This window comes from Dipodomys spectabilis, unplaced genomic scaffold (assembly GCF_019054845.1).
Source record: "Dipodomys spectabilis isolate Male_0828 unplaced genomic scaffold, ASM1905484v1 ptg000215l, whole genome shotgun sequence".
In the NCBI taxonomy this organism is placed as follows: Eukaryota; Metazoa; Chordata; class Mammalia; order Rodentia; family Heteromyidae; genus Dipodomys; species Dipodomys spectabilis.
The window spans coordinates 9309503-9449980 of record NW_024870892.1 but is presented as its reverse complement, the minus strand read 5'-3'; the positions used below and the strand labels follow the sequence as shown (position 1 = coordinate 9449980).

The following is a 140478-nucleotide window of genomic DNA, read 5'->3' as shown; positions in this document are numbered from 1 at the left end:
AGTGAGACACGGATTGGAGGATCACACCCAGGCTGACCCCAAGTATAAAGCTAAATCCTATGTGGAAAATGACAAATGCCAAAAGGGGCTGCAGGCTTGACTCAAGTGGTAGAACACCTGCCTAGCAAGGTCATGGCCCTGAGTTCAACCCTCAGTATGACCAAAAAGAAAAATAATCAAATGGTAACATAGTAACATACATCTTTCATCCAAGCACTGGGGAGGCAGAGGAAGGAGGCTCGCAGGTTCTAGCCCATCGTTGGCTGCCTAGTGAGGCCTCTGCTGATAATGTGGGATGGTGGGTCTCCTAGACTGAACCGAATAGGTGTAAAGCCATGAACACCATGAGGCCAAGAGGATCGAAGCAGAGACTCAGAGGCATGGGCTTCTGAACAAGTGCCTACTCTTGAGATGCTGGGACCATTGGTTCCTGGGAAGGGGACAAGATGAGGGTTTTGCTGACATGTTCCAACAGTGCTTGCCACATTACTCAGGAGACTGAGATCTAGGTGGAAAAGTTTGTGAATCTCTTATGTGCAATCAACCAGCAAAAAGCCAGAAGTAGAGCTAGATGGCTCAAGTAGCAGAGTGCCAGCCTTGTGCAAAAAAGTAAGACACAGCACATAGGATATGAGTTCAAGTCCTGATACTGCCACCAAAAAAATGTTTGAGACAGAGTCTTATGTAGCAGGATAACCTTGAATTCCAGTCCTCCTACCTCAGCCTCTCCAATACTGGAAACACAGGTGGGTGCTATTGTGCCCAGCTCTGAAAATTATCTACTCCATAGTAAATTGCTTGCCATTTATAAGCCATTTCTGGTCCATCTTCCCCAGACAGTGCAGCCCCCTCACAGCCCTGTGTTAGACCCTCTGTTCCAGCCGCCATTTCCCCTGCCACACTCCCACCCATCAGAACCATCACCTGCAGTCTCCGTCCTCCCCCTGGTAGTCTTTGACATTTGTCCTTCTATCTGACAGAGAGCTGAGGGTCTCTCCCCAGCCAGCACTCCTGTGTTTATGGGGTGCCCTGCAGATAGACATTGGAACAGGGATGCAGAGCAGGGAGCTAAGCCAACAGCGGACTGTTAGCTGTTGAGGTAGAGAAGCTGGATGGACAGTGTAGTGGATGATGAATAAATGAGTGAATGAATGAAGCTGTAATGAATAAACAAGCACACAGGCAGTCTAGAAACATAAATAAGTGTCGGTATCAACCAATAAATGGTTGGAAGGATAGGAGATAGGTGAAGAGATAGGTTGATGGACCAGAGGTTGTATTGTAAATGGATGGACAGATGGATGATAGGGAGTCTGATGAATGAATGGATGGATGGGCGGAGGATAATTGGATGGATGGACAGATGGATGATAGGGAGTCTGATGGATGAATGGATGAATGGGCGGAGGATAATTGGATGGATGGACGGATGGATGATAGGTGAGTGGATGGATAGGCGAGGCGATGGCCAGATGGATGATAGCTAGCTAGATAGGTGGATGGATGTATGGATGATGGATGGACATAAGATGGATGATAGGTTGATGAATGCGTGGATGGGTTGATGGATAGGTGGATGGGTTGATAGATAGGTGGATAGACAGACAGATGGATGATTGATGGGTGAATGGGCAGATAGATGGTCAGATAGATGATAGGTTGATGGATAGGAAGATTGGTGGATGGGTAACAGATGAATGATAGATGGGTGGTTTGTTGGATGGATGGCCAGAGAGGTGACCAGTCGATGGATGGGTAGATAGATGGGTCTTTGATTGGATGACAGATGTTTAGGCAAATGAGGACTGGAATGGTGCATTGTAGGTGATAGATATATGAATGGACGGATGGTCAATGGGTGGGTGGATGGATAATGGATGGATAGATGAATGATGTACAAATGGATGAGGGGATGAATTGATGTGTGGAGGCGAGGTATATGGTAGAGATATGGTTAGACACATCAAAGAAGAGGTGGATGGATGGTTGGATGGATGAAAGACATGTGGATGAGAGGATGATGGTCTTTTAATGGATGATAGACCTTGCTTATTTGCTTGTTGTATGTGTGTGTGGGGGGGGGGTACTGGGGCTTGAACTTAAGGCCTCACACTCTCACTTGACTTTTCTCACTCAAGGCTGGTGCTCTACCACTATACCTCTACTTCCTAAGATGGATGAATGAAAGGATGGAGAGCGTATTGTACATGATAGATATGTGAGTAAGCAAGTAGAAGAGAAGAGGGTGGATGGATCTATAGGTATATGACAGATCTATGGGTATATGACAAATGTATAGTGGTTGTAAAGCTGGACAGACTGATGGAGAGATAGATGGGTAGATGCACAGATGGATGGATGGGTGGATAGATAAACGGGTAGATGGATGGACAGATGGACAATGGATATAGGGATAGGTGTACTAAGGGCAATGGTGGATAATAGGTGGTGGATGGATGAATGGATGGACAGGTGGATGGATGACTATATACATGGATGAATGAAAATCAGAATATGTCCATAGGCAGACAGTTGTCCTTGTGAGTTCCCACATGGCAGGGCTGTGTAATCACCGCCCAGGTCCTATTGGCTAGCAGATGCATTTCTGAGATTGGATGAAGCCCTTGCCTCCTGTGGTCTCCATCTCCCTCCTGGCTCACCCTGGCACAAGGGGATCTGGAGCCCAAAGTCTACCAGGCTTCCTCTCCTTCCCCAGTAAGGGCAGGTGCAGGAGCAGAGGATGGGGTAAAAGGAGACATAAAAAAATTATCAAGCTACTCAGGAGGCTGAGATTTGAGGATAGTGGTTCAAAGCTAGTCTAGGCAGGAAAATCCGTGAGACTCTTATTTTCAATTAACCACCAGGAAACTGAAAGTGGCCCTGTGGCTCAAGTGGTAGAGCACTTGCCTTGAGCTTAAGAGCTGAGGGACAGCGCCCAGGCCCAGAGTTCAAGCCCCATGCCCAATAACAACAACAACAACAAAAATAAAAATTTATCAAGCATCCAGGCGCTGGTGGCTCATACCTGTAATCCTAGCTACTCAGGAGGCTAAGATCTGAGGATCAAGGTTCAAAGCCAGCCCATGTAGGAATGTCCTGTGACACTCCTATCTCCAATAAACCACTAGAAAAACCGGAAGTGGCACTGTGGCTCAAGTGGTAGAGTGCTCTCTTTGAACTGAAGAGCTGAGTGACAGTGCCCAGGCCCAGAGTTCAAGTCTCACAACAAAAAGAAAAAAAATCATCAAGGGAGGCACAGGAATAGAGGGGTAAAAGGTGAACAAATGCAACAGTGGTACTCATTGGACACTGTGCTGAAAATGAACTCTCCAACTTGTGGTTGGGGGCTGGAGGGAAAACCTGGGAGAGAGCAAGGGGAGGGGTGACATCATCAAAAAAAATAAGTGTTCTCTTTACCTGATTTATGTAACTGTAACTGCACCTTTATAATAACAATAATTTAAAAAAAAAAAAACGTTAGAGCTGTTGCTCAAGTAGTAGAGCATTATCCCTGAGTTCAAGTCGCAGCTTCTTCAGTTAAAGACAGATCCTCAGAGCATACCCTTTGTTATGTGGCCAACTCGATTGTTCTAATTAAATTTGCATCAGCTCACATGGGTCAGCCAGGACAGCTCTAGGCAGCCTGGGAAACAGATGCCACCAGCCCTCCACAGCCTGGCCCAGGCGAGCCATCCCTCTCTTTGCTGCCCACAAGATCAAACCATCCTTGCCTGGCCCTTGTGGCCCTAGGATGTAGGGTTATTCTGTGTATGCTTAATGTGGCCAGGAAGTCACCAGAATACACATCAAAACCTGTCCGCTCTCATCTTTGTAAAGTGGGGAGATGATATGCAGGATACCCTACATTCTCTCTAGCTTCAGTTTCCTTTTCCATTAGAGGCAGGGAAGGGCTGGGGGTAAAGTGACTTCCAGGGCTGATGATGACATCTGGGTAGATCTTACATTGTCACTTACAGCTGGGGCTGTGAGAAGATGGGCATAGAACCACAGTTCCTCCTCATCTTGGATATATTTCTTTCTCTTTTGATCCAGTACTGGGGCTTGAACTCAGGGATTCATACTCCCGTTTGGCTTTTTTTGCTCAAAAAACAAAAACAAAACCAAAAAAGCCAGAGGGCTGGGATGTAGTTCAGTGGCAAAATACTTGCCTAGCAGGTGTAACGCTCTGAGTTTGATCTCTAGACCATAGAGAAGAAAAAAAAAAAAAAAGGCTGGGAATGTGGTTTAGTGGTAAAATGCTTACCTAACATGCATGAAGCCCTGGGTTTGATTCCTCAGTACCACATAAACAGAAAAGGCTGGAAGTGGTGCTGTGTCTCAAGTGGTAGAATGTTAGCCTTGAGCAAAAGAAGCTCAGGGACAGTACCCAGGTCCTGAGTTCAACCCCAGGACAGACCAAAAAACAAAAAAACAAAAAAAAAAAACTGGCACTTTAACACTTGAGCCACTGTTCTACTTTTGGCTTTTTGGTGGTTAGAGATTTAAAAAAATCTCATGTACTTTGCTTCCTGTGCTGGTTTTGAACCTCAGTCCTCAGATCTCAGCCTCTTGAGTAGCAAGGATTATAAGCATGAGCCACTGGTGCCTGGTAGGGTATCACCAGGCCTAATTTGTTAGTTGGATAGGGTCTCCCAAACTTTTTTTCCTGGTCTGGCTTCAAATTATGATCCTCAGATCTCAGCCTCTTGAGTAACTCCGGCCACAGGTATCAGCCCTCAATGCCTGGCTTTGTACTTTATTATTATTTTATTGCTCTTTAGTATTCCTTACATGAATATGGCACCATTTAGTTATCTCTTACATGGACCTTGAGTTGTTTCTACTTTGGAACTGGCAAATCCTGTGTGTGTGCAGTACTGAGGATGAGCCAGGGCCTGTGCTTATCAACAGGCGCTCCCTGCTAGTCCCAGCCCTGCTCTGAGCCATCTGAATAAGTCTTCTTAGGGACCTAAACCATCATTTGTCCAGAGCAGGTCCCCAGGGGTAGAATAATTGGGTCATCGGGCTTGGATTTGGCTTTGCTTAATCCAGGTATGCTTTCTAACTCTATCACATCCTGGGGTTGAGAGGTCCCTGAGACCAGCATCCAGGAAACTCAACAAAGCCATCATTAGTAACACCTTCTAGAAAACCGTAGTCATCCTAGCTCTGTCTGCCCATATTGAAAAATAATTAAAATTAGTAAGAAAAGGTTAAGAATGTGGGAAATTATGACAGGATACCCTATGTGTTGTTTTTGTTGTTATTTGCTGCTAATCCTGGGGCTTGAACTCAGAGCCTGGGTGCTTGTCCCTGAGCCTTTTTATTCAAGGCTAGTATTCTTTCCCTTAGAGCCACAACTCCACTTCTAGCTTTTTGGTGGTTAATTGGAAATAAGAATCAAATAGAGGGGGCTGGGAAGGTGGCTCAGTGGTAGAGCGCTTGCCTTGCATGCCTGAGGCCCTGGGTTTGATTCCTCAGCACCACATAAGCAAAAAGAAAAAAAAAGCCAGAAGCGGCGTTGTGGCTTAAGAGGTAGAGTGCTAGCCTTGAGCTGAAGAGCTGAGGGACAGCGCCCAGGCCCAGAGTTCAGGCCCCATGACCGGACCCCCCAAAAAAAGAACCAAATGGACTTTCCTGTCGAGGCTAGCTTTGAATCGCGATCCTCAGATCTGTTTCCTGAGTAGCTAGGATTGCAGGAGTGAGCTACTGTTTCCTGAGTAGCTAGGATTGCAGGAGTGAGCTACTGTTTCCTGAGTAGCTAGGATTGCAGGAGTGAGCTACTGTTTCCTGAGTAGCTAGGATTGCAGGAGTGAGCTACTGTTTCCTGAGTAGCTAGGATTGCAGGAGTGAGCTACTGTTTCCTGAGTAGCTAGGATTGCAGGCGTGAGCTACTGGCACCTGGTCCACCCTATGTGTCTTTTCATTCCATCTATGCAGGAAGCTGAGCTTGGAAGGTTCAAACTTTAAGATCAGCTTGGGCAAAAAGTTCATGAGACTCCATCTCAACAGAAAAAGGTGAGCAGGGTGGTACCTGTGTATCACCTCTGTTATGTGGGAAGGGGATGGCCGTCTGTGCTGGTCTGGACATAAATGTGAAACCTTCTTAGACATATAACCAATGCAACCAAATGGTGAGAGGTGTGGTAGTAGAATGCCTACCTAGCAATTGTGAGGCTGTGAGTTCAAACCCCAGTACTGCCAGGGAGGGGAGGGACAGGGGAGGGATTCATGTAGGGTGCGTGCTGCAGAAATCCTCCAGAAATCAGGAGGAAAATGTCAAGTGAACTCTGGAAGCAATGAAAACAGACTCAGGTTTTCTAGAAATGCTAACATTAGAAACTAGGGTGCAAAGACACCCCAGGACTAAGGATAAACTGTAAAGAAGAGAGAGCAATTTTCAAGTATCCTGGGGATGCCATGTGGATCTGACTCAATGTTACAGAGAATCAAATCTATAATATGGAGCAATACCTTGATAGATTATTCCAGAAGGCAGAAGGGAAAAGGCAAAGCAGAGTATTGATGTCCGCAGACAGAACAGTGTTCCAGAAGAGAGCAGAGGACGCTTTACTGCAATCAAAGAAAGGTCTGAGTCTGCAGTGAAAAGACCTTCCATTTCTGAAGCAAAGCTGAAGTAAAATAATTCCTAGATTTTGGGGAAATTGGTACATTCCAAGATGAAGAGAAAAGGAATAAGAATGCAAACTAAAACAAAACAATAATCACAACTGAAACAAAACAATAATCACAACAAAAATAAGACCTCTTGGCTCATACCTGTAATCCTATCTACCCAGGAGGCCAAGAGCTGGTGATGGAGGTTTGAGGCCACCCTGGGAAGGAAAGTCTGGGAGACTCTTATCTCCAATGAATCAGCAGAAAGCCGGAAGTGGAGCTGGAAGGGGTAGAATGTCAGCCTTGAGCAAAAAAACTCCAGGACCAACATACATACATGCATACATACATACATACATACATACATACAGGCAGAAGTGTGGATTTTTTTAACATTTATTTATTATTATTAGAATAAATTTACTGAACAAAAGCATTTCATTTTGATACTTCCATACATCAAATTCCATCCTAGATGTAGCCTGCCTGCCTGCCTGCCTTCCTTCCTTCCTTCTTTCCTTCCTTCCTTCCTTCTTTCCTTCCTATTTATTTTTATGTAGCAAGGAATACTGGGGTTTGAACTCAGGGTCCAGCATTTGCTAAGCAGATGCTCTACCACCTAAGACATATCCCCATTTTCTTTTACTTCAGGTTGTTGTTGATGGTGGTGGTGGTTATAGGACTTGAACTCAGGGCCAGGGCACCTTCCCTGAGCTTTTTCGCTCAGGGCTAGCACTCTACTACTTTGAGCCACAGCGCCATTTCCAGTTTCCCAGTGGTTAATTGGAGATAAGTCTCACAGCCCTTCCTACCTGGGCTAGTTTTGAACTGCAATCCTCAGATCTCGGCCTCCAGAGTAGCTAGGATTATAGGTGTGAGCTACCAGCACCCAGAGTTACTTCATTTATTTTTCTTTTCTTCTTTTTTTTTTTTTGTTGTTGTTTTTGTTTTTGGGTCCAGTCGTGGGGCCTGAACTCTGGGCCTGGGCACTATCCCTCAGCTCTTCAGCTCAAGGCTAGCGCTTCTGGCTTTTTTTCTTTTTGCTTATGTGGTGCTGAGGAATCGAACCCAGGGCCTCAGGCATGCAAGGCAAGCGCTCTACCACTGAGCCACCTTCCCAGCCCTCATTTATTTTTCAGATAGGGTTTCACGTATTTTTGTTCGTAGCTAGCCTGAGCCTGCAATCCTCCTGTTTTGTTTTGTTTTTTAGGCCTGAAACCAGGACTAGCACTCAGTACCTGCTGTTTTCACTCATTGGCTAACACTATCAACTAAGCCATGTCTCCAACCACGGCGATCCTCCTCTCTCTGCCTCCTGTCTAGCTTGAATTACAGGTGTGAAGCACTATAGTTGGCTTGCTGTCTCAAGTGGGGTATCAATAACTTTTTGTGTCGGGTAACTCTGACCCTCAGTCCTCTCCATCTTCACCTGTGGGCTGTGATTACAGGTTTGAGCCACTATGCCAAGCCAAAACAAACTATTTTTGTAAAGTACCTGATGAAAATATAGATGCCCTTAACTTTGGTGTTGACTTCTTAGATACCAATTCAAAAGGTACCAGAAGAAAGCAATACCAGAAACTGTACTTCGTTGGAGCTCACAACATTTATTTGCGTTGTGAATCAAAGGGGCAGATGCATCATCACAGACTAGGAGGATACTTGAAAATGCACACGTGACTAATGACTAGAATCCAAAATACATAAAAAGCTCTTAAAATTCAACAATAGGGCTTGGATATAGCTCAGTGTTTAGCACTTGCCTAGCATGCACAAGGCCCTGTGTCCCATCCCTAGAAATCAGGAAAAAACAAAACAAAATACTCAACAATAAGAAAACAATTAGCCTGGAACCGTGGCTCATGGCACAGCTACTCAGGAGGCTGAAATCTGAGGATTGTAGTTGGCAGGAGAGTCCATGAGACTCTTATCTCCATTCAACCACCAGAAATCTGGAAGAGGCACCGTGGCTCAAAGTGGTAGAGCGTTAGACTTGAGCACAAAAGCTGAGAGACAGTGCCCAGGCCCCAAGTTCAAGCCCCATGGCTGACATAATAAGCTCCATAGGCCCCAAAGAAGATGGAGCAGGTGTGGTAGTTTTTAGCTATGGTCCAAGTGTATGTGGGAGGTTGAATCAGAGAGAGATTGCTTTAGATCAGACTGAGCAATATAGTGAGACTCCATCTCAAAAAAAAAATTCTAAACCAGGTACAATGGCTCACACCTACAATTCCAGCAAACTTGAAAGACAGAAATCAGAATAGAGGTTAGAGTCCAGCCTGGGCAAAAAAAGAGCTGACAAGACCTTCATCTCAACTGACAAGCTGGGTATAGTAGTATGTATCTGTAAGGCCAACTATATAAGAGGCATAAGTAAAAGAATTACAATCCCGGCTGACATAGCAAAAACATGAGAGTATATTTGAAATATAAAACAAAAGAGGGCTGGGCTCTGGTTCCAGTGGTAGAGCATTTGCTTAGCATGTGTAAGACTGAGTTCAAATCCCAATACCATGATTTTAAAAAAAAGGTTCCCTAATAAATTTATAAGATTGGAAAGCTTATTTGCCAATGCTTGTGGGCTACAATGAATAAAACTAGAGATAAGCAAGGACATATGGAAAGGAATTAATTGTTGGGTCAGAGCAATTCTAGGCTACTTTAAAAATAATGAGAAGTCACCTCATCAAAATACATGGGCTGGAGCCAGGCATAAATCCAAGGCCTTAAATGCTTATGTTGCAAAAGGGGGAAAAAAATCACAGCAAATGTAAATAAAGTCAGTTCCTCCAAAAGAGGGGGGAAAAAAAAACACCAAACAAAATGGATGAAAGTGGAGAACAAATTAATAAAGATAAGGGCTTCCAAAAGAAGAAAGCAGCCACTTTCACTTCTTTGAAAAACAACCACCAAACTCTAAAGTAGCTAAACCCATGGGGCATAGGTCATCCGAGCTCCTCGGGAGGCTGAGATCTGAGGGTCACTGTTCCAAGCCAGCCTGGGTGAGGAAACTCCATGAGACTCTGACCTCCAACAAGTCACCAAAAAGCTAGAAATGGAGCTAGGGTTCAAATGGTAGAGTGCTAGCCTTGAGCAAATCTGAGGGATAGCACCTAGGCCCTGAGTTCAAGTCCCAGAACTAGCTCACAGACCCACACAGACCCACACATATACAGACACACACAAACACACATGTAGATAAACCAGCTAAGAGGGGGTGGGGGGAGGGAGGGAGGGAGAAAGGGAGGGAGGGAGGGAGAGAGAGAGAGAGAGAGAGAGCCCAAGAATCAGTCTATGAAACTATGGATGTTGAGGGCATAGGAAAATAAAACATAATAGGATTCTATCTATGCTAATGAATTTGAAAACAGAATCCCAGAACTGGGGAGGCAGAGGCAGGGAGGATAGCAACTGGAGATCAGCCTTGTACAAAAGCATGAAACCCTATTTGGAGGTGTGTGTGTGGGGGGAGGGTGAAGAACCTAAGCTAAAAGCAAAAGGCCTGGAGTGTCGCTCAGTGGTAGGGTCTCTGCCTGACATGTGTGAGGCCCTGAGTTTAATCCTCAGTATCTCAAGGAAGAAAATAATGAGAAGAAGGGAGTGAAGGAAGGAAGGAGGGAGGAAGGGAGGGAGGTGGCAGACTCAGACAATTCCATGGATAACTCCATTCAATATTCAGGAGAGTAGAAAGGACTTGGATGCTATTAACCCATCCCAAGGCATGGAAATCGAGGTGATTAATGTCCCCCACCCCCAAATGTATGTCTACTTGCAGCCTCCAGATGCGCTCTTGTTGGGAAGTGAAGCCTTCACAGATGTGAGCAGCGACGGGAGCGGAAGTGGCCGGCTTAGTTCCCAACCACGACTGCTGGCTTGTGCAATGGCCATGTGAAGACACGGCTGCCCGACCAGGAAGTGGGGAATAGGGCAATGTTGCCATGGCTCCCGTGCCACCAAGACTCTCCAGGGCCCCCAGAAGCTCCAAGGTGGTGGGAAAAGGTAAGATCCCACTGCAGTGATGCCTTGCTTTAGGGTCTGAGCTTCAGAAGCCCAAGAGAATAATCCCACATATCTGTTGTTCTAAACCACTTGGCTGGAAAGACAGCCATGACAGAATCCAGCACCTCATGAAGAATCCCACAACAGCTGGGCCCCCAAAGGCACAGGTGGCGAGATCAAACAAGGAAATCCGGAGGCCACTCCAACCCTTCAAAGGACCCAGAAGTGCATCATTGTGGCGAATCTGGGAGGGGGAGGGTTCTTTGAAAAGAAGAAATGGCAGAGCCGGGGCCTATGGTTCACACCTGTAATCCTCTCCACTCAGGAATCTGAGAGCTGAGGATTGTGGCTTGAAGCTAGCTCGGGCAGGAAAGTCTGTGAGACTCTAATCTCCACTAAACTACAAGACAGGCCAGAAGTGGAGCTGTGGCTCACGTGGTAGAGTGCTAGCCCTAGGACAGGGCCCAGGCCCTGAGTTCAAGCAAAACAAATAAACAAACCAACTAAAATGGCAGAAATCAGATCGACTGCAGGATGGCAGGATTTCATGGGAGTTCCTGTTTCAGTGGATCCAGAAACAATGAGATACTGAACTAAATGTCTGGGGAAGACAGCAATAGACTGCCCGTGTCATAATCCTAGCTACTCAGGAGGCTGAGATCTGAGGATCACCATTCAAAGCCAGCCTGGGCAGGAAACTAAACCACTCAGAAAACTGGAAGTGGCACTGTGGCTCAAGTGGTAGAACGCTTGCCTTGAGCTGAAGAGCTGAGGGACAGAGCCCAGGGCCAGAGTTCAAGCCCCACAACCAACAATAACAACAACAATAACCACAAAGACAGCAATAGAGGCTCCATCTCTCTTGCAGACAGCACTCTGGTGAGCCCAATGCTACCAGGAGAACTTGGGCAAGGGGCACCCCATCATGGTTTTGCTTTTTTTGTTTTATGCCAGTACTGGAGCTTGAATTCAGAGCCTGGGTGCTGTCCCTTAGCTTTTCTGCTCAGGCTGGCACTGAACCACTCAAGCCACAGCTTCACTTCAGGCTTTCTGGTGTTAATTGGAGATAAGTCTCACAGATGCTGAGTGCAGGTGGCTCACGCCTGTAATCCTGCTACTCAGGAGGCTGAGATCTGAGGATCACAGTTATAACCAGCCCAGGCAATAAAGTTCATGAAACTCTTATCCCCAATTAACCATCAGAAAACCAGAAGAGGCACTGTGGCTCAAGTGGTGGAGTGCTCTCCTTGAGCTGAAGAGCTCAGGGACAGTGCCCAGGCCCAGAGTGCCCAGGCCCAGAGTTCAAGACCCAAGACCGGCCAAAAAAAAAAAAAAGTCTCCCCACGTTGGCTTTGAAACTTGATCCTCAGATCTCAGTCTCCTGAGTAGCTAGGGTGACAGGCATGAGCCACTAGCATCTGACTTTTAATCTATCTATCTATCTAGACTAAATTATCTACCTATGTAATCTATTAATGTACCTATTAATCTATTAATGTATCTCTCTATGTATGTATGTATGTATGTGTGTATGTATGTATGTACCTAGCTAGCTAGCTATATCTGGAACTTTGAAAAGGGACAAAGCATGGGCTGGGAAAGTGGCTCAGTGGTAGAGCACTTGCCTTGCATGCTTGAGGCCCTGGGTTCGATTCCTCAGCACCACATAAGCAAAAAGAAAGAAGCCGGAAGTGGTGCTGTGGCTCAAGTGGTAGAGCGCTAGCCTTGAGCTAAAGAGCTGAGGGACAGCGCCCAGGCCCAGAGTTCGGGCCCCATGACCGGACCCCCCAAAAAAAAAAAGAAAGAAAGAAAAGAAAAGGGGCAAAGCAGGAGCAGAGAGCTGGGGTGGTGAAGCCAGTGGGAATTTTTTACAGCTGCAAACAGAAGCTGATACAATTATCATTATTTGCAGAGGGTGTCTTTGTATCATGAAAAGCTCTAGAGAGATGAAGGAGAACTCTTCATGTGTTCAAGACCACTGCAGTGGAAATCTGAGTCAAAAAGAACTTTTCTTCTAAGGCACCAGTAGCTCATACCTGTAATCCCAGCTACTCGGGAGGCTGAGATCTAACAGCCTGGCCAGGAGAGTTCAGGAGACTCTCCAATTAACCATCATAAAGCTAGAAGTAGAGCTGTGGCTCAAGTGGTAGCAAGCACAAGACCTTGAGTTCAAAAATCAGTACTGCTAAAACAGAGAGAAACAGACAGACAGAGAGAGCCAGAGACAGAGAGAGAGACAGAGAGACAGAGAGGGAGGGAAAAGGAGGAAGGGAGGAACGGAGGGATGGAGGGAGAGTAAGAGCTAGAAAATAACTACTTGTTCTTTTGAACAATACGGGCATGTTACAGTTCATGCTGAGGCTGGTTTCATAATGCATGCAGCAGAACATGTGTATACTTTAAACACATATGGAATTCATATTGGTCTGTTATACTTCAATAAGGCTGGAGAAAATACCAAATCACCGAAGGACAAAAAAAAAACATGGAATAAATGGAGAGAAATCCCACAAGCCAGAGGGAAAGACCCAATAGTGTAAAAACATCAATTTCCTCTATATTAATCCATAAATTTTTACTTCAATACCAATCAAAATTCCAATGAGATCTTTTTCCTTGCATATGTCTTTTTGGCCATTTGAGTGTAGATTTTTTTTTGTTTTTAAAGTCAGAAGATACACACTGGATTTGCCAGCATTTCTTTCTTTTTTCTTGTTCTTTTTAAGGAAGCTGGCTGTCTTTGATTTTTTTTTTTTACTTTAGCATTTTGAAGTTTATTGTATCAAGGCATCATATAAACTTCGACACTGGAATTTCTGCACAAGAACATCTGTCTACACCTTTCCTATTGCTCCTCACTTATATATTAATTTTTTTTTTTTTGGGTCCAGTCGTGGGGCCTGAACTCTGGGCCCTCAGCTCTTCAGCTCAAGGCTAGCGCTCTACCACTTGAGCCACAGCGCCACTTCCGGCTTTTTTCTTTTTGCTTATGTGGTGCTGAGGAATCGAACCCAGGGCCCCAGGCATGCAAGGCAAGCGCTCTACCATTGAGCCACCTTCCCAGCCCACTTATATATTAATTTCTTAAAAAAAATATTCCTATGTTTTGAGATTGGTAATAACAAAGTAAAATAGTTAAGATGTCTTTGATTTTTGCAAGAAAATTGTCATGTATTATGGAATAACAGAAATTGCCAAGTTTTTATTTTGTTTTGGTTTATTGTGGTGTGGGTCCTAGGGCTTCAACTCAGGGCCTAGGCTCTGACCCTGAGCTTCTTGAGCCACAGCACCACTTCTGGCTCTTTTGAGTAGTTTATTGGAGATGAGTTTCATGGGACTTTTCTGCCTGTACTGGCTTTGAACCTCCATCCTCAGATCTCATCCTCCTGAGTAGCTAGGATTACAGGCGAGACCTACCAGTGCACAGTTTGTAAGATTATTATCTCCAATCACAGAAAAAGCCAGAAATGGTGATGTGGCTGAAGTGGTATAGCACCAACCTTGAGCAAAAAGGAGCTCAGAGACAGTGCCCAAACCCAAAGTTCAAGTCCCAGGAGTAACAAAACAAACAAACAAACAAAAAACCCAGAAAAAGTCTCATGAGCTTTTCTGCCTGTCTGGCTTTGAACTTTTGAACTTTGATCCTCAGATCTCAGCTTCCAGAGTAGCTAGGATTACAGGTGTAAGCCATGGACATCCAGCTTTTATAAAAGTTTATTTAGAATAAGAAGGCTAGGCTGGGCCTTGGTTGCTCATGCTTGTAATCCTGGCTGCTCAGGAGGCTGAAATCTGAGAATCATGGTTCAAAGCCAGCCTGAGCAGGAAAGTCTGTGAGGCTCATATCTCCAATTAACTACACACACACACACACACACACACACACACACACACACACACACACACACACACACACGAAGCCAGAAGTGGAGCTGTGGCTCAAGTGGTAGACTAGGCTTGAGCAAAAGAAGCTCAGAGCCCCCAAACCCTGAGTTCAAGCCCTAAGACCCACACAAAATAAATGCTTAAAACAAATAAAAACTGGGCATAAGTGTTTCAAGCCTCTTATCCTAACTATTGAGGAGGTTGAGATCTGAGGATGGAAGTTTGAAGCCAGTCCAGGCAGGAAAGTCTATGAGACGCTTATCGTCCATTAACTCCCCCAAAAAGTCGAGAAGTAAAGCTGTGGCTCAAGTGGTAGAGCTCCAGCCTCGAGAGAAAAAGTCAAGTAGGAGTGCAAGGCCTGAGTTCAAGCCCCAGGCTGGAAAGAAAGGAACAAAGAAAGAGAGAGAGAGAGAGAGAGGGGCAGGGAGGGAGGGAGGGAGGGAGGGAGGGAGGGAGGAAATGAAAATAAATACTTGTCCAGTGCTGATGTCTCAGAGCTATAATCCTGGCTACCTCAGGAGGCTGAAATACAGAAGATGATCATCTCTATCTCTAATTAACAAGCAAAAAGCAGAGCTGGAAGTATGGCTCAAGTGGTGGAACACCAGCCCAGTAAGCAGCCTAAGTTCCAACTCTGATACCAACAAAAATAAAATAAAGTAGTAAGCTAAGTTAAAGGAATAAAATTAATAAAATAAAATAATGTGATCTGCTGTTTTTTCCTTCTTTCTCCCCCCCCCCCCCCATCCTCTCCTTCCCTCCTCCTCCTTTATTCTTCCCTTCCTTCCTTCCATTAGATTTTTGGTCTCATGCTATGGATCCAAGCTGGCCTCAAACTCAACATCCTCTTGTCTCAGCCTCCCCAGTCTTGCAATGAAAGGTATGGCTTGTTTTTAAGAAATGAACTTTCTCAGTTGTGCACCAATGGCTCAAGCAGTTAATCCTAGCTACTTAGGAAGCTGAGATCTGAGGATCATACTTCAAAGCCAACCTGGGCAGGAAAGTCCCTGAGACTATTATCTCCAAAAAAGGAGAAATGGAGCTGTAGCTCAAGTGGTAGAGCACCAGCCTTGAGCAAAAAGGCTAAAGGAGGTACCCAGGCTGTGAGTTCAAGCCCCAGTATTGGCACCTTCCCCACCTCCCGCAAAAAGAAAGAAATGAAATTACCAATGATGGCTCTTTTCCTCCTTATATTTTTCAGTATTTTCTAGTTAGCTCTGACTAACTAGAGTTTTTGTTGCTGCTTTTGGGGTGTGTGTGTGTGTGTGTGTGTGTTGGTCCTAGAGCTTTCATTCAGGACCTGATTGCTGTCTCTGAGATTTTTGTTTTTGTTTTTGTTTTTTTGGTTGATGTTTTTGTTTGGGGGGTGGAGGGGCGCTTGAACTCAGGGCTTTGTTGCTGTCTCTGAGCTTTTTTTTTTTTGTCGGTCGTGGGGCTTGAACTCTGGGCCTGGGCGCTGTCCCTCAGCTCTTCAGCTCAAGACGAGCGCTCTACCACTTGAGCTACAGCGCCACTTCCGGTTTTCTGGTGGTTTATTGGAGATAGGAGTCTCACGGTCTCTCCTGCCCGGGCTGGCTTTGAACCGCGATCCTCAGATCTCAGCCTCCTGAGTAGCTAGGATTACAGGCGTGAGCCACCAGCGCCCGGCTTGAGCTCTTTCTTTCTTTTCCTTTCTTTTCTTTTTTTTTTGGGTCCGGTCTTGGTGCTTGAACTCTGGGCCTGGGCGCTGTCCCTCAGCTCTTCAGCTCAAGGTTAGCACTCTACCACTTGAGCCACAGCACCACTTCCGGCTTTTTCTGCTTATGTGGTACCAAGGAATCGAACCCAGGGCCTCATGCATGCAGGGCAAGTGCTCTACCACTGAGCCACCTTCCCAGCCCCTCTTTTCTTTTTTTTTTTTTTGTTGGTCATTAAGTTTGAGCTCACAGCCTAGCCACATCCCTGAGCTCTTTTGCTCAAGGCTAGTGCTCTACCACTCCGAGTCACAGCTCCACTTCCTGTTTTTTGAGTGGTTAATTGGAGATTAGAGTCTCCTAGGGACCTTTCTGCCCAAGCTGGCTTCCAACTGAGATCCTCAGATTTCAGCATTTTGAGTATCTAGGATTACAAGGATGAGCCAGTCTACCCCTGAACTCTTTTGCTCAAGGCTAGCACTCTACCACTTTAATTCACAGCTCCATTGCTGGTTTTAAGGTGGTTAATTGGAGATAAGAGTCTCACAGACTTTCCTGCCAGGTTGGCTTTGAAGTGTGATCCTTAGATCTCAGTCTCCTGAGTAGCTAGGATTGCAGGCATGAGCTACCTGTGCCCCTTTGGTTTAGCTGCTTTAGAGTTCTGTTGTTGTTGTTGTGTTCAAGGCCAGTGCTCTACTTCTTGGGTCACAGCTCCACTTCCAGGTTTTTTATATTTTTTTATTTTTATTATAAAGTATGATGTACAGGGAGCTTACAGTTATGTAAGTCAGGTAATGAGTACGTTTTTTCTGGGACAATGTCACCCCTCTCCCAGTTTTTCTCTCCCATCCCTACCCACAAATTGTATAGTTCATTTCCCCTCCAGCTTTTTTGATGGTTCGTTGGAGATAAGAGCCTCCCTCATTTGTCTACCCAGGCTGGCTTCGAATCTCAGTCCTCAGATCTCAGCCTCCTAAGTAGCTAGGATTACAGACATGAGCCACCGGCTTCCAGCATTTATGTTGTCATCTTTCTGTGATTTTTTTTTTTTTTTTTTTTGTCAGTTGTAGGGTTTGAACTCTGGGCCTGGGCGCTGTCCCTCAGCTCTTCAGCTCAAGGCGAGCGCTCTACCATTTGAGCCACAGCGCCACTTCTGGTTTTCTAGTGGTTTATTGGAGATAAGCCTCTCACAGACTTTCCTGCCCGGGCTGGCTTTGAACTGTGATCCTCAGATCTCAGCCTCCTGAGTAGCTAGGATGACAGGCGTGAGCCACCAACACTCAGCCCTTCCTGTGATTTTTGCAAACATCTTTGCTACTTGTGAACCCATGTGGACATATCTGTCTGCCGAGGGTTCTGTCTGTGGCACTTCAAGGCTCACTCGTTTGCAGTGCTCCATTCTTCCTTGAAACATGTACTGTTTATGGAATAAAAAATAATAACCCGATTTATTTTTCTACCCCCAAACTTCCTCATGGCCCTCATGTGCATTTGCCCAATGACCTTTCTCAACACTTGCAATAATTGATCCTTAATCAAATATTCAAATGAGTGCTCCAAGGAAAGCAGAAAGCACAGTTATTTGGCAACTTGGACAATGAATATTTCTACTTGCACCCCTTGCACACACCATGCTCCCTAGCTCCACCCTGGTCACCCACTCCTCACCCACTAGAGTCTTGTAAATGTCTTCTTGTTTTAAGGGTTCCCCGGGGAAGCCTTGTTCTAAATGAGGTGTAAAAATCTAAGCGGCACCAAAAAAAAAAAAAGAAAAAAAAAGGGAAAAAAATAGCGTGAGGTTAGAATCAATATTCTCTTCACAGCTCCATCGATTAACAACCATAGTCTTCATTTATTAATTATGAAGGGGATTTCAGAGCTGCGTCTCTTGCTTTCCCTGTGACATGGCGGCCCCCCCACCCCCTCCTGCCTCCCTCTCCAGCTGTGGTATCCTGCTCAGTACCCCCAGGCTCCCTGAGCAGAGCAGGGAGGGGTGCTGTGTTGCCTGCCCCCCACCCCCAGTGGCTCCTCCAGGATCTCAGACTTGTCTGGTTTTGGAAACTGCCTGGCAGCTAATGATTCTATTGCTTTGCCTCAGGGCTGTTTTTTTTTTTTTTCCCCCTGCCTCCTCCCCCTATACCCCCTAGAACAAAAGTTCCTTCTGGAGCCAGGAACCAATAGCTCATACCCATAATCCTAGCTATTCAGGAGGCTGAGATCTGAGGATCACGGTTGGAAGCCAGCCAGGGCAGGAAAGTCCATGAGACTCTTATCTCCAATTAGCCACCAAAAAGCCAGAAGCAGAGCTGTGGATCAAGTGGTAGAGTGCTAGCCTTGAATATTAAGCTCAGGAACAGTGTGTGTGTGTGTGTGTGTGTGTGTGTGTGTGTGTGTATGACAGAGGGAGAGAGAGAGAGAGTACACAGACCACTACACACACAAAAGCTCCTTTGGAGGGGAGGCCCACTTGTCTTTCCCAACTGTATTTGAAGCTTGGTGTGCATGTATACAATCCAGCTTTGGGGAGTGTGGGATAAATCTCCCCCAGATAGACATCACAGCCTTAGCCATGGTGGACTCCAGAGGGGCTAGGTTGGCTAGGTGGCTGAAGCCACTATGCAATGACAGCTCTCCAGGAAGGACATATTTCCCAGCCCCCATCTCTTCCTCCGCCAAGGAATATGTGTTCATTGGTTTAAGCATCTGTTCTATGGAGCCTCTTTCTGATTACATGATCTTTCTGGTCTGCCCTTGTCTGGCTCTAACATGCTATGATTATGGAAGGAGAATGTCTTTGATCTGGAAATTCACTAGATCAGAAGACAGGTCAGATTCAACTTTGTCACCAGAGTACAGCATTAGGCTATCCCAGGGGTGGACCAATGGATGGTTGGATGAAAGGAGGGAGAAATGAATGAGTGGATGGATGGATGGATGGAATGTGGGTGGTGGCAAATGGGTGGATGGATAGTGGATAAATGGTAGGTGAGGGGTGGATGGATAGATGTGTGGGTCGGTGGATGGTGCATAATAGATAAATGGATGGGTGGGTGGATGGATGGATGGATGAATGGGTAGATGGATGAGAGGGTGGGTGGGTAGATGAGAGGGTGGATGGATGGATGTGTGGGTAGGTGAATGAGTAGATGATGGATGAATGGATGGGTGGGTAGATGGATGGGTGGGTGGATGGATGGATGAACGGGTAGATGGATGAGAGGGTGGGTGGGTTGATGAGAGGGTGGATGGATGGATGTGTGGGTAGGTGAATGAGTGGATGGTGGATGAATGGATGGGTGGGTAGATGGATGGATGAATAGATGTGTGGGTGGATGGATGGGTGGATGGGTGTGTGAATGGATGGATGATGCATAGGTGGATAGATGAATGAGTTGATGGATGGTTGGTTAGATGAGTAAATAGAAGTGCAGATAGATAGGTGACTGGATGGAAACTTGCATCTCCTGTGCATGGGTTGATAATGGCTTCAAAGGATGAATGGAGAGATTGCTAAAAGGACAGATAAATATGGGCAAATGAATGGAAGCTAGAAAGATGAATGATGGATCAATGGTTGGCTGGGTGAATGGATGGGTAGATAAGCGGCTAGAGGTGTGGATTGGTGGTGGGATAGATGGATGCGTGGAGGGAATGGATATGTTGATAAATGTATGGCTTATTGATTGTGTGAGTGGGTGGAGGGGTGAGTGGTGGACAGACAGATGAATGGTGGGTGGATGGTGTATATATATGGGTGGATAGCTGGATGAGTGGGTGGGTGAGTGGATAGATGGGCAGATGGTAGGTGATGAGTGAGTCTTACTGAGTGGGTGGAGGACCCTGTGGATGGATGGGTGAGCGAGTGAGTGGAGAGATGGATGGGTGGATGGATGGACTAGTTGTGTGTGGGTGAATGAAGAGGTGGTTGACTAGATGGCCAGCTGGATGAATGAGTGGCTGAGTAGATAAACAAGCAGCTGGACTGGTTGTGTTTAGGTGAACGCATGTGACTAGATGGATGGGTGGATGGATGGGTGGATGGATGAATGGGTGGATGAATGGGTGGATGGATGGGTGGATGGATGGGTGGATGGATGGGTGGATGGATGGGTGGATGGATGAATGGGTGGATGGATGGGTGGATGGATGGGTGGATGGATGGGTGGATGGATGAATGGGTGGATGGATGGGTGGGTGAGTGGAAGAAAGGACAGATGGATGGACAGATAAACTGGAAGGTGAGTGGTGGATGAATGGACAACCAGAGGATGCGTGATGGGTGAGTCTCTTTGTGTGGGTCAAAGACCATGAGAGGTGATCAAAGACCATCAATGGCTGGCTGTGTGGATGAAGGACTGACAGAGTGTTTAGCGGGGTGGGTGGGTAGGTAGATGGGAGGATGGATGATAGGTTGGCAGATGCATGGTGGATGGATGGACAGATGGGCCGGTTGGTGGGTGAACTGGTGGGTGGTAGATGTCTGGAGGATGGATGAGCCAGCAGGGATGGGTGATTTCTTCCTGCGTAAAGGCAAGGGGCACGTGGTGGTGTGCTGTGGAGGGCAGATGGTGGACCCAGATGTGGATGAACCGGGGACTTCCTGAGCAGGAGCGTGGCACAGGTGACCTGTGCAGAGCTTCGTCTTTCTGGAACAATGTCCTAGTATTTCTTGGGTCCATGCCCATACTGCGGGAGGAAACCCTAGTCCTGGCTCAGGAGCAGGACACACACCAAGTTGGGGGGGGGGAGACCCCAAAAGTCCCACAGCTGCAGACGTGGACGTGGAGCTGGGGACAGGCACCGCCTGGAGGATGCCAGAAAGAATCCCGCGAGGGAAGAGGCTGAGTCCAAGGTCGGCCATGGGCCCATCCCTCCCGCCCTTCACTTGGCGAGGTCCCGGGAGGCGCGCGGGGCTGCGCGCTGGCTGGGGGTGTGCGGGGCGCAGAGCCCGCAGCGGGAGCTGTCGGAGCGGCGGAGGGGAGGGGGGCTCCCCCGCCCCGGGTCGATGCGAGTGGGGGCCCAGCCTACGGTTTACACTGAATCCACAAAAATCACCAGAGCTTGAAAAGTGCTCGATGCGCCATCGATCGCCGGCTGCTGATCGGCGGCGGGGGCCGCGGGCTGGGGAAGGCGGGGCCTGGGAGGGGCCGCGGCCTGCCCCCCCCCCATCCTCCGCACCGCCTTTGCCCACCACGAACCCCCGCTCCGACTGCAGCCCCACGGCCTGGGACGCATCCTCCCGTGCGCCCTAGCCTGGGAGTGTCTCTGGGGGTGGGGTAGGGTGGGGCTTTAAAATCCTTCTGCAGCTGTGGAATTAAGACAGAAAGCTGGTCTGTTCTTCCTCTAGTGTGCTGTGTGACCTTGAGTTCGTTTCTTGACATCTCTGTGCCTCAGCTGCCCCCATGGGGCACATAGGCATCACCGCACGGACCCTGTCAGAATTCTTTCTCTGACCTCACCGCATTTCCTGTGTCCCTGCCAGCTCCTCCTTTCTCCTCAGCTGAGGGAGAGGGTTCCAGGCAGAGGGGACCCCAAGATCTGCTGCTCCCCTAACTCTAAGCCCTTCCATATCTCACCATTGCTAGACCTGGTTCTGATCCTGCATTCCTGATGTGGTTGGTCTGTCCTGCTTGTGAGTGTGTTGCCCTCCCCCCAGCCCACCCCAGGATGCTGGCGCCCCCCCTCCCCCCCCCCCAGCCCAGCCCAGCCTCAGAAGAGTTCAGTTTTTACCTCACATCTCTGCTAGGCCTCCCTCATTTCCAACCCCCGCTTTGGCTCTCCCCCCTGCCACCCCTGCATGGGGTCTCTAGAGCTCCTTCTTCAGATTCCCAGGGGCCTGGCATTGCCACCCATGGGGTGGAATATGTAGAAGGGCCTCAACTTCTGTTTTTGTGTCAGAACTAAGCCTTGAACTCAGGAACTGAGCACTGTCCCTGAGCTTTTTCACTCAAGGCTGGAGCTCTACTACTTGAGCCACAGCTCCACTTCAACCTTTTTGGTGCTTAATCAAAGTCTCATTGGCTTTCCTGCCTAGACTGGCTCTGAATTACGATCTTCAGAGAGTTACAGGTGTGAGTCACGGTGTCCAGCTGGGCGTCAGCTTTCAGTCTGAAGGACAAACCAAGAGGCAGAAGGCAGAAAAGGGAAGAAGGGCTAGAACTTTCTCCAGAAGCTGGGGAAATTAAGGCAGAGTAGGAAGAGGGGGATTGTGCTCCTTTTAGCTTCTTGCTTTCATGTGTGTATGTATGTGTGTGTGTGTGTGTGTGTGTGTGTGTGTGTGTTTACCAGTCCTGGGACTTGAACTCAAAGCCTGGATACTGTTCCTGAACTGCTTTTCTCAAGGCGAGTGCTCTACCACTTGAGAGCCACAGCTTCACTTCCGGTTTTCTGGTGGTTAATTGGAGATAAGAGTCTCACAGACTGTCCTGTCTGGGCTGGCTTTGAACCTTAATCCTCAGATCTTAGCCTCCTGAATAGCTGGGATTACAGATGTGAGCTACGAGTGACCAGAAGCTTCTTCTTGCTTTTGATTGGAGCCCCTAACTCCACCCACAGTGACAGAGCAAAGGAAAGAGAGAAAGAGGGAAAGATCAGTCACTGTCTCCTTTTTCCTGGACCCCTCTCCTCGCTGCTTGGACTCCTATGTCACCCCAGTCCCAGCCTCCACCCAGGTTTTCATCTGACCCAAGCAGGAGCCAAGGGGTCACGCTATCCCTACCTGGCTCTCTCCACAAAGGTCACTGAGCCAATTTCATTCCCATGCATCTCTCACACCTCCGTGATTAATCATTGAAGAAAATGTATTTCCTCGGGGATCCAGATAAATCAGAAACGACCACGGCCAAGAAGCTGGAGACACCCAAGAGGAAGCACTGAATATGAACTTCCAAGGCCGTGGTACCCCATCCCCTCTCCCACCCACCCCACCCCCCAAACATGGGCAATGATGTTTGCAAACTGCCATGAGCACCAGCTGCTGACTGGCGCCAAGGGTCCCCTCCCCCCCCCCACCTCTGTTGTACAGATGGTGAAACCAAGGCACAATTCAGAGAAACTGAGGTTCAAACAACTTCTACTGTCAATATTTTGCTCTGTATTTGCCACTTGGCCTCCTTTCAATGTTTTCGATCCCAGTGGGGTCTGCAGAGACAGAGGCTCGGGATTCCCATCATGCTGCGCCCTACAACCTGCTCCCTACACATCACATGCTTCTCATTGAGTGCCACGGTCACCTCCAGTCACAAATGAGAAGACACCTATCCAGCGACCAATGAGGGAGAGGGAGACACTGGTCAAAAGGAAATGTACTCATTACCTGACTCATGTAATGGTAAACCTCTCTGTGCTTCAACTTTACAATAATTTTTTTTTGTCAGTCGTGGGTCTTGAATACAATAAACATTTCAAAAAAAAATCATACACTATGAAGAAACAGGATTCATTCCAGGAATGCAAAGATGGTTCAATATATGTAAGTCAGTAAATGTAATATAACACATCAACAGGGTGGTGATGATACAGGGTGTCCTAGCCACAGGTGAGCCAACCATCATAACCCTTTCTGGCCTCCTTGACTTCAACTGCAGTCTTGAGGCTCAGCCCATATGAGGTAGCTTGGGATACTTGAGGTGCTGTGGGACCCGTCACTGCCTCAGGGTCTACCGGCCAAAATGGATGAGCTCAAAAGACATTGAAGGCTGGGTACCAGTGGCTCATACCTGTAATCCTAGTTAAGAGGCTGAGGTGTAGAAAGGGTAGTTTGAAGTCAACCTGGACAGGAAAGTCCGTGAGACTCTTGTTTTCCATTAACCAGCTAAAGCCAGAAATGGAGGTGTGGCTCAAGTGGTAGAACACTAGCTTTGAGCAAAAAAGTTCAGGGACAATGCCCAGGCCCTGAGTTCAAGCCCCAGGACCAGGAAAGGAGAAGAGGCAGGGGAAAGTAAGGGAAGAGAGGGGAGAGGGAGAAGGGAGAAGAAAATTGGGTACCCAACTGGGTACCTGAGAATGTGGATTACCTGGAAATTTAGTCTTTGCAGATGTGACCAAGATAACATTATTATAGCCAGATGTGGTGAGGAACACGGGTAATCCTAGCTACTTAAGGGATAGAGGTCAGAGGATTATGGTCTGAGGCTGGCCTGAGCAAAAGCACAAGACCTATCTGAAAAACCAACTAAAAGCAGAGGGCGTATAGGACTTGGAGCTTGAACTCAGGGCCTGGGCACTGTCCCTGAGCTTTGGTGCTTCAGGGTAGTGTTCTACCACTTTGAGCCACAGTGCCACTTCTGGCTTTTAAATAGTTGATTGGAGATAAGAGTCACACAGACTTTCCTGCTGGGGCTGGCTTTGAGCCAAGAGCCTCAGATCTCAGCCATCTGAGTAGCTAGGATTACAGGCGTGAGCCCCTGGCACCCAGTCTCTCTCTCTCTCTAATTTTCAGACTGCAGCAAAGTGGGCTCTCCATCCAATATTTAATGATCTAATCAGTACTGACGCACAGAGGAGACAGTGAAGGAGGACATGTATGGCTGGAGCTGGTGACTGGAGCCATGCGCTCGCAAGCTCAGAATGATGAGGTAGGGAGGATGTTTTTCCCTGGAGCTCTAGCGGGAAGCATGACACCTTCACTTCATTTCAAATCTCTGGTTCCCTGTGCTGTTGAAGAATAGCTCTCTACTGTTATGAGTGACAGTAATGAAATGAACACACTGCCCAGCCTCAGAGACCGCCACACAGGGAAATGCAGGAGGATGGTAGATGCTTCCTAGCAAAGTCCTAGCAAAGAACCCCAAGGTTCTTCATTCCATAGGGATTCTTGCCCCTATTTTCTGGTGTGTTTGTGCCAGTACTGGGGTTTGAACTCCAGGCCTGGGCAAGGTCCCTTAGCTTTTCCACTTGGTGCTGACACTCTACCACGTGAGTCAAAGGTCCATTCTGGCATTTTGATAGTTAATTGGAGATAAGAATTTTACTGCCATTCTTCCCTGGGGTGACTTTGAACCATGATCCTCAGGTCTCAGACTCTTGAGTAGCTAGAATTACAACATGAATCACCAGCTCTGGCTCTACCCCTATTATTAGTATTATTTTGGTCAGTCATGGGACATGAACTCTGGGCCTGGATGCTGTCCTTGAGCTCTTCAGCTTAAGGTTAGCGCTCTACCACTTTGAGCCACAGTGCCACTTCTGGTTTTCTGGTGGTTAATTGGAGATAAGAGTCTCATGGAGGGGCTGGGAAGGTGGCTCAGTGGTAGAGTACTTGCCTTGTATGCCTGAGGCCCTGAGTTCGATTCCTCAACACCACATAAGCAAAAAGAAAAAAGCCGGAAGTGGCGCTGTGGCTCAAGTGGTAGAGCGCTAGCCTTGAGCTGAAGAGCTGAGGGACAGCGCCCAGGCCCAGAGTTCAGGCCCCATGACTGGACCCCCCCCCCAAAAGAAAAAGAGTCTCATGGATCCTCAGAGCTCAGCCACCTGAGTGGTTAGGATTACAGGCGAGAGCCACTAGCACCTGGTAATCTGCCCCTATTTTTTTTTTTTAAGATCAAGGGTCATGATGTCTCAGAAAGGCCCTGTTCACAGCCAAGGCCTCAGTCATCTGGACAGGGTGGGAAAACTGCCACAGAGGTGGTGAGAAAGAGGCGGGGGATCTCAGCAGGGCCCCAGTCTCCCTCCCCATGAGCTGCCACTGCCCCCTCTACTGTACTGAGCAGCTTCAGCCTGGGATTCAAGGAACTGCTCTTTTATTATATTCCTGGGGAAAATAATCTCCTTACTTTAACCTAAGCAACCGAAGAGAACAAAAAGGAGAAAGGGGAGGTGAATGGAGGAAAGAGGCAGAAAAGAGTATGAGGGAGAGGAAGGTGGAAAAGAAGAAAAGAGGGCTCAGAATGTGGCTTCGTGGTAGAGTGCTTACCTAGCATGCATGAAGCCCTGGGTTCGATTCCTCAGTACCACATACACAGAAAAAGCTGGAAGTGGCACTGTGGCTCAAGTGGTAGAGTGCTAGCCTTGAGCAAAAAGAAGCTCAAGGATAGTGCCTGGCCCTGAGTTCAAGCCCCAGGACAGGAGGAGAAGGAGGAGGAGGAAGAGGAGGAAGAAGAAGAGGAAGAGGGAGGAGGAGGAAGAGGAGGAAGAAGAAGAGGAAGAGGAGGAAGAAGAAGAGGAAGAGGAGGAGGAGGAAGAGGAGGAGGAAGAGAGTTGTGCCTATTGTGGGCGCATTGGCTTCATTTTTCCCTGTTCCTCATCTGTAAAGTAGGAATATAGCCCCCAGCTCCAAGTTTTGAAGAAACCATGAATGAACACATGTGAAGCATTTAACAAGGGCCCACCTCATGGCAATGGTCAATGAATATAATGGAGAAGATGAATCTAAGGCAGAAAAAAAGAGATGAGAGGAGAAAGAAGGGGAAGGGGAAGAGGAAACTGAAAATGATGAAGGACAAGATTGGGAGTTACTGGACACCAGTGACTAATATCTGCAGTCCTAGCTATTTAGGAAGCTGAAATCTGACGATCATGGCTTTAGAGCCAGCCCAGACAAATTGTGAGACTCTTATCTCCAACTGACTGGTAAAAAGCTGAACATGGAACTGTGGTGCAAATGGTAGAGCATCAGCCTTGAGTGAAAAAGCTAAAGAGCACCAGACCTTTAAAGAATAGCACCCAGACTTTGAGTTCAAGCCCTAGTACCAAAAGAAAAAAGAAAAACAAAAAGGAGATGAAAAACCATCAAAAAGAAGGTAGAGGTGTGGTTCAGCTCAGGAAAGCAGGGTGTCAGCGGCTCATGCCTGCAATCCTCGCTACTGTGGAAACTGAGATCTGAGGATTAGGATTCTAAAGCCAGCCTGGGCAGGAGAGTTCCTGAGAAACTCATCTCCAATTAGCTACTAAAAAGCCAGAAGTGGAGCTGTTACTTAAGTGGTAGAGTTCTAGCTGTGAACATCAACAACAATGCTCAGGAACAGCACCCAAGCCCTGAGTCTAAGCCCCAAGACAATTGGCCAGCGGGTACACCCACGGAGGAAGAGAAGGAAGGGAAGGGATAAAACTGGACTTCCCGCTGAGGAAGGAAGGGAGGCGGATCGCCCTGGTTGGCCCGCATGCTTTCTGTCCCATCTCTGCTCTCCAAGTCCTAATTTGAGAAAGAGCTGCCACTGTGCCAATGAGACACAAAGAGCTGATGGAATCTTTCCTGGGGTCCTTACAGCAGCCCTGGGGGGAAGGGAGCTAGCCCCTTACGGAGGGGCCCTGGAGTCTCAGCACGACCCACTTCTGGAGCTCACAAGCTGTTGGGGACAGAATTCAAATCCTCACAATGTAGCTGGGTAGGCCGACATTAAACTACCTCCTTTTCTGAGATGTGGGAAATTTTTCATACAATGATCCAGCAGACAGCCCTTGCTGTTGTTGTCATTATTATTATGGAAAGAGGGTAGGGATGGGGGGGGGCCTGAAGCCCCTCTTCGAGCTTATTAAGCGCCTCAGGCCGTGGCGATCGATGGCCACTGGGCGCCGGCTGCAGCATCCTTTCCCGGCCGGCAGCCGCGTGGCGCATGCGCGCTGGAGTCAGATTGATCTGCTGCACTCCTGTATCCTTCGCCGCCCGGCCCCGCCCCTCCTCCAGCCGCGTTGCCTGGCAACCGCAGCTCAGCCCGCTCCCATTGGTCGGCGGTGGACCGGTTCCCCCTGGCCGCGCGTGGTCAGTTGGTCAGCACCAGGCGCGGCGTGGCCGGGGGGCCTGGCTCCGGGGCGCGGGTCGATGCCGCCTCCCATCTGACCTTTCCGGGTGCGGGGAGGGGGCTGCGGGTGGGGGGAAGCAGCCAAGAGGATGCAGAGAGCTGGACCGTCTTGGAAAAAAAAGAAAAGGGAAAAAAAAAAAAAGTTTATTGACCGGTTTCTTATCTCGTGAAGGCACGGCTTCCTGCAGAGGGGGCGATTGAATGGCTTCGGTGGGATGGGGAGGTGGTGAAGACCCCCCTCCCGCGTCCTGACCTGCTTGGGGGGTCCCATCTGCCAGTTCACCTGGCTGGCTTCCTGAGTGTGCTGGCCCCCAGTGCATGAGTGGAAACCCAGGACCAGGAAGGGTTCAGAAGATACCCCACAGAGGGCTGTCACACAGGGCTGACAGGGCACGCTGAGTTGGGTACCCAGAAAGAGGCTGGTACTTCAGGCCATCTCTACTACACCTGGCTGACAACTTCACCCCCAGAGAGCAAAAGTACTCGCTTGGCCTTCCTGGAACCCACACAACTCACTGTCTGTAGCTCATAGCTCTACAAAGAAGGACGATTACTTCAATTAAAATGCAATATTAGGGGCTGGGAATATGACTTAGTGGTAGAGTGCTTGCCCAGCATGCAGGAAGCCCTGAGTTTGAGTCCTCAGTACCACACACCCAGAAAAAGCTGGAAGTGGTGTTGTGGCTCAAGTGGTAGAGTGCTAGCCTTGAGCAAAAGAAACTCAGATACAGTGCCTTGGCCCTGAGTTCAAGCCCCAGGACTGGAAAAAAAATTGCAATGTTAGATATGGATGCTGGTAGCTTATGCCTGTAATCCTAGCTATTTCGGAGACAGAGATAGGAGGATAACAGTTAGAAGCTAGTCCTGGAAGGAAAGTTTGTAAGACTCTCATCTCCAATGAACTACCAAAAAGCTAGAAGTGGATCTGTGGCTCAAGTGGTAGAGTGTTAGTGCTGAGGTCCTGAGTTCAAGCCCCAGGACTGGTTGAGATGAAAGGTCTAAAAGATGGCCCAGCCCCATTTCACAGAGGTCTGTTAATTAGACACCTCAACACAAGCCTACAGACTTCCAAAAAGTCACTGGCCACTTTATTGGCTACTGGTGGTGTTCTAAATCTCCCAGTTTAGGGGGAAAAAAGAAAATACCAAAGTCTACAGAAGTGCATTGGACTTACTAAAATTAACAACTGGATGTCTTTACTTTTTTGGTGTTGCTCCTGGAGCTTGACTTCCAAGGCCTGGGCTCTGTTCCTGAACTCTTTTACTTAAGGCTAGTGCTAGACTACTTTGAGCCACAGCTCCACTTCCAACTGTCTGTCTTAAGAAGGCTTACTGACGAAAGACACTGTTGTAAAATGCTGAGGCTCCCTGTAGGCCCCCAACATTTCTTCCTTCTCTGAGAGTGCAAAGTAAAATGGAATTATTTGATTCATGTGCATGATTGTTTTAATTTAAACTGTGCAAGGGTTATGCAAGCCATACTAAGATCTAAATTAACCCCCTACACCCTCCTCAATTTGATATGATTTTAATTTTAAGCTTATTTTATGTAATTATTGTAGTGTGTGTGTGTGTGTGTGTGTGTGTGTGTGTGTGTGTGTGTGTGTGGCCTGGGTGCTATTCTTTAGCTTTTTTACTCAAGTTTCTACCACTTGAGCCACAGCTCCACTTCCAGCATTTTGGTGGTTATTTGGAGATAAAAGGCTCTTGGACTTTCCTTCCTGGGCTGGCTTTGAACCTGGGATTCTCAGATTTCAACCTTTTGAGTAGCTGGTATTACAGGCATGATCCACCATCACCCAGTTCATTGGTGTGGTCTTTCCTTCCCATATTCAGAGCTTTGGTCTTGCTACTCCTGCCAATATTTGCATTTATTTTATGGTGTTTTTTTTTTGTTTTTGTATTGTGCTCCACCTGATGTCTCCAGTCTCCTTTCTTGGTCTTTGCGTTTCTAATTCCTAATGGCTGAGAACGGTTGCATTGACCGAATTGTGTGGGGGTTCTTTTTGAAAGCCGATGCTGGAATTCAATTTTTATTTTAACATGGTTATTGAGTGAGGAGGGGAGGAGGTGGGGGTTGGTGGGTTTGTGTGTGAGATGAAAAAGCCGGATTTTATCAGAGGACAAGCAGTTTTGAAAATAGCTGCTTGAGCTTCTCATGTATGAATGGTTGGTTAAGCAACAGCCTGGAAGACTGCTTATGTGGATTGTGCTGTGTGAGTGTGTAAATGAATGCAACAAGAGTGTGTCCAGAGAGGGTTGTGTGAATATGTTGTGTGTATACTTGACACAGAAGAGACACTAAGTGGTTGGACAAATTTTTTGCCGGTCCTGGGGCTTGAACTCAGGGCCTGGATGCTGGCTCTGAGCTTTTCTGCTCAAAGCTAGCACTCTGCCACTTGAGCCACAGCTCCACTTCCAGCTTTTTAGTAGCTAGTTGTAGATAAGAGTCACAAGGACTCTCCTGTCTAGATTGGCTTTGAATCTTGATCCTCAGATCTCAGTCTCCTGAGTGGCTGGGATTACAGGCATGAGTCACTGGCTCTCAGTCCATAGGAGTGCTTCTGTGCTCCAGAGAGTATGCATCTAGGGTGGGAACACATATGCGTTCATGCCTGTGGGATATTTGTGTTCTTGTATGTAAGCATGGGTATGAATGTGTTTGTGCAGTGTGAGCAGTTACATGTGATCCATGACATGTGTGCATGTGAGGGAGGGAGGGAGGGAAGTGGTAGACATACTCAGATCTGCGCATGAGTGAGAGCGTGTTGCATGTATGCCTTGTATGTCTGTGCCCAAGTTTCCTTCCTAGAAGCTCTTCCCTACCAAGGCAAGCTGGAATATTCCCTGATGCCTGACGCCTTTCAGATTCTGCTCTGCATGTGGTCCACAAGTGTTAGCCTTCCTTACAAGCTCTGGAGTGGGGGGGGGGGGCGCAGAGGCCTCTCCAGCTTGAGCATCACTTGGCCCCCAGAGCCCAGGACAGAACAGCAGACTAGAGGAGGCAGAAATCTGAATGTGCCCTGAGAACATCAGCCCAGCTGGACGCTGTGACTCATGTCTATAATCATAGCTACTCACGAGGCTGAGATCTGAGGATCACAAGTTTGAAGCCAACCCAGGCAGGAAAGTCCATGAGACTTTTATCTCCAATGAACCACCAAAGAGCTGGAAGTGAAGCTGTGGCTCAAGTGGTAGAGCATTGTGCAAAACAGTTCAGTGACAGTGCCCAGACTCAGTTAAGCCCCAGGACTGGCACCAAAACAAAACACAACAGAACACATTGGCCCAGTTCAGTGTGGAAGTCTATGGGCAGATAAGGAGGTGAGGTCCTGACACAGGTTCACCACATTCTTTCTTTCCCAGTCCCAGCATGGGCTCTGATGGCGTCAGCTGGGTGCTGGTACAATGTCCCGATTGGACATGGCCATATATAGATTTCCGAAGCTGTTTCTCCATCTGGCAGCTTTATTAACCCAGTTCGACAGATTGAGTGATTGACGTGTTTGCTTATCATTCTTCCCACCTCTCCAGATACCCCACCCCATCTCAGGAGGAGGGAACACCAGGTCCCCTCATAGCTGGAGATCAGCATGCACTCACAGCAGCTCACAATTTTATACTTTTGGTGCTTATACTGGTTCAAGCAGATCTTTCTTTGGATGTGTGCATGCTTTGGGGCTTGAACTCAGGGCTGGGCACTATCCCTTAGCTTTTTGGCTTATGGCTGGTGTCCTACCACTTGAAGCACAGCTCTACTTCTGGCCTTTTGGTAGATAAGAATCTCATAGACTTCCCTGCCCAGGTTGGTCCTCAGTCCTCAGACCCTCAGCCTCCTGAGTAGCTAGGATTACAAGCATGAGCCACTGGCAAAGGGCAAAGGAAAGAAATATCAACCCATAATAGTAACAGTATATTAACATTGACTCATTAATTGTTAAATGTACCCACTAATGATTTTTTTCAGTGCTAATGATGAACCTAGTACTTTGTGCATGTTAGGCAAAGTGTTCTACCATTGAATTATACCTTCAGCTCCTCAGAGTTGTGTGTGTGTGTGTGTGTGTGTGTGCGCGCACACACACACGCACACGCGCACGCGCTAGTTCTGGGGCTCAAACTCAGGGACTGGCCACTGTCTGTGTGCTTTTGTGCTCAAGGTTGGTTAGTGCTCTGTTACTTGAGCCACAGCTTTACTTCTAGCTTTTTTGGGGGGTAGGGGAGGGCTGGTTTTCAAGCTTGAACTGGGCCTTGAACTCAAGGCCTGGGTGCTGTCCCTGAGCTTCTTTGGCTCAAGACTAGCACTCTCCCACTTGAACCACAGCTCCACTTCCAGCTTCTCTGAGTAGTTTATTGGAGATCAGAATCTCACTGATTTTCCTGCCCCAGCTGGCTTCCAAATCTGACCATTAATTAGATCTCAGCCTCCTGAGTAGCTGAGACTACAGTAGTGAGCCAGAAGCACCTGGCCAGCTTTTTATTTTTTCAGGGTTAACTGGAGATGAGAATCTCACAGACTTTCCTACCTTGAGCTGGCTTCAAACCACAATCCTCATATCTCAGCCTCCTGAGTAGCTAGGCTTACAGAGGTGAGCCACTGGCACCTGTCCCATTAATGTTAACGATAGAGAATGTAGTAACCTCATACTAACTGCACTATCTGATTTCTCTGTAGCATTTAGGGCTTGGAGGCATGGCTCAATGATGAACACTTGCCTGGCATGAGGAGGCTATGGGCTTCATGCCCAATACCACATGCGTGCTTGCACACACGCACACACACACACACACACACACAATCAAAGCACATCCCGCTCACACCCTTGCCTGGAGGCCCCTTCTTCTATCTTGGGGTAGTGTGACACACCTCAATCCCAAGCCCTGCCTATTCCACCCCTGCCTAACCTCGGAACTCTGCTGACTGCTAGGCCTTTGCATATGCTGTTTCTGCTGCCTGGACGCTCTTCCTGTGTCTCTGCATTTAATAAACTCCTGGAGCACCTTGCAGCTTTCAGGACAAACGTATGTCCCCTAGCCCTGCTTTCCATCATGATTTAATGTCTGCCGTTCTGAGGCTGTGACTCCCAAACTCTACTCAAGCCCCCAGACTCAGCTCCACGCACCCCTACAAAGGGCTTTGACAAAGCCTTGTCTAGCAATTCCACATTTGGAAGGGAAATGGCAGCTTCACAGTTGCTTGAGTGTAGCAGGGACCCAACAGCGATGGGGGTGGCGGTCAGGAGAGTTATTAGTGGGTGCCTGTGCCCTCTTTAAGCCCTGAAAAGGGGAGGGGCGGCAGCGCCTCTATTCAAGGCTCCAGTACCACCTTCTCTCACAGAGGCCCCTGCACGTGCCTCGAGCAACCCATTAAGCGATTTTTTTCCTCCCACTTACAGCCGCCCGCATTGACAAGGAGATTCAATATGGGCCGAAGACGCTGGCCTTGGAAGAAAGATCTAGCCGCCTGGATAAAATATCCCCTCTTGTCAGGGCCTCCCAAGCCCAAAGCTCCTTATTTGATCTTGTCCCCTAATGAGCTCAGCTTACTCCCCTCCGGGCAGATGAGATGCTGTGCCCCCCCCCCTTTACTTCCTACTCCCTTCCTTCCACATGTTCATCTGGGCTGAGAATCAAAGGAGGGGGGAGATGGTTTTAAAGTTCTGATAATGAAGTCACCTCCCCCAGGAAGGCCACCCAGATTCACTTGCACAGGCTCAGTGTCCCAATCCTGAAGGGCATGTGCATGTGGAGATAGAGAAAGCCATGCTGTGTGTAAGGGGGCCCCCACATTGGTCTGAAAATATGGAGATTCTCCTCTGCCTGTTCTTTCAACAGAAGTGCTAAGACTGACCCCAAGCCAACAGTTGGCCAAGGAAGTTGGCTGCAGGAAGTACCAGGTAAGTATAGAAGGGAGAGGAGGTACAAGGCAGGGAGGTGGGGGGAAGGAGAGGAAAGGGGAGGAACAGGAATTACAGGGAGGACAAGGGAGGGACGGAGTTACCTGGGGTGCTGGGGCGGGGAGGGAAGGGAGAGGGGAAGGCTAGATAAATGTGTAGTAAAAGTCACGTGCCAGGGGGCTGGGAAGGTGGCTCAGTGGTAGAGTGCTTGTCTTGTATGCACAAGACCCTAGGTTCGATTCCTCAGCACCACATAAGCAGAAAAAGCTGGAAGTGGCGCCATGGCTCAAATGGTAGAGCACTAGCCTTGAGCTGAAGAGCTGAGGGACAGCACCCAGGCCCAGTGTTCAGGCCCCGTGTGCCAGTGGCTCATGCCTAGTTAATTAGGAGGCTGAGACCTGAGGATCGCAGTTCAAAGTCAGCTCAGATAGGAAAGTCCACGAGACTTTCTCCAATAAGCCACTCAGAAAAGGCCAGAAGTGGCATTATGAACCAATTGGTAGAGTGCTATTCTTGAGCAAAAGAAGCTCAGGAACAACGCCCAGGCTCTGAGTTCAAGCCTCAGGACCATAAAAAAAAGTGTAGTGAGGGCTAGAAAGGTGGCTCAGTGGTAGAATGCTTGCCTTGCATGCATGAGGCCCTGGGTTTGATTCCTCAGCACCACATAAGCAGAAAAAAGCTGGAGGTGGCGCTGTGGCTCAAGTGGTAGGGGGCTAACCTTGAGCTGAAGAGCTGAGGGACAGCACCTAGGCCCAGAGTTCAGGCCCTTCACCACCACCACCACCACCACCACCACCACCACCACCACCACCAACAACAACAACAACAACAAAAAGCGCAGTGAAAGCTGTGCGCCTGTGGCTCATGCCTGTAATCCTAGCTGCTCAAGAGGCTTAGATCTGAGGAACACGGTTCAAAGCAGATAGGGAAGGAAAGTCTGTGAGACTCTTCTCTCCAATCAGCCAGCAAAGAGTTGGAAGTGGAGCTGTGGCTTAAATGGTAGAGCCATTTAATGTAAATGTAAAAGCCTAGAATGTAAAAGTTCAGGGATAACGCCCAAGCCCTGAGTTCAAGTCCTAGTACTGGAACAATAACAAACAAAAAGTAGCAATGCAGAGGGCTTCAGAGGCACAAGTGGCTGGTGGCAGGCCTGTCCAGCCTCCTCAGGCAAGAGACACAGAAGATCTGAAGCCCAACAGAGTCAGGATTCATGAGTGGATGGTGGCAGGCAGAGGAAGCCCAACTTTTGCAATCCAGCTTCAGCACCACGGACAGCGCCTGGGTCCTTCGGAGTTCCGGCTGGTCTCATTGCTTCATTAATCCAGAACTGAGGATGCACGGCTAGGAGATATGTCTCCAGATGCAGCCAACCTCCCCCAGTGGGCTGTAAGGGGCTCCTAGCATGTCAGTGTCCTCTTGAGGTGGTGACGATGGGGGTGTCTGTGCTGTGTAGAAACCATGAGTCACAGGACATTTTTTTCCCCTCAGAATCTATCTCAGTTGGTAGAGCACGAGCCAATGAGCCAACGTTCAAGCCCTGAGCTCAGAACTTAAAAATAAAAATAAAGACCGGGTGCTGGTGGCTCACGCCTGTAATCCTAGCTACTCAGGAGGCTGAGACCTGAGGATCACAGTTCAAAGCCAGCCCAGGCAGGAAAGCCTGTGAAACTCTTATCTCCAATGAACCACCAGGAAACTGGAAGTGAGGCTGGGACTCAAGTGGAGAGTGCTCAGCTTGAGCTGAAGAGCTCAGGGGCAGCATCCAGGCCAGAGTTCAAGCCCCATGACTGACATACATACATACATACATACTAAAAAGAAAGAAAACACTCTATCAGTGTTCAGCCTGCTCAAAGGGGCTCAACTCATGTTGGGGTGGATAGAAAGTAAGTGGCCTCAAAATGGAAACTATGACCCAAGGCCCCCTACTTTTTGTGCCAGTCCTGTTATTTGAGCTCAGAGGTTCATGTTCTCTTTTTTTTTTTTTGCCAGTCCTGGGACTTGAACTCAGAACCCGGGCACTGACCCTGAGCTTCTTTTGCTCAAGGCTAGAACTCTACCACTTGAGCCACCGCACCATGTCTAGCTTTTTCTGTTTATATGGTACTGAGGGATTGAACCCAGGGCTCCATGCATGCTAGGCAAGCACTCTACCACCAATGGGTAAAGGGAAGGAAAGAGATCACAAGCCCTCAACAGTGAGCCCCATTCATTGTCCAAATATATAATGACCTCCTGCAAGAGATGCTAAGGTCCCAGAGAAGGGTTGAGCTCTAGGAAAAGTCTCCCAGGCAGAAATGGAACAGAGGGAGAGACCCAGAACTCAGAGAGTGCAAGGGCACTGTGGCAGGTGGCCTAGAGAAGGGAAATGAGGAGGGGACTCTGCATAAGCGAACAGAGTGCTAGGACTAGGGTTTGCAGGTCAAGTAGGAGTGTCCTAAGGGAAGGTAGACTTTGAGGGCTGGTACCTGGGCCTCGGCTGAGCAAATGCCCTCCACCATCAGAGAGGAAACTGAGGCTAGATAAGAAGGGTCCACAGGCCAGGATCACAGCTCCAGGTCTACTTTGGGCTTGTTTGGAAGAGGAGCAAATGGGGACAGGGTCAGAGGTGGGCCAAGCCTGATCAGAGAGATCAAGGTTAATCAGTCCAGAGAAAATAAAAGCCAGTCCCACCTGCTACTCACCAGACATCAAGCCCAGCCTCCTCTCGTTCCAGGTTATTAATTTTTCAGGGAAGAAAATGCTTTTTGTGTTTTTTTTTCAGGCAAAATATTGATAATGGGCTTAATGCGCCTTTTTGCTTTTGTGTGTAGAGAGCTTTTCTGTCCTGCTTGCCACGGACGCTGTCCTCCCCCCATGATCCCCCTGCAGTCCCCCCCCAGCCCTGAGTAGTGCTGCCAAGCTGGGTGTCTGCAGGGGCGGCCCTCATGGAGCCCCCACCTCCACCTGCACAAAGCCAGACAGCCACCTGCCCCTCAGCGGGTCGATCAGTGGTGCCAGGGGACAGATACGGAGTTTGCAGTGCTCCAGGTTGAGATTCATCACGACTTGCTAGAAAATTGTGTTCCATCTTCATGTAGCCTTCCAGATGCAGCAGGTAGGGACCTCTGTTCATTCATTCATCTATTTGCTCTCTCACATTAGGCATTCTTTCTTTCCCTCATGTTAGGTACCTACTATGCATAGCCACATAGCCCTCGAGATGCAGCAGGTGGGTGGGGCCTCTGCTCTTCATTCATTCATTCATTCATTCATCCATCCATTTACTCTCTTACTTTAGGCACCTGCAATGCACCAGAACCCACACTAGCCAAACAAGTAGAACAGATCCAACCCCTTCTCCCCCCAGTCTGTCCCCAGAGCTTGTAGACTGGTGGCAGGGTAGATACTAAGCAGAAAAAGAAAAAGAAAAAAAAGCACCACTGTAAATTAGGACAAGACCCCAGGAGATATTGCCAGGTGCTGGGTGCTCCTACCTGTAATCCTAGCTACTTGGGAGGCTGAGATACAGAGGATGGACATTCAAGACCAGCCCAGGCAGAAAAGTCCATGAGACTGTTATCTCCAAAATAACCAGCAAAAAGTCATGCTGGGGGTATGGCTCAAGTGGTAGAGGACAAGCCAAGAAAGCAATCTGAAGCTGGGCTTTGGTGGCTCATGCCTATAATCCTAGCTACTCAAAAGGCTGAGATTGAAGGATCACCGTTCAAAGCCAGCTCAGGCACAGTATTTCCAGTAAACTACTCAAAAAAGCCAGAAGTGGCACTGTGTCTCAAGTGGTAGAACACTTGTCTTGAGCAAAAGAAGCTCAGGGACAGTGTCCAGGCCCAGAATTCAAGCCCCAGGTCTGGCAAAAAAGAAAAGAAAAATGAATAGCCTTACTGACGAGAGGCTATAGGAACTGTCTCCTGCCTCCAGCCTATGCAAAGATCCAGAGGCATAAAAAAAGCAGCTAATATCACTGTGAGTACTTACACTTGTCCAGCCTTGGCAGAGCTCAAAAAACCAAACTTGCAGGACCCCTAGATCTCTATTACAGTCTACCACATGATAAACATCAATTCAGGGGAGGTGATGTCTGCCATTTGGATGAATCTCAGCCTGCACAAAAGTGGCTGGTTTGGGAATTACATTTTGCCCAATAGCAAAGCGAAAACACTGAGCTGGGCATCAGTGGCTTATGCCTATAATCCTAGCTACTCAGGAGACTGAGCTCTGGAAATTGTGGTTCAAAACCAGCCTGGGTAGAAAAGCCTGAGACTTTTTTTGGGGGGGAGGGGGGATCAGTTGTGGGGCTTGACCTTTGGGCCTGAGCCCTGCCCCTCAGCTCTTCAGCTCAAGGGGAATGCTCTACCACTTGAGCCACAGCGCCACTTCTGGTTTTTGGTGGTTAGTTGGAGGTAAGAGTCTCACAAACTTTCTTGCTTGGGCTCGCTTTGAACTGTGGTCCTCAGATCTCAGCCTCCTGAGTAGCTAGGAGTCACTAGTGCCCAGCAGTCTGAGACTTTTATCTCCAACTAACCACTAAAAAGCCAGAAGTGGCACTGTGGCTCAAGTGGCAGAGTGCTAGCCTTGAGTGAAAAAGCTAAGGACAGTGACCAGGCCCTCAATTCAAGCGTTAATATTGGCACACACAACACACACACACACACACACACACACACACACACACACACACACACACACACACACACACACACACACACACAGGTATTGGGCAGGCTCCATGTCCTTCTCTTCAGGGTTCTTATCCAAAGTCACATGGTGATTGGTAAGGCTAAAGTCCTCTTCATTGTTAGACTTGAATCCCTGTTTTCTTATTGGTCATTCAGCAGGATGGCTGCTTTATGTATTTATTTTTTGGTACCAGTCCTGGGATGTGAACTTGGGGCCCACGTGCTATCCCTAAGCTTTTGTGCCCAAGGCTAGCACTCTACTACTTGAGTTATGGCTTCACTTTTGGCTTTTTGCTGGTTAGTTGGAGATAGGAGTCCCAGTGAATTTCCTGACAGAACTGGCTTTGAACTACGATCCTCAGATCGTAGCTAGGATTGCAGGTGGTAAGAAGCTGCTTTTTGTAATGGGAGGTGGCCCCCTCCAAGGACCCTGTCCCAGAAGATGCTCTGCCTACAGCCAGCCAGAGTGGACAGCCAGCCCTGCAGCCCTGGGAAGTTATGTCTCAGAGATTGAGCTAACTAAGAGGCTCACCCAGAAGGAGAGACTGGAGCTGCCTCTTCTGTACCAAACCAAGCTTTGGCTGCCTGTGGCATAAATAATCATTTACAAACACCGCACATTGATTCGCGGGCAGGAGAGGATGCACCACTTCAGGGAATCTGGCTTCCCCTCTACCCCCCAAGCAGCTTCCAGCCCAGTCAGGCTGGCTCAGGACCCCACTCTCCAGCCCCAGGATGAAAGCTTAGCTCAGCCTTGTATCCCCTCCCAGACCCACCCTTCCCTCCCCTGCACCCCCACCACCAAAGGGAAAACCAGGACAAAAGCCTCATCACAAACCCCATAGGCTCCTGGGCCAATGCTTCAGACTATCTTCGTCTGAGCCAGGGGTGAAGACACCAGGCCACCAGCAAAGCAAAGCAGTCCAAGATGTAGGGACTGACCACAGATTAGGTATTCCAGAAAGGGGCAGGAGATGGGATCTCAGGTCAGAGGCAAGAACACAGGAGGGTGCTCATAGCCACATAGACCTCCTGTGAGCCCTGCCCTGCCATCATTGTGGCTAATGGATAATCTAGGCAAAAATACAGGCCTGGAAGCCTGGCCTGTTACTTGCATTTTTTTTTTGGTACCTTTAGTGCTGGTACTGGGACTTGAATTCAGGGCCTCGTGTTCTCACTTGACATTTCACTCAAGGGTAACTATCAATTGAGCCAAGCTCCACTACTGGCTTTGTAGTACTTACTTGGAGATCAGAGTCTTCTGGACTTTTCTGCTAGCACTGTCTTTGACCTGTGATCTTCAGATCTCAGCCTCCTAAGTAGCTAGGATTACAGGTGTGAGCCACTGGCACCCAGGTGTATTTTGGTTTTGAGACAGGCTATTGTTGACTTTACAGAGGCTGGACTTGAATTCATCATCCTCCTGCTTCTACTTCCCAAATATCTGGGACTTCAAGCATGGGCCACCATACCTGGCTTCTCTGGATTTATAATAATTCAATTTGAGCCCCCCTTTTACAGGCAGGTAAGCTGAGACCGGGATTTAAGCGAATTACTGGGACTCCATTAATCAAGATGTGGGGCCAGCTAGACTCAGGAGATCCAGCTTGTCCAGCTAAAAGTCTCACACCATAGCCCAAAGTTCACAGTCCAGTTTTGTAACTGTCAAGGTAGCCAAGAGGTTAGAGACTCAGTTTACCTGCCTATGAAATAGAGTTGATAACCTTGCTTTATCCACTAGCCAGCCAGGAATAGGAACACTGACCATCATTTTGGTTTGGTTTGTGGCACAGTCTCTTTACATAGTCCAGGACAACCTGAAACTCTTTGTCCTCCAACTTCAGCCTCTTAGTCCTGGGTTTCAGGGAGCTGCCAGCACACCTGGCTTTGATCAATCTTAAAGTCTTCAAGTAGGTATACTGACTCATGCTTATCATCCCAGCACTCAGAAGACAGAATCATCAGGCTTGTCCTGTTTGAGGAAAGCCTAGGCAAAAAGCTAGTGAGAGTCCATCTCAACAAATAAGTGGAACAGGGTGGCTGTTGCCTGTAATTCCAGCTCTGTGAGAGGCGAAGGTAAGGAAAAGCACTGTGCAGGCCAGCCCCAAGGAAAAACATAAGCCTCTACCTAAAAATAACCTAAAACAAAAGAGAGATGGAGTTATGGATCAAATGGTAGAGTGCCTGTCAAGCAAATGTGAAGCCCTGAATTCAAACCCCAATCCAAGTGCCACTGTACAGTCTCCTGGGAGAATCTGCCTCTGCCTTTCTGTTTCTGTCTTACAGCTTTGAAGCTTCTGTTACATTGAGAGGAATCAGCCTTGGGCTTACTGGCGGATCCATGCAGGAAGCACTGAGGTCCTTCTCTAGCACCAGGAAAAAAGAAAGCAAGCAAAAAAGCAAGCGGGTGTTGGTGGCTCACGCCTGTCATCCTAGCTACTAAGGAGGCTGAGATCTGAGAATTGCATTTCAAAGCCAGCCAGGGCAGGAAAGTCCATGAGACTCTTATCTCCAGTAAACCACCAGAAAACCAGAAGTGGCGCTGTGGCTCAAGTGGTAGAGCACTAGCCTTGAGCTGAAGAGCTGAGGGACCGCATCCAGGCCCAGAGTTCAAGCCCCCAAACCAACCAAAACAAGAAGAAAGAAAAGAAAGAAAGGGGGGTGAGGGAGGGAGGGAAGGAGGGAAGGAGGGAGGGAGGGAGGAAGGAAGGAAGGAAGGAAGGAAGGAAGGAAGGAAGGAAGGAAGGAAGGAAGGAAGGAAGGAAGGAAGGAAGGAAGGAAGGGTAATAAGCATGCCTAGAAAAGTCTAAGGAACAGAAAATGAGGAGGTTATAATCAGAGGTGTAGACACTCTTGGAAGGAACCCATAGGACCAAGGCTGGTAACTCCAGACTGCTTTTTTTTTTTTTGTCAGTTGTGGGGCTTGAACTCTGGGCCTGGGAGCTGTCCTTGAGCTCTACAGCTCAAGGCGAGCGCTCTACCACTTGAGCCAAAGGTTCACTTCCAGTTTTCTGGTGGTTAATTGGAGATAAGAGTCTCATGGACTTTCCTGCCTGGGCTGGCTTTGAACTGAGATCTTCAGATCACAGCCTCCTGAATAGTTAGGGGATTACAGGTGTGAGCCACCCACGCCCAGCTCCAGACTGCTTTTTTATTTTTGCTAGTCATGAGGTTTGAACTCAGGTCCTGGACACTGTCCCTAAGGTTTTTCTTTTTTTTTTTTTTTTTGGGTCCGGTCGTGGGGCCTGAACTCTGGGCCTGGGCACTGTCCCTCAGCTCTTCAGCTCAAGGCTAGCGCTCTACCACTTGAGCCACAGCGCCACTTCCGGCTTTTTTCTTTTTGCTTATGTGGTGCTGAGGAATCGAACCCAGGGCCTCAGTCATGCAAGGCAAGCGCTCTACCACTGAGCTATCTTCCCAGCCCATCCCTAAGGTTTTTCATGCAAGACTAGTGTTCTACCACTTTGAGACACAGCTCCACTTCTGGTTTTCTAATGGTTAATTGGAGATAAGAGTCTTGTGGACTTTCCTGCTCCGGCTAGCTTCCACAGATCTCAGCCTCCTGAACAGCTAGGGTTACAAGCATGAGCCACCAGCCCCTGGCTCCATACTGCTTTAATCTACCATCACTCAGCACCCTCCCCCACTGCCTCCTTCTACAATGCACATCTGGGCCTCAGTTTTCCCATCTGTAAAGTGGGAGCTGGGTGGATCTCAGGTTTCCTGATCAAAGGGGCTTTGGGGGTCTGCAGGGCCTAGAGAGGGAAGAAGGCATCTTCCTGTCTTTTGTTCATCACTTGCCCATTTCTCTCTAGCCTACTCCCAGCCTCCCAGTATGGAGCTGGTCTGCTGGATCCAGCCCCTCCCACTGGGATCATGAAAGGTTCAATCCTACTGCAGGCCTGGAGGAGCCCAGAGGAGCCCCCCCCCTCCTCCCCAACATCCGCCTTCCACCATCTGGTTTGATCTTGCTATTTGGAAGCTGGGCAAATTTTGGTGGCTCCTTTCTGAGCATAAAGCAGGTGTCTTGAGCATATTGTGTCTCCATTCCACATAGGGGGACACTGAGGCTCCAGTAGGGTCAGTGATTATGTGGATGAGGGAACCAGGATTTGAATTCAGAACTTATCCTTAACCTTGAGGGCTCAAAGCCCCTGGCACTAAGAAGGCCCTAGGGATGGAGCTGAGGCTCTTGTCGTAGAGGCCAGCTGTCCTGAAAATGGCCATTCAGAATACCTCTGAGCAGCCACCATGGATGTTGGAGTCCTCATCTGAGAAATGGGTGCATAAAAGAAACAACCCCCTTGCCAGGCACCTGTGGCTCACACTTGTAATCCTGGTGAATCCAGAGGTTGAGATCTGAGAATTGCCATTCAAAGTCAGTCTGGGCAGGAAGGTCCATGAGACTCTTATCTCTAATCAACCCTCAAAAAGGCGGAAGTGTTGTGTGCACCTGTGGCTCACGCTTGTAATCTTAGCTACTCAGGAGACTGAGATCTGATGACTGTGGTCAAAAACATCCCGGCAGAAAAGTCCCCTTGAGACTATTATCTCCACTCAAAAACCAGACGTGGCTCTGTGGCTCAAGTGGTGGAGTGCTAGCCTTAAGCACAAAGAGGCTCAGAGACAGCACCCAAGGCCCTGAGTTCAAGCCTCTGAGAGGCCTCAGAGGGTCTGAAAAAGGCTCCTTAGAAGCTGCTTTCTCTCTCCCTAAACATTCAGGGAGTAAATATCAAGAAAACACTGGGTGTCCTGTGGCTCAAGCCTAAAAATCTTAACTACTCAGGAGGCTGAGATCTGAGGATAGAGGTTCCAAGCCAGCCTGAGCAGGAAAGTCCATGAAACTCTTATCTCCAATTAAGGGGGGGGGCGGTAAGCAGGGAGGCCAGAAATGGAGCTGTGGGCACTGTCCTTGGAGCAAAAAAGCTCAGAGACAATACCCAAACCCTGAGTTCATGCCCCAAGACTGGCACACAGACGCAAAAAGAATGTGTTGTTTTGTTGAAGAGAGGTTAGGAAGCCCAGGGAGCCACCTGCCAGGCCAAGTGCTAGGATTTATCTCGAAAGCAATTATGAAGGCACTTGTTTAGGAGGTGGACTAAACCGCAATTACAGCTGTTAGCATGGAGGGGAGAGGGGGAGAGGGAGGAGGAGGGAAAAGGAGGGGGGGATAAGAGAAGGAGGAAAGGGAACTCAGGAAGCCAGAGAGGAGGAAGAGAGAGAAAGAGGAAGGAGTGAGGGAGAGCAGGAAGAGGGGAATGGGCGAGGCCTCCAAGGACTCCGCCCACCCACCCCACCCCCACCCCGTTGTTAGAAAACATCACACACTGCCAAGCACCACTGCTCACACCTGCCCATAATTCTAGCTACTCAGGAGGCTGAAATCTGAAGATGGGGATGGAAGCTAGCCCAGACAGGAAATTCCATGAGGATCTTTATCTCCAATTAATCACCAAAAAAGTCACAAGTGAGTCTGTGGTTCAAATGATAGAATGCTAACACAAAAGCTCAGACACAATGTCTAGGCTCTGAGTTCAAGTCCTATTACTGTTTCAAGCAACACACACACCCCCCCCACACACACACAGCATCACCCTCAAACTAAGACCAGAGAAGTTCCAGATTAAGCCTCTCAACCAACAACTCCCTGATTGCCCCAGCCCGGCTAACCCAACCCCTCTTCAACATCCTGGGCTCTGCTTCCTTTTCATCCTCAAGCTCTAGGGACCCAGCCACAACCCCTACACCCCTTCAGCAACCCAAACACCTTTAATGATAAACCATTATGGGTGGGAAGGGACTCTCGGCAACTGGTACCTCCAACTCTCCATTCCCTCCCACACTGTGAGCTCCCAGGACGGCAAACCCCTCCAATACAGATGGGTTAACCCCGCTTCTTGTCTCCTGCTTGTTTCCCCAACCTGGGCGGGTAAGCTGGAACCGAACTGAGAAACTTCCCTGGAGCCAGGTGCTTTGGGTGGCTCATGCCTGTAATCCCAGCTACTCAGGAAGCTGAGACAGACTCAGGTTAGAAGCCAGGAAACTCTATGAGACTCTTACCTACAATTAACCACCAAAAACCTGGAAGTGGAGCTGTGGCTCAAGAGGTAGAGCCCCAGCCTTGAGCACAAAAGCTCAGGGACAGTGCATGACCGGCACCCCCAAATCAAATGTGTGGCCCCGAGAGCCTCCCCAACCAGGTGAGGCTGCGCCTCCCTCCCTGGTCCCCACACTCCCTTGCTACCCAGAAGTGCTAGGGGGTCGCTGGCCGGGCCTGTGGGGGCCCTCCTTCCGTTCCCTCGCTTCTGGCCCAGCAGGAAGGGCACTGAAAGTGTTCAGACAAATGGGGTGTCAGCAGCCTGGACGCACAGCACTCCAGCCCAGAGAGATCAAGCTGCTCCAGCCCTTTGGGGGGCAGGGTCCCCCTTCCTGGTTAGGACCTGGGGGGGGCCTTGCACGGGTGGGTGCGCGCTGTGGCCTGTCCTGTCCGCTCCCCGCACTGCACCTCGATTCTGTGGACGGATCACGGAATGTGTCCACCGGCCTCCGCAGATTGTCGCGCAGCCCAGACCCCCAAGGAAGGTCCTGCAGGCGCCCCGAGACCCCTGGTCCACTGACCCCAGGCTGGGGGGGGGGGGGACATCTGCCTAAAGACACGCGGCGCCCGGGATCCGCGGGCGAGGGCACCAAGAATGAGCCATCCGTGCACACAGGTTTACATTTTTAATCCCCGAGGAGCCTGCCCGGGGTTGCCCCGGGCCGTGCCGGGGGTCTCGCTGGGTGGCCCGGGTGGGGGCCGTAAAGCCCGGGGCCGGGTCGGCCCTTTGGGCATCTCGGAGCGCGGCGGCTCCCGACGCGGGTTTCGTTGCGCCGAGGAAGTCGGTAATACCTGTAGTACCGGCCACCGCGCGGCCCTCCGAGTCCGGATTGGGGGGCGCCCTGGGCAGTTGCCCTTGTGGGTCCCGTTCTCCTTCCTCCAGCTTCCAGGGGGCCCCGAAGCAGGGCCTGGGTCCGGCCGGCCTCAGTTTCCCACGCGCCAACGTGGTTGGTTTTGTTGTTGCTGCTGTTACTGTTTTCTGGGGCGCCGCAGGCCGGGGGAAGCGGGGCGCAGCGGGGATCCGGCCGGGACCAGCGGGGCACCTGGGTCACCACCCGCCTCTGGCTCGGCCTGTCCAGCTCCCGGAGCTGATGGGGGGACCCCGCACTGCGCAGAGGGAGCGGAGGCCGGGGCGACCGAGGGGACCCCGCTAGACCTCCGCCATCCGCCGCCCAGGGATGCCACACGCCCAGCTCTCCAGACGGGGAAACTGAGGCTCGGACAGGAAACTGGGGGTGGGGTGGATCTCCCTCAGCTCGGGCAGGGGAGAAGTTGCGGGGGGGGGGGGAGGGAGGGAAGAGCACGTGGAGCCCCAGAGCCTCTCCCCCCGCACCCCGCCCTCCCCTCCTGCTCCCCGGCGGCCCAGCCCCGGGGCCCGGCGCAAACAAGCCGGTGTTTGCCGAGCCCGCGGCGGGCGGCGCGGCCGAGAGCGATGAGGATTCGATGGAGACGCGCGCCTTCCGCGGCGGGGGCGCCGGAGCCCGGGCGGGCGCGAGGATCGATCCGGCACAGCTGTCACGCAAGAGCCCGGGGAGCAGCCCCCCACCCCGCCGGGCTCACCAAAAGCCGGGCACCCCCGTCCCGACCCCCGGAACGGAGGGTTAGGGGATCCAGGGGCGTCACACCCGCCAGGGGCGAAGCGCCGGCCTCGCCGCACCCGGGCGCCGCACGCCACGGGGTCCCCTTCGCGCCCCGCGTCCAAAGACCGGGAGGCTCGAGGCGCCCCGCCGCGGGCCGGGGCGAGGGGGGCCCTCCCTCCTCCAGGGGGAAAACAAAACCAAACAACGACCACCGCAGGCCGAGTCCCCCGACCCTCCGGAGCGCAGTGGTTTGAGGCCGGGGGTGGCGGGGCGCGGGGTGTGCGGGGAGGGCGGCGCAGGAGGCCCCGCACGGATCTGGGGGCTCGAGTGGGGCCGGGACAGACTTCCTTCTCCATTATTTCTCAAAACCTCTCTCGAAGAAGAAAATAATAATCATGTGCGAGCGCCTGCAGCCAGGCGCAGCCGGAGCCTCCGCCGCGGCCGGTGGAGAGGCTCCAGGAAAGGGGAAACTTCGGGCGTAGCTTTTGAAGATGAAACGGCAGGACCGGGGAGCCAGGGTGCCCCCCTCCTCCCCACAAAGGACGTGGAGTAACGCCTGCACTGACTAAGCGGGAATCGGAGCTTGAGGGGTGTGGTTCTCAGAAGTGGAATTAACTGTGAGTGCGTTGAACCCCAAGACCACCGGCTCAGCCTGCCCTCTCCTCTTCTCCCCTGCTTTCAGAGCTCTCGCGTTGGCGGGTCCCTAGGCTTCTCCCCAGGCTACTGGGCTGGGCACAGAGAGGGTGAGTATTGGACTGAAACAGCCCAGCAGGTGTTGATGAGGCACCCCAAGTTCCATAAAGCGTCCATTTCTAATTTTCCTAAAGGGAATATTGAGGCTAGAGAGCTTCCCCCATAGTGGTGGGATTAGGAGCACCCACCACCACCCCCCGACAGCCCACCCCCCTCCCTTGCCCGTAATTTGCTTAATGACCCAAGATCGATCAAGGACCCAGCCACCCGCCTGCCCCTTGGACGGCTCAATTCTATTTTACTAATTACTAAAAGGCCACTGGGGGGGGGGGGGGGGGGAGACGCTAGCTTTGGAGTTCTAAGGAGGGCTCTGTGTTAGGGGTAGGGCACATCAAATTTTGGGTTCATCTCCCAGGGGAAGCACAGCCCCTGTGAAGAACAAATCTCCCTTTCCAGGGGGAGTCGAATTCCTTTCACTTCTGATCAAGGCTACACAAACCAGAACCAGGTCTGGACCCCGGGCTGGGGAGGCCGCTTCCAAGCCTAAGGAACTTGCAGGGAGGGAGTTAATTTGGCCAATTTAGGGTACCCCGTGCAGCTGAGAACAGGGGGCCCCTCGATCCAAAGCTGCAGCTCCATTGTATTCAAAATGGATGCTTCCACCAGAAAAGCCACAATGCATGTGGCTTAAAAATGAGAATAAAAAATGTTATCGAAGCTATGGCAAATACATAAAGAAGGAAACACACTCAATCCCAATCCCTCTTTCTTGTAGTCTCCTGAGATTGGCTTTGGGGACAATTTAAGACCCCACAGAGACACCCCCTCCTCCTCCAGGCCCTGGCTCCCACCTTCTCCACTTGGTCCTCCCTGTTTTCTTCTTTGAACCTGTGGTGCTGTCGTTTTATGGCTGCTGATTGATTTTTAGACCCCACGATTATTTTTAATTATCTGTGATTGTTAAATGGTGGAGTTGGGAAGCTCAGGCTAGGGGCTCGCCAGATCCAGTCAGTGCAGGGAGGGGAAGAACCTGCTCCAGATCCCCCTCTTCTGCCTCTGTCTTCCCACTTGGAAGATGGATGTGATTATGTTTGTAACCAGAAGCTGATCCTCAGCCAGGCCTCTGTGGCTCATGCCTATAATCCCAGCTACTCACGAGGCTGAGATATAAGGATCATGGTTAGACGGTCGCCCGGGCAAAACAGTGTATGAGACTTAGCTCCAATTAATCACCCCCCCAAAAAAATCACTCAAGTGGCTTAAGTGGTAGAGTGCTAGCTGTGAGCAAAAATGCTCAGGGACAGTGCCATGGAAGAAAAGAGAAAGAGGGAGGGAAAGTAGGAAGAAAAGAAAGGAAGGAAGGAAGGAAGGAAAGAAAAAGAAAGTGTGTGTGTGTGTGTGTGTGTGTGTGAGAGAGAGAGAGAGAGAGAGAGAGAGAGAGAGAGAGAGATTGGAAGAAAGAAAGGAGCCAGGTGCCTGTTGCTCCTAGCTATTCAGGAAGCTGAGATCTGAGGATCGTGGTTAGAAGGAGCCTGGGTAAGAAAGTCCATGAGACTCTTATCTCCAATTAATCACAGAACAACTTGGAAGCAGAGCTGTGGCTCAAGTGGTACAGCACTAACCTTGAGCAAAAAAAAGCTCAGGGACAGTGTCCAGGCCCCAAGATGGACAAAAAGAGAGAGGGAGAGAGAGGAGGAGGGAGGGAGGAAGGAAGGAAGGAAGGAAGGAAGGAAGGAAGGAAGGAAGGAAGGAAGGAAGGGAGGAAGGAAGGAAGGAAGGAAGGAAGGAAGGAAAAAAGAATGGAAAGAGAGAGAGCAACTGTGATCATCTTACTTATTTATACATAAGCCTAGAACTGAAAAGTCCAGGGACTTGTACTTTGGGGACCATGTTAGTGCTAGAGGACAACATAGGAAAAACACAAGGGGACAAAACTCTACCACCCTCAATCCTATCTGAGGTCTGAGGCACAGGAGAAAAGACGTGACTCCCTCCCTGGTCTGGGTAAGGACAATATGCCAGGTAAACCATAGGCACTTACTAAATACTGAATCCTAAGCCCCTAGTAGTAACAGAGATCTCCTTTAGGGAGGTGGGACAGGTCCCACCTCAGTACTTACAACCAGGCCACTCCACAGTGCCAAGCTCAATATCTGGATCAAAGCCCGGGCATGTGGCTCACTCTTGTAATCCTAGCTACTCAGAAGGCTGAGATCTGAGGATAAAGATTTGAAGCCAGCCTGGGCAGGAATGTCTGTGAGACTCTTGGCTCCAATTAGCCACTAAAAAGACAGGAGTGAAGGCATGGCTCACATGGTAGAGCTCCAGCCAAAAAAAAAAAAGCTAAAAGACAGTGCCCAAGCCTTGAGCTCAAGCCCTAGTACCAACCCATGTGCACCAAAACAAAACAATGTCAGGATCAACCCATGCACTCTACTCCCTTGGTCAAAGACACCCTTTCCCTCTCCAGTTATGAAGGACAGCCTAAACCTTCTTCTGGCCCCTGTCGGGGATCGGCTGGAAGACACTCCTTCCATATTTCAGAAGGGGAAACCAAGGCACAGAATAGTCACCAAGCCTGATCACTACAGACATCACACCTCCAATGTGTGTGTGTGTGTGTGGTGTGTGTGTGTTTCCACATCTGCGGGACTGGGAATCATGGCAGATCCAAGGCTTTAACAAGAAGGGGAGGGTCACACAAATGAGTGGCGGAGGGGAGTGGGGAAGGATTTCCTAATTGGATTCTCCTCCCCACCTAGCTTAGAACTCTAAATTCCCCCTTCCAGATGGGAAGGCTGTGCGTCCCCACCTGCTTCTCGTGGCACTGAAGGTATCTTGCGATTACAGAACCCCCTCCCCCAATTAGCTTAGTTCCCAGGAGGTCCTGAGCCTCACCTGTTTCCAGGGGTGGGGGCTCGGGAAGGCAAGCGCCTAGGCTCCCTGACCAATAGAGAAGCCCCGGGGCCGGGAAGCGCTCCCAGCAGTAGTACACTGGGCAGCACGGTTGAGTCCTCAGCCTTCCTGGGCTTCAGCCCCGCCCAGCCCCCCACCCACCCCCAGCCTCCACCCAGCTGCTCTTCCAGGGCTCTCCCCACTCAGTCCTGTCTCCGTGAGACTAGAAGGCAGCACAGGGAGGCTGCAAATGGGCAGTGGTTTGGACACTTCTGAAGCATTCCATTGTATAGTTGGGCAAACTGAGGCCCAGGGGCCCGCACGTGAGATCCCTTAACACCAGCCTGAGAACCTCGCTTTCTTCTCTCCCCACCCTCACCCCCCACCCCAGCTTTCTTCAAAGAGGTGTTTGGGGAAGCGGGTCTGGGGCCTCCTGCGTGTGCCCTGCGAGAGGCTGAGCCGGCCGAGGACCCCCCTCGGGGAGCGGCGTTCGGAGCTGAGCCACGCGGAGGATCCCGTCTGCCCGGCCCCAGCTCCCGAGTACTCACTCCCTGGAGATAGTCTGGGCGCCAGGCGGGAAAGTCACATTTGGGACACTGGAGAGAAACGCAGAAACACAAAATCAAAGCCGTGGAAAGTCGCCCCAGCTCCATCTAGGCTGAAGCTGTGCTCCGAGCGCGCGCGCGCGCACGCACACACACACACACACACACACACCCCTCCACCGCACCCCGCCCCGTCGGTTGTGTCCGGGACCCCGCGGACCCCCAGGGCCCGGGGGATCGCAGAAGCCCTCGCCGTGGCTCCCCGGGAGCAGCCGGGCGCTGGCGGGGGTGGGGGCGGAGTGAGGTGGCGGGAGCGGGTGGGCGGGGGCGCTGACGTCAGACCCGGGTCCGGGCGCCGCCGGCCGCTCCCCCGCCACAGCTTGGTGGCCGCGCTCGCAGCCGGGCCGGGGCTGGGCGCCGCGCAGCCAGGCAGCCTCGCGCGCAGCCACCGGGGAGCCGGGCGGGGGCCATGCGGCTGCCTTGAGCGCGCGGGGAGGCCGCCGCCAAGCAGCGCGCGTAGCGGGCCGGCGGCCGAAGCCGCGAGTGGGGGGAAGACACCCCCCCCCCCGCCTCGGCCGCGTGCGCGCAGCGACCCAGCATGGAGCTGAGCCTGGAGAGCCTGGGGGGGCTGCACGGCGTGGCCCACGCGCAAGCGGGCGAGCTGCTGAGCCCGGGCCACGCGCGCTCCGCGGCGGCACCGCACCGCAGCCTGGTGGCACCGGGTCGCCCGGGCCTGGTGGCGGGCATGGCGAGCTTACTGGACGGCGGGGGCGGGGGCGGCGGCGCGGGGAGCGCGGGCGGCGCGGGCGGCGCGGGCGGCGGGGCTGACTTCCGTGGGGAGCTGGCGGGCCCGCTGCACCCGGCCATGGGCATGGCCTGCGAAGCGCCGGGTCTGGGTGGCACCTACACGACGCTCACGCCCCTGCAGCACCTGCCGCCACTCGCGGCCGTGGCTGACAAGTTCCATCAGCACGCGGCAGCCGCAGCGGTGGCCGGGGCGCACGGTGGCCACCCGCACGCGCACCCGCACCCCGCGGCCGCGCCGCCCCCGCCGCCCCCGCCGCAGCGCCTGGCGGCCAGCGTGAGCGGCAGCTTCACCCTCATGCGCGACGAGCGCGCGGCGCTCGCCTCCGTGGGCCACCTTTACGGGCCCTACGGCAAGGATCTGCCCGCCATGGGGTCCCCGCTCTCGCCGCTGCCCAACGCGCTGCCACCCGCGTTGCACAGCGCCCCGCAGCCGCCGCCGCCGCCGCCGCCGCCGCTGGCCGCCTACGGGGCGCCGAGCCACCTGGCGGGGGACAAGCTGCTGCCGCCCGCCGCCTTCGAGCCGCACGCCGCGCTGCTGGGGCGAGCGGAGGACGCGCTGGCCCGAGGGCTGCCGGGAGGAGGCGGCGGTGCCGGGGCCAGCGGGGCGGGCGCCGGGGGCGCCGCGGGCTTGCTGGCGCCGCTGGGCGGGCTGGCGGCGGCCGGGGCGCACGGGCCGCACTCGGGTGGCGGCGGCCCGGGCAGTGGTGGCGGCGGCCCCGGCGGCCCGGGAGCCGGTGGGGCAGCGGAGGAGATCAACACCAAGGAGGTGGCGCAGCGCATCACCGCGGAGCTGAAGCGCTACAGCATCCCGCAGGCCATCTTCGCGCAACGCATCCTGTGCCGCTCGCAGGGCACGCTCTCCGACCTGCTGCGCAACCCCAAGCCGTGGAGCAAGCTCAAGTCCGGCCGAGAGACCTTCCGCAGAATGTGGAAGTGGCTGCAAGAACCCGAGTTCCAGCGCATGTCGGCGCTGCGCCTGGCAGGTAGGAGCGCGCCGCTCACTTCCCCCCCGGCCCTCGAGCGAGCGCCGGCGCGGGGCTCCCCAGCGCCGAGCAGGGCGGCGCCGGGCGCCCGACCGAACGGCCCTGCGCCCCGTTAGCCTAGGCCCCTTCGGAGAAGGCTAGATCAAGATCTGCGTCCCAGTCTGTGGGTATCGTCGCCAAAAGAGGAAAGGGGTGGGGGTGGGGGGGAGGAATGGGGCCTTCTTCCCCCTCCAGCAAGTCGCCGTCCCGGTCCCCCTTGGGAACCAGCCCCTACGGGTTCCTCGTCCCTTTTGTCCTGCGAGGACCGGGTTCAGGCCCTTTCTCTGACACCGAGCTCAGGATAGATCTTTGTGTATGTGTTGTGTGTATGGATGTGTGTGCGTGCGCGCGCGTTCGTGCGTGCGTGCGCCTTGGGCAAAGGGGTGCTGTCTGTCAGATTGGGGTACTCCTCCCCTCCATAGTTAAACCTGGGACCCCCCCCACTCCCCACCCCAGCCTCGGCCCACCCAGTTGGTGCGTGGGAGCTGCTGGCGCCTCCCCGGCAGAGCTCAGGCTGGGCCAGGCTCAGCCCTCCAGCCCTCGCCGTTCTTTGTAGCTGGGCCCCGGCGATCGATAGTCCCTACCTCCCCACCCCTCCGGCCGCTGGCAAAGGTCACCCGAGAATGGGCGGGGGGAGGGGCGACCCCGGGGACCCTCGGCTCGCGGCCCGCCGGAGGCCTTCACAGCCCGGCCTGTTGGCAGCTCGCCTCCGTGTGCTCCTGGGTTGGACGTCCGCACCCCTCTCCTCCTAGCTCTTAGGTTTTTCTCTCTGGCTTCTGATCTATTTTCCCGTTGCTCTCTGGTTTCCTTATTCTTCCTGGTCTTTTTGCTTCTGTCCCCTCCCCCCTCCCGGGACCTGCTCCCTCCCTCCCCAATGGACAGCAGCTGGGTCTACACACCCCCCTCTCCAGCGAGGAAGCCCCCTTCAGGACTCGACAGACTGTGTTTGGGGGGGGGGGCGCAAGAGAGCCTCTAGTCTGGATGAGGGTTTTTCCCTGGCAGTGTTGGGGAGGGGGCTGTGCACCCAGCCACAGGGACAATAGCAGCTTCCAAATCGATCGCTTTCTCTACACACAAGAGCCAGAAAAGGGGGGTGGGCGGCAGGCTGGGCCAGCAAGGAAGACAGGAGGGATTTGACTGTACCCCTGTTCCTGCCAACAGAGAGGCTGAGGAGAAGAGAGGAGTTGGGAGTTGGGAGGCCGAGATTGTCCTGAGTTGTGACACTCCCTCCCATTCAGCAAGCAGTTCCCTCTCCTTCCATATTCCAGGCTCTTGCTGGACAAAGCTCCTGGAGCCTGATGGGCCTCAGTTTCCCTCTTCTGCCAGGCCAGGGTCTATCTAACTGCAGCTCATATAGGGTTCTTAGAGTCTCCACTTTGGACCTCGGAGTAATTGTCTCTCAAATGTGGCAGGTAACTAAATCCCCAAGGATGTTGCTGGAACGCGTGTTAAAAAGAACTACTAGCACTCAGACAGCTTCTCATTAGGGCAGAATCTCTGGGTTCTGTTCCTCAGACACATTGCACATCGGGGACCTCATCGTCCTCACCGTGGCTGTCCAGCCGTGCCAAGGCAGGCTGCACTGTGCCGTGTGGGTGAACTCAGGTGACAGACATCATATCCCACAAGGGACCTGTCACCCCGCTGCCCTGTCCCCTGCCTAATGCCACCTCCAGACACATATAGATGGCATGTGTTGTATTCCCCCTCCCCATGGTGTACCCAGAACCCATGCCAGCCTCCACATCTGTTTACATATCTAAGATTGACCCGTTAGTGGCATTTGGAAGGCCTATTTGAGGGGCCAAGCCGCGGAAGATTGCCCAGAGAATCACAAAGACAAGCTACAGGCTGGGTGAGAAGTTGACAGTGGAGCAGGTGGACAGAGTGCCTGGTGTCCGGAGCCTGTGGGCGGCTCATTCGCGGCGGCCATCCGGTCTCAGGGCTCCCCTTTCTGCTCAGGTGTAGTTGCGGACGGGGCAGGGAGGCAGAGTTACTCTGGGCATCGCCTCCCTAACCTTTGCAGTGGTGAACAGCCTCCACGCTCAGCGTCTATTTTCCGTTTTGGAAACAGGAGCTGGAGTAGTGGGGAGCCGCCGGTCACCTGGGTGGCTGTAGGTGAGTGCAGGGGGGGGGGGGGTCAAGATTCTCCATCTCAAGCAAGGCTCTGGAAGAGTGAGGAGAGTGAACCAGGGCCCCCCCTTTGCCGTTCATGACCCTCCCTTTTGGCTCCCTCCGCGTGCCAGCTAATCCAGGACGCCGTGGACACCTGGACACTCCGCCTGGGATGTCAGAAGTCGTAGCGCCGCCAAAGCTGAGGGATAATTTAAGGCTTGGGCAGGCGGAGGCCTTTAGTTCCGGTCGCTGCGCAGATGAAAAGCGATTAAGTGGCGGCAAATCGAGGCGTTTAGGGGAGGCGGCGGCCGGTGCATCCCCACCGCACTCACCCGCAGCACGGCCACGACCTGCTGGCGCCCAGAGCTGCCTCCCCGGGAGAGGCTTCCTCCTCCTCAGCATCCTCTACCCGCGCACAGCGAAATCTGCACAGCCAGCCTGGCCGGCAGGGGAAGCGTGCCGCTGCCCGACCCCTTGCACACGGGCTGCCCGGGGTCTTCCGCCACTGTCCCCAGGCAGCCTCCAGTGTCCCGCCAGGAGAAGGACCTGTGAGAGAAAGGAGGAAGGGGACCACGGTGGGGAAATGGAGATGGACAGAGGGGGACGCAGAGGAAAAAAGAAAGAAGAAACCAAAACAGAAAGGACTCAGGGAAAGACAAAAAGAGACAGGGAGACAAAGACCAGGCAAAGGCGACACAGACAGCGGCAAGTGGACAGAGTTAGATCAGGGGCTAGAGGAGCCTTTGCCGGACTCTTCTCCCACCCATCTCCTGCACCCCCAGACCTGGAGAAACAGTGACCCTCTCTCTCTCTCTCTCTCTCTCTCTCTTTCTCTCTCTCTTCCTCACGATTGCAGCCCCAGTAGTAAGGGCTGCAAGAGATGACCAAGTGGTTTCTTTGTTCCAAGAAATCCTTCACGATTTCTAGTTTCAGTACGGAGTCTGTGTGCCTCAGTTTGCCCATCTGTAAAATGTGTGTCTGACGGTACCATTTGGTGATTCCAGGCCCAGTTAGTCTAGGGAAGGGCAGCCTTGAAGCTCGCATCCCGTTCCTACCAGGATGGGGCATCACACCCCTCCCGCGCCAGAATCCTCCTGCAGAAGCCCCCGCCCGCCCCAGCGGCTTCTCGAACTGTGATTAGAAGAGAAGGCTGGGGGAGGGGCGGTCGATGGATTCGAATTACCGTCTCTAATTCATCACCACCGTGGCTGGGTCGATAGCTCTGGCCGTCTTCAAATATTGTTTAAATTGCAACTGCGGAGGAAAAGTATTTTTTGTAGCCGATCAGAAAAATATACATAAAAATAATAAAATAATCAGAGGGAGGCCGTTGACACACTAAAGCACCTTCCTTCGTTTCCTCTTCCTGATCCTCACTGGGTGGGGAAGAGTAAAGAACCCAGAAATCCTGTGGGATCCAAGGTCGGGGAAACTGAGGCAGAGAGGAACCTGGCACCTATGGGATTCTTAACCCCAACATGGAACAAATCACATCATCCCTAGGACAAAAACCAGAGTGGTTTCTGGAAAGAAATGCTAAAGGCCCTGGCTTAGTAATGACCCAACTAGAGGGTAGGACTGCCAAGAGCTGGGGTCCCGTCAGGACTATGCTAGATCCCTCACACAATTCCTCAATTCCTCCATCCAGGACGGGTGGGTGGGGAGAAGGGAGAAATGCAGGACCTGAGAGTCTCCTTTGAGGGAACAAATGCTGTTGCTCCTTCTCTCTTAAAGGATCCCTCCCTGGCTGTGTGTGTGTGTGTGTGTGTGTGTGTGTGTGTGTGTGTGTGTGTGTGTCTAGGGGGGTGCCAGTACCGCTTGAACTAAGAATCTGGTTGCTGTACCTTCGCATTTTGCTCAAGGCAAAGCACTCTACCACTTGAATCACAACTCTACTTCTGGCTTTTTGCTGGTTTGTTGGGGAGCTAAGAGTCACATGGACTTTTGTAAAGCCCAGGTTGGCTTTGGACCATGATCTTCAGATCTCAACCTCCTGAATAATTTATAGGCATGAGCCACTGACACCTGGTCCTGGTGCCTTTTGGGAAAACCTTACCACCCACCCACCGCAGGAAAGAGACCCCAGCCTTCCAGCTGATAGACGAGAGAGCTGTCAGTATCAGGGAGAGCTAGAAATCCTGGACCTCACCTGGGTTCCACCCCTGGGCAGAGAACCCCATGGACTTGGAAAGGAACAGAGCTGGTAGCCACAGATGCTTCATGGCTTGGGCAGACAGGGAACATGTCCAGGGCTTCAAGTGCTGCACATTTGGGACTTCTGTGCACAGTGCCCAGAGAGACAGAGTCTCCTTGAAACCAGCTCCCTCCCTCTTAAGCCAAGACCTGGGCTTTGCTGGGAATCTTCCCTGATCATTTGCTCTCTCTTGCACGTGTCCAGCACAGGGAGAAGGAGAGGCAAGTAAGCCCCGAGAGAGACCTGCTAGGAGGCCCTAGTCCCTTGGTCCTTCATCTCAGTTCCCCCTCCATAGATGGAATTCTGTGGAATAATCTTTTTGTTGGGGTGGGGGAAAGGCAGGTACTGGTTTGTTTGGTTTTCTTGCTTAAGGCTGGCACTCTACCACTCGATCCATTCTCCAAGTTTTGCTGGTTCATTGGAGATAAGCACTGCCCAGACTTTTCTCCCCATGCTGATTTGAACCTCGATCCCCAGATCTCAGCCTCCTGAGTAGCTGGGATATCAGGCGTGAGCCACCAGCCCCTAGCTTCTGAAATGATCTGTTTAAACTGGATGCAGTTAGTACTCCACAGACAAGCAAGCAGAGGCCAAGAAAGCAAGCCAAGGATGCCTGCCAAGGCTGGGGTGTGGGGGTAGGGGACTATGGAGACCGCGTGTGTGAGGGAGATGTGTTGGTGTTAAGAACCAGGGCAGGGCACTCCTGTGGGGATGGCAGGCGGCCCTGCAGGGAGGAAGGCTGGTCTGGAGAGCTCCATTGAGCTCCAGGACTCCAGCTGGGTGGCTTTGGGCTGGGCGGGGGAAGAAGGCCGGCACAGCACTTAATAGTTTATAATCTAGTCGCGGTGACCCCCTCGTGGACGGGTCTTTCCACCTCAGTGCTCTTTAGGGGCTGCTGCGTTTGTCCCCTTTGTGGAAGAAGAGCTCCAGGCTTCCTCCTTTCCCCTCTGCTTATCAGGATCCCGATGCCCTGCTTTTCCTGGCAAATCTTCCAGTGTGACTGTCACCCAGCGCCAGAGCTCAGAACCATTTAGGTGATTTCCTCAGAGGCAGGAATGAACACCCCACATCCCTGAAAAGCCCATGGATGAGATCGGGGGAGGGGGGTTGTGCCTGCATGTGGCTCCTCTTCTCTGAAGTCCCTGTAGACTAGAATCCATCCTCCTGCTTAAATCTCTCCTTACCTTGCTTCTTCCTCATCAACCATTACCACTCTAGTCTGAACCACTTCTCTTCCCCAATCTCCTCCTCCACGCTGGCCTCCTAGACGTCCTCTCATCCCTTCTGCCCTCTTCTCCACAAGCTAAACTTTTTACAGCCTGTCCCTTCCCCCTGCCTGTGCCAGCCTGCAACACAACAAACCCCCAACTCTCCACGCTCCTGAGGGGGCAGGAGAGGCTGCTTCTGGATGGGAGATGGGCATGGACACAAAGGTTCAGAGATAGGAAAGTTGAGTCCAGGGCTGCAGGACTGAGGCCTGGTCCCTTCAGCCTCTTTGTCTGAGCCAGCAAGCAGCCTCGCTTAACCAGAGGGGCTCAAGCTGCTTTGAATCAAGTTTTTGATGAACTTCAGACCCTGATCAGGACAGACCAGTGGCACTGAGGGGGAGGGGAGGGGCTGAGTTAGGAGTGGGCAGGGTGGAAGGGGAGACCCCAGGACCTTGGGCTAGCTGGGACACCTTCAGTCTCAGTTTCCTCTCTGATGGGGAGTAAGCATACCTGTGTGTGCGTCTTGCTGCAGCAACCCGTTGAGAAACAGAGAGGAACAAAGAGAATCTGCCAGGGGGTGGTAGAGCATGCCTGTAGTCCTGGCTGTTCAGGAGACTAAGATCTGAGGATCCTGGTTCCAAGTCAGCCAGGGTAGGGGGAAAAAAAAATCACGGAACCTCTTTTCTCCAATGAACCACCAAAAAGCTGGAAGTGGAGCTGAGGCTCAAGTGGTAGAGCACCAGCATTAAAAATGAAAAAGCTCAGAGATAGCACCCAGGCCCTGAGTTCCAGACCCTGGGACTGGCACAGAAAACAGAATTCGGAGCCAGAGAAAGTTGCATAGGTCAGACACTCATTCACGGTACCAGACTGTCCTTACAGGTGGCTATGGAACCTTCTAGACCTCACAGAGGCCTGGAACACCTAAAACATGCGTGCGTGCACACACACACACACACACACACACACACACACACACACACTGGTGCACACACACCCTCCACCTCTCCTGAGTTCAGCTGCTGGTGCTGGGGGTGGTCCATTCCCCTCCCCCAACTGTGCCCAGCAGAGGCTTCTACCTTATGCCCTAGCACTGAGGGGTGGGAAGAGAGCCATACCTGCTTGTGAGCAGATCTGAGTGCTTCTGAGTGCCCTGGCCCATGCACTAGACCATTGCTGGAGAGGGGGAGAATGTGTGTGCCTCAATTTCCCCACTGGCCAACCCTGCCCTGCAGTGCTGGGGAAGTTACCAAGTCAGGCTGACCGTGCCACATGCCATATGTCAATGGGTCACCAGTGTGGGGAGCCCTGGAAACCCAAACATCTAGCACTCACGTACCTTCTGCTGCTGTGAATGGCCGGCCCCCATCCTGCACCACGCACAGGGTCCCAAGCCTCAGGGTCCCTGGGCAGGCTGGAACAGAGACTGTAGCGCTCTTACCCTCACCCTGTAGCACCATCTTTGGGGCTCCAGTCCCCCCTCTTTGCCAGTGTGCCACAGTCTACACCCCTGACTTGTAGCAACCCCATCTGTGGGAGCACAGACATTTCTCCTCTCTACCGCTCTTGTTTTTTCTCATTAGATCTTGAACTCAGGACCTCTGCTTGCTAGGCAGGCACTCCGTGATGAGCCAGGTACCTCGCCTTTAAGGTTTTATTTTCTTGTATTTCTTGTATATGTTGCGCTGGTTCTTTTTGACATACAGCTTCACTCCTTGCCCAGGCTGGCCGGGATCACCACCCTCTTTGGGTGTGTGTGTGTTTGTTTGCTATAAGAACTGGGGGGACAAGCAGGCACTGGCCCCAATATAGGTGGAGAAGAGATCTAGAGAAGTTTTTATTTTCCCCCCTCCCTGGGCTGCTCTGGGCACCTTAATCCTCCTGATCTCAGCTTGCCAAGTAGCTAGCATTAAAGCCACCAGTGCCAGACCCCTTTTGGGGTCTTTAAAAGAATTCTGTATAATTAGGGTGTGTGTGTGTGTGTGTGTGTGTGTGTGTGTAAAAGAGAGGGCTTCATTTTGTATCCCAGGCTGGCCTGGAATGAACTTGGGATCCAAGGCACTAGAATGCTGAGATTACAGGTATATGCTACCACACCTGGCTTCCATATTATTTTAAATAGTGAACACATCCAAATTTAAATGGACTAGGAGAGAGGCTTCATTTCTTCCTTTTTTGCTAAACAAATGTTTTTCCTTTTCTCCTCCAGAAAACATCTGCAGTTGAAAACTTCCTTCCTTCCTTCCTTCCTTCCTCCCTCCCTCCCTTCCTTCGTTCCTTCTTTCCTTCCTTCCTTCTTTCCTTCCTTTCTTTCCTTTCCTTTCCTTCCTTCCTTCCTTCCTTTCTTCTTTCTATCTTCCTTCCTTCCTTCCTTCCTTCCTTCCTTCCTTCCTTCCTTCCTTCCTTCCTTTCTTTCTTTCTTTCTTTTCTTCCTCCTCTCCCTCTCTCTCTCTTTCTTAAATAAAGGGCTGGAATTGTAGTGCCTCTGAGTATCAAGGAGAGTACCCCAAGTTTGAACCCCAATACCATAAAAAAGAGCCTCTCATGATGTGGGTGTCACCTGCTTTTCATCCCAGGGATTCACTTTAGTGAAGAAACCACATGATCTCTTTTGCTGGCTGCCTAGTACTCTGCTCTGTAATCCTTCTATTCATTATTTAACCACAAAGGTCCAGCCCACATTCGGGCTCTTGGGAAACGTTTGTGGTCATGGGGGGCTGGGCGGGGCACGGGCAAGCTACAGTGAATACTTCCACTTCCGGGACCTGACTTTATCTGTGGATTAATTCCCTAATAATTGAAATGTTTTGTCACACACACCCCATTTTCTGAGTTGGCCTTTTGGTCTTGTTTTTCTTATCACTGGTTTCTTTTCTGTCATCTTTTTCCAATTCATTTCCAACTGTCTGCTGGGTCTTGTGTGAATGTCTTTTTTAAAAATCGAAGCTATCTGTGTGTGTGTGTGTGTGTGTGTGTGTGTGTATTTGCACAGCCAGTTTGCCCAGTGGAAGGGCTCATGATGGCGGGGGCGGGGGTAATCTCTGTGGTTGGTTGAATGTCCAGCTTGAGCTGCCACAGGATACCCCTACCTCCACTCCTCAACAGTCCAGCCCCTAGAAGGTGCCCCTAGGGAGAGCCAGGCCCAGGTGGGTGTGGAACCTCCCAGATAAGCCCTTGGAAGACTCAGAACTAATTTGAGAGTTCAGTCATTGAAATCTCTTACTTCCTGGCTGCTCTGGAGAGAGGAAGGGAGGGAGGGAGAGAGGAAGGGAGGGAGGGAGGGAGGCCAGAGAGAGGTAGGAGGCTGGGCCCCTAGGAAAATATGGACAGTGCAGGTAGAGGGCAGGAGAAGGGACAAGCTGTGGGCAGATAAGGGACTGAGAAGCCTCTGGGGACCCTCACTGGGAACAGCAGCTTGGCATGACCCTTCTTCCTGGAAAAGATACCATACTCTTGCCATTAGGGGACCTCATTTCTAACTGATCTAGGGTATAGGGTAGATACAAAGAGAATCAGAATTTCTCCCCCACCCCATGCTGTGTGATATTGGCCAGGTTACTCACCCTCTCTGGCCAGGAGAGACTCAGAGCTATTCAGCCTGACAGGGATCAGGCACTGGGGGTTAGTTAGTGTTCCCCACATCCTGGTCTCCAGCAGCTGGTGGCTGGGGCAGAATGTGTTGCCAAGGAAACTGGTCATCATCCCAGCCGGAGACCAGGCTGTGTATTGAATTGTCTGCTCCATGAAGCCCCGTCTCAGGCTGGAGTGAGCACAGGAAATGGACGCAGGTGGTCGGAGGGAGGAGACAGCTCACTACCATCCTTGTTTCCTCTCCTGCCCTGTCCCAGGAGATACGTATGGGGGGACAGGCACACAAGGCCCAAGTTGGGACTGGCGTGGAGGTAGTTTGGGGTGATGCTCCCTTGGTGTGGGGCATGAGGAGGGATGATGGTAGCACCTTAGGATTGTTTTTTGCCAGTGTGTGCTGACACTGGGGCTTGAACTCAGGCCTTACCCGATCGCTTGGCTTTTCGGCTTGAGGTTGGCCCTCTACCACTTGAGTTACAGCTCTATTTCTGGCTTTTTGCTGGTTCACTGAGGAGAAATGTCATAGACTTTGCTGCTCAGGCTGGCTTTGAACCAAGAACCTCAGAGCTCAGCCTCCTGAGTAGCTCGGATGGCACGTGAGCCCCCAACACCTGGCCCTTGGCATCACTTCTTAGTCCACTTCTAAGAATCCTGCAGCCATTGGCTCTCCTGTCTCTCCCTGCCTTTGGGGTGTTGATCCTGTGGCTGTCCTGGCCTTGGCCACTCCTAGCTGTGTCAGCCTGATATCATCCCCTTCTCTGGGCTTCTCTGATCCTCCCCAATGTCCCCAACACATGAATGTGGTCTGTCCCAGCAGGCTCTGAGACCAGTGCTGCTTCTGATCCACCCCTTGTACAGTGGTACTTGGAAATTGCCGAACAGATAAATGAGTTAGAGAGTGAGTGAATGAATGATTGAGTGATTCAGTGAATGAATGAGTGTCTAGTGAGCTAAAGGAATGAGGAATGAGCAAATGGGTGAATGAATGAATGCATATGTAAATGAATGAATGAATGAATTACAGGGTGAATGAATACATGCATGAATGAATCAGTTGTAGAGAAAATGAATGCCTGAATGAATGAATGAGGGCCTAGATGAATGTGAATGAATGAATGAACAAGGGCCTGGGTGGATGAATGAATGAGGGAATGAATGCATGGATGAGTAAGTGAACAAATGAATGAATGAATGACTAAACGCATGCTGGGCTGCAGGCCTCTTGTGCTGCATTCATTCACAGCTCATGTCATTTTCTCATGGTCCCTGCTCAGTGGGGCCATCACCCTCTCCTACAGATGAGGACACAGGGTCATGGGTCACTGTTCCACTTGATAAACCAGGAACCTGATGTCAGCGCAGTGCCCTGGGTGATGTCCAAGGCCACTGGCCCGTGGAGCCCCGCCCCTGCAGAACCCCGCCCCCGCGGAGCCACGCCCCGCGGAGCCACGCCCACGGCCAGCTGGCCTGATCCGGAATGCTGAACAGCACCCCCAGGGCTCAGGGGTGCAGCTCTGCTCTGCCACCTCCCGGCCCCCATGACCAGCTGCAAAGAAATGCCAGTCACCCTGAGGTCTGCTGGCCATCGCTCCGAGCCACAACCATTCTGGTCCCCACACACTTTCCTCAGTCCATAGAACCAGCTCTGGCTGTGGCCACGGTGTCTCGTGTCTGTGACCCTGTGGCTGGGCTGGACTGGGCTGGACAGCGCCCCCAGTGATGGCCCAGTGCGTTTGCATATGGCTGGGGCTCCCACAGTCTACACCGCGGTAGCGAGGCCCCAGGCCCCCCCAGGTCGGCCCATACCGCAGAGGACAGAGGTCCGCAAACACAGCCCACGTCCAGTGTGTGCATAGACGCCCACTGACCCAGGGGGAGGCACCCCATTTCCAAGCTTAGCTGCGTTCAAAGCTGCAGAGAGAGGGTGGGAAGGAGGCATCCTTTCACCGCAGGAAAACAGAGTGAACAGGTGGCTCCAGCTCTGGCTACACGCAGGAATCTGGCTGAGCCACTGAGGCACGCTGTCTCCCCTCCCCCTCCCCACCTCTGAGAGCCAGCCCTGTCCCCCCTGCGGATCAATAGATCAATCGCTGGCTGAGTTATGCACTCCACAGAGGCTGGTCTGGGGGTTCCCAATGTCCTGCTCAGCCCTCCAGGATAGTGACTACCTCAGCAGGATCTGAGCTTGGGCTGAGACCTCCTTCTTAAGATCTTGCCACACCCACAAGGAGTAAGGGGGGTCGCTAGTCCCTGGACAACCTCTTGTCGACCCATTTTATGCTGGATGACAGAGGACTTCAGGTCACAAGCTCAGGGCTGGACCAGAAGGAGGAACAGTGGCCAGGAGCTAGGGCTACCTGTAGGGAGTGAGAGGAAGAACTTCCTGGAGGAGGGGCCATTGCAATAAGCCTTTGAGGGAAGTATAGAAGTTCCCTGGCTGCTGGAGCAGTCCAGTACTCTACTTATTATCAGTGTGTGTGTGTGTGTGTGTGTGTGTGTGTGTGTGTGTGTGTGTGTGTGTGTGTGTACACTCAGGTACTGGGGCTTGAACTCAGGGCTTCGTGCTCTTGCTCAGCTTTTATGCTTGAGGCTGACACGCTACCATTTGAGCCACACTTCCACTTCTTGATATTGCATGCTCATTTTCAGTTTTCTATCCTCTGCCCCTTTGGAAGATCCTAAAAACGATGACAGGCTTGGCACTGCTCTGACAGGGGATAGAACGCCATGGCCACACGGAACCTGCATCTGCCCAGATCCCCAGATAGAGGCTGAGGAAGCTCATTCCAGCCTCGCTTTACTCAAGATCTCTCTCTCTCTCTCTCTCTCTCTCTCTCTCTCTCTCTCTCCTTCTCTCCCTCTCCCTCTCCCTCTCCCTCTCTCTCTCCCCCACACCTCGCCTTTTTTTGGTGCCCGTCCTGGGGCTTGAACTCAGGGCTTGAGTGCTGTCCTTGGGTGTCTTATGCTCAAGGCTAGAGCCACAGCGCCACTCTGGCTTTTTTTTTTTTTTTAATAGTTTAATGGAGATCAGAGTCTCATAGACTTTCCTACTCAGACTGGTTTTGAACCAGGATCCTCAGATCTCAACCTCCTCAGTTGTTAGGATTACAGGTGTGAGCACTGTCTCCTGTTTTCACTCAGGATTTCAAAGCAGAAGGCAATTAGGACCTTCCTGTAGTTGGGGAAAACAGGTTCAAGAATAATCCCCAGGGCAGCTGATCTCATCGCCACTGGCTGGGAAGCTTGATGACCCCAGCAACTTTCTAGAAAGGCAGAAAACGGTGGTACAGGAACCTGGGAGGCAAGTCCACGGGCGTGAAGGACATCCTGACCTTGGGAGTTCCTGACACACCTGCCCTGTTTGCCTCCTTTGCTCCCAGCCCCCAACCCACACAGCCCAATCTGTCAATCTTCTTCAGAACTCGGGCAAAGATGGCGCCCTCTGCCAGCATCAGCAAGAACTGCAGGACAATGGAGTTCACAGATTTCCTGGCCTTTTCACGCAAGGCAGGCCCTCTACCACTTGAGCCACAGCTCCACTTCTGACTTTTTGTTGCTTCATTGGAGATGAGTCTCTCAGGATATTCTTCTAGGGCTGGCTTTGAACGGTGATTCTCAGATCTCAGCCTCCTGAGTAGCTGACAGGCATGCGCTCCTGAGACATCCAGCAGGGCTGACTCTAAGATCAGAGAGTGTCCAAATCCCAGCCTTGAGTCTTCTAATGCTTGTCCCTGCAGTCTGAGGGGGAAGGAAGGGGAGAGGGAGGGAGGAGTGCTTTCCTCCCTGGGGACCCTGTTCAGAGTGGCCTCGTTGTCATCAGTGGAACAGGTGGGGAGAAGAAAAGGGGAGGGGGAGATACTTGAGCCTGTGCAAGCGGACTTCCTTGCCCACGGTCCCAGAGTACGTCTGCTGGCTTCCCATGGCAATAACCCACAAGGCCACTCCACTGCCCAACCAAGAGTGGGGCCCGTTAGTGAGGGTGGAACAGAGGGCTAGACCAGGCAGAGGTGAAGAGAGGAGGGCGGAGGTAGACAGGTGTAATGGGAGGCCTGCGGCTGGAGGGGGACTTGCTGGAGGCAATGGAGGGGAGGGGGGGAGGAAGGGGAGGAAAGTGGTACTGGCTCTGGCAGTGAGTGGCGTGGAGTTGAGGGAGGACGGGAGGAGGTGATGGATGTGGAAGGGATAAAAGAAGAGCTGGTAGAAGAGGACGGTGGTGGAGGAGACGGAGAGGAGGAGGGATGGAGGAGGAAGGGGAGGAGGAAGAGGAAGAGCGGATGGGGGCGCAGCGACTGAGAATAGGATGGTGGGTGGGAGAAGACGGAACTGGAGGTAATGGTGGAGGAAAAGATGAAGGAGAAAGAAAAAAAAAGACGGAGGATAGCGTCTCCAGGAGGGAGGAGGGAGGAGGGGATGACGGAGAATGGCTGGTGGATTGATGCAGGCAGAAGAGGAGGGAACTGGAGGTATTGGTGGAGGATGCAGGATGCAGGAGGAGGGGTGGAGAGGAGGAGGGTGGAGGGGCAGGAGGAGGTGGAGGAGGAAGAGAAGAGGGTGAAGGAGGAAGAGCAGAAGATGGAGGAGCAGGTGGAGGAGGAAGAAAGGGTGAGGAGGAAGGGGAGGGAGGGGACGCAGGAGAATCGGATGGCAGGAAGAGACTGGAGCTGGAGGTGAGCGGGGCTGGTGTGTGCGGGATCTGTGGCTGGGGAGGGTGGGCAGAGAGGGTGGAGGGGAGAGCCCGGTGGTGACAGGTCCCGTGGGGTTGGGTGGCAGGGTATCTGGACCCGCGTGGTGCTGGGGATGAGTGTGGTGCCCCCCCCTCCCGCTTTCCCAGCCTGCTTCCTTCACCATTTTCCTTCCTGGGGGAGGATGGCCCTGGGGTGCCCGGTGCCCAGCCCCCCCCCACCTCTGCAGGGGCAGTGGGGGATGGGCCGGTGACAAAAGCTGCTCCCGGTAAACAGCTCCAACTGGAACAGGATCGATCCTGGCTGGAAACAGCTGTAATTAGATTGAACGCAGGCAAGGGGGCGCGGCCCAGCCTCTTTTCTGCTGCCTTCAACAAAAAAAAAAAAGAAGCTGAAGTTTTGCTTCCCGATTCCAGCCTGAGCCCGGCCCCTCCCCCAGCCTCCATCTCTAGGGTCCCCGTGAGAGACTCCAAGGGGACCCCAGCGGCCTGGGCTGGATGAGGCCATTGGTTTCTGCCTCACTACCAGCTGGGCAACCCTGGGCCAGTGGCTTACCTTCTCTGTGTAAAAAAGGAGAAACGTTATTCCTTATGGAATTATTATTATAAAGACTGAATGGCAGGCTCATGCCTATAATCCTAGCGACACAGGAAGCTGAGATCTGAGATTCCAAACCAGCCAGGGCAGGAAGTCAGTAAGACTCTTACCTCTCCAATTAACCAGTGGAAGTTTGGCTCAAATAGAGCACCAGCCTTGAGCAAAAGAGCCAAGTGAGAGATGGAGGACCTCAGTTCAAACCCTAGTTCAGGCACATTCACACACACACACACACACACACACACACACACACACACTTGAAGTTTACAACAGGTGTACAAAAAGGGTCTTCATTTGAATTTAAAAGTCTGGGTTGAGTTTCAAGTTTTCTTCTGGAAAACTGACTGCCTGAGACTGTGAGGCCTTTCAAAAATGGGGTGCCTGGCCCCTTCCTGTGGTCTTCACTGGGTGGGCCAGCACTAAAGAGGGCAAGGCTGAGACGGGTCCTTGAGTTTCTGCCACTGTCCTCTTCCTCCCCCCATCACTCTTTTTCTCCCTCCCTCCCTTCCTTCTCTTCCTTCCCTCCTTCCTTCCTTCCTTCCTTCCTTCCTTCCTCTCTTCCTTTCCCTCCCTCTCACCCTCCCTCCCTCCCTCCCTCCCTCCCTCCTTCCCTTCCTTCCTTCCTTCCTTCCTTCCTTCCTCCTTCCTTCCTTCCTTCCTTCCTTCTTTCCTTCCTTCCTTCCTTCCTTCCTTCCTCTCTTCCTTTCCCTCCCTCTCACCCTCCCTCCCTCCCTCCCTCCTTCCCTCCCTCCCTCCCTCCCTCCCTCCCTCCCTTCCTTCCTTCCTTCTTTCCTTCCTTCCTTCCTTCCTCTCTTCCTTTCCCTCCCTCTCACCCTCCCTCCCTCCCTTCCTTCCTTCCTTCCTTCCCTCTTTTGTCCCTTAGTTTGAACTCTGGGCCTTGCTTATTAGGCTGGTGCTCTATCACTTGAGCGACATCTTCAGCCTTGTTTGTTTTTATGTAGGATCCGGCTCTTCACTCCCAACTGGCCTGGACTGTGATCTTCCCACAGTAGCTGAGATGACAGGTCCAGGCCACCACACCCAACCCACACCCAACTTTTTGTGTTAAACTGGAGTCTTGGAGTCCTACTATTTGCCAGGGCTGGCCTTAATGATCCCCACCACCACCCTCAGCCTTTTTTTTTTTTTTACCAGTCATGGGGCTTGAACTCTGGGCCTGGGCGCTGTCCCTCAGTTCTTTAGCTCAAGGCAAGCACTCTACCACTTGAGCCACAGCACCACTTCTGGTTTTCGGGTGGTTAATTGGAGATAAAATCTCATGGACTTTCCTGCCAGGGCTTGCTTTGAACCATGATCCTCAGATCTCACCCTCCTGAGTAGCTAGGATTACAGGTGTGAGCCACAGGTACCCCGCTTCCCCTAAGTCTCTTGGATAGCTGAAATTGCAGGAGTGAGCCCTTGGTGCCTGGCTTGTTCTGTTTTCTTTTCTTTTCTTTTTTTTTTTTGCCAGTCCTGGGTCTTGAACTCAGGGCCTGGGCACTGTCCCTGAGCTTCATTTGCTCAAGGCTAGCATGCTTATCACTTGAGCCACAAAGCCACTTCCAGCCTTTTCTATGTATGTGGTACTGAGGAATCAAACCCAGGGCTTCATCTATGCTAGACAAGCACTCTACCACTAAACCACATTCCCAGCCCTGTTTTGCTTGCTTGCTTGCCTTCTTTCTTTCTTTCTTTCTTTTTCTTTCTTTCTTCCTTCCTTCCTTCCTTCCTTTCTTTCTTTCTTTCTTTTCTTTCTTTTTTTCTTTCTCTCTCTCTCTCTCTTTCTTCTTTCATTTCCTTTCCTTTTTGTCTGAGACAGAGACTCAAACTTGGTATCTGACAATTTTGACCATTAGCTGGCACTCTACCACCTGAACCATACCTCCAACCCCTGTTTTGCTTTCTTGAGCGAGTTTCACTATATAATCCAAGCTTGCCTGTAACTCTATTCTCAGCCTCCCAAGCATTATGCCATCATGCCCAACTTTATTGTTTTGGTATGGGTGTGTGTGTAGTTTGTGTGTATGTGTGTGTTGGTATTGGGGCTTGGACTCAGGGCCTTGGCACTGTCCCTTAGCTTTTCCATTCAAAGCTAGTATTCTATCACTTGAGTCACACCTTCACTTCCATAGTTTTCCCCTGGTTAAATTGGAGATAATAGTCTCACAGACTTGCCTCCTCTGGGCTGGCTTTGAGCTTTGATTCTCAGATCTCAGCCTCTTGAATAGCTAGGATTACAGGCATGAGCCATTTCATATTAATTGTCCCTTTAAATAATACACTGTTACGGTTTTTTTGTTACATTTTTTTTTAAATCAACATTCTCTTCTCACACACACACACACACACACACACACACACAGAGCGTGATTTTTTTCTAACATGTCCAATGACCTGCAACTGTCTTATTTAATCATAGAACCTGAAGCAGCCAATTAGAACCTCTGAGTGTCCCCAGACGAAGGTGACATGTCAGTTCACACTCTCCAGGCGAAGCCCCTGTCCTCAAGGAATGAGTCACAAGGCACAGGAACACTCATTTATTTTTGCAGTCATCTACGGACATCGATCTAGCACGCCATCTGTTCTGGAACCAAAGGAAAAGCAAGCTCCCTGTGCTGCCCTACAATCCCGTTGGACCACAAGGGCTTCCTTCCTTGAAGAAGAGGCTAGGAGCAGGGACGGCAGGGCACTCACTACCACACTTAGGGGTACCCAGCAGTGGGATGAGGCCTTTGCGGATGTGTGATGGGGTCAGATTCCGTTTATTTATTTAGTTATTTATGTATTAGCCAGTCCTGGAGCTTGAACTCAGGGCCTGGGTGCCATCCCTTAGCTTTTCCCACTCAAGGCTGGCATGCTACCACTTCAGCCACACTTCTATTTTTGTATGTCACTTGTGGGGCTTGAACTCTGAGCCTAGGCACTGTCCCTCCGCTCTTTGGCTCAAGGCGAGCGCTCTACCACTTGAGCCACAGCACTACTTCTGGTTTTCTGGTGGTTCATTGGAGATAAGAGTCTCATGGATTTTCCTGCCTTGGCTGGCTTTGAACTGCGATTCGATTCTCAAATCTCAGCCTCCTGAGTAGTTAGGATTGTAGGCCTGAGCCACCAGCGCCCAACCTCACTTCTAACTTTTTTGGAGTTACGAGTCTCATGGACTTTTCTGGCAAGGCTAGCTTTGAAGTTCAGTGCTCAGATCTCGGCCTCCTGAGAACCTTGGATTATAGGCAGGAGGCACTCCTGCATAGCCAAGCTGACATTCTGATCAAGTTCAAACTGATGTCCCAAATATCCCCAGGCTTGTGGCGCCTCTGAGCCCTCATTCTTTGGATCTGTGGGCTCTGTAGGGCCTCTGGGTTTGCAGAGAAGCCAGGTCTAAGCGGGAGAGGACCTCAGATACCCCCAGGTAGTTAAGCCTTCCTTGCAGGAACCTGGTTGCTGGGGTCTGGAGGTGCACTCCAGGAAAAAATGAGTCATTCCTAGGGAGTTATGCCCCCATCTCCATGTCACAGGCTTCTGGCTGGCAGTGGGGAACCCTTGCCCACTGGAGTAGGGGGTAAGTGGTGGAGGACGGGCACCGTGGAGGGGATGGGGTTTGATGGCTATACCTGGAGTTATACTCAAACTGTGTCCCCTTTCTTTGTCTCCTTTCTACCCTATCTGCTTGCCCTTGTCTGTTCCTACCTTCTTTGTCTCTGTCTCTCTCTGCCCCTCTGGCTGACCTTACCATTGGGTATTTCTGTCTGTCTGGGGGTGGGGGGGTCCCTCTTTCCTTGCCCTGCTGGTACCGGGTCCCTGTCTCTCCCCTGCCCCGTCCCGGATCCCTGCCCCTCTGTACCTGTCCTTGAACCCTGTCCCTCCCTGTCTCTCTCTCCCCACATGCTCTTGTTCTGCGGTCTTTGACTCTCCCTCCCTGCCTTTCCCTATTTCTGTCTCCTTCCTGTCCTGTTTGGGGTCCCCGTTCCTCCTGGCTCTTCTTGTGTCTGGGTCTCTGTCCCTCTTCTGCTTTTCCCTATCTTTGCCACTTTCCTGTCCCGCTGGGCCTGGGTCCATCCCTCCCCATCCCCGGTCCCTCCCCTGCCTGTCCGTCCCTCCCTCTCTCTCCATCCTGCCTCACAGCCTGCAAGCGCAAGGAGCAGGAGCAGCAGAAGGAGCGGGCTCTGCAGCCCAAGAAGCAGCGGCTGGTGTTCACAGATCTGCAGCGCCGCACGCTCATCGCCATCTTCAAGGAGAACAAGCGCCCGTCCAAGGAGATGCAGGTCACCATCTCCCAGCAGCTTGGCCTGGAGCTCAACACTGTCAGCAACTTCTTCATGAACGCCCGGCGCCGCTGCATGAACCGCTGGGCCGAGGAGCCCGGTGCCACCCCTGGCGGCCCTGCCAGTGCCACTGCCACCTTCTCCAAGGCCTGAACCGCCTGGCCAAGCCCCACTGGCTGGCCAGGCCCCCCACCTTCCTCCCCCACCCCCGGGAGGGGATCGCACACCTGGCTCCCCCCAGGCACAAAGGGCCCCTTCCCCATCCACCACCCCAAAAGGAAGCCCCACCCCACCCCGGGGGGGGCAGGGACAGGACAGAATGGGGTTTCCTAGCCCCCTCTCCATTCAGGACACACAGGGGGCCTCAAGGAAAACCAGGACTCCCTGTGTGTCCCCCCCTAAAGCGGGTCAAGAAGCACATACTAGAAATATAAACCGGGTATTTAAAAAGAATTAAGATTACCCCTCCTTTGCCAGGCCCAGGCCCTCCTGCCTTCCTGCTCCCCTCCCTAGCTACTGTGCCCCACTGTGTCCCCAAGAACTCAGCTCCTTCCCAAGTGGCCAAAACCCTGTCAAGCTGGATCCTCAGAGTGCCCCCCCAACCGACCCTCTCCACCGGCAGGAAGGCTTGCCACAGCCAAGACCCCAGCTGCCCCCTCCCCATGGCCAGGACTCTTTGTGCCAACAATTGCCTGCCTTAAAGCCGGGGGAGGGGGCCTGGGGTCTTCGCCCTTCCCGCCCCCCCATCCCAAACCCAAGGGGTGGCAGCGCCAACATGCGGGTAAATTCCAGAAACTTCCCTCTCCCCACCCCCCCAGCACCCCTGGTCTAGTTCACTTTAACTTTCCGCACCTTGATAAATGCCACACAGGGAAAATAACCAAAACCCACAGCGCTGGAACGGGAAGAGGACACCAGATTCCAAGATGAGGCGGCTGCACTCACCGAAAGCACCGCCCCACCGCCCCCAGTGCCACGGGGGCGCTCTGAATTTTCTGCCATGCATCATCCCTCGTGGGGTGCACAACTGGGTCCCACTCAAAGAGGAACTGGAGTGGTGAACCTCAAGTTTGATGCTGAAGAAGTTGGAATCTTCTTTTCCAATTTTTGCCAAAAAAAAAAAAAAAATACCAAGGAGGGGAAAGGGTTAGAAATGAAGACAAACACTGTGCTCCCCCTTTTTCTGGGAGCACCCCAATTTCCACTTGGGCTTATTTCCTCTGGGTGACTTCCAAGACTGGCTACAGTTGGATTTCCAAGAGCCCATTCACCTGGGGCTCGAGATGGGGGGGCGCTGGAAGAACCCTCTCCACAAACTCTTCCCCTCCCCGCGATGGCTGCCTCCCAGGGAGGGGCCACCCGTGTCCCTGAGACCCCCACCCCCAAGGTAAAGGCTACCTCACTCAAAGTTCATGTCTGTGATTGGAGAAATCACGCCTGATACCAAAGATTTCCCTCCCCTCCCCCCAAGGATTTGTGCTGGACCCTAGGGTTCCCGCCCCCACCCCAGAGAGAGAGAGAGAGAGAGAAAGAGAAAGAGAGAGAGAGAGAGAGAGGGGAATGGAAGATGATAGCGAGGTCGATGAGTGCCTTTTTCTTGAACCAAAGATGTGTGCGGTGTGTCCTCTGTCCTTATCGACTCGCTGTTTCCCCAGATCGACATAATGCTTCTAGAACCTTCTGGTGTGGGAGCAGAATCCTGAGTGAAGCGTCCCCTTCCCCCCCCCCCCACATACATCTCACACACACACACACACACACACACACACAGAGGCATGCACAGGATACACAGACACGTGCACACAGATCTTGTGTCTATTTCTGTAGTCCCAGGGTACTAGAAGGTTTGTTCTGGATGGGTCTCAGGCCCCCTCCTTCTTGCCCCTCCCTGATACCTGGGACCCCCTTTTCTCTCCCCCACGCCCCCAGTTCCTGATGGATGGCTCTAGGACTCTTGTCCCCTCTGTGCTGGGTGAGCCCCTTCCCCATGCCCAGCTTTCAAGACCCCAAAGTCAGGTACAAGGGGCTTCTTGTATCCCTGTTGGACGTGGGAAGGGGCTGCCTGTGTTCTTCTGCTTGTGACCAACTGGTTAGACCAGTGAGCCCTCGCTATCACCCAAGTTTCCCGGAATCCTTTTATTATTATTATTATTATTTATTTGCCAGTACTGAGTCTTGAGCTCAGGCTGCTGTTCCTTAGTTCCCCCACCCACCCACCCACCCACCCACCCAAGGTTAGCACTCTACCACTTTAGCCAGATCTCTACTTCTGGCTTTTTGGTGGTTAATTGGAGATAAGAGTCTTCTGAGTCTTCTGATTACCTAGGAATACAAGTGTGTGCCATAGAGCCTAGCTGTCTTCTGCTTCTTTTCCCCACTTTCCTTCCTCCGTTCTTTCCTTCCTTCCTCCCTTTTTCTCTTCCTTCTTAACTTTCTTCCACCATTCCTCCCTTCTTTTTCTTCATTTTCTCCCTCTTCTCTCTATCCCTCTTTCTCCCTCTCTCCCCCTCCCACTTCTTTTCTTTCTGTGTCAATCTTGGGCATAGGACCTACCCTTAGCCTAAGCCCATGCCAAGCAAACACTTTTCTACTCCCGGCCTTTTAGTCTAGTTTTTTGTTTGTTGTTTTGTCTGTCGTGGGGGTTGATCTCAGGGCCTGGGTGCTGTCCCTGAGCTCTTTTGCTCAAGGCTAGTGCTCTACCACTTCGAGCCCACAGCTCCACTTCTGGTTTTCTGGTTGGTTGTTATTAGAGATAAGAGTCTCTGGGACTTTCCTGCCAGGGCCGGCTTCAAATCTTGATCCTCAGATCTCAGCCTCAGGAGTAGCTAGGATTACAGGCATGAGCCACCAGTGTCTGGCCCTTTTAGATACTTTTCAAACACCATCACATATACACCAAAACACACACCAATACACACACACACACCAACACACACATCACACACACACACACACACACACATAGGCCCCCTCCTCTATGCCCATCACCTACTTACCAAAGACCTTTCCCCATGCTGGGAACCCATCTTCCAGCACAATTCCTTCTAGCCTTTGACAATTCTCTCTGAAATACCTCAAAATATTTAATGTATAGTTTATGTGATTTAAAAAAAATCCTTAGCTAGTTTTTGGAATATGTGACTTGAAGCTTTATACCGTTAAATTATAATTTTGCAGACGATGGCATGTCATTTCTGTGGCGGCTTCCGTGGAAGACGTATTGAATGTCAGGGCAGCAGAAGCCGGGCCAGCGGGGCGGGCGAGGGTGGGGCTGGGCCGTGGTGGCCTGGGCCAGCCTGGGACCAGACTTCTCATGTACAAGTCTTTTAGGAAAGAGAGTGGATCTTCTGTTTCCTGCCTTGTTCTGTTCCTTGGGTTTTTTTGGTTGTTGTTGTTTTATTTTAGTCATGTCTTATAAGAGTATTTATTATTCTATGTGTTCTGTGTTCAAATGTAATTTAAGGAAAAAAAAAGACGCGATGGAATTTGGTTTGATGCATGGCTAATGTATTCCTTCTTGCCAATGATGTAGTAAGTGGGGGTGGGTGGGGGGTTCCATGCCACATGGTTGTATTTCATGCCCAAGTCCCTGCTGTTCCGTGTGTTCTTTAAGCTGCTGTTTCTGTCCCCCATGTTCTAAGAAATTGAGGCTCCCCCCCCACACCCGAACCCAGGTGGAGAGGAAGAAAGGGTCCTGGAGCAGACTGAACCTTCAGTTCCCAGCACCTTACATCCCACCTGCCTGCCCAGCCTGGATTTTGGATGCCCAGGGCCTTCCTCGCTGCCGTGGCTCTCCCGCCCACCCCCTCCCACCAGGGTTGGTTTTACCTGAGCCTGAATTCCCAAGTGTCTTGTTCAGAGGAGAGAGACAATCAGGCAATTGGATTCTTGTTACCTAGGTGGTGGGGAGGAGCTGGGGTGTGCCTCAACTTCCCCAGATCCAAACAGTCCTGAGACTCATCCACTTCCATTGGGAGGTGCCCTCAGCCTCCCTGACCCAGGATTGGCCACCAATTCACCTTTCTGCCCAGCCTGGGAGATGAGAGCCTTCCCTCTCAGCCACTCCTGGGTCCTGAAGAGCAGAGCCCCACCCCCGCTCCCCACACACATATACTGACCCCAGTATTTGAAATGAGGCTCTGGGATCTTGCGTTTGCCTCACTCCTCCTTTGCCAGGTGGTCAGGCCTCTGAGCCACTCCTAGGTGGAGAAAGTAGTGGGCAGATTTCCTTCCTGGTAGACCCCAAGAATGTGGGTGATGGATGGGGACCGCTAAGGGATGTCCACACCATGTGTGACAGATGCTGGGCGTGGGATCTTAGGGCTCAGATGATGGCAAGGATGGGGGGAGGGGCCTCATCATTTTTTACCTTCTTAGCCCAAACTGTTTCAACCAAAGCCAGGCCTTTGGGCCCCAGAGCTCCTCTCGGCGGCTCTATCACGAGGGCTGGTTTTGGTGAATTACCTCAGTGGAGGGTGTGGAGGAGACCTAGAATATTTCTCATAAAGATGAGGAAGTAGGGTTGCTATTTGGGCTGTGGAAAGTTCTAGGTCTCCAAAACAGTAAGGGAAGAACAGCCTCATCCCACCCTCAGGTGATAAGCTTAAAAGTTTAAAAAAAAAAAAAGTCATCACCGTTGTGTTAACCATTGCTGTGCTGGGTTTGTTGTTTTGGTTTTTTTCTTCAATAAATTATTTTCTAGTCACTAAGCTGGGTGTGTGTGTGTTGGTTAACTGGGGATGGACAGAAAAGGGGAAGGCCAGGGGTCCCCAAGCCCTGAACACAGGATGGAGGAAAGGCGTGAAGGAAAGAGGGACCCTGTTTCTCCCTGCTTTATCATTTAAGAATCAGAAGCTTGGAGCCTCTGGGCCAGATAGGCCCCTTCCATGCAGACCTTGTCAGGACCTACATGGGAGCCATCACTGTCCATTGTTCTAACTGCCCAAAGCTGGGAAGCAGAGGGGAGAAAGTGGCCAGAAGAGGTTAGATTTGGAACTCGTGTAATTTGTCGGTAGGGGCTGGTGGAGGATGTCCAGGTTGTTAGGTAGAACCTGCTCTGCTCTCTCCTGCTGGCACTGTCTTCTCCAGAATGGAAAGGAAGCAATCTCTACCTACCACCAGAGGTCAGTATTTTGACTCTTGACTCTTGACTCTGAGTGTGTGTGTGTGTGTGTGTGTGTGTGTGTGTGTGTGTGTGTGTGTGTGTGTGTGTGTACTGGGACTTGAATTCAGGGTCTTGTGCTTTTTCCAAACAAGGCTGGTGTTTTGCTACTTGAGCCGTGTCTCTACTTCTGCCTTCTTTTTTCTGGGTCCTGTTGTGGGGCCTGAACTCTGGGCCTGGGCACTGTCCCTCAGCTCTTCAGCTCAAGGCTAGCGCTCTACCACTTGAGCCACAGTGCCACTTCCAGCTTTTTTTTTTCTGCTTATGTGGTGCTGAGGAATTGAACCCAGGGCTTCAAGCATGCAAGGCAAGCACTCTACCACTGAGCCACTTTCCTAGCCCTGCCTTTTTTGGTCAGTCGTGGGGCTTGAACTCTGGGCCTGGGCACTGTCCCTCAGCTCTTTAGCTCAAGGCAAACGCTCTGCCACTTGAGCCACAGCACCACTTCCAGCTTTTTTTTTTTTTTAAATAATATATTGGAGATAAGAGTCTCGGATTTCTTGCCTGGGCATCAAACAGTGACTCTCAGATCTGGGCTTCCTGAGTAGCTAGGACTATAGGTATGAGCCACCAGTGCCTGGCTTCTACTTCTGGCCTTTTGCTGGTTAAAGTTAAAACTCTCATAGATTTTCCTGCCTGGGCTGGCTTTGAACTTCCATCCTCAGATCTCAGCTTCTTGAGTAGTAGGTGTTTTACAGTAAAAAAAAAAACCTGGCTGTTTTTACTTTTTAAAAAACCAGGAATCCTCTATGTGGCTTGGACAAAAGAAGAGTAGGAAAGCCCAACGTGTGGGATTGAGCCCCAAAATGCTCTCCCTGGGGTCGGATGGACTCTGATTTGTTAGGAAAAAGCAAGAAGTAGAGACCTCACCTTTGGAGAAAGGTCTCCTGTTCACTGATAGGCTTTTACAAGTCAATGACTTCTCTCCTGGGGGTAGAGGTGGCTGCACCGCCAAGTCCGGTAGAAAATGGTCCTCAAAGGGCATTGGCTGCCCCTCTGAGGGCCAGAGCTCTATCTCTATGGATGCTCATTCATCGATGACTAAAATCTGGCATCTGGGTCTCTGCCGGTGATGTGTGGGCCAATTTGGGAAGTGGCTCTTTCTTCCTTTGGGGGTTGAGATCCTTTTGCAGCTCTTCTGCAGAATGATGATGACCTCTCCAAAGTCTCCTATCAGCAAAGGTCTGGCAGGAATGCCATGACTGGGTGGCAAAGAGCTGAGACGGGTCCTTAGAAGGTGATCGCTGGCTTGCCTGGAGTGACAATGTCTTATCCTGGAAAGATCTAGATTGTCTGCTCACGGTGGTAGACCATCTTGTGGTGACAGTGGGTTGGGTTTCTGAGGGAAGAGTAGACTGTCTTCCTACAATTAATGACAAGCTCCTGACTGAAGTTGCCTTTCCCTGGCACTGATGAATCTTCTTCACCAAGAAAGATGTCTTCCTAGTGTTGCTGGGTGGCTGCTGTTCTTCATCAGATGGGACCGGGGAATGTCTGTGGACCTTGGGAGACTTCTTCAGGATCGCACCCCGCGTGATGAGGTCTGCGTAGCCCTCACGGTGGGAGAAGGCGTAGCTGGAACGCCGAGTGGGAGCCTCCCGGCGCAAATGAAGCATGCGTTCCACGGTGAAGATCTCATCCTTCGGGGCTTCCTCTTCCTGAAAGCACAGCGGGACGAGGGTATCAGGCTCCGGCGTGACTCTAGTCACTGGCCTCCGAGTAAGGAACCTCCAGAGCCCTCGGGCACTGGCCACCTGCTTCAGGTTTCAAGGTGTGTCAACTAGAATCCGCCCTGGAATTTGACTTGGATCTGGCAGAGTCCTTCCCTGGGACTTCATTCTAGAATAGCCCATCCGCATTCTCACCTGGGACTGAACTCTTGAGCAGCCAATCAGAATCTTTCCCAGAGCGAATTTTTTTTTTTGGGGGGGGGGGGGTGAATTATGTTTTTGTTACACGTGTATTTTTTTTTTTTTTTTTTTTGGTCAGTCAGGACCTGGGTACTGTCCCTGAGCTTTTTCACTTTACCACTTTGAGCCACAGCACCACTTCTGGTTTCTGGTGGTTAAAGGGATATGAGTCTCACAGACTTTCCTGCCTGTGCTAGCTTCGAACTGTGATCCTCAGATCTCAGCCTCCAGTGTAGCTAGGATTACAAGCATGAGCCACGGGCACCTGACTAGTATTTCTTTTTTCTTTCTTTCTTTCTTTCTTTCTTTCTTTCTTTCTTTCTTTCTTTCTTTCTTTCTTTCTTCCTTCCTTCCTTCCTTCCTTCCTTCCTTCCTTTCTCTCTCTCTTTCTTTCTTTTCTTTCCTTTTCTTTTTCTTTCTTTTTTCTTTGCCAGTCCTGGGACTTGAACTCAGGCCATGGGCACTGCCCTTAACCCTCTTTTGCTCAAGGCTAGCACTCTACCACTTGGCTTTTTCTGTGTATGTGGTACTGAGCAATCAAACCCAGGGTTTCATACATGCTAGGCAAGCACTCTGCCACTGAGCCCATTCTAAGCCCAGTACTTTCTTTTTTCATTGTGATAAAACACACATGATGTCTAGACACAGTGGTCCCTGTAACATTTAGGAGGGAGAAGCAAAAAGATCATTTGTTGGAGGCCATCCTGGACTACAAGTAAGATGCTTTCTCAATAAAGTTTGAAAAGCATGAGCTAAAACTCACCTTCTAAGTCCTGGTGAAGGGCACTGTCCAATGTCATTAAGCACATTCACATAACTGTGCAGCCATCACCACCACCCAATTCCAGAACATTCTCACCTCCCTAAACTGAAACTCTGTCCCCCCCAAACATTCAATCTATTTGGAAACCACACTGGATGCTCATTTCTCCACCTGTGGTTGCTTAGGATTTTTATTTATTTTTTGTCAATCCTGGGGCTTGAACTCAGGGCCTGGGCACTGTCCCTAAGCTTCTTTTGCTCAAGGCTAACACTCTACCACTTGAGCCACAGCGCCACTACTGGCTTTTTCTGTTTATGTGGTACTGAAGAATCGAACCCAGGGCTTCATGCATGTAAGGCAAGCACTCTACCACTAGGACACATTCCCAACCCCTGCTTAGGATATTTCTATGTGCTCCCAAATGCCCCCCTTTCCCTAGAGCATTTCAAGGTTGGTTCAGCCACTTAAACCCTATAATACTTGGGGAACTAATACCAGCCAGTGCATGCAGGTTGGCTCTCCTCTACCAGGATGTGTGGTCTTCCTTTAGGGAGTGTACCCCTCTGAGAGCACAGGGAACCCCTGGGGTTCCATGTCCACCCCTCTCAAAGGGAGAGCAAGGAGGAGCTGATGGGGTCCCAGGAAGGCTCAAGGCCCTCCAGCCATGCTTCACCTTGGGGCGCAGCTCCCTGAAATGCTGGTGGATGACGCGGAAGGCCAGGATGGGTAATGTGGTCGTGGCCATGTTCAGCAGGATCACCAGCAGATTGGACGGCTGGGTCAGCACAGTGTAGTCAGCATCTGAGAAGAGGATGAGGAACATAACAGAGACCTTGCTTCCTCCCCCCCCCCCCCATGTCTCCAGACCACCACCAAACAGCATCCCCTTCCTCAGGACTTGCTGGGTGGCTGTGAGCCACCTGCATGGCTTTTTCTTCTAATTCTTGCTTTGTTTTTTGTTTTGATGGTTATGGGGCTCGAAATCAGGGTTTGGGTGCTGCCTTGAGCTCTTTTGTTCAGGCTAGCTCTTTACCATGTTGAGCCACAGCTCCATTTCTGATTTTTTTTTTTTTTTTGTCAATCGTGGGGCTTGAACTCTGGTCCTGAGCTCTGTCCGTCAGCTCTTCAGCTCAAGGCGAGCGCTCTACCACTTGAGCTACAGCACCACTTCCGGTTTTCTGGTGGTTAGTTGGAGATATGGTTTTCTGGTGGTTAGTTGGAGATATGAGTTTCATGGACTTTCCTGCCCAGGCTGGCTTTGAACCGAGGTCCTCAGATCTCAGCCTCCTGAGTAGCTAGGATTACAGGCATGAGCCACCAGCGCCAGCTTCTTTCTTTCTTTCTTTCTTTCTTTCTTTCTTTCCATTCCTGGGGCTTAAACTCAGGGCCTAGGTATTGTGCCTGCGCTTTTTGTTTGGTTGGTCGTGGGGCCTGAACTCTGGGCCTGGACGCTGTCCCTCAGTTCTTTAGCTCAAGGCTAGGTCTCTACCACTTGAGCCACAGCGCCACTTCTGGCTTTTTCTGCTTATGTGGTACTGAGGAATCAAACCCAGGACCTCGTGCATGAGAGGCAAGTACTCTACCACTGAGCCACCTTCCCAGCCCCTGTCCCTGAGCTTTTTAGCACAAGGCTAGTGCTCTATCACTTGAGCCACGACTCTACTTCTGGTTTTTTGTTATTTAATTGGAGTATCACAGACTTTCCTGCCTGAGCTGGCTTTGAACTACTATCCTTTAGATCTTAGCCTCCTGAATTGCTAGGATTATAGACATGAACCACCAAAGTCCAGGCTTTGCATATGGCTGTTTTGGGGTCCCTGGAGGCCACTCCCGACACCTTTCCCTGCCTCTCCCCGCCCCCCCACTGTCCCTGCTGATGTGTCAGGGATGCCTGTGTTGCCTGTGTCAAGACCTCCCAGTGGGGCTCACAGAGAAATGGGAACGTTGATGGAGAGATCCTGTACAGCCACAAGCTCTGGGTGAAAAATGTCATAATTGCGTAGAAGCCAAGGCTGAGGAAAACAGCCAGGACACACAGAATGCTCCAGTATTTGATGACCAGGATGGCCTAGACAGGAAAGGGGGAAAGGAACAGCCAGGGTTGGAGGATTATCTGGGTCAGGACATCGAGTTCTAGGGTCCAGGAAGGTCACCTGGGTGGCCTCCATGGTCCCTGGACACGGGGAGATGAGGTTATGGCCCTACCTCCATGATAACAGACAGCAAGCCTGAGATGGCCACAATCACCGCGAAGGACTGGTAGTCACCAAGGTTGGCAGGCCCTGCTGTGTCTCGGCTGATCCACAGTGTCATGAAGAAGTTGATCAGGGAGGTGACCGTGCCATGGGCAAGGGCTTGGAAGAAGATCCGGTAGTTGAAAAGTTCCTCTCTCTGGCCAGCCATATACAGCCGGGGCATCTCCAGGCTCTGCTCAGCACTCACATCCTAGAAAAGAGTCAGCAGGCTCTTGGGACAGGACAGGGAATGGGAGGGACCCCTAAAGGGATCTGGCCACCTTTGTAGCACAAGGTGGCATGAGTTGCAGTGAATTAAATCAAAGATGTTGCCAAGAGGCGATGGCTCACATCTGTAACCCCAGCTACTCAGGAGGCTGAGATCTGAGGACTGTAGTTCAAAGTCAGCCCAGGAAGTAATGTTCATGATACTCTTATCTCCAATCTACCCCCCTAAAAAAGTTAGACGTTGATCTGTGGCTCAAGTGGTAAAGCACCAGCCTTGAGCACAAAAGGACAGTGCCCAGGCCTTGAGTTCAAGCCCCAGGACTAGCACCAAAAACAAGTTCTGATTTAAGCTGGGCACTGGTAGCTCACACCTGTAATCCTACCTACTCAGGAGGCTGAGATCTGAAGATGGCAGTTCAAAGCCAGCCTGGACAGGAAAGTCCCCATGAGACTCTTATCTCCAATTAAGCACCAAAAAACCAGAAGTGGTGCTGTGTCTCAAGTGGTAGAGCGCTCGCCTTGAGCTGAAGAGCTGAGGGAAGGTGTCCAGGCCCAGAATTCAAGCCCCACAACTGACCCCCCCCCACCAAAAAAAAGTTCTGGTTTTTCTGCCCAGGCTGGCTTTGAAGTTGGATCCTCAGATCTCAGCCTCTTGAGTAGCTAGGATTACAGGTATGAGCCACCAGCACTCAGCTTATGATAGTCCCTCTGACACTCCATCTGAGTCAGAGCTCAGTGAGAGCAGATATCAAGTAAGGGCACAGAGATTGTTCCTGGGCCAGGCTTCCCTGCACCCCATACCACCATGGCGGAAGCCAGACCTCACCCCTGCTCACCTTCTCAAAAAGCCCAATGTAGAAGACCAGGAGGATGGTGTAGAGCAGGTTGAAGAGAGCCAGGAACCAGCCTTCGTACAGGGGCTGTGCACAGAGTCAGGACATAAAGATGGCCAGAGGCTTGAAGGCCAGGGGCCCAGGGACCCTGCCCAGCTGGCCACCAGCTGGAGGGAGGAGTCCCAGAAGGGCTAGGAGTTGCTGAAATGACCAAGGCTAAGCTAAGTCCATGCTGGGCTAAGTGGAGCTGATAAGGGCTAGAAGAGGATAAGCAGGGGACAGAAGAGAACTCTAAGCTTTTGAGAAAACGCGTCCTCTAACTGGGCAGTAAGTAGATGACTGGATCAAGAACAGCATGTAGGCCGGCACCATGGCTCACGCCTGTCATCCTAGCTACTCAGGAAACTGAGCTCTGAGGATCAAGATGCAAAGCCAGCCTGGGCAGGAAAATCTGAGAGACTCTTGTCTCCAATTAACCACCAGAAACCAGAAAACTGAAGTGGTAAAGTGGTAGAGCACTAGACTTGAGTGAAAAAGCTCAGGGACAGCGCTCAGGACAATGCTCTAAATTCAAGGCCCATGGTCGGCACCAGAAATAAAAACAAAAAAGGAGAATGTGCTTCCAAGTCTTTCCAGCGTCTCATTAGCCTAGACTTAGGGAACTTCTGGTGAGTCGAGAGCTAGGAGAGACTGGCGTCTGGCTCAGCTTTCCTCCAGAATGTTTTTTGTTGTTGTTACTATTGTTGCTCGGGGCTTTCGCGTGTGCACTGGTAGTGGAGCTTGAATTCAGGGCCTCAAGCTTTCCTTTGGCTTTTTTTGCTCAAAGCTGGCCCTCTGCCACTTGAGTCACAGCTTCACTTCTGGCTTTTGGGTAGTTAGAGATAAAAAATCTCATGGATGGGGCTGGGAAGGTGGCTCAGTGGTAGAGCACTTGCCTTGCATGCTCGAGGCCCTGGGTTCGATTCCTCAGCACCACATAAGAGAAAAAGCCGGAAGTGGCGCTGTGGCTCAAGTGGTAGAGTGCTAGCCTTGAGCTGAAGAGCTGAGGGGCAGCGCCCAGGCCCAGAGTTCAGGCCCCACGACCGGACCCAAAAAAAAAAAAAAAAAAAAAAGAAAAGAAAAATCTCATGGATTTTCCTGCCCAGGCAGGTTTGAACCACGATCCTCAGAGCTCAGTCTCCTGAGTAGCTAGGATTACAGGTGTGAGCCCCCAGCGCCCCACTCCTGCAGAATCTGAATTCACTTCAGCTGAGTGTTTCAACCCCAAACCATTTCACGTGCCTTCGAAGTAATAGGTAAAAGGCTAAGGGGAGGAGAAGAAGCCATGAGGGGCCAGCAAGGTAAGGGCTGAGCAAGCTGTGTGCTGGAGACTACTCACAGGTTCTAACTTATGCTCAGTGAGAGGTGGTATTTGAAGGTAGAGATAGGCAAGTGACACACAGTTTTAGAGAATACTGATAAATATAGAGGGTAAATGGATAAGATAGGGGCAATAGATAAATAATCTGTTGCAGGGGCTGGGAAGGTGGCTCAGTGGTAGAGTGCTTGCCTTGCATGCATGAGGCCTTGGGTTTGATTCCTCAGCACTACATAAGCAGAAAAAACCAGAAGTGGTGCTGTAGGTCAAGTGGTAGAGTGCTAGCCTTGAAGTAAAGAGCTGAGGGACAGTGCCCAGGCCCAGAGCTCAGGCCCCACAACCAACAACAACAACAACAAAAAGATTCTGTTGCAGAAGGTAGGCGATAAAGATAGGTAAGCTATGTGTCACTGGCTCACACCTGTAATCCTTGCTGTCAGGAGGCTGAGATACATAGGGTTATAGTCCAAAGTCAGACCACGGAGGAAAAACTCCTAAGACTCCATCTCCAAAATAATCAGCAAAAATTTGGAGCTTGAAGGCATGGCACAAGTGACAGAGCACCAGTCAAGCAGGCAAGCTGAGCAAGCATGAGGCCCTAAGTTCAAATGCAGGTACTAGCTAACTATATAGAATAGAAAAGTTAAAATAAAAATATATAAATCCGGACTGGGAATGTGGCTTAGTAGTAGAGTGCTTATCTAGCATGCATGAATTCCTGTTTGATTCCTCAGTACCACATAAACAGAAAAAGTTGGAAGTGGTTCTGTGGCTCAAGTGGTAGAGTGCTAGCCTTGAGCAAAAGAAGCTCAGGGATAGCACCCAGGCCCTGAGTTCAAGCCCCAAGACTGGAATATATAAGGCCATGCATGGTGGCTCCTACTGATAATCCCAGCTAGCCGGTGGGCAGGGATTTTAAGAGTCACAGTGCAATGCCAGCTCAAGCAGAAAGTTAGATTGTAACACACTCCAACCGGGGTGTATGCACCTTTAATCTCAGCTACAGGAGAGACATAGATAAGAGGATCTTGGTGGTGGGGGGGCGGGGGTAGGAAGGGATGGGAAAGGGAAACAAAGGAGGAGGCTACAATGCTTGATAAGAAATGTACTCATTATCTTGCCCATGTAATTGTAACCCCTCTGTACAGTATTTTCACAATTAAAAATAAATAAATAAATAAGAGGATCTTGGTCAGAGGCCAGGGCAAAGATCCTATCCAAAAGATGCTGAAGTATGAAAGGGCTGAGGGTATAGCTAAAATGGTAGAGCACCTGCCTAGCAAAAGCAAGGCTCTGAGTTCAACCCCTAGTTATGCCTAAATAAACTAAAACTGATTAATGCCAGGTGCTACTGGCTCACACCTATAATCCTAACTACTCAAGAGGCTGAGATCTGAGGATTATGGTTTGAAGTCAGCCCTGGCAGGAAAGTCCTTGAGACTCTTATCTCCAATTAACCGCCGAAGTGCTGGAAGTAGAACTGTGGCTCAAGTGGTAGAGCACCAACCTTTGAGCAAAAAAAAGCTCTGGAACAGTCCTGGCACCGATAAATGTAAAATAAGTTAAAAATAAAAACAAATTTTAAAAAAGTTAAAATTAAAATAAAATTCCTAGACAATTTTTTATATATAGCCCAGGCTGGCCTCGAACTCCCCATCTTCTTGCTTCTACCTCTAGAGTTCAGGGATTATAGGCTTGCACCACCACGCTCAGCTGGACCCTGGAGTTTTTTTTGGGGGGGGGTCCAGTTGTGGGGCCGGAACTCTGGGCCTGAGCGCTGTCCCTCAGCTCTTCAGCTCAAGGCTAGCACTCTACCACTTGAGCCACAGCGCCACTTCCAGCTTTTTTCTTTTTGCTTATGTGGTGCTGAGGAATCGAACCCAGGGCCTCGAGCATGCAAGGCAAGTGCTCTACCACTGAGCCACCTTCCCAGCCCAACCCTGGAGTTTTGAGTGTACCCATGATTGGGACTAGTAGCTATGGGAGAGACCAGGCAGCCCGGAGGGCTGTTCTCACCGGCATCACTCACCTGGGCAGTGAAGCCATTGTAGAAGGAGAACCAAATGTGGCCCATCATGCAGGCTGTTGTTTTGTAGAAGAAGAAGCGGAGGAACTTGGAGATTCGCATGTAGGAGAGACGTCCGTGAACCAGCAGGAGCTGCTTCAGGAAGCAGAACTGGGCCAGCACGTAGTCACTATTCTGCACTGCCTGCATACCCTCCTGACCCGCCAGCCCTACACCGATGTCAGCAGCTGCAGGGGACAGCACAGCCTGTTGACCTCTGGGCCACCGGGGCTGGCTGCCCGCAGCCTCCTCCCCACACCTGGAGCCCATCGCCACCCACTTTTGATCATGTTGACGTCATTGGCCCCGTCTCCAATGGCCAGCGTGACTGCTTGCCGGTATTTCTTCACCAGTGCCACAATCTGAGCCTTCTGCCTGGGTGTCACACGGCAGCAGATGACCACCTGGCACCTGGAGGCCAGGTCCACGAAGGCCCGCTCCCTTCGTACCTTGGGACTCTCTTGGGTATGGGAGGCCAGCGCCAGTGGGAATCTGGAATTCTGCCACATCCTGGAGAGCCCCACAGCCTGTCGGGAGTCCCTCCTCATCTGGCCAGGTTCCTGCCAAGTCTTGTCCATCACGTTTTGGACCAGGGCCTGGGGCTCCTTGTGCCACGACAGAAGCAGCTGGTCCTAGATAGCGGGGAGAAGGGGCTGCATCATTTGGCCTGTGTCACCCTTTATTTCCTTTACTGAATATCCCTCCCTGGGGACTTGAGACCCTGTGTAACTAACCCTCTGTCTGGGCTTGAGGCTTGACTGTGTCTCTCCCTTGCACTGGCTTCTCTGGGTCCAATCTCTTGGCATTTCTTTTGCTTTGCTTTTTTTTTTTTGCTGGTCCTGGGGCTTGAACTCTGGGCCTGCATGCTGTCCCTGAGCTTTTGTATTCAAGGCTAGTGCTCTACTGCTTGAGCCACAATTCTACTTCTGGCTTTTTTTTTGCTAGTTAAATGGAGACAAGAGTCTCACAGACTTCCCTTCCCAGACTGGCTTTGAACTGTGATCCTCAGATCTCAATCTCCTGAGTAGCTAGGATAACTGGCATGAACCACCAGCACCCGACTTTCTCTTGGCAGTTTTCATTTGAGATGGCAGCAATACCCCCATCCCTGGTAAGCTTAGGGCCCCCATGACCAGACCCTGTCCTCTATACCAAGGACCCCACTGTCTGCTCCAAGTCAACACTAACCAGAAAGTCCCCATTAATGACCATGGCCATGTTGATCTGAGGCAGGGACTTCAAGTTTCTCCCCAGGGACAGAAGGTTATTGTTGCTCTCCCAGTAGGTCTCCAAGATGCAGCTGTAGGATAGCAGGGGTGAGAGATGATTCCCACCTCTCCCCTCCCACCCATGCCTCAGTTTCCCACTTGGTTGGAGTGGCACTCACCCCTACCTTGAGAGTCCAGCCAGGCAAATCCAAAAATACACTGAAGATGCTCAGATGGCCCTCCAGGCCATAGACACCCCAGGTCCCTTGCACATTCCTATGCCTACTTACTTTATCTCCTGGTCCTCCAGAATGAGCGTGTTCTCCGTCAGCAGCTGGCAGGCAAAGCCAGTGTTCACAGCTGTCTCTGTAAATTAGTCCTGCTCAGAGACCTCCCAGCCCTGCCTGGTGACCACACCCACTCTGCCACCTAGACCCCACTCCACCAGCCAATCATAGCAGGGCACCTTGATCCTGACCATGGTGATTGATTCAGAACAGAGTACATCACCAGGCTGGCCAATGAGGGCTAGCCCTGAGACATCGTCGGCAGCTCAAAGTGAAAAGGCTACTCTAGGCTGGGCTACTCCAGAGGAGGTGGATTTGAGGGCTGGTCCATCAGGTAGGTCATGTCTAAAGCTTGCCACCTGCTCTGCTATGCTTCCCCCTCCCCCCTCCCCCCCCAAGTATACTGGGGTTTGAGCTAGTCAGGTTCTCTACCACCTGTGCCGCACTCTCAACCTTTTTTCTGCTTTAGTATTTTTCAGAAGGATCTTGAAATTTTTGCTTCTTGTATTTTTTTTTCCCAGTTCTGAGGCTTGAACTCGGGGGCCCGGGCACTGTCCTTGAGCTTCTTTTGCTCAAGGCTAGCACTCTACCACTTGAGCCAGAGCACCACTACTGGCTTTTTCTGTTTATGTGGTACTGAGGAATCAAACCCAGGGCTTCATGAATGCATGGGAAGCAAGCACTCTACCAGTAAGCCACATTCCCAGCCCCTTCTTGCATTTTTGAATGTACAGTCTTAAACTCTCCCTTTGCTCAGAGTTGGCATTCTACCATTTGAGCCACACCTCTACTGCCAGCTTTTTGCTTTAATTCGAGATATGAGTATCATGGATTTGCCTACCTGGGCTGGCTTTGAACCGTGATCCTCAGATCTCAGCCTCCTGAGTAGCTAGGATTACAGGCGTACACTACCAGCACCCAACGGGCAAGCTATTTTGAACACTTAGCTCAGCTAGATCTACTGCCCACATGGAGGTTGCAAAGGGCCATCTTGCAATGCTTCTCCAAAAACAAAATACTCTCTGAGCCCTCAGCACACTGTGCATCCTCCGGAGGCACCCTGATTGTTACTGAGGCTTGGGTGTTTTATGTGTGTGTGCTTTCACACAAGGCTAGTGCTCTAGCACTTGAGCCACAGCTCCAATCCTGGCTTTTTGGTAATTGTAAAAAAATGTCTCACAGACTTTCCTGTCTGGGCTGGCTTAGAACCACGATCCTCAGATCTCAGCCTCCTGAGTAGCTAGGATGATAGGCGTGAGCCACCGGCGCCCGGCTTTCACTGAGGGTTTTCAGTGGCCTCTATCTCTCTTTTGAAGGGGAATGCTGGATCCACACACATGGGAGACATAGTCAATGGGACTTGGGACAAGGGCAGTGGGGACTGGGAAACCCACCTTGCTTATCCCCTGTGAGCATCCACACTTTCACGTTTGCTTTCTTAAGACACTTGATGGCTTCTGGAACACCATCCTGGAGCTTGTCCTCAATGGCTGTGGCTCCCAGCAGCTGCAGGGCGGGGGGGGGGGGGGAGGCCTTAGGACTGAGCTCCCTAATATCAGGTTTAAAGCCCCACCCTCAGTCCCTGTGGCTATCTGTGCACCTGGAGGTTCTGCTCCATCTTGTCGTACACCTGGTACAAGGCCTGTGCCCGGTTTTGTAGCAGGAGGCAGGCTCTGTGGTGCTGGCTCTCCCATACCTCAAAGTCCTCCTCAGACACCTCCTTGTAGGCCAGGCACAGGGTCCTCAAGGTCTGCCCTGCAAAGTCCTGGGTGGGGGAGTGGAACTGTCACTACTCCAGCTAGTCTTCCCTCCTGCTTGTTCAGTCTCTCTGTTGCTGCTAGGCCTTTTCTGGGACCTGGCTACCTGCAGGAAACAAGTCCCTATACCTTGCTTTTCTTTATTTTTATTTTATTAGTTGCCAGTCTTGGGGCTGGAACACAGGTCCTAGGCACTGTCTCCGAGCTCTTTTGCTGAAGACTGGTACTCTAAACCAGATGCCAGTGGTGCCACTTTACCAGCCCTTTTCAAAGATTTATTTTGAGCTGGGAGCTGGGAGCTCACACCTGTAAATCTTACCTATGCAGGAGGCGAGATCTGAGGATCACAGTTCAAAGCCAGACTAGGCAGGAAAGTCCATGAGACTTACTTATATATTTATTTTTATTTTGCCTGTGCTTGGGCTTGAACTCAGGTCCTGGATGCTGTCCCTGAGCTTTTGTGCTGAAGACCATTGCTGTACACTTGAGCCACAGCTCTACCTCCAGCTGTTTTGGTGCTTAATTGGAAGTAAGAGTCTCATGAACTTTCCTTCTCGGGCAGGCTTTGAACCACAATCTTCAGATCTCAGCCTCCTGAGTATCAAGGATTACTGCGTGAGCCACTGGTACCTGGCATCCATGGGACTCATCTCCAAGGAGATAAACTTCAAGATACAAGCACCCTAGCAGGGCACCACCTCTCTAGTGTTGATGGGGGTCAGAGAACAAGAAATAGCACAGATTGGACAGCAGGGCTCTTTCGGTGCCAGGATCCTCAAGTACATCTATACCTTGAGCCGCTTTCCCCACTCATCCCATAGAGTGGTTTGTGCATTTTGCTGAGCTCCTGGGCTCTGGGTATTTATTCTAGAACCAAACACCTGCTTCTCACTAAGCAGAGCAGATCACCCTGCAGACCCCTCAGTGAAACATTTTGGGGGGCGTTCCTCAGGCTAGACATAGATGCCTCTAGCCCTGTAGATGCAGACTAGACCAGAAGGAAGAGGTGGAGGGGTGGCCCCCATGGCAGGGGACTGAGATCAGAAAGGCATCAGAAAGGTGTAGCTGGCCCTTGAGGACCGAAAGTCTGTGAATTACAAAGACATCTAGAAAAGCACTGTGCCAAGGTCCCAAGGGGTCACCTAGGCCCAGGGGATGGCAAGCTAGTCACTGGGATCCTGGGGCCCCAAGGAGAGGCCAAAGGACAGAGGCTAACAAGAGACAGAAAGAGCTCAGCTTCAGGAACTGTGGCTCATGCTTATAATCCTAGATACTCAGGCTGAGATCTGAGGACTGCAGTTCTAAGCCAGCCCAGGCAAGAAAGTCCATGAGACACTGATCTCCAATTAACTATCAAAACAACCAGAAGTGGGACTGGGAAGGTGTCTCAGTGGTAGAGTGCTTGCCTTGCATGCATGAGACCCTGGGTTCAATTCCTCAGTACTACATAAACAGAAAAGCCGCAAGTGGCGCTGTGGCTCAAGTGGTAGAGCACTAGCCTTGAGGTAAAGGGCTGAGGGACAGCGCCCAGGCCCAGAGTTCAGGCCCCATGACCAGGGGAAAAAAAAAAACAACTAGAAGTGGAGCTGGAGCTCAAATGGTAAAAGAAGCTCAGGGGATATCATCCAGGCTGTGAGTTCAAGCCTCAAGACCAGCATACAAGCAAATGTTGAGTTGAGGAATCTCAGCTTTACCTGCAAAGAAGAAAGACTGAGCAAGGAAGGGATGAGTGTCTCCTAGAACCCAGGATTGGCTGGGAGACTGCGCTGTGGTTGTGGGGGGAGGGGAGATATCCAAAGACAAGGCCCAATCCACTCATAAGGTTTTTGTTGTTTTTGGTGTTGTTGTTGTTTTGGTTGGTCATGGGGCTTGAACTGAGGGCCTGGATGCTGTCCCTGAGCTCTTTTGCTCAAGGTTAACACTCTACCACTTTGAGCACAGTGCCACTTCCGGTTTTCTGGTGGAGATAAGAGTCTCATGGACTTTCCTGCCCCAGCTGACTTCAGGCTGCGATCCTCAGATCTCAGCCTCCTGAGTAGCTAGAATTACAGGTGTGAGCCACCAGTGCCTGACTCACAAGGCAATTAGAGAAAGATGCCCTCTCTGAGTAGGTATACCTTGGAGTTCAGCCCCCACCCAGCCTCTGCAGATAGATGGGAGGTGGGAGGGAAGAAATGCTTTGTACAGAGCCCAGGACCTGACCAACTGTACACGGCTGCCCTAAGGGCCTACTGCCATTCTTTATATGTGCTATTTATCTTTCTTCTTCCTGTTGTACACAAACACCAGCAGCAGCAGCAGCAGCCGCAACTTTTCTCCCAGCTAAGACTCACAGCCAAGATTTCCTCTGTGGTCTCCTCCATTTCACCCCTCTTGTACAAGCGCTCCAAGATGACAGTGTCGGCGCCCTTGGTGTAGAGGCAAATGGAACCTTCGGGGTTCCTGACTGTGGGAAGATAGAGAGACTTGGCTGGCACACACATTCCCCTGCCTGGCCTCCCAGCTGGGGGTGGGGAGTGGTGGTGCCCACCCAGCACAGACATCCGCTTGCGATCGCTGGTGAAGTCCATCATGGCGAGCACCTGGTAGACACGCTCCTCTCCCAGCTCCAGCACCGTGACAGTGTCCTGAGTGCGGGACCTGAACACGTAGCCCAAGTTCCTGGCCGCAGTAACCAGCACCTCCTCATCAGGGGAAGCTGCCTGGTACAACAATTGGTCTGGCATGGGAAGAGACAGGCAGGGAAGTGGGGAAGGAAGCAAGAATTCACCCCCTTTTTCCCTCCCTGCTTGCTGATACAGACTTCTTTTTATGCCTCTCCTGGGGCTTGAACTCAGGGTTGGATGCTGTCCCTGAGATTTTTTTGCTCAAGGCTAGCACTCTTATCACTTGAGCCACAGCTCCACGTCCAGCATTTTCAATAGTAATCGGAGCTAAGAGTCTCACAGACATTCCTGCTTGGGCTGGCTTTGAACCTTGATCCTCAGATCTCTGCCCCCTGTGTAGCTAGGATAACAGGCATAAGCGAACAGCTCTGAGCCATCTTCTTTCGGCTCCAGGCCAGCATGGCTTGGGCAGCCTGGGATGAGGTGCTGGGCACAGTCAGGCTACAACAAGAACCTGGGAGGAGGCTGGGCTGGGGTCAGGGCTTTGGTGGGAGTCCCCCAGGCCTGAGTTATCACAGGCTGGATCTGCACTCACTGTCTTCTTCCTGGGCCATCACCGTGTGGCAGATGGCGAGCAGGCGCCAGAACTCCTGCACCACTCCATCCTGTCTGTGCCTCACTGTGTGTAGTAGCTGCTTGTTGTAGTAAAGGAGTTTTCCATCTGCAAATTCATTCCACATGTAGGGCATCTCCTGGGTGAGGGGCAGTGGACAGGGACAGGACAGGTTGCTTCTAAGTGGGTCCCTGCCCATCCCCCTACCTGCCAGAAGGGCAAGGCCAGGGCTTACCTGACAGAGGGTCCCATCCTCATCATCTGGACCTAAGAAAACAAATATTTCAGAGCTGGGCACTGACGGCTCAGCCTGTAATCCTTACTACTCAAGAAGGCTGAAATCTGAAGTTCACAGTTCAAAGCCAGCCCAGGCAGGGAAAGCCTATGAGACTCTTAGCTCCAATGAACCAACAAAAAGCTGGAAGTGGAGCTGTGCTCAAGTGGTAGAGCACTAGCCTTGTGCAAAAATGCTCAAGGACTGAATCCAGGCCATGAGTTTCAAGCCCCATGACTGGCACCAAAAAAAAAAAAAAAGAAAAAGAATTCTTCAGAATTTTGCTGCCTGGGAGCCCATACTCAGGGTCCCACAGCCTGTTCCCCCTCCCCCCAAGCTTAGCCTCCCTCCAAGGGGGTACCCAACGTCACCAGTCAAACCCTATGGCCAGGAGCCCTATGGCCCTGATCTGCGGTTGAAGTTAAAGACCCTTGTAACCCTTGATCTTGGGCACCCAGCCCCTGAATCAGGTATTGGGGGACCCTCCCTCCACAGAAAGGAGTAGGGGAGAGCAGAAGGGGGGCCAGGCATCCCCACCATAGATGTGGCCGTTGATACAGCATTTTTTGAAGGTCAGGACATTCTGTGTGAGCGTGCCCGTCTTGTCTGAGAAGATATATTGCACTTGGCCCAGCTGGTCGTTGAGGCTGGTGCTACGGGCCTTGGCGGGCATGGCCAGCGGCTTGTAGTACATCCCCGCATCCCAGTTGATGAATAGGCTGTGGCCCAGGTAGATGAATTCCGTTCTGCAAATTCATGGCCCGTCATATTCCTACCTGTCCCGCCCTGTCTACCATCTCAGGAGGCCTCCATTTATCCCATCTGAGAAATGGGCACAGTCCTGGCCAAGCACATGACTCACATGATAAACAAAGACATGGGCACCACGGTGCTAAGCAGAATGAGGAAGCTCCAGAAGATCAAGAAGGACTCCAGAATCTCCGTCCTCGTGTGCTTGACAGACAGGTAGTGATGCTTCCATTTGAAGTCTTTGACCATGCAACTGAAGCCCAGAGTCAAGGCCAAGGAGATGGCCACCAGAGACAGAAAGATCTAGAAGGTGGGCATGAGATAAGGAGGCATGGGAGAGCCTGAAAGGGCCCCAAGAACCTCAGAGATTTGTCAGTGGGGACATGTAAAAGGACAAAGTTTGAGAGAAGATAATCCTCAGATCTGGCGTGAGAATGGGAATAGATAGTGGAGAACAAAGATGGCTCAGGAAGGGACCAGAGGGGGGATACTCCCAGAGCTTTTGCCTGGATCTTGTGGCTAATTTATTTTTTACTAGAGTGACACATAAAAATCACAAAGGTGCTGGTGGCTCATGCCTGTAATCCTAGCTACTCAAGAAGGCTGATATCTGAGGATCAAAGCCAGCTAGGGCAGGAATATCTATGAGAAACTTATCTCCAATCAACCACTAAAAAGCTGGAAGTGGGGCTGGGAAGGTGGCTCAGTGGTAGAGTTCTTGCCTTGCCTGCATGAGGCCCTGGGTTCCATTCCTTAGTACCATAACCAGAAAAAGCTGGAAGTGGCACTGTGGCTCAAGTGGTAGAGTGCTAGCCTTAAGCTGATGAGCAGAGGGACAGTGCCCAGGCCCAGAGTTCAAGCCCCATGACTGACCAAATAAAAAGCTAGCAGTGGATCTGTGGTTCAAGTGGTAGTATGCTAGCCTTGAGTGAAAAAAGCTCAAGGACAGTGCTCAGGCCCTGAGTTCAAGTCTCAGTATCAGCACAAAAATAAATTATGAAGATAATTATGAAAAGACTTATAGATGGTTCCCTTTCATTGCAGGTAATAGGTGAGGCTTTTTTCTTATAGATTTGGAAAATGTCTAAATCAAATTTTACTTCATGAAACTTTTTTTTCTGGTAATTTTGTGAAGAGAATCCAGAGCTTCTCACATGCTAGGCAAACACAGAACCACTAAGCTATAGCCCCATGCTAACTTTTTTTTGTTGTTGTTGTTGGTCATGGGTCTTGAACTCTGGGCCTGCTGTCCTTGAGCTCTTCAGCTCAATGTGAGTGCTCTACCACTTGAGTCACAGTGCCACTTCCAGTTTTCTGGTGCTTAATTGAAGAGTCTCATAGACTTTACTACCTGGGGTGGCTTTGAACTATGATCCTCAGATCTCAGCTTCCTGAGTTGCTGGGATTACAGGCATGAGCCACCAGTGCCTGGCTGTTTTTAAACACTACTGAAACAAAGATTCTCTGTCAACAAAGACTTGCTCTTGGGATAAACCTGGTCATTGTATGAGGAAGGAAACCAGGGAACAGAAGATAGCAACTCCAGGTTTCTATCAGTAGGATAGGGGTCTTCCTCTAGACTCCCCAATGTCTCCCCACAAAAGCTCTGGTTGTCAGCTCACCAGGATCACCAGCTTGTTCATGAGGAGATCTAGCTTAGTCCTCTTCAAGTGGATCTTGCCACAGTTCTGCATGATCTTTGTGTCAACACCTGCAAGATTTATAGCCATCCAGCCAACCATTCCCCATCCATCTGTCTGCCCATCCATTCATCCATCCACTTAACCATCTATTACCATCTATCTACCCTCCATCCATCTACCCAACCACCCATCCCACATCCATCTATCCATTTATTCATCTATCTACCTATCCATCCAACTTTCCATCCCCCATCCATCCACTCCCACCCATCCACATAGCCATCCTTCAGCAGTTCATCCACTTATCCATCCATACATCCATTCATTTACCCACCCATCTACTTATTCACTCACTTTTCTGGCCCTCCACCCACCTCTTCTGTCCACTCACCCATCTACTCACCCACCACTCATCCATCCATCCATCCATCCATCCATCCTCCATACACTCTGACCACATATCCACCTATGTACCCACTCATCTATTCATTCACTCTCCCCACCTCCATCCATCCACTCATCCACTCATCATTCATCCAGCCATTCATCCATCCACCCAATCATCCAGCAGCCTTCCAACTTCAGGGTCTAGACCCTGAAAGGGGAGAAGGCTGACAAGCCATAGCCCAGAGAGAGCTCCATATTTTCTTTTTTTTTGGGGGGGGGGTGTCTGGCCATGGAGCCTGAACTCTGGGCCTGGGCGCTGTCCCTCAACTCTTCAGCTCAAGGCTAGCGCTCTACCACTTGAGCCACAGCGCCACTTCCGGCTTTTTTCTTTCTGCTTATGTGGTGCTGAGGAATCAAACCCAGGGCCTCATGCATGCAAGGCAAGCGCTCTACCACGGAGCCACCTTCCCAGCCCAGAACTCCATATTTTCTAATCCATGCTCCTTCTTATGGAGAAGCCAAACCGCAGGAGCCTACATCTCTCCACGGGTCCATCACGGTCGTGCCTAGCCCTGTTCCTTGCACTCAACCCCCCCTTGGCTGTCACATGCTGCTGTACCAGCATAGATGACCAGGCCATAGCAGGCGTCAGTGTTGCGGATCTTGCTGCCACGCAGGAGCAGGTTCCCAATGTCCAGGGGATATTTCCTGTGGTTCCACTCCAAGCTCCCCACAAACTGGTGCATCTGGCTGTTTGGGTCCTCACACCTCACAGTGCCTGTGGACACATGGCAGTCAGCAGTGTGAGGTGGTAAACCTGCACCCCTGATCCCAGCCACAGACTCTGCTACGCCTTCCCAACTGAAGTAGGGGGAATGCTCCCACCACCGTCTGGCTCCCATCACTCTCACAGACCCTGGGGTGTCCTCGGGTACCTATGGGCATTGCACACCCTGGTTTCCCCTAGAACACTCCAAGACTTGTTTCATGGCCTCATGGACTTTGCACACATATCCCAACATCCCTGACTTAAGAAACAGTAACCCTTCTGTACATTACCTTTATAATAGCAGTTTTATACACACACACACACACACACACACACACACACACATATGTATGGGGCACGAAAAAGCTACTAGACCTTACAGGGTGGCAAATGCACCCAATGCTGGCTGGGCACTAGGCCCCACTTAACACCTACCACCACCATCAAAGCCATAGGAGGGGCAGAGGCCCAGATGTGTGCATAGGATTCTCTCTTCCCACTCACCCTGGAAGGAAGCCATCTTTGTAGCACTGGTCAGTTCTTGATGGGTGACTGTCAAGGCCTGTCTGAACTTCAAGTTGGTCTCCCTGGTAACAAGGGAAGGCAGGAAAGTACAGAAGGTGATGAAAAGATGGCTGACACCCTGGGGTGAAGAGCCACACCTTCTCTCAGAGATAGTGAACACATTTGCTGTGCTTCTATCCTGTTCCAGATGTAGACTAGAAGGATTTGCCAGAGATCATACAGCACAAAAGGCCCAGGTCAGGGCCTAAGCTAGCAGATACTGTGGTGGCCAAAAGGCAGATCTCCTCCTCTGGAGTGGGGCCTCCTGTATTTTATGCCCCTGTTGGCTGGGAAAGCCTGTTCTGTGCCCACATAAATGCTCACGGGAAAGCTGGAGACAGGAGTCAGCTGATTGGTGTCTTTCTTCTGTTTTTCTGGCTTCCCTTAGGGATGCTGCAGCTTCTTTTCTTTCTTTTTTATGTGATGATGATGTGTGTGTGTGCATGTGTCAATCCTGGGGCTTGAACTCAGGGCCTGTAACTGTCTCTGAGCTTTTATGCTCAAAGCCAGCTCTCTACCATTTGAGCCACAGCTCCATGTTTAGCTTTTTATTTTTATTTTTGGTCAGTCATGAGGCCTGAACTCAGGGCCTGGGTGCTGTCTCTGAGCTCTTTTGCTCAAGGCTAGCACTCTACCACTTAAACCACAGCTTCACTTCTGGTTTTCTGGTAGATAATTGGACAGAAGGGTCTCACTGACTCTCCTGCCCCAGCTGGCTTTGAACTGTGACCCCCAGATCTCAGCTTCCTGAGTAGCTCCAATTATAGGCGTGAGCCACTGCATCCTGCTGATATTACGGTTTCTCACCCATCAATGTCAGCTGTCTCCACGTAGCACAAGCTGCTGGGCTCTGTGCTGGCTAGCAAGAGCAAGTCGGCCTGGTATGGGACAGGAAGGAGACAGGACTGTAGGGGATGGCGGATGGGCTGAGGAGCCTCTCCTAGAGCACTTACAGGAGGTAACACTTACTCACCGGTACTATGCTGTCCTTTCTCAGACACACCACGTCTCCCACTTGTATGTGTTTCCACTTTCTCCAAGTGAAGCTGCAGGGAGTGGGGTGTGAGAGGGCTCCGACTCCTTCCCAGGCCCAGTCTCTGAGCCCTGCGCAAGGCCCTCTCTGCTCAGCAGCTGCCTCCCCAAGGACACTTTCCATGAGTTCTTCTTCTCTCTGCCCAGTGACTTCCAGGGTCCCTTATCCAAGTGTTTCCCCGCCTTCCCTTGCCCTCCCCTGAGCCCAGGTAACTGATATTTTTTGTCATGATCCCAGTGGCCAGGTAGACATTAGGTGCCTAATAAATGCAAGCCCTTCAGGTGCAGTGACTCACATCTGTAATCCTAGCTACTCAGGATGCTGAGATCTGAGGATTGCAGTCCAAAGCCAGCCCCTGCAGAAAAGTCTGTGAGACTATCTCCAAATAATTGTAGAAAAAGCCAGAAGTGGCTTGCTCTGTGGCTCAAGGGGTAGAGCGCTAGCCTTGAACAAAAGGAGCCCGGGGACAGTACCTAGGCCCAGAGTTCAAGCTCCAGGACTGGCAAAAAAAAAAAAAAATACAGGCCTGGAACTCGATCTGGAGCATAGAAGGTACCAACCATTCTGTTGGCACCCTGTTCACTATGACCACATCCTGGCCAGCATGTCCAGGATGGTCCTCCATGGCCACCTCCAGCCTCACCTCTTTCCACTCAGGATCTGGCATGGCCTGTTGTTGATGGCATGGTCACTCCTGTGCCGCCCCTGGACCAATAGGATGGGATCAGAGAGGTGGTCCTGCCCCTCCCACTGTCCCCACCTTGCTTGCCCAGGTAACTGGCCAGCCCCTGCCAGCCAGAGCCACCCAACACTGTCCAGGGTTCTCAGGATGAGGCTTCCAGGCCAAACACTGGGGGCCACCACAGCCGATGGCTGATAGGACAGAGGATCCTGCACACCAGGATGCAGGACAAGGATAGCAGAGCCCAACATAGCCACAAAGGCCATCATTCTCAGACTCATGACCAATACATTAAGGCCAGCAGTGGTGGGACCAGGACTCTGGACCCCCCCCCCCACCATGATCTCACATCCGCAGTGTCACCCTAACTTACAACATCATCCACCAAGTCTCGAGTAGCCCGGATAAGGACGAGGCAGACTAATGGTGCAAAGAGGGTAAACCAAGGCAGCGTGGAGATCTCTGGGATGCCCTGCAGTGTTGGGAAGGTTGTGTCAGTCACTTCCTGCCTTCCTGCCCTGCGGGCCACTCTCCTTCTATCGCCTACTCCTGTAGCCCTCTTTCTCTGGCCACTCTTCAGGTCTGGGTTCCATCGTGGTCCTCTCGTCCAAGCACCCCAGACCACACAGTCTCTTCCCAGACCCAGTCCATTGGTTCCTGCACCTTGTGTAGACTGAATCAATTATCCAGCAAAAAGCCGGAAGTGGGGGTGTGGCTCAAGTGGTCAGTAAAGCCCCAGCCTTGAGCAAAAAAAAGCTAAAAGACAATGTACACACACACACACACACACACACACACTCTACTGGCAACCACTAAACAACAAATAAAACCAAGGCCAGGCACTCTAATCCCACCTACTCAGGAAGCTGAGATCATGGTTCAAAGACAGCCCAGTCAAGAAATTCTAAGCCTGGTCACTGTCCCTCAGCTCTTCAGCTCAAGGCTAGCACTCTACCACTTGAGCCACAGTGCCACTTCCAGTTTTCTGGTGGTTAATTAGAGATAAGAGTCTCAAGGACTTTTTGCCCAGGTTGGCTTTGAACCACAATCCTCAGATCTCAGCCTCCTGAGTAGCTAGGATCACAGGCATGAGTCACCAGCACCAGGCTCCATGAGACTCTTATCTCTACCCCAAAACCAGAAGTGATGCTGTGACTCAAAGTGGTAGACTGCTAGCCTTGAGCACAAAAGTTCAGAGACAGCACCCAGCCCTTAAGTTCAAGCCCCAGTACTGACAAAAAATAAAAATAAAACCATAAAAGAGGGCAGAATCAAAATGCTGAGCAGGTAGGGGGCTCCAGGAGAGGAAGACAGGGTCCTGGCTAGATGACTGCCCTCTACACACACCATGAGTCCCTGCTGTTCAGATGCCAGGATATGGCCTGGTAGGTTCTGAAAAACCATCAGGACTCCTGGCTCCCCCAGTCTGAGGCCAGCCACATGGGCACAGAGGCTACGGGTGTTGTGTGGCCAAGACAATCCCACCTGGAGGGAGGTGGCTGTCTTCTCCTCCTTCACTATTCAGCTTTACCTCCTGTATGCCAGGCACACACCGAAGCGGGAAGGCAGTGTGAGGGAGAAGTCAGATATTAATTGGCTCATCATACAGTAAACAGCCAGAGTGCCCTGGTGGACTTCCTGGAGGAGGCAGCCCTGCACCCTGCCTCACCTGCAGGATAATGATGAGGAGGAAGTAGAGGTTGGACACGCGGTGGAACTGCTCATACAAGTTCAGTGGCAGGAAGGAGAAGAAATTATACTTGGCTGTGTGGATGGCGTTGGTCTAGGAGGAGAACATCAGTCAGTGAATGGGGTGCTCCCCAGGCCTAAGGGTTCTTGGGGCCAGTCACCCCATCCCTGCCGTGCCAGAGTGGCCACAGACAGCATTAAGGGAGCATCCACTGAACCAGTGTTTCCAGAGTGTCTGCTGGGTCAGCATTAATTAAATTGTGTCAACAATATTGCCCAAAATGAAAGACTAGCTGAACACAGTGACACAGTGGCTCACAGCTGTAATTCTAGCTGCTCAGGAGGCCAAGATATGAGGATCAAGATGCAAAGCAAACTGGGGCAGGAAAGTCCATGGGACTCTTATCTCCAATGAACATCCCCCCTCAAAAAAAAAAGCTGGAAGTGGAGCTTTGGCTCAAGTGGTAGAGCACCAGCTTTGAGCAAAGGTATAGTACCCTGGCACTGAGTTCAAGCCTCAGTACCAGCACAAAAAAAAAAAAAAGTGAGACTCCTCTCTCATGAGATTCTAGAGAGGACTGTGACACTGTGTGCTGGTAGAGTTGTGTATTAATTTACTTTAATGCCCATGGGTAAAGTTTAAAAAGAAAAGTCATGATTTGATAAGAACAGCACTGCTTTCTCAGGATCACAATGAAAATAACAAGCAGCCGCGCATCAGTGGCTCACATCTACAAACCTAGCTACTCAGGAGGCTGAGATCCAAGGACTGTGATTCAAAAGCAGCCCACGCAGGAAAGCCATGAGACTCTTATCTCCAATTAACTACCAGAAAACTGGAAGTAGAGCTGTGGCTCAAAGTGGTAGAGAGCTACCCTGGAGCAGAAGAGTTCAGAGACAGCACCCAGGCCTTGAATTCAAGCCCCATTACCAAAAAGAAAAAAGCTCAAGGACAGTACCCAGGCTCTGAGTGTGCACATGTGTGTGTGCGTGCATGCACGTGTGTGTGCGCGCGCACACACACACACAAGTAATGTGACAAGCAAGACTCTTAGTCTGAAAACAAACTCTCCCAATGGGGAGATCCTGGCAGCCCGCCAGAGGATGATAGGGGATAAAGAGACCTTATTGAATAGGGAGCCTGGGCTCTATCAGGGTGGTAGTCTCCCTGCCCACCTTGTACTTTTTCTTCTGCCAGCACAGGAACTTCTCCTTGAACTTGGTGTGAACATCCCAGTTGTTGGCCTTCACCTCCCAGGTGAATGCTGCAGTGGGAGAAAGTTAAGCATTTCTAAAGCAGACAAACACCCTAACAAAGCCCTAGAGGATAACTAATATGCCCCCAGGAGCGCTGGATGCTGGGGATGTCCAAGGAGCTCAGCAACAAACAGGAGGGAGTGAGGGCCACGCTAGGGGCCCATCTCAGTCCCTGCACGGTGCTCCAAAGGCACTGGCACACATGGATCTCAAGGACTCTTCCACTAGAGAACAGGTATTGGGAGAACCACTGACATCCACTGATTTTACAGACCAGGTAAACTGTGGCCTGGCATCATGCTCAGCTAGGGCAACCTCCTTTCATCAAGAAGAGGGTTTGTAATCCAATCAACAGCCCCAAACAAGGTTGATAGTGCCTGACTTTGTCCCCTCTCTTCCCACCTCCCTCCACATCCCCCAACCCTGATCCAGCATGGCACCTGTGTTCTCATTGTCTTCCACATCTTCACAGTCATTACCAGGGTCTATGATGATGGGGCTGTTGGGGGAGAAGACTCAGCGTCAAGGTCACACTGTAGTCCCAGCCCTTGCTGGATGTTATCCATTAGTCTGCTTTTAAGAAAGTCAGAACAGGGGCTGGGAATGTGGCCTAGTGATAGAGTGCTTGCCTAGCATGCATAAAACCCTGGGTTTGATTCCTCAGTACCACATACACAGAAGTAGTGCTACGGCTCAAGTGGTAGAGTGCTAGCCTTGAGCTGAAGAGCTCAGGGACAGTTCTCACACTCAAAGTTCAAACCCCATGACAGACAAAAATAAAAAAAGAAGCAGCTCAGAACCTGTAGGGTACCTGTGGCTCACCCCCGAGGAGACTACTGAGGAGGCGAAGATCTGAGGATTGTAGTTCAAAGCCTGCCCCAATGGGAAAGTCTGTGAGACACTAAATCTCCATTTAGCTACCAAAAAACCAGAAGTACAGCTGTGGCTCAAATGGTAGAGGCCCAGCCTTGAGCAAAAACACAAAGCAAGTGGCTGGGAATGTGGTTTAGTGGTAAGAGTGATTGTCTAGCATGCATGAAGCCCTGGGTTCAATTCCTCAGTGCCACACAAATAGAAAAGGCCTGAAATGGTGTTGTGGCTCAAGTGGAAGAGAGCTAGCCTTAAGCACAGAGAGGCTCAGGGACAGAGCCCAGGTCCTGAGTTCAAAACTCAAGACCAGCAAACAACAACAAAAAATAAAGCAGGAGGAAGCCCTGGTACTGGTGCTAAATAAACAGATAATAAATGTCATCTCCCACCAGACATGGGTATCCATCTGCAGTCTTTACCTGGGCTATGAAAGCCCAGACGTTAGCTAAGTGTTCTCTCAGGAACAACCTCAGATCCAAGCAGTTCCAGATTCATCCACCACTCTGGGTTGGTCTTACCTCCCCCACTACCATCATTAAGCCATGGCCCATGGCCCAGCCCTCTTGCCTCTTACTGATGACCTCTATCACCGCTTTCAGTCATCTCACTGACTCTCCTGTCCCATTTAAGAGTTCAATCCATGTGTGCTGACTGACCAAACAGGGCCTAAGGTTATAGGCTTTATCAGAGCAAGAGTGTCCACCACGAGGTCTGGGCTTAGAGTTGCTGGAGGAAGATTCTGCCAGATACAGTCACCCTCAGAGGAGCAGGGATTTACAACAAGCCACTAACAGATTCAGGAATCTCCAGGGGGGGGCTTGATCCAACCCCATGAAGCCATACAAATCACCCTTAAATGGGAGAAGCTCCTCAAATGATCCCCACCCCCTACCTCATTAGTAGGCTCATAGATCCTTCCTTGCCAAGCTCTGGCCAGGCTGAGACCTAAGAATTGTGGTTCAAAGCCAGCCTGGACAGGAAGGTCTGTGAAATACAGGTAGAAGGTACACAGGGAATGCAAGGATGTGGGCACTGAGCCTAGAACCTGGGTTCTCCAAACATTTATCTCTGTGTATTAAATGAGCCCCTCGTAGGTGCAGATGCCTGGTTGGGCCCCAGCTGTGCAAATCACTGGTGGCCACTGAGAGCACCTTAAGGCCAAGAAGCTTCATGGGTTCTTGTCTGGTCTATGTCCTACCCTGAAGGTAGTTAGTTGGTCAGAGTCCTGCCTGAAGGAAATGTTGAGGTGACTGAAGCCATGAGGCTGGGCCCAAGTGGGAATTGGGGTGGGCCCACAGAAAATATCCCCCTGAGAGTGGGGACCTCAGAGGAAGATCCCCTTCATCGCCTCCCTCCACGCCCAGCTCTAGGGTTCCTCCTCCACCAGAGTCATCCTTCCCACCAGCCTGGTCAGTGTTTGCTTACCCTTCAGGTTGTACTCCATACTTTCTAGTCCATCCAGGCTGGGTCCTGTGCCTCTTGGAGATACTCCCTATCTCTGGGATGTCCCCCATCCTGGCTCTGGTCACTTTTCTACTCTACTTCTCTCTCGGTCTGGCTCATCTGCTGAACCTCAAATCTCCCCAGAGCTATGACTCATCTGTGTCCCCAGGGCCTGGTAGGATAGGCAGGGCCTGGCTCTGGGCCAGCTCTGGTCCTCTGGGGGTTCTAAGCCAGCCAGTGCCCATTTCCCAAATAAGGACACGTGAGGCTGGGGTGACTGGTGCTCAGGCAGAGGAAAGGAGGAGAGGTGGGGATACACAAGGATCCAGTGAGGGGGACCTGGGGTTGGAAAAGCTGCTCAGATGGTCAGAAGCCCTCCCCCACAAAAAAAGTTTATTTGGGGACAGAAATACTATGTTGTTTCCTCCTACTCCATTCTCAATAACCAGACACACCATTAGCCAGAAACCTGAGTGCTTCTCCAGCAGTGGCAATGGGGCTCATTGGTGACAGTAGGCCACCAGAGGCAGGCAAAGAAAGGGGGGAGGGAGCGAGGGGCACAAGTGTGCTGTGGGAGGGGCCAAGGAGGAAGGCGTTGCTGGAAGCAGGGAGGCCAAACCAGGAGGCAGGGCATAGGATGGCCTTGCAGAGAAAAGACCATCCTAGGGATGGGGAGTGGCTCAAAAGGCGTGGCCAGGAAGGTGGAGCTAGTCTCTTCCAGAGCGGGGTGTAGCTGGCCTTCCCGCGGGGGCAGGGCCAACTCAGAAGGCAGGCCTGTTGGGGAGGGGGCGTGGCCTGGAAAGGCGGGGCCTAGTCTAATTTCAGAGTCGGGCAGGGCTGAAGCCTGTCCTGGGGGCGGGGACCAAGTTAGGAGGCTGGCTTGGTGGGGAAAGCAGGGCCGCGTCTGGGTGCTTTTTGCTTGCGGAGAACTGGAGTGTCTGGGTGGGACTAGAGAACACCGGACCTAGTGGGGTTAGGACAGCAGGGAGATCAGGTTCGGGAAAGGAGCAGGGGGGGAATGTGGGGCCTATCAGAGATTTGAAGAGGGAGGCAGGGATGGGATCAGGCCCCAGGGACAAGGCCAAGCCCAGGGGTGGGGGCCTGGGAGAAGGTGAGGCCTAAGGAAATCTTAGAGAGGATCGCGGTTCCAAACCAGTCCAGGTAGGAAAGTCTGGGAGACACATCTCCAATTAACCACCAGAAGAGGAGCTGTGGCTCAAAGTGGTAAAGCACTGGCCTTGAGCAGAAGAGCTCATGGACAGTGCCCAGGCCCTGACTTCAAGCCTAACAACCGACCAAAAAAACCTTACACAACTGTTAAACCTATATTTCAGGGGCTGAGAATGTGGCTCAGTGGTAGAGTGCTTGCCTAGCATGCATGAAGTCTCAGGTTCAATTCCTCAGTGCCACATAAACAGAAAAAGCTGGAAGTGACACTGGCTCAAAGTGGTAGAGCGCTAGCCTTGAGCAAAAAGAAGCTCAAGGACAGTACCCAGGCCCACAGTTCAAGCCACAGGACTCGCAAAAAGAAAAAAAGAAAAAAAAAAAAAGTGCTGAGAGCCTTTAAGAGAGTTCTTAGCCAGTCACTGGTGATTCATACCTGTTACCCTATTTAGAAAGCTGAGTTTTTTTGTTTTGTAGGTTGTGGGGTTTGAACTCCTGGAAGCTGTCCCTCAGCTCTTCAGCTCAAGGCGAACGCTCTACTGCTTGAGCCACAGCACCACTTCCAGTTTTCTGAATGGTTTATTGGAGAGAAGAGTCTCACAGACTTTCCTTTCCTGTCCGGGCTGGTTTTGAACCCTGATCCTCAGATCTCAGCCTCCTGAGTAGCTAGGATTACAGGTATGAGTTATAGACATCCAGCCTTTCTTTCTTTCAAAAACCTTCCTTTCTTCCTTCCTTCCTTCCTTCATTCTCCCTTTCTCTTTTCTATCGTGGCACTGTCCCTGAGCTTTTTTGCCCCTAGCTAGCACTCTACCACGTAAGCCACTTGATTTTTTTTTTTTGAGGGGGGGGCCCGGCCGTGGGTCCTGAACTCTGGGCCTGAGTGCTGTCCCTCAGCTCTTCAGCTCAAGGCTAGTGCTCTACCACTTGAGCCACAGCGCCACTTCCAGCTTTTTTCTTTTTGCTTATGTTGTGCTGAGGAATCGAACCCAGGGCCTCATGCACGCAAGGCAAGCACTCTACCACTGAGCCACCTTCCCAGCCCTTGATTTTTTTTTTTTTTGTCTGTGTGTGACTAATTGGAAATAAGAGTCTCATAGATTGTTTTGCCTGGGGTGCTGTCTAACCATGATCCTTATATCTCAGCCTCCTGAGTGGCTAGGTATGAGCCACCGGTGCCCAGCAAGACTGAGATTTTTGAGGATCACAGTTCAAAGCCAGCCTGGGCAGATAAATCCCAAGAGACTCACCTCCAAATAGCAAAAGGTCAGAAGTGATGTGACTCAAATGGTAGAGTACCAGCCATGAATAGAAAAGGCTAAGGGACAGTGCTCAAACCTTGAGTTCAAGTCTCAGTGCATACACACACAAAGTTCTGGTGAGGTGGAGGAGTCAGATTCTCCTCCCCTATACTAGGGCTGGCAGGGAGGGAGAAATCACAGAAGGGTCATGTTCCAATAGTAGCACAAATATAGGTGTGCAAAGGCCCTTCAAGTGTGGAGACTGGCTTAGCAAGCAGAAAAAAAAGGAAAAAAAAATTCCTTAAGGCTGGATAACCTACTTTGTTGGGCTACCAGCTGCCTTGTGGCTTAGCTCCTGAGCTGCCCAACTGCCCACCACCTCCCAGAGACACTGTGTGTTCTGAGAGCAAAAGCAGGCACTACATGGAAACACACAGCAAACAGGTCTTCTGTGAATACATCGGCACCATTTATTCAGAAAATGCCTCTTACAGAAGGTTGGGGGGGGGGGGGTAGGTGGGGGGGACAGGTAACTTGGTCATAAGAACAGCCCCTGAGGGTGGGATGGCCTGATTCAGTCAATGACACCGCCCCCCCCCCCCCCAGGGGGCTGTGCATCCTCCAGAGCTCTGGAGAGATTCTAGACCTGGGCTTGGAAAGGAAAACCATTTTCCTCTGCAGCCAGAGGTCAGGAAGTTTCAGGGAGTCGCCTTGACCCTGGCCCGTGGGGCCTTCAGCAGAAGCCTGACCACCAGGTTGGGCAAAGAGCCTCTTCAGGCAAGACTTTGCTTCTTGTAGCTGTGTACTCAAGCATCCTGACCTGGGGTCTCCCACCTGGACACTGGGATGGAGGGGCCATGGCATCTCCTGGTCCATGAGGCTCTTCAGCTCTTGAAGTAAGTCAACTCAGGCCTACTTGCCACTGGGCCTCCTAGCTAACTCTATAAAGCGAGCATATGGCCACATGGAGGCTCTTTCAGCATAGTCAGATGGAGCTCTATGCACACAATCACTGCATTTCCTGCCTTAGCCTTGAGCCCCTACCCTTAGACCACAGCAGGCAGTGGCCCTCCTGGTAGCCACCTTTGCACCTGCTCTGCATAGCTGGATCCACAAAGCACAAGATAGTGAGAAGCCAGCTCTAACTTCACCCAGTCCTGGAGACATAGCTTGGTCCCTCAGGATAGAGCAGGCTGCAGTCCCAGGCCAACCAGGTATCCTGGCTGTTTCAAATAGTCTCCGGAGCAAGGGCGGTATGCCAGAGGCCACAGCTGGTTTTAGTGATGGTGAGCCATAGCCATTTCTCATTCCTCTTCCTGGCCACAAGAACAGGGGTGTGCAGAGGCTTCAAATGGCCCCAAGAGCACCACAAACTGCAAAAATCTAAAATCCATACAAACATTTATTCTGTCCCTGCCTGGGGAAGGGATACAAAGAGCCCGCAGAAAGTGGGGGGGGAGGGTGGGGGGGAGGCTCTGTGGAAGACAGTCCAGTGGCCCTGGGCCTGGGGGGGCACATCTGGAAGGCAAGACCCTGGGGCTGGCAGGGCTGGCTTGGCTCTCCGAGGTCACCAAGTTCAGGTGGGCTGAGGAAGGTTCTGGAAGCTGCCTTCCCCAAGGCAGGCCCAGCCCAGGCAGGGACCTAGGCCCAGAGGGCCAGACCTTGAGGCCCCTGGCCCATGGCTTGGGTCTGGCTCAGGCCCACCCCTTCCCCTAGCAGGAAGGTGGGGCCAGGGCCAGGATCCTCCCACAAGGGAAAGGAAGTGTGCAAGTCAACAGGTTTAAATTAAAAATTAATAAAAATAACAATACAAAATAAAAAAAGACAACTCCTGTCTCAAACAAGCCCACCCGCCCTCCCCCCCACATATATCAAGTACAAAGGGGCTGAGAGGCGGAGATAGGGACCTGGCTCAGAGCTGTCCTGGTCAGCAGCAGCTCCACCAGGCCTAGGGGCACAGAGGTGGGGACAGGTGCGGGCTGGTGGGGTTGAGCTCCTGGTTGGTCTTGCCTTGGCTGTTGCGACACCATCTCATCCCTGCTCCTGCGTTCTGTTCTTGTGAGGTGCACAGGGTTAGCTCTCAGATTTATTGCACTGTTTTGGAAGAGGCCTGGGGCTAAGGACAAGCCGGGGCTGCAGGAGAGGCAGGTGGGCAGGCGGGCAGGTGGGTGGGCAGGTGGCGGGGTGGCAGGTGGTGGGAGTCATCGCTTGGTCTTGGCGTCTTCACGGATCTTCCAGATCACGAGGTGCATGCAGGCGCTGGCATCCTCGCTGGAGCTGTGCCCATCCACTGCGGGGCAAACACAGTTACCAGCCGCCCCACCCTGGAGAATGGGCTGAAGTGGCTGCTACTCACCATTGTCCTGGATGATCTGTCTGAGGTAGTCAGCCATGAGGTTCCGAAGGGAGCGCTTGTAGGGCAGGCCCAGACGGTGGGGAAACAGCACGGACGTGTCTACCACAGTGCTGTGGATGACCTAGGGCACACAGGAAGGAGGCAGGACAGTCAGGCTACATCTGGGCAAACAGCCTTTTTATCTGCAGGGCCTGGGGTCACTCAAGCATCCATGGGACCCAGTATGGCTCAAAACAGGCACCTTCAAGGCTAGCAAGTCACTCTCTAGGCTGTGTCCGATGAGGATGGTGTCAGCACTGAACATGCTCAGCAGGACGGCCTGCACATCCCGCAGGGTGATGCTTGTGTCCATGAGGTCGGCCTCCGTCACCCCTGAGAACCTGGTGGGAGGGCCAAGATGGTGATGTTGGGCTGGGTGAGCACAGTGTGGGTGGGCAGCCCTGTTGGGAGGGCCAGCCAGGGGCCCCACCCGAGCGCACCTGGTGTTGTAGTCGACGATCTCATTGTCAGGCTTGACGAAGGTGTCATACACCACTTGCATCTCCGTATCCACAACTGTGACACGGGTCAGCTCCAGGCCGTAGGTGGTATAGGACTGAGGACAAAGGACAGGTGGTGTCCCACAAAGCCAGCACTGCTCTGCAGAGCTGGGTAGACTGAGGGAGGACCCACTACAGATAGGAAAATGAAGCCAGGAACACTGGGGCTGGGAATACTGGGGGCTCCTTGTCCAGACCAGCACTGTTCTCAAGAGCCCACAGAGGATCCTGCATGTACCTCCACTCCACGGTGGCTGTGCACATGCACACTAGACCTGGCCCTGCTGACCAAGCCTGGATTCATGTGGTAACAAGGTCTCTGCCAGCCAGGAGGACTCACCATCTCGCAGTCAAGGGCGAAGATGCCTGCGTGAGCATCTTCCGTGAGCTCCTTCTCGAAAGTCCTCACGAAGCCCTCAAGGTTCTCCTTCCGGCCATCCTGCACATGTTGCTGGAGGTAGGGAGGACCTCAGAAACAGTCAGAATGGCCAGGGTGGCCAACTTACTCTCATCAGCCACCTCCCAGCCCATTCATGTACCAGAGCCTCAGGGGGTTCCAATCCCCACTCCAGCCTTAAAGTTGCTCAGTTCCAAACCAGGACAGGGAGCTTGCCAAGGAGATGCATTCAGTAAAGGGTTTCTGGGGCTCAGAGGCCCAGAAAAGCTTAGGGAAAAGCTTAGCCCAGGACCCGAGGTGCCCTTGACCCCAGGCAGCAAAGGGAAATGAGGAGTCAGGGTAGGGCAGGACTCAGGCTAGCACTTACCTTTGCAACCTGACAGCCAGTGGAGCCAACAGCCGCTGAGCAGCACATATACTGCGTCTCCCAGCCTCCAGCCACTGACAGAGAGAGGGGACCAGGGCTCTGGCAGGCTGTCCTGAACCCCTCTGCTGCTCACCACCCAGCCAGCCTTGCTTGAAGTAGGGCAGGGCTTCCCACCATACCCTCTGCCTTGGAGTGGGAGCCAGGCAAGACCAAGGCAGGGCTGTATGGGGAAGTGTCCACCCACAGAGAGTCAGGGCTGGATTATGTCCAGATCTAGATTGCAGACAGCTAGCAGGCTGCTGGCTGAGCTCTTTGTTCCTGTGGGTTCCCACAAGCCTCCTGCACAGAGGCAGGCCAAGGGCAGGTGCAGGGCAGAGGGTCAGGGTCCTGCAGACTACCAACACCTCCACATTGCTACAGAAAAGCATTACTCTCATGAAGAACAAGACAAAAATAAAGAACAAGACGAGGAAAATGGAGCGGGTGGGCCCCGTGGCCCTCTTGGGACATGCCTACCATGAGGCCTGGTGGTGGCAGGGGCCCTGAGCCTCACTCACCTCGGTTGCGGCGGAGCCGCCCCCAGTGGTAGTGGCACTCCTCATCTCGCACACAGCGGCCGGAGGAGGACACAAGGTACTCAGTGCCACAGCGGCAGCAGACTCTGCAGGAGGCTGTTCAAGAAGAGGAACACAGGGGCATAGGGAACAGGTTGAGAGCTGGTACTCAGCAGCTACTGAACTCCACAATTCCATATACCCATCCCTAGGTCTCCCCAGCTGGAGGCCGGGCCCAGACTCACAGTCCTTGGGCTTCTTCTCCTCCGCTGTGAAGATAACCGCACCACCAGGGCGCTCAGGGTGGGGGAAGGGGTAGCCATTCTCCTTGAGCTGCTCCTGGGTGAGCAGGTACTCCCTGAGGCGGCGGTACAGGGCAGACCCTGCGGACAAGGGTTGAGGAAGGTAGTAGGGCAGCAGCGAGCACCTGAGTGGGAGTGGGAGGCTGGAGGTCCAGGGAGCTCAGAAAAGCAGCTCACCTTTCAGATCTTCCACCCTCGGGCTACTAGGACGGCTTAGGGAGAAGCTGGTCTTGGCAGCCAACTTGCCCCCCAGCACCACCTCATGTGACACAAGCCTCCGGCCACTGGCTTCTACAGGGAAATGGACAAAGAGAAGTCAGGGGAAGACAGGTGCTAGTGGCTCACACCTGTAATCCTAGCTAGCTACTCAGAAAGTTGAGATCTGAGGATCCTGGTTTGAAGCCAGTCCAGGTAGGAAAGGCTGTGGGACTCAAACCAAAAGTGGTGCTATGGCTCTCAAAGTGGGAGAGAGCTAGCCTTGAGTCAAAAAAAAAAAGCTCAGAGACAGCACCTAAGCTCTAAGTTCAAGCCCCACAGCTGACAAGAATAAAAGGGATTAGCTACATATGTGTCCCATACATGTGTACCCTAGCCTTATTCCCCCCAAAACCTGGTCACTCTGCTAATGCTTCCACGGCTCTCATGTCCTGAGACAGTGTCCCTTTGCCCATGGGCTGCCACCAGAAGCAGGAAGCATGCATGGTTCCATGTGCCCTGTCAGGGCCATCACCCCAGGATGGCAAGCAGCCCCTCCCCACCTGAGCTGCCAGGCCCCCCCACTGGTGAGGTTGTGCCCTCTAGAAGGCAGGCAAGACAGGGAAGGCTGAAACTAGCTGAGCAGGTAATCTAATGGCTTTCGAGGGCTTTGTGCTGCCTGTCCTGTGCAGGCCACCCAAGCCCCTCTGGCAAGCCAGTGAGCTAATGGAGGCGGCGGGGCCAGGCAGCAGGGGAGGTGAGAGTGAGATCGCGGAGGCGCCGTGATTGCTTAATGCACCCTCTTGAGAGGCAGTAATGAAATGTCTTAACCCCCTTCTTTCTTCCTCCCCAGAGCTTAATGCACAGAGCACAGCCCCGGCACCACAGCCTCTCCCTTTGAAGAGGACGAGGAACTCCATTAGCAGGGGGCCCTCGGCTGGGAGGCCCCACTTGCAAAGGAGGGCAGTTAATAGCAAGAAAAGGCTACTCCCAGGGCACAAGCCATTTCTACCTTAGTCGGCAGCTACATACAGAGCTAGGCATGGGCTCAGGCTGCATGCCTTACTCAGGCTCGTCAGCAACGGGGATATCCTAGTTCACAGCAGCCCCGTGGGACACAACATTTTGGCCCCTGACTCACTGCTGAGACCAGGCACAGTGTTGGGAACCAGGCCCCTCAATTTCTTCAGGGTGTTCACAGCGATGTTCAGGTAGATGTTCTTGCTGGGGCTGCGGTCATAAGCCACCTTCTCCTCATTCAGCGCCTGGAGGAACACAGTGCTCAGTCCCTGCATGACCAGGGAGCAGCCAGGTCCAGCAAGGTCTGGATCCCAAAAGAAGGGCCTGGGCTGGAGGAGAAGACTGGGAGCTGGGAGCGTGGAGCCAGGGAGACACCCACCTTCTCTATAGCCTCCTGGTTGGATGAGCAGAACTTCAAGCACTCCTCGATGAACAGATTCAGGTAGCGCTGGCGGATGACTGTGGGGACCTTGCCCCCAAACTCTTTTGGGATAATGGGTTTCTTTAGACTCTGGAAGAAACAAACCATCACAGGATAGGTGAGGTATGCAGACCCACAGCAAGATGCAAACCACACACATCTCTGCTGGAGATAGGATGGGTGCTGCCTGCAAAGGTTCTCCATTGATATCTGAGGCAGATGCAAAGCATCCCCAACAGGAAAAACTGAGGATGGACACTCCTACATTTGGCTCAGACTTCTATAAACCAGAAGTGCTCTGAAAGTAAGTCTGAGCTGGGCACCAGTGGCTCACGCCTGTAATCCTAGCTACTCAGGAGGCTGAGATCTGAAGATTGCGGTTCAGAGCCAGGCCAGGTAGGACGTCCTGGAGACTCTAATCTCCAATTAATCACCAAAACAAGGCGGAAGAGGAGCTCAAGGACAGCACCCAGACCCTGAGATCAAGCACCAGTATTCTCTCACACCCACACACAACTGGGGGGTGTGGCTCCAGTAGCCAAGAGCTTCCCTGGCAAGTACAAGGCCCTGGGTTCAAGCCTTGTTCAAGCCTTTGTTTTGCAAAACAAAAAGCACTCACATATACAAACCCTCCCCAGAGGAAATCAGACAGGAAGGAACAGGCAGCTCACTCTTATCTAGGGTGCTGTGGGGCAGGACTAAGGGAAGAGCCCGGAGGCTGGATGAGGGGAGTAGCAGTGGCAGGTGCTAGGTACCTGTAGAGACGGGCTATGAGCGATGCGTTTGGGAGTGATGGTAGTGGTGGTCTTGGACGCCATCCCTGACAGCGTGCGTGTCTTCAGTGGCTGGCTGCCTGACTCAAGGCCATTGGGAGCTTGGCTGCTACTGGCCGTAAGGGTCCTCTTGGCACCTGTAGGGGCTGTCGGGGGACAGGGGACATGAGTGCAGGAAGACAGAATGCCCATCACCGAGCTGCGGAGCACCAAGAAGCTGCGGTCGTTGAGTGTGAGCAGCACGTGCATCTCTGAGTGCAGCGGGAGCGGCCGGGGCGTGGAGCTCGCGCTGTGAAATGACATTAGGCTCTATCTGTCTTCTGGTAAGTCCATGGGGACAGGGCAACAACTCTCAACTGCAGAGGCCGGCTCAGGCAACGTTGCCTTCAGAGTGGTCTGGTAAGTGGCAGGGGACGTGCTGGGCTTTTGCCACATGTTCTGGCCCCTGACTCTGAGGCATTGACGTCTGAGGAGGAGGCCCTGGCTCCTGGGCAAAGGACCAGAAGGTCTGGGACACCCTGGACTAGTCATTGTGACAACCTGCCCACCTACTACAACCTCTGTGTTCTACCTGTCACTCTAATGAGGTCATAAAGCAATCCCCGCCTCCGAGGGAGGAGATGGTGGGTGAGGCTGTTTCCCCAGAATGTGTCTGTATCAGAGGGTATAGACACATTCTGCCCAGCTCTGAACCTGGGGTGAGGCTGACAAAGGGTTTGATCACGTGGGTGGGGACACTGGCTCCCAGTTTGCGGGGGACGAGGATCTGGGTAGGGCAACTTCTTCCCAAAGTCTTGTCCTGGAAGGGACTCAAGAGCCAGGACCACAGCATCTACCAGCTAGCATTTACCTATCCTACTCAGGGGAGAGCAACAAAGAGAGGGAGCCAGCAAGGCAATCTCTCCAGCTCAGGGAAGCTACAGCCTAGAGAAAGTCATTGACAACACTGCCCCCAGGTGGCAAGAATCTGCGGAGCCACTCAGGTGAGGGAAGCAGAGGGGAAAGGCAGGATGGAAGAGAGATCTGTATAAAGACTGAGCCTCTAGACAGAGCCCCAGGAGCTCAGCACCAGGCTAGGAGGAGGCAGTTGAGCTGTGATCACAGTGAAGACCTCAGGGAACTGGCCAGATGTGTGGTGGCCCATGCTGTCAGCTCACTGGTCATACCTAGGCTAGGCCAGTCACCCAGTTATACTGGCCTCCAACACCCTAAAGGGCCTAAGGGAAAAAAACAAGGAGGAAAGGCCACCGCGAGACATTGTAGCCCAAACACTGATCCTAGTGAAGATTTTTACCACCACTTTTACACACAGGCAAACTGGGGCCCAGATCTTAAGATCATGAAGTGGTGCCGGAAGACTGGCCCAGCAACCATGGAGTTCTGCCTCTCCCTGTACCCAACAAGGTCTCACCCCCCAGCAGCAGGCGCTGGGACTCACCTGTAGCCAAGCGAGGGTTGGGGATGTGAGCAATTCTCCTCTTCTCCCCGGGGGCTGAGATGTGCACAGAGGGCTTCTCAGCTGGCCTTGGAACAGCCTGCAGCAAGCTGGCAGACTCCCTCTGCGCCTGCTGGGCCCGGCGGTAGCAGACTTCCTGGGCAGTTGGTGGCCGGGACGGGGGAACCACAGGACCCCTCTTTGGGGGCTCCGCCTGGACAATGACAGGTCCTGAGCCTGGTTGTCTGGAGTAGCCAGAATAAGCAGCCCAGGGAGGCTGAATGCAGAGGTTCCAGAGTGGAGAGAACTGCCCAGCCTCTGCTTGAGTTTTGGGATGCCTAGGCAGAAGCCAATACAAAGCCCCAGCCCTAGCTCCACCCAAACTAAAAGCATCTGAGGTCTGCTCTCCACCCTGGGGGCTCTTTTGGGGGCTTGGGCCAAGCTCTGAAGCCTGATAGAGCCATAGATGGGGGCAGAATTTGAGTCCTGAATTAGAGGACTGCTTCATCCTTCTTCCAGAACCCCTGGTGCTACCTCTCAGGAAGCTGACTGGAACCCCTAACCTTTCTCTGTCCTAAGCTCTCTGTGATTTTTTTGTCACCTATACTACATTAGAGGAAGCCAAAGTTCAGAAAGGTTAAGCAACTTGGCAAAGATCACACAGTTTACTGAGGTTTGCCTCCCTCTTTCTTGCTCTAAGCCCATTTCCAGGCCTGGGGACAATCTGAAGATAGGACATCGGCAAGATGTACTTCTAGGCACCACAGTTGAAAAGAACACCGCCATATACACAAGTGGGGTACCCAGGAACCTGGCTTCTGTAGGAAAGTCCAGATAGACCTGCATAACCCAACAGATTTCCACTTCTGCCAACAGGCCCCATCCTGGACCCAAATCTGGCCTCTTACCTCCTTGCCTTGCTTGGAAAGGTGGGAGATCCTCCTCTTCTGCCCTGGGAACAGAGTGGTCAGGCCCGCATGCCCTTTCTCCTCACCCTTCTCGTCCTTGGGGAGCTGAAACACACGTCTGCTCCTCAATACCAGCTCCTCTACCAGCCTCACCTGGCACACAGCTCCTGACTGCATGAAATCGCCTCTGGCCAGTAAGGAACAGAACTTTACAAAGTCTAAGACTTCAGGCCAGTCCTGCTGAAGACAGAGCCTCAGCACCTTGAAGCTAGAGGCCCCAGCTCTAACCCCCCACCTAGGCCACCCCCCCAGGCCAATGGAGCAGTAAATTCTGCAAGGGAACACAGCCCCACCATGGCTGCGCCCTGCCTAGCACAAGGCAGTGGCTCAGAGTTGAGTGCTGGAGAGAACAAGCTGAGTCTGGCTTTGCTGGATTAGGGCGAGCTCCCTCTTGTGGCCACTGCTGGGCCACTGGACAAGGAACAAACCCACATGGGTCAAGGCTAGCTAGAGAGCCAGGCTTCCTTAATACTGGAAGAGAGGGAGGAGACAGAAGTCCCCAGAAGTGGGGGTGAGGCCAGAAAAGAGGAGAGAGGGGTTGGGGGAAAGAGAGAGTAGAGAGAGAAGGATAGAGAAGGGGAGGGCGGCAAGAAGGGCTACAGGACAGGAGTGCGAGGGGGCAGGGCACTCCTTTGCCAGTCAGTTTGACACGCCAGTTGGAATGCTGCCACAAGAACCCTCATGGGCAGCCTGTAAGCCAGGGGCATCTTTCTGGACAGGGTCTAGGGAACAGCAGGTGACTACTGAGGGTTCCTGAACGATAAACGAGTTAAAAGGCCAGCTTCTACCTGTTGCTGAGGTTCGAGTCATCTGGAGTCGGCTGCAGAACGATGTCGGCCTTTTCAAGGCCCTTGCCACAGCCGGCCTGACCAGGGGCCTATCCGTGATGCCTGGCACCCCTCACCTGCCGGGCCAGCCGGCCCTTGTCCTCCGTCTTCACACTGGTAGACTCGTTGAAAATCCGCAGGCACTCCTCCATGGGATCCGAATCGAAGTCAACCTCCTTCTCCAGAGCTGAGTAGTCCTCTGTGTCCTCCCCAGCCCCCGTAGACGAGAGGGAAAAAGGGGAGGGTGGTGCGGGGGAAAAAGGGGGTGGAGAGGCCTTGAGCCGCTTGGACAGCTGCCCCTCAGGGAGGCCCAGGCTGGAGTCTGAGTCTGAGTCTGAGCTGAGGCTGGGAAGGGAGGGGGGCCAGACCCGTGGTGCACCAGCCCCCACATCCTCATCCTCGCTCTCATCCCCAAAGAGGTCAGCATGGCTCAGGGCCCGCTTCTTCAGCTTGGGGGCATCCTGAGAGGTACCCTCATCCAGTGAGCGGGCCTTGCGCTCCACCAGCTTCCCAGACAGTGGCTTGCCACCATCCTTCCTGTCCAGCTGGCGGGAGCTGGGACGAGAGTCCTGGGACCGGGGACCCTCACTAGTAGGACGGCCAGGCCCCCCTTTCCCTGAGCTGGCCACCAGAGTGGCTGAAGATGGCTTTTTCTTGGTCCCTTCAGGTGGCTCAGCTGTGCCCCGGGAACTCCCGGACTGCGGGCTCTTCTTGTGGGGACAGGGCTTGTCTCCAGATCGCCTTCGGTCCTTGTCCTTTCTCTTGTCTTTCTTCCGGGTGTTGTCCTTGTGGTTGAGGGTTGGTGGGGTCCCACTCTTCTTCTTCTTAGGTTTGCCTTCCTTGGGGCCGCCCAGATCCTGGGGGACCCTGGTTGGTGAGTTTGGCTTCAATGGGGATGTCCTATCTGGGCCCTTTGTAGGCTGCCCAAGGTCCCCCACATCGTACTGCACAGCCATCTCCTTGGTCTCCCGCAGGCTGCCCTCCTCTGGCTCCTGGCCTTCTTTGGAGGCTGGTTTCCCAGAGGCCTTGGTGGGACTGGCCTCAGCCTTGGGGGGGCTGGCCACATCATCTTCTGAGTCCGAAAACCTAGCATCACAGCAACTGAAGGGGTCGCAGGGCTTCTTGAGAGCTGGTGTGTAGGGCTCACTGCCACGGGAGCCCCTAGGCCGTTTGGGGGCCCTCTTGTCCCTAGAACTGGCTCTGCTAAGGTGCCGGGCCGAGTAGTTGGAGAGTGGGTCATATTCCAGGTCCGTGGATGGCTTGGAGTTATCTACTACATACTTGCCACTGGGCACAGGACGGCTGTACCGCCGAGGCTGGCTGACGGCCTTGGGGACATACTCCAGGGCACTGCTGCACCCCCCTGTCTTGCCCTGACCCCTTTCCAGAGATGTTAGTGAGTACCTGCTGCCTGGCTCAGCCGGGGTGGCCAGTGGGGTTGGCTGGTAGCTAGCATCAGGGGTCAGCAGGCCATGGCTGCCAGGGGTGTAACTGAAGGCCAGTGGGAAGGCATCCTCATCAAGGCCCACGCTGGGGCTGTTATTGGGGCCGCGGGGCGCGAGGGCAGAGGGTGCGCCATGCTCACGGGTGGTCTCCAGGAGTTCCTGATAGCGCCGCTGCTCCAGCTCCACCTCAGTGCGCACAGCCTCTATGGCCTGGTTGACCAGCTCCAGCTCCAGCATGTCCGAATGGGGTTCATCACCCTGGCCCAGCGTACCGTTCTCCCTCTGTGCTGGGGGCTTGGGCAGCTCAGGATTGTACGGGTCATATCCAAGCCCTGGGAAGGAAGAAGATAGGAGTGTAGGTGAGTAGGCAAAATGAACAAGAGCTCTCACCAGGGAAAGGAAAAGAACCAGCTGTCCAGGACCTACTGTGTGCCAGGCTCCCACCTGGGCCCCCAGGAAATGCTGTTTTGCCCTGTGCAGAGGGTGAGATGGCCACTGGGTGGGTATATGGCTGTCACAAAGGGGTAAGAGGTAGCAGCAGGGTCCTAGTAACACTCAACATCTACAAGGGTCCCAGGGGACTTCCTAGGATTCCATGAGCCATGCCACAATGAGGTGGGGAGAATATAAGAAGTAACTGCCCACCTGGGCATCAGTAGCTCATACCTATAATCCTAGCTACTTAGGAGACTGAAATATGAGGATCCTAGTTCAAAGCCAGCCCAGGCAGAAAAGTCCATGAAGCTCTTGTCTCCAATTAGTTCCCCAAAAGTTGGAAGTTGGGCAAAACACTAAGAGACAGTACACAAAGACACGTGTTCCAGCCCCAATACTAGCACACAAAAAAGGAAAAGACAAGGGTAGGGGGAAAAAAACACAACTAGGTGTCTAAATGTTTACCTATAACCCCAGCTACTCAGGAGGATCACAAAGCTTACTCGGACATAGTTGTCAAAGACCTTGTCCCAACAACAAAATACAGACTGTAGACATGGCTCAAATGGCGGAGCACTTGCATTTACCCTTAGACTTGGAATTCCCAAGACCCATGGACACACTCCCTGAATAAAGGGAAAGTAAGGACAAGGCAGTTGAAGTAGTAACCTGGAGAAACACAATAAAACATAACCTAAAAATCTAAATGCAGGTTAACTGGGGTTAAAGACGGCACAACTACCCCTTGTCCACCTGCAAGCTACCCTGTTGTATGAGCAACCAGAGCAAGGGAGACATCATATGCAATATAGTACATTCTCTTTGTGAACACAAACAAACCAGTGATCAGTACAAGTGTCCATGTGACATCAGCAGTCCTGGAGGGTGGGGAGGCCTTTCTAGACACAAAACAATTGTCTTCAGAGGGACTCACAGTGCTGATGGGCAAGTCCAGGCTGATAAGGGGAGGAGTGAGGCTGGCCGTGAAGGCATGTAGCAAAACTCGAGATAGTAGTGGGGACCCTGCAGCTTCTGTCCCAGCTCTGCACTGGAATGTGTATATTCCCTGTGCACTTATCAAGAGTGTTGTTTCTTGTTTCCAAAATCCCTGAGCTGTTGATGCCAGTCTACCGGCAGGACCCCATAAACACTCCCACAAGAAGCTGGGCAGCTGAGAACCTATGTGTTGAGACTTCACTGGACCACTGTCGGGAGCAGTACAAGTGGAGGCCCCTCAAGCTGGACCAGTCCTCTGGAACCCAATGTTGCTCAGGATGCTCCCTCGAGACATCTCTATAGGAGATTGTGGGCCCCAAACAATCCCTGCCCCCAACACTGGAACCTGTGGCTGTCACCTCATCTGGCATAAGGAATCTGCAGATGGGACAGGAAAAGGGTCCTGAAATTGGAGGTTGTCCTAGGTTGCATCAGTGATTCTCACACCTGAGCTCTTAGCCAGGTCCAACCCATACATTCAGTAACAAACCGAAGACTGCACGAAAGATAGAGGCCTTCCTATGACATAGTAGGAAGGAGGGGGAGGCTTTGGCCTCTTGTTGTGACCTATATGGCTCGTAGATCCACCTCCCTATGGTAGGCTCCTTCTTGAAGAAGCTCTTACTACTAAGAGCCACTAGGGGACAGAGAAGCTATGGTGACTGTGACCTGAGTAGAGATGGAGTCCCTGCCAGAACAAAGCTACAGAGCTCCCAGATCACACCCTCCTGTCACCTTCCCAGTCTAGCAACTGCTACTGCCACTCATCCATCAACCGTCAACCGAGGGCTGCAACAAAGGTATAGACTTTCTTTCCTATAATGGCTGACACCTGTAATCCTAGCTACTCAGGAAGCTGAGGCCAGAGAATCACAGTGCCAAACCAGGCAGAAAAATCCTCAAGAGCCAGGCACCAGTGACTCACGCCTATAATTCTAGCTACTCAGGAGGCTGAGATCTGAGGATCACAATTCAAAACCAGTCTGAGCAGAGTAGCTTTTGAAACTCATCTCAAATTAACCACCAGAAAACCAAAGTAGAACTGTGGCTTACAGTGGTAAAGTGCTAGCCTTGAGCAAAAAGCCTTATGGACAGCACCCAGGCCCTGAATTCCAGGCCCTCAGCAAAAAAAAAAAAAAAAACTCATGACTCTGCCTCCAATGAACCAGCACAATGTCAGACTATAAGTATAGCTCTACTGATGTGCCAGCCAAGTAAGCAAGGTAAGTAGGAGTAAGACCCTGAGTTCATACTCAGGTACTACCAAAAAGAAAAATAAAAACTTTCCTAATGAGCCTAAATAGATTAGTCTTGCTCCTTTTTGGACCTCTTTCCTATAGTCACTGAAGCTTGCCCTATAACCTCAATTTCCCTGCTGGTATTCTGCTGGTACCTTAAGCACACAGAGCTTGCTATGACAACCTATGGATCACAAGACAGCACAAGAATGCAGAAAGCACTATGAGCTAAGGTTTAGAGTCCAAAAAAAGGCTTTTTTGGGAGGGAGCAGTCCTAGAGCTTGAACTCAGGGCCTGGGCATTGTCCCTGAGCCTTTTTTGCTCAAGGCTAGCACTCACTTGAGCCACAGGACCACTCTGGCTTTTTCTGAGTAGTTTATTGGAGAGAAGAGTCTCATAAGCGCTGAACTGGTGGCTCACACCTGTAATCCTAGCTACTCAGGAGGCTGAGATCTGAGGATCGAGGTTCAAAGCCAGCCGGAGCAGGAAAAGTCCACAAGACACTTATCTCCAATAAACCACTAGAAAACTGGAAGTGTTGCTGTGGCTCAAGTGGTAGAACGCTTGCCTTGAGCTGAAGAGCTGAAGGACAGCGCCCAAGCCTAGAGTTTAAGCTCCACAACTGACCAAAAAAAAAAAAAGTCGGGCTGGGAAGGTGGCTCAGTGGTAGAGCGCTTGCCTTGCATGCCTGAGGTCCTGGGTTCGATTCCTCAGCACCACATAAGCAAAAAGAAAAACAAAAGCCGGAAGTGGCGCTGTGACTCAAGTGGTAGAGCTGAAGAGCTGAGGGACAGCGCCCAGGCCCAGAGTTCAGGCCCTGCAACTGGACCCCCCCCCCCCCCAAAAAAAAAAAAGTCTCACAAACTTTTCTGCCCAGGCTGGCTTTCAGCCACACCTTAAGATCTCAGCCTCCTGAGTAGCTAGGATTATAGGCATAAGCTACCTACATAGAGCTTTAAAGGCTTTTTTGAGATTATGTCCCTGCCCCACCCCACCCTGCTTCCCCTAGAGGGTTGGTTCCTTGGAGGGGGGAACTGTCACAACTGGAGACTCCCCATAAAAATGTTTTGTGCAATGTTTGCTGATCCTGAGGATTCAGGCCACATCAAGGAATGACCAAGAGAGCAAAGGGCTGGGAATGTGGCTTAATGGTAGAGTGCTTGCCTAGCGTACATGAAGCCCTGAGATCAATTCCTCAGTACCACATACACAGAAAAAGCTGGAAGTGGCACTGTGGCTCCGTGGTAGAGTGCTAGCCTTGAGCAAAAAAAAAAAAAAGGAAGCTTAAGGACAGAGCCCAGCCCCTCTATAAGACTGGCAAAGGGGGGGGGGGGGGTGGAGAGAGAGAGAGAGAGAGGGAGGGAGGGAGGGAGGAAAGTGCGCAAAGCTGAGCACAGGGTCACTCCTCCAAACTCCCAGCAGTTTCTTTCCTGGGAAAGCAGTGGGAGCACTGGGTTTCTCCTTTAACAAAGAAACCCAGTGAGTCCTAAGGGACTGGCCCTTATCCACCCCATTGCCTGCATTTCTTCCTAGCCTCTACTTAAGGCCCTAAGACTGATAAAGGCCCAGACTGCAAAGGGCACTACCTGGCCTTGGGCAGTAATACAGTACAGCTCTTCCAGACCAGTTAGCAGGGAAAGCATGCTCACCAGCTGGGGGAGGCAGGGACACCAAGAGGAAGCAAACAAATACCAGCCCCTTTCAGCTGAGGTTTGGCACTCTAGAACATTCACCGAGGCTGGGCGCCAGTGGCTCACACCTGTAATCCTAGCTACTCAGGAGTCCAAGATCTGAGGATCATGTTCAAAGGCAGCCCGGGCAGGAAAGTCCACGTGAAACTCTCATCTCCAATAAACCACTAGAAAACTGGAAGTGGCGCTGTGGCTCAAGAGGTAGAGCACTCACCTTGAGCTGAAGAGCTGAGGGACAGCGCCCATGCCCAGAGTTCAAGCCCCACGACCAACAAAAAAAAAAAAAAAAAATTATATTCACAGAGGTGGAGATCAACTAAGCCTTCACCCCAGGCCCAGGGAAGCTGCCTGTGTAGCATGAGGTCTCAAAGATGGAGAAAAGATTTTGCCCAAAAGGCCCTTGTATTAGCCAGGTGCTGGTGGCTGACACCTATAATCCTAGCTGCCCAGGAGGCTGAGATCTGAGGATCTTGGTTCAAAGCCAGTCTGGGCAGGAGTCAGAGAGACTCTTATCTCCAATTAACCAACAAAAATCTAAAAGTTGACTTAAGGCTTAAGTGACAGAATGTCAGCTTTGAGCAAAAAAGTTCAAGGACCACAACCAGGTCCTGTGTTCAAGCCTCAGGACACACTACACACAAAGCCACAAAGGCAGACGTGCAAGAGGGGCCCAGCAGCTCGTGATTTGCAGCTTCAGGTAGTTGATTCTGGTAGACAATCTCCCCTGAAAGCATGACCAGATGTGCCCAGAGGGCCACTGTACTTCTAAGCCTGTTTGTCCCAACGGGACCTCCTCTCCCATCCCTACAAAAGACATCCTTAAGGACCACTCCTGCTTATTTGAATGAACAGAAGACAGTATCTGGTTGCCTCAGAGACCTAGGGAAACAACCATACACCTGGACCACACTGGAGCACAGGTCACTGGAGTCCAGGGCCACGTGGCACAAGCACAATGTTGGGCTGAGTGCCGGTGGCTCACACCTGTAAAAGCTACTCAGGAGGCTAAAATCTGAGGATCACAGTTCAAAGCCAGCCCAGACAAGGAAAGTCTGTGAGACTCTATCTCCAATCAGCCACTGGAAAACCAGAAGTAGTTTTCTGTGGCTCAAGTGGTAAAGCACTTGCCTTTAGCTGAAGAGCTCAGGGACAGCACCCAGTAGCCCAGTGTTCAAGCCTCCCTGATCCTGAGTCATGCAGAACCATGCCACTCCCAGGAAACCCACCACGAAGGAATAGGGCCTAATGTGGGATTTTCTGATCAACTCAAAGGGCACCACTGGACAATGCCAGGACCTCCTAGCAGGTGGAGCCACACTATCAGATCCAGGGAAAAGTTGCCCAGCCAGACCTGGGATACCAGCCAATTCAGCTCTTTGAGACAGGGACCTCAAAGAGCAGCCTTAACCTTCACTCACCACTCAACATCTGCTGGCAGGAGGGACACCGGACAAGAACTCACTGCACTTCCAATGCTGAATACAAGGACAAAACAGGTAGGGTGAAGCCAAATGTAGCTTTCTGTCCCTGCCCCCAGAAGCAGCCACAATGGGTATTGATTGCTTTTATGTCCACATAAAGAATATTTTAAGGCTGGAAAGGTGGCTCAATGGTAGAGTGCTTGCCTTGCATGCATGAGGCCCTGGGTTAGATTCCTCAGCACCAAATAAGCAGAAAAAGCCAGAAGTGGCATTGTGGCTCAAGTGGCAGAGTGCTCACCTTGAGCCGAAGAGCTCAGGGACAGCACCCAGGCCCAGAGTTCAGGCCCTACGACTGACCCCCCCACCAAAAAAAAAAAAAAAAAAAAATATATATATATATATATATATATATATAGCCAGGTGCTGGCTCAATGCCTGTAATCCTAGCTACTCAGGAGGCTGAGATCTGAAGATGGCAGTTCAAAGCCAGCCCAGGCAGGAAAGTCCGTGATACTCATCTCCAATTAACTACCACAAAAACAGAAGTGGACCTGTGGCTCAAAGTAGCAGGGCTGGGAATGTGGCTTAGCAGTACAGTGCTTGTCTAACATGCATGAAGCCCTGGGTTTGATTCCAGAAGTGGTCACTATGGCTCAAGGGGTAGAGTGTTAGCTTTGAGCAAAAAAGTTCTGAGACAGTGCCCAGGCCCTGAGTTCATGTCCCAGAACTGGCACCAATAAAAAAAAAAAAAAGAGCTCAGGTCAGTGCCCAAGCCCTGAGTTCAAGCCCCAGTACTGGCACAAAAAAATAATAGTAGTAGTAGTAATAATGTTCTGCTGGGTACCAGTGGCTCACACCTGTAATCCTACAAGATGCTAAGATATGACCTGATGCTGAGATCACAGTTCAAAGCTAGTCCAACTGGGCACCAGTGGCTCACATCTGTAATCCTAGCTACTCAGGAGGCTGAGATCTGAGGATCTTGGTTCAAAGCCAGCCCAGGCAGAAAACTGTGAGACTCTTATTTCCAGTTAACCACCAGAAAACCAAAGTGATGCTGTAGCTCAAGTGGTAGAACACTTGCCTTGAGGTGGAGCTGAGGGACAGTGCCCAGGCCCAGAGTTCAAGCCCCACAAACAACCAAAACAAAAAGAAAGAAAAAAGAAAAGAAAAAGAAAAAGCTAGCCCAGGCAGTAAAGTCCATGAGACTCTCATCTTCAATTAACTACCAAAAAAGCCAGTAGAGCTGTGGCTCAAAGTTGCAGAGCATAAGCCTTGAGCAAAAATTGCTCAGGGAAGGGCCCAGGCCCTGGGTTCAAGCCCTAGGACCAGCATTCACACACAAAAAGTAGTCTTTTAACCCAGAGCATGTTCATCAGTTCCCAAAGAGCAAAGTGGGTTTCTAGTAGGAATTCATAGGAAGTTCCCCACCCCAGCTTAAAATGGCATTAGGAGCCAGGGCAGTATCTTCCAGGTATTCAGAGGGAATCTGGGGACGGGGACCATGCTGGGCTTTTCACCCCACTGGGACAGCCCCTGGAATCAGGTCCAGGACCATCACATTCAGCAGAATGGGAATGTGGCTTAGTGATATGTGGGAACGTAGCCTGGCATGCATGAAGCCCTGAGTTCAATTCCTCAGTACCTAATGTGGTACAGAAAAAGCTAGAAGTGGCGTTGTGGCTCAAGGGTATAGTGTTAGTCTTGAGCAAAAAGAAGCTTAGGGACAGTGTCCAGGCCTTGAGTTCAAGCCCCAAGACTGGTAATAAAAGAAAAGAAGTAGGGAGGAGAGGGGAGGAAGGAAAGAAGAAAAGGAAAGGAAAAGAAAATTGTTTGAAGCAAGGTTTATACTTGTAATCCTAGCTATTCAGGAGGCTGAGATCTGAGGATCACGGTTCAAAGCCAAACTGGGCAGGAAAGTTTTAAAATTTTTTTTTTGGGGGGGGGTCAGTTGTGGGGCTTGAACTCAGGGCCTGGGTGCTATCTCTGAGCTTTTTCCCTCTACACTTTGAGCCACAGCACCACTTCTGGCTTACTGGTGGTTAATTGGAGGCAGTCTTATAGACTTCTGTCCTGCCTGGCTCTGAGCCATCTCAGATCTCAGCCTCCTAGGCATGAGCCACCAGCACCAGGCTTGTGAGGCTCTTATCTCCAATTAATCACCAAAAAGCTGGAAGTAGAGTTGTTAGCCCAGTCACTGAGTTCAAGCCCCAGACTGGCACAAAGAGAAAAAGAAAGAAAAGAACTGAGTTCAAACCCCACGACTAACAAAAAAAGAGTGAGCATGCAGAGTAGGGCACCACCGTAAGTTTATATCTATAATTCTAACTTCAAAAGTCTGAGATGTGAGAATCAAGGTTTGAAACCAACCCTGCAGAAAATTGACTCTTATCTTCAATTAACTAGCAAGACGGTAAAATGGAGGTGCAGCTTGAGTACATCAGTTATGGTTAAAAAAAAAAAAAAAAAGGCAAGCTAGAACTCAAAGCCCTGAGTTCAAGCTCCAGTACCGGCACACACACACACAAAAAAGTACACTCAGTTTAGTCACACAAGCAGCCACAATTTTATTGTTTGACATGGGCTGGTGCTTGGGATACTGCAGAGTCGCACTTCAAGCTGGGCCAATATTGCCAATATTCATTCCACTAGCCAATGGTTCTCCCCACCCAAAACCAAGGAGGGCCAGTGTATGCTGAACACAAAGGGCTCAGAATAGGTGTTATGCAGCCTTCTCACGCTATCTCATTAGCTCCAAAGTCGGCTTCCTCCAAGCAGCCCTCCTAAACTGTCCCAGTAGAATGAACTACCTACACCTGGCACATCTGTACCATAGTAGGAAGGAGGGGGAGACGATGGCCTCTATAGCTCTTAGATCCACCTCCCTATGGTAGACTCCTTTTTTTTTTGGTCAGTCATGAGACTTGAACTCTGGGCCTGGGTGCTGTCCTTGAACTCTTCAGCTCAAGGCAAGTGCTCTACTTGAGCCTCAGTTCCCCTTTTCTGGTCATTAACTGGAGTCTCACGGACTTTCCTTGACCAGGCTGGCTTTGAATCGCAATCCTTGGATCTCAGCCTCCTAAGTAGCTAGGATTACAGACATGAGCCACCAGCACCTGGCTATGATAGGTTTCCCCCCCCCCCCCGGCCCCCCCGCCCTGCTTATGTAGTGCTAAGTTATCAAACACAGGGCCTCATGCATGCAAGGCAAGCACTCTACCACTGAGCCACCTTCCCAGCCCTGGCAGGCTCCTTCTTGAAGCACTAACTACTCAGAGCCACTAGGGGACAGAGAAGCCAAAGTAACTGTGACCTGAGTGGAGACTGAGTCCCTGCCAGAACAAAGCCCCAGAGCCCCCAGATGACACCCTCCTCTCACCTTCCCAGGCTAGCAATTGCTCCTGACACTCATCCATCCAGCAATGCAAAATGCTGGCCCAGGAGGACAGCCCAGCTAGCCCAGGGCAGGCGTCTGTGAAGGGATGAGTTGAAATATTGACATGGGCCAAAGGGTCATTGTGGTGACAGGAGATGCCAGAAAAAGAACAGACACTTGCTGCAGGTTACCCAGCTCCCAGAAGCAAATAGGAGAACTATCTGGGCCCTGTGGCCTTTGACTTCAACAATTTGGAGGCCACTAGGACCATAGCAGCAGGCCTAAGCCTATGCTATAGTGCACAGACAAGCCAGTTTATCAGTGATAAGCCCTGCCTGCTGGCCCTTAGGGCTGCAGCAAGCTGGAGCTGCCTCACCTTACCTTCCAGCATCTACTGGAAGCTCTCAAGCAGCCCTTTACACTAGGGCACAAGAACATTTCAGGCCTTTCTTCTTTTTTTTTTTTTTGGTTGGTCATGGGGCTTGAACGCTGGGCCTGGGTGCTGTTCCTGAGCTCTTCAGATCAAGGCAAGTGCTCTACCACTTGAGCCACAGCACCACTCGTTTTCTGGTGATTAACTAGAGATAAGAGTCTTGTAGGTGGGCGTGGGCTCATGCCTATAATCCTAACTACCCAGGAGGCTGAGATCTGAGGACTGCAATTTAAAGTCAGCCAGGGGGGCTGGGAAGTTGGCTCAGTGGTAGAGCGCTTGTCTTGCATGCCTGAAGCCCTGGGTTCGATTCCTCAGCACCACATAAGCAAAAAGAAAAAAAGCCGGAAGTGGTACTGTGGCTCAAGTGGTAGAGCGCTAGCCTTGAGCTGAAGAGCTGAGGGATAGCACTCAGGCCCAGAGTTCAGGCCCCACAACCAGACCCCCCCCCCCCCAAAAAAAAGAAAACTGGAAGTGGCACTGTGGCTCAAGTGGTAGAGCTCTTGCCTTAAGCTGAAGAGCTGAGGGATAGTGCCTAGGCCCACAGTTCAAGTCCCAAGAACGACCAAAAAAAAAAAATCTCAGGTTTTCCTGCCTGGGCTAGACTGCCATCCTCAGATCTCAGCCTCCTGAGTAGCTAGGATTTACAGGCATGAGCCACCAGTGCCCAGCTCATTCCAGGTCTTTCTACAGGCTAATTCCCTGCCCAGAATCTGGGTAATCCAGCCACCAGGTAAACTACTATTCATTCTTCCAAACACAAATCAGTAACTGCCTGACACTACAACACTGCATGCCAGCTGCTCTCTCCTGAAGCCTTGCCTGCCTTTTTCTTACTGCCTCCACACCTGTCACACCTACCATGTGTCTGGTCCCTCAGGAACGTCCTAAGTCCACACACTGGCTGGAAAGGCCCTTCTTAGCGGGCACCAGGGCCAGCATCTGTGTTCCAAGCACAATAGCCCAAGTACACATGCCCAGGCCAAGCATCAGCCCCAGAGAACACAGGTCTGGGCCCCCCAGTAAATTGAGGCAGGAAGCTCCATCCTCATGGCTATTCTAGAGAACATCTGGATGCCACAAGCCCTGGTGAGAAATAACTGCCCCTGCAACCACCATGATGCGCCGCTCCCCAGGACTCAGCCACTGAGGAAGCCTCAGAGACCAGCTGCTTCTTCCATACTCACTTCTTCTTTAGACCTAACATATTTCATGTTTCAAAAGTGACCTGGGAGCCTGGCAGGGTAGCACAGGTCATAATCCCCGTTACTCAAAAGCAGGACAATGTTTAGTCCAAGATGAGTCTGAAGACAGCACAGGCAAGCTAGTGAGAAGACAGTTTCAAAAAAAATAATAAATAATAATAAATTTTAAAAGGGCAGGGCATCAGTGGCTTACACCTGTAATCCTAGCTGCTCAGGAGGCTGGTATCTGAGGATCACAGTTTGAAGACAGTCTAGACAGAAAAGTCCTTGAAACTTACCTCCAATTAACCACCAAAAAAAAAAAAAAAAGGGCCGGAAGTGGATCAAGTGGTAGAAAAAATAAAACAAAAGGTTGGACTTGCTATACCCAAGCCCAATGTGTGCATGTGTATCATATACACACATACACACACACTTTGCTTAACTGTTGGCTGCTCACTATTGTACAATGCAAAGGGCCACTGAAGGTAGAGGAGGGAAATACAGGGTCCTGTGGGGGAGGGGGGGGAGCCCTGGGCCCCTTCATGGCACTCACAACACACAAGCCCATTGTGCACAGATCACCCAGGCTAAGGGAGCTATGCTGGGACCAGCCCACCTCAAGTTGGAACTGACTCTGCATACAGAAAGGCAAATTAAGTCACCTAAATCTGGCAGCCCAAGGTCTCAGTCGACTACACTCATATGTGCCTCCAGTGTGGAATCCCTGGAGCAGGCAGGGAGATTAAGCAAACTCAAGCACCTGCATAGGTTCCCTAAGCTCCCACAGGTCCCAGCAGACCCTACCCTGAGTACCCAGACAGGAGCAGTGAAGCTCCTTGTTTCTTTCTGTCCTTATAGACCACGTAGTCACTGCAGGGCAATGCAGGGTGCTGGGCAAGTGTCTCCAGCCTCCTCTACCCACTCCATACCACCAGCTGTGACAGCCAGTCACAAATGTCCCCAGATAGGGGCTGGGAAGATGGCTCAGTGGTAGAGTGCTTGCCTTGCATGCCTGAGGCCCTGGGTTCGATTCCTCAGCACCACATAAGCAAAAAGAAAAAAGCCGGAGGTGGTGCTGTGGCTCAAGTGGTAGAGCGCTAGCCTTGAGCTGAAGAGCTGAGGGACAGTGCCCAGGCCCAGAGTTCAGGCCCCACTACAGGACCCAAAAAAACAAAAAAAAAACAAATGTCCCCAGATAGGGCCCAGGGTCCTCAGGAGTAGGTTCATAGTTCAGAGACTCTTGTCTTATTAACCATACAAAGTAGAGGCTCTCAAATCCCCCCAATCCTAAGGGTTCCAGTCCAGCAGTACAATGACAGGTCAGAACAAACCATGAAGCCAAGTTCTCAGAATACCCAGTGGTCCAAGGGTCCAGGTAAAGGAATCAACTCAGAATATAGCAGAGTTCAATTTTACCTGTGAGCTGTGGCCATGACACCACATTCTAAGTCTGAAAGGCATCGAGCCCAACTCACAGCCATGCATGGATCTTTCTATGCTATCTAGGTTCTCTAAGATAAAATACCACATCCAATCCGGCAAATCTCAGCAACTCAGCCCGGCGCCGGTGGCTCAAGCCTAGCTACTCAGGAGGCTGAGAACTGAGGATCAATATTCAAAGCCAGCCCAGGCAGGAAAGTCTGTGAGACTTTTATCTCCAATTAACCACCAGAAAACTGGAAAGTGGCACTGTGGCTCAAGTGCTGGCCTTGAGCTGAAGAACTGAGGGACAGCTCCCAGGCCCAGAGTTCAAGCCCCATGACCAAAAACAAGACAAAACAAAACAAAAACAAAAAGAAACCTCAGCAAGTCATACAAAAGGCAAATATTGGAAATTGGGCCTCCAGCTGGGCTGACCCAGGTTTTTCTTGCAGTCAGGAGGGAGGTAGCTTCAGCCTTACCACACTTATCAAAGGTGACTGAGGGCTGGGAAGATGGCTCAGTGGTAGAGTGCTTGCCTTGCATGCATGAGGCCCTGGGTTTGATTCCTCAGTGCCACATAAGCAGAAAAAGCCAAAGTGGTGCTATGGCTCAAGTGGTAGAGCACTAGCCTTGAGCTCAGCGTCTAGGCCCAGAGTTCAGGCCCAGAGACCAGCAAAAAATGAAAGGAAGGAAGGAAGGGAGGAAGAGGGCTGGGAAGGTGGCTCAGTGGTAGAGCGCTTGCCTTGCATGCATGAGGTCCTGGGTTCAATTCCTCAGCACCATATAAGCAGAAAAAGCCGGGAGTAGCATTGTGACTCAAGTGGTAGAGCGCTAGCCTTGAGCTGAAGAGCTGAGGGACAGTACCCAGGCCCAGAGTTCAGGGCCACAACTGGCAAAAGAAAGAAAGAAAGAAAGAAAGAAAGAAAGAAAGAAAGAAAGAAAGAAAGAAAGAAAGAAAGAAAGAAAGAAAGAAAGAAAGAAAGAAAGAAAGAAAGAAAGAAAGAAAGAAAGAAAGAAGGAAGGAAGGAAGACTTCCTTGGAGAGACACCATTGTCCTCTAATCCCACTTCTACAAGGCAGAGAGAACAAAGGAACACCAGAATTTAATGCCAAGTTAGGAGGAACCCTGAAGTCACAAGGGACTCTCAGGTTCCCAGGAAGCAAAGAGCCTCACAAAAGCACTGGTGGCTTATGCCTGTAATCTTAGCTACACAGGTGGCTGAGATCTAAGGATCTATCACAGTTCAAAGCCAGCCCAAGCAGGAAAGTCTGTAAGACTCTTATTTCCAATTAGCAGAAAATCAGAAGTGGTGCTGTAGCTCAAAGTGGTAGAGTGCTAGCCTTGAGCAAGAGCTCAGGGACAGTGCCCAGGCCCTGAGTTAAAGCCTTACAACTGACAAAAAGAAAGAGCTGGGCACCAGTGGCTCATGACTGTAATCCTAGCTACTCAGGAGGCTGAGATCTGAGGATCAAGGTTCAAAGCCAGCCCAGGCAGGAAAGCCCATGAGACTCTTTTATCTCCAATTAACCACCAGAAAACCGGAAGTGGCACTGTGGCTCAAGTGGTCCAGCACTAGCCCTGAGTTGAAGAGCTCAGGGACAGCATCCAGGCTGAGTTCAAGCTCAGCAACCAACAAAAAGAAAAGAAAAGAAAAAAAAAATCTGTTGAACAGAATTTTCTGGCGGATACTTAACATTTGGGAATCTTTATGGCTGTCATTCAGGCAGAGTAACAAGGTTCAGTGAGTAGAAATAGGGACCCACTCCAAACCCTACAATGCACAGGACACTATAAGGCCCATGCCCATAGTGTTGTTCCTCCACCAGCTACAGCTCCTGCCTAGACCATAGGGGTGGCTGGCCTCTAGCCTACTGCTACCAACCAGCTAGTAAGAATATCCTGGGTCCTTGCAGACCCTAGCTAGCCCTGCAATGTGTAACAGAAACCCTCATGGATTGTTTCTCTGCAAAGTGATTTCTTCCCCATAGGCAAGTCCATGCTATAGTTCCCTTCCTAGGAAGAGCTAAACAGGCTCCCCTTGTAGGTTTCTAAGAGACCCACACAGGTGACAAACACCCCACCCCCAATTGTTTGATGGCTGGGACCTACCATGGGAAAGCAGCTGACAATCTCCCTCTAATCCTGGACTGCCAGAGACTGCTATGGTCCCTTCTTGTCCCAAGACAGCTCACAGAAGGAAAACCGAAGTAAACAAGTGCCTCATCTTCTTGGCTTCTTTCCCTCTTCTTGGTTCAGTCTCCCTGTAGAGTCAAGTCTCTTAATTCTATCTCTTCCAGGACAGAGTGCTGGGACCTTTCCATACTGGAAACCAAGCAGTCCTGGGCCCAGGCGTGTTAGCAGTAGGAGCTGGAGTAGCACAGACAGGGACTGTCCTGGTACATGCTGTGGGAACCTAGGCAGGACCTCAGAGTCCACCTGAGGTCCGCAGTTGAAGGGTCAGCGGAATAAATCCCATGTACTGGGAGGCTCAGGCTACCAAGACCAGGGGAGCTGTGCCCACCCATGGAGCTGTGGTCCATCTGACACTTCCATACCCCCTCCAGCCCTATACCTATCCTAGTCCCTATCCTAGCTGCCTCTCTTATACATCCCATTCCTTCCCCAAGGAACATCACTCCACCAAACCCTATTCCTTTACACAGGATGAGGATGTGCTAACCTACACCTCCTTCACAGTGCCTGTCCTAGGAATTGGCACTTTTACTGACAATCTATAGCCCCATCCAGAAAAAGTTATAAACACTGCTGTCATGGCTGTCACCTTGCAGGCCCCTGCTGCAATGATCTTGATATATGCTCCCCAGGTGGCTGTGTGGACTACACAATAGACAGCACAGAAATGCAGGTGTGACTCAAGTGGTAAAGCACCAGCCTTGAGTGGAAAAGAAGTGAATCAGAAGGGGCTGGGGGTTTAGCTCAGCGGAAGGGTGCACGCCTGGCGAGCGCAAGACCCTGGGTTCAGTCCTCAGCCCTGGAAAAAAAAAAAAAAGCTACAAAAGAAGTGAGTCAGGTACCAGGGGCTCACTCCTATAATCCTAGCTACTCAAGAGACTGAGATCTGAGGATCTTGATTCAAAGCCTGACAGGGCAGGGAAGTTTGTGAGACTCTTATCTCCAATTAACCACCCAAAAGCTAGAAGTAGAGCTGTGGCTCAAGTGGTAGAGCACTAACTTTGAGCAAAAAAAAAAAGCTCAGGGACAGTGCCCAGGCACTGAGTTCAAGCTCCAAAGCTGGCCCAAGAAAAAAGAAAGCCAAGTGAAAGTGAGAGGTCAGAGTTCAAGCCCCAAGATTGGCATGCGCACGTGCACACACACGTACACGTACATGCTCGCACACGCGCACACACACCAAAAAAAAAAAAGGCTAGGCATCATACCTGTAATTCTAACTCAGGATGTTGAGATCTGAGGATTGCAGTTCAAAGCCAGCCTGGGTAGAAAAGTTCATAACATTTTTTTTTCAGTCATGGGGCCTGAACTCTGGGCCTGGGCACTGTCCCTCAGCTATTCATTTCAAGGCCAACGCTCTACCACTTCAGCCATCTTCTGGTTTTTTCTGCTCAGGAATCGAACCCAGAGCCTCATGCATGCAAGGCAAGCACTCTACCACTGAGCCACCTTCTCAGCCCTAAAATCTAATGTTTTGGGTTTTTCGTTTTTTTTTTTTTTGGGGGGGGGGTCCAGTCATGGGGCCTGAACTCTGGGCCTGGGCGCTGTCCCTCAGCTCTTCAGCTCAAGGCTAGCGCTCTACCACTTGAGTCACAGTGCCACTTCTAGCTTTTTTCTTTTTTGCTTATGTGGTGCTGAGGAATCGAACCCAGGGCCTCATGCATGCAAGGCAAGCGCTCTACCACTGAGCCACCTTCCTAGCCCTGTTTTGGGTTTTTTTTGTCAGTTGTGGTGATTGAATGCTGGGCTTAGGCACTGTCCCTGACCTCTTCAGTTAAAGGTGAGCTATCACTTGAGCCACAGCACCACTTTCCAATCTCTAATATAAACTACTCAGGAAAAGCCGTAAGTGATGTTGTGCCTCAATTAGCAGGGTACTAGCTTTGCACAAAAAGAAGCTCAAGGACAATGCCCAGGCCTTGAGTCCAAGGCCCAGATTGGCACTGGCGCGTGCATATGCATGTGCAGGCAAGCACAAGGAAGCACACATGCAAGCACACGCATGCGCGCGCACACACACGCGCGTGCACACACACACACACACACACACACACACACACACACACACACACACGACAACCCGCCAATACCCTGACTCCCATCTTATCATATCGAGGAAGCCATGGCTTTAGGGTCAAGAGCTGCCAAGTTGGACCCTTTTTGCATCTCAACAAACAGCTAGCCCCAAACAGCTGGACAGCCAAGGGATAAAAGCTCAGAGGGAACTCAAAGTATTTTAGCCCTGCTGCTCTAGGTGGACAGTGGCACTGGCCCATCTGTTTGCCAAGGCTTCACCCTGCTGTCTTCCAGCCCTGTTCCATGCCCTTTGTTCCCTAGGATCTCCTCCCATCTTCATGTGCCACAGCTCCTGGTAGCCTCAGACCTGCTCTTGCCAGTGGTGTGGTAGTGATGATAATATGGAGTGAATACCCTTCTTCATCAGTTTTCCAATGCAGAACCCAGCTCACAAAGTCACAGTGACAGGCAAATTGAGCACAGGGTTCCAGGGCTCCACGACTGGCTATCAGCACAACCCCTACACCTTCAGTTCTAGGGGGCTACTGTTCTGCTTACCCAAGAACCCCATGGGTGTATTTCATTGTCCACTGTGGAAGCAAAGAGGAGACACACAGGAATAAAAACCCTGCACTGAAGTCAGAACCAGCAGAAGTCAAAACCAGTAATAATTGCTGGATGAAAGAAAAGGCATCCACCAGGACAGCAGCAGAGGATGGTCATTTCAGACCTACTGAAATCTCCAACAAGGGAGGTTCCTTCCCTTGGCTTCCTGAGGGTGGCCCAGTGAACAATGAGGTGAAAACAGTGACAGAAAAGCCCCACACAAGCCGAGCATCAGTGGCTCATGCCTATAATCCTAGCTACTCAGGAGGCTGAGAGCTGAGGATCGAAGTTCAAAGCCAGCCTGGGCAGGAAACTCTTGTGACTCTTATCTCCAATAAACCACTCAGAAAAATGGGAAGTGGTGCTGTGGTAGAGTGCTAGCCTTGAGCTGAAGAGCTAAGAGACAGTGCCCAGGCCCAGAGTTCAAGTCCCACAACCGACTCTCCCCCCTACCCTTGCAAAAAAAAAAAAAAAAAAACAAACCCACACAGCAAGAACTGAGTTTGGAAGGATCCTGACTCCCTGCAGAAGGCAAATGCAGATCTGAGAAAAGGTAGGCAGGTGCATTTTCCATGGGGAAACTAATCCTTTGGGAGGACACTAACTAGAATGGTTAGTGGTGAGTGCTTAGCTAGTGTGGGTGAGGATCTGAGTCCAATGCCCAGTGAGACACCTGTGTGTCAGGAGCTCTCAAACAACACCACAGGAAATGAAAAGTAACAAAGTAAAAAAAAAAAAAAACAGTACTATGCCAGGCTCTGGTGGCTAAGGCTTGTAATCCTAGTTACTCAGGAGGCTGAGATCTGAGGTCTACAGTTTGAAGCCAGGCCAGGCAAGAAAAGACTCATCTCCAATTAACTACCAAAAAAGCTGGAAGTAAAGCTAATTAGAGCACCCAGGCCCTAAGTTCAAGTCCTAAGTTCAGGCCCTAAGTTCAAGCCCCAGGACCAGCACAAAACAAAACAATAACTGGGCGCAGGTGGCTCACACCTGTAATCCTAGGTACTCAGAAGGCTGTGATCTGAGGATCGTGGTTCAATTCCAGCCCAGGCAGGAAACTCTGTGCAAGTTTTTTGGGGGGCTTTTTTTGGCTTTTTTCTGCTTATGTGGTGCTGAGGAATTGAACCCAGGGCCTCACGGATGCAAGGCAAGCACTCTACCACTGAGCCACCTTCCCAGCCCATCCATGAGACTCTTATCTTCAATAAACCACCAGAAAACTGGAAGTGGCGTTGTGGCTTAAGTGGTAGAGTGCTAGCCTTGAGCTGAAGAGCTCATGGACAGTACCTAGTCCAGAGTTCAAGCCCTACCACCAACAAAAAATAAAAACAAACAAAAAAGTGCTTGGATAGAATAAAAACGGTGCCTTCTCCACCAATGAATAGCCTAGCACCACAATTTTCTGTGTATTGCCACCTCAGGATGAGACATCTTGGTATGCCAACTCTTTCTTCCACAGCAGCAGGTCCCTAAGATTAAAGTCCCCAACTTAGGTGGCTCTGGATCCTCTACATTTCTTAGAGCAAGGATGTTGGGTGCCAGGTGTGAAGCCAGACAGTGGATGCATTGTAAGACAACTGGTACAGGTGTTCTTGACACATTTACCTGAGAAACTGGAGAAAGGGGAAAAAAAATTTCTCTGACAAAGAAAAGGCTATTACCTAATCCTAACTAGAGTGCTCCCCTTTTGTGTGTGTGTGGAGGGGTGTGCCGGACCGCACGTGCAGGAGCTTAAACTAAGGGCTTAGACACTGCCCCTGAGCTTTCTCTGCTCAAGCCTAATGCTCTACCACTTAAGCCACTGCTCCACTTCTGACTGATTAATTGGAGGTAATAATCTCACAAACTTTGCTGCTTCAAACCATGATCCTTACATCTCAGCCTCTTGAGTAGCTAAGATTAATTGTTGTGAGCCACTGTCACTGGGCTGAGTGCTCTTCTTTTAAAGTAAGAAACTCCTGAGACCAAAGCCACTGTTTTCAGGGGCCCAGGAGACAGAATGCTGGAAATGAAACAAGATACACAGATCTGGGATGAAAAGGGAGGGTCATTCCCAAGGGACAAAGGTGAGGAAGAAGATCCCGAATAACCGCACACTTAATCCTTTTTCTTCCCTCCAGATCTTCCCCTGCTTTTTTGCTCCATTTCCCAATGTCTCATCTCAAAACCCCCATCTACAAAGAAAGATTTCGCCAGAACCCTTTCGGGTCTCACCATAAACTTGTCAAGACATCCCATAAGCATGGTAGTTCGATGTGGGGCGATCTCACCCCAAAGAAAAGGCATCTTCCCTCCCAGGCAAATAGATAGGACTCTCCCTATTCGCTGGTGTCTGAAACACAGCAGATGGCGTTTCAAGGGCCACTAAACTCAAAATCAAACTAGTGTTGACAGCGGTGGCCCGCTAACTAGGGGTGCGGCCCGGGGGGGGGGGGGGGGGGGAGGAAGTGTCCCGGAAATAAACATTGTCTGCCACAAGCACGTGGGGGCCGGAAAGGTTTCCTTCTCGTGGGAGGGCGGAGCATGGGGGACCGGTAGGAAGAGTCCCAAGTTTGTCCAGCGCTGGCCGCACCGGTTTTCCAAGCCCCCTCCCCAGCGCTCCGGGCCGGGCCAGCGCCGTCTCGGCCGCGCAGAGTACGCTGTGTACGGCTTACACTCGCAGGAGACAGCCACTCAAGAGGCCCAGCCGCTTGCACGGAGGGTCCCAGAACGGGGACTCCCGAGCCCAGCTGGGGGCGGGGGCGGAGGGAACCGTCACCTGCGAACGTGGGGGCGGGAGGGGGGAGAGGGGCTGGGCGGGGAGCGGGGACGCGGGGGAACGCGGCGTGGGGAGCCGAGCCCGGGACCCGAGCGGGGAGCGGAGACCCGGAGGTCGGACAGGCATTACCTGCTGCGGGGGGCGCCGCTCCACCGCCGCCGGGCGCGCCAGGGACCCGGGCCCCGCGGTGCCGGAAGTGGCAATAAGGTCGCCGGCAGGACCCCCCGGGCGCCCCTGCCCAATATGGACAGTCGATAGCCCGGAAGAAGCCAGTGGAGCGTAGCATGATTCGTCCCGCGGCGGGGCCCTGGCCCGGAGCCGCCCGGGCCCCCGGGCCCCCCCCTCACTGACGCCTCACTCGCTGCCGCCCGCGCCTCTCGGACCCCACCACCGCCATCTTGCTCCGAGGCCCCCGGAAGCTCCCGGGACGCCGTCGCAAGGGACTCCGGGAAGGGCTGTCCGCGGCGCGCCTGTTGAGAAATATCTTGATCCGCCGAGTCTCGGTGAACGGTAAACCCAGAAGCTCGAACCTGAGAAGGCTCGGGATTCCCTGCTTATGGCCCCTCGAGACTCTTAAAGGTACCGACGTTGGTATTTTGCTGGCATCTTGAGTGCAGGCTCCTGTGGTGCCCGGACTGTCTACCACGCGCCTGACTAAAAAAAAAAAAAAAAGACCCTGAGACCTGTTGTGGTCATTTGCATGTTATTTGCATTTCACCAATACAGCATCTTAAAGCGCCCCCTAGGGGAGGAAGTGAATCCTGCGGTAGGTGTTAGATCTATTGAACCTACCAGGACCTACCCACACGCAGCTCGCACTCAAAAACTAACCTGGGGCTGGGCGCTGGTGGTTCACACTTGAAATCCTAGTTACTCAAGAGGCTGAGATCTGAGGATGATGGTTCAAAGCCAGCCCAGACAGGAATGGTCTTAAGATTCTTATCTTCAACTAAGCAGTAAAAAGTCAGAAATGAAGGTGTGGTTCAAGAGGTAGAGCACTAGCCTTGATCTGAAAAGCCAAAGGGACTGCGTTGAGGTTCTGAGTTCAAGCCCCAACACACACACACACACACACACACACACACACCTTGCAGTGCCAAGTGCCAAGCTCATCAGACTGGAGCAGCCTACAGACCAGGACCCAGACCCTGAAAGAGCCAGCCAGGTACAGAATCCATGATATGGGACAATTGAATGAAATAATGAATTCCAAATCAATGAAGCTGAATCAGGATAGATAAAGGAAAATGAGGTACAGTCAACTTACAGCAAATACAGGACATATTTCTTCATATACTTCCCTTAAGATTAAGGGAACAAAAGTCATTTAGGGGAAAATGAAACAGAATAACTTAAGGAAACTGAGGCCTGGTGAAAGCAACTCAGAAATATAGTATTTAGAAACATGAAGTGCCATCCTTGCTTCAAAGAGAGACAAGAGGATGAATTCCTTCCTGAAAGGTGCATTCCTTACCCCAAGAATTAACACTTATCTGACAGAATGTACACCTTCCTGAGAAAAATCCTGCCCCAAAATGCAGATAGCAAGGAGCCTCCTTATCTCAAGGATAAGGATCTTTTTTATGACAGGATGCATTCTTACCTGGAAACTCAGAAATCCAGGTGTGATTACAGCACAGACAAAGCACTTATCTTTACTTAAGTTTGAAGCCAGACCCCCTGCCTTTACTGTATAAATGCCCCAACAGCCCAAGGAGCTGCATGTCTCTCCCTATGAGAGCACCCACACTCTATTATAGTGTACCCCTGCCCTTCTGTGTGTTTGTCTGCTTTTAGTTTGTCTGTCTGCTTGCCTGCTTGTTTACTTAATAAAGCTGTACCAAGCTTTCTTACAGTAGTGACTTGTCTAGAAATTCTTATTCTGTGATCAAAGTCAAGGAACCTAAGTGAAGAGTTCCTATATTTAAAGGAAAACCTCCATATGGTGACAAAACTATCTTCTACTCAATGAGCCTCTAACTCAGTAGTGGGAAAGACTGCAATAAATGTCTTATATCCAGAGTACAGCTCAAAAAAAGAATTCTTGCTTGTTGCCAGTGGCTCATACCTATATTCCTAAGGTGCGGTCTGAGGATTGCAATTCAAAGCAGCCCAGGCAATTAAGTCCTTAAGACTCTTGCTTCCAACAGAAAAAAGCTAGAAGTGGACCTGTGGTTCAATTGGCACATGGCTAGCCTTGAGCAAAAAAGCTCAGGGATTGTGCCCTATCCCCGAGTTCAAGCCCTAAGACCATCACACAGAAAAAAATCTTGCAGGTACCAGGTTTAAATTCAGAGTTTGTAAAATTGTTTCTTTGCTTGATCCACTGGCACTCCACCACTTGAGCCACGCTTCTAGCCCAGCTTGTTGCTGGTTATTTTGGAGATGGAGTCTCATCTGGCTTTGAATTATTATGTCCAAAATCTCAGTCTCTCAGTAACTGAAATTGCAGGATTTCCTCATCCTCTTTTTTTGTTGTTGTTGGTGTATATGTGTTACTGTGTGTGTGTGTGTGTGTGTGTGTGTGTGTGTGTGTGTGTTACTAGGGTTTGAACTCAAAGCTTTGCACTTGCTAGGCAAGAGCTCTAACACTTGAGCCACACATCCCCCACTTCTTTAAATCAAGGATCTTGAACTCTGGGCCTGGGCTCTGTCCCTGAGCTTTTCAGCTCAAGGCAAGCTCTGTACCACTTGAGTCACAGTACCACTTCCAGCTTTTTCTGCTTATGTGGTGCTGAGGAATCGAACCCAGGGCCTCATACATGCAAAACAAGTACTCTATCACTGAGCCACCTTCCCAGATTCCAATTAGGATTATAGGCATGAGCCACCATCGCCTGTTTTTGTTTTTTTTCTGAGGTTCTCCTCCAACCAACAGCAATCCTCCTGATTTCTATCTCTGGTTAGAGGTGTGCACTACCATGCCTGCAGGACTTAAGCTTTTTTTTTTTTTTTGTGGTCATGGGGCTTGAACTCTGGGCTTGGGCGCTGTCCTTGTGCTCTTCAGCTCAAGGCAAGCACTCTATCGCTTGAGCCACAGCACCACTTCCGGTTTTCTAGCAGTTTATTGGAGCTAAGAGTCTCACAAACTTTCCTGCCCATGCTGGCTTTGCACCGAGATCCTCAGATCTCAGCCTCCTAAGTAGCTAGGATTACAGGCGTGAGCCACGGGTGCCCGGCTAGGACTTAAGCTTTTGATCTGAATGAAGATCAGGGCTCTAGCAGACAGTAGGCAGAGGGAGACTTGGTGCTCATGTGTGTCCTCTAGTGGCTGCTTTGGGAAGGACAAGTGATTAGTATTACACTGGTCCAGGTGAGCAATGCTGAGACTACACCAAGTGATGGCCCTTTGATTTTTTTTGTTGTTGTTGTTCTTTTGTTTTGTTTTGTTATGTTCGTCATGGAGCCTGGTCTCTGGGCCTGGGCACTGTCCCTGAGCTCTTCAGCTCAAGGCTAGCACTCTACCACTTGAGCCACAACATCACTTCCGGTTTTTCTGCTTATGGGGTGCTGAGGAATCAAATCCAGGGCCTCATGCATGCAAGGCAAGCACTCTA

The 140478-nt window shown here is 51.4% G+C and overlaps 3 protein-coding genes across 3 annotated transcripts; 1 reads left to right on the top strand and 2 right to left on the bottom strand.

Moving 5' to 3' along the window:
• Positions 1–50890: 50890 nt before the first annotated feature.
• Positions 50891–70920, top strand: Onecut3 (one cut homeobox 3). The gene is made up of 2 exons (XM_042697315.1): positions 50891–52082; positions 70628–70920. The coding sequence occupies exons 1-2, from the start codon at positions 50891–50893 to the stop codon at positions 70918–70920; spliced, it is 1485 nt and encodes a 494-aa protein (XP_042553249.1).
• Positions 70921–75607: 4687 nt separating this feature from the next.
• Atp8b3 (ATPase phospholipid transporting 8B3) lies at positions 75608–103221 on the bottom strand. Its single transcript, XM_042697010.1, has 29 exons — positions 103133–103221; positions 101278–101336; positions 100757–100845; positions 99561–99674; positions 98265–98363; positions 97853–97914; positions 97150–97222; positions 96984–97054; positions 96117–96199; positions 95463–95621; positions 94436–94524; positions 92926–93116; positions 92601–92809; positions 92025–92056; positions 91772–91928; positions 91101–91289; positions 90904–91016; positions 88414–88578; positions 88208–88319; positions 86817–86892; positions 86507–86618; positions 85599–85950; positions 85283–85506; positions 81900–81983; positions 80807–81046; positions 80531–80669; positions 79275–79402; positions 77326–77586; positions 75608–75715 (listed from the first exon to the last, which is right to left on the bottom strand). The coding sequence occupies exons 1-29, from the start codon at positions 103219–103221 to the stop codon at positions 75608–75610; spliced, it is 3879 nt and encodes a 1292-aa protein (XP_042552944.1).
• Positions 103222–106002: 2781 nt separating this feature from the next.
• Rexo1 (RNA exonuclease 1 homolog) lies at positions 106003–137323 on the bottom strand. Its single transcript, XM_042697100.1, has 16 exons — positions 137051–137323; positions 115787–117486; positions 114823–114927; positions 113918–114128; positions 112462–112625; positions 111665–111796; positions 111407–111530; positions 110248–110361; positions 110014–110151; positions 109772–109885; positions 109215–109288; positions 108791–108901; positions 108391–108506; positions 108153–108291; positions 107912–108032; positions 106003–107845 (listed from the first exon to the last, which is right to left on the bottom strand). The coding sequence occupies exons 1-16, from the start codon at positions 137205–137207 to the stop codon at positions 107757–107759; spliced, it is 3609 nt and encodes a 1202-aa protein (XP_042553034.1). The 5' UTR covers positions 137208–137323; the 3' UTR covers positions 106003–107756.
• Between the last annotated feature and the right edge of the window lie 3155 nt (positions 137324–140478).

Coding starts and splice junctions, on each gene's coding strand:
- Onecut3 (XM_042697315.1), top strand. CDS start 50,891: ATGGAGCTGAGCCTGGAGAGCCTGGGGGGGCTGCACGGCGTGGCCCAC. Junction 52,083..70,627: donor GTCGGCGCTGCGCCTGGCAG/GTAGGAGCGCGC, acceptor CCTGCCTCACAG/CCTGCAAGCGCAAGGAGCAG.
- Atp8b3 (XM_042697010.1), bottom strand. CDS start 103,221: ATGGGGGACATCCCAGAGATAGGGAGTATCTCCAAGAGGCACAGGACC. Junction 80,670..80,806: donor TGCTGTCTGTTATCATGGAG/GTAGGGCCATAA, acceptor TTTCCTGTCTAG/GCCATCCTGGTCATCAAATA. Junction 75,716..77,325: donor TTCATCAGTGCCAGGGAAAG/GCAACTTCAGTC, acceptor TCTGCTTCCCAG/CTTTGGGCAGTTAGAACAAT.
- Rexo1 (XM_042697100.1), bottom strand. CDS start 137,207: ATGCTACGCTCCACTGGCTTCTTCCGGGCTATCGACTGTCCATATTGG. Junction 117,487..137,050: donor AGCGGCGCCCCCCGCAGCAG/GTAATGCCTGTC, acceptor CTTCCTTCCCAG/GGCTTGGATATGACCCGTAC. Junction 114,928..115,786: donor AGGGCCGGCTGGCCCGGCAG/GTGAGGGGTGCC, acceptor CGTGTGTTTCAG/CTCCCCAAGGACGAGAAGGG.